Raw genomic sequence first — 126123 nt, forward strand, 5'->3', positions numbered from 1 at the left:
GCTTCACGTCCGGAGAGGTTTAGACGCATTTCTCCGTCTGTCTCTCTCTCTCTCTCTCTCTCTCTCTCTCTCTCTCTCTCTCTCTCACTCACACACACACACACACACACACACACACACACACAAACACACTTTCCATCATACATTCTGTATCAGACTTCAGAGGAGTTTGTATTCCTGTGTGAAACAGCATTTGTTACAGAGTGGCTTCCTTAAATACTTCTACACACTCACACGTTTGTACAGAGACATTTCTATTTATCTCAACATTTTCTCAAAATTTTTGACTCTCAATTCAATTTTCTGACTAACACCACAATTTTATCTCAAGACTTCAGTCCTACACGTTCACTTCAGTCCAACAGATCACTGATGCTTACTGCATCTAACATACCAGGTTAAACTGGGGGCCATAAGCTTCCACTACAGAAACACACCAGTCTAAAATAAAAAAAAATAAATAAACATCAACTACAGAACACTGAACAGCTGATGCACTAATCCTTTAATGTTGAGTGGTTTCTCTCCAGTGAGAAATCAACGGTTTTCAAAAAGGAAAAGGAAAAAATCAAGAAAAAAAAAAACATTTTAAGTAAGAATTCACTTTAGTCAAAGCCATTGACTAAAGTGAAAACATTCTGCTTTACATTTACATAATCTACTTTTAACACTTTACTGTAATGAAAGTTTATTTTCATTTGTGTTTTATATTTCATTCAATTGTTCTATCAATGATAGATTAGATTGTTACACGTTTGTGTTGTTTTTATCTTCATGCTTTACAAATTATATATAAATTGTTAATATTTTAAAATGTCAGTGTTCAAAAACCAGCTTTTTTAAATGTCTCAGTATGAAAATCTTTAATAAATTAAATATTTTTTAAAGCTTTATCTAACCATACTGATGGTGGTGTAGGAGTGATCTGTTGTACATCAAACAGTTGTGTTAATGTATTGTAAGTTGTACATACTGTATTTCAGCTAACAGACATCAGCTGCAGATATTATTGGACATTAGTGGATTTTAGCCACTCTGCTGTTTTATCTACTCTAGACCTTTTGTGGTAACAGCAACTCTACACCATAGTTTAGCTCCAAGCACTACATCATTGAGGTATTTTATTCCTCTTATACCACATGAACTTCTCAACAATTAGAAATGTTTTTGTTTTAAAGAGTATATGTGTGTCTCATTCCAGCAGCTTTTACTGAGTGTAATAAATGACAGGCTCAGACTTCAGATTTAGAGTGTGATAAGACAAGAGTAAGTGTACATCTATGTTAGATTTGACCTCCTTAATGAGTGTGAATTTGGTGAAAATCAGAGAATGTCAAATTTTTCAGCAAAAACATACGCCTTACAGATTTTTGGCTGTTCTTCCGCAAATTCACATCTTGCATTAGGGAAGTGAAGACTAACACTGAATGTCTCGTCCTCTCACACACCAACCCTGAGATCTGAGCACTATAGTGCATCTGAACTTTACATGTCTGTAATGTAAACAGTCATACTCTCACCAGCTACTCTTTTTCTCAAGACAAAAAAATGCAGCTTCCTTTTGTCCTGAAGATGTTAGGCAAGTGCTGACAGTGAAGACTTCTTCCATAATGTTACATAAGCATCTACTTACAGAAGAAAAATGTACTAAATCAACAACTGACCATATTTAAAAAAAAAAAAAAAAAAAAAAAATTGTGCACATCCCATCTGAAACGTATTATAAAGAAACTGATTATAAATTAAGAAATGACAAGTTGCAGGTACACATGATGAGATTCTCACTATTGAAATTAGTGATTACGATTTTTTCATTATAAAATGAATTATGAATAAAGATGAATAAAGAGACCAGCCTGGTCTCTCTTCAGTAATGACCATTTAAAGTTATGTTAAATGGAAATGGTTTCTTTTGTAAGCTACATTTATTTCATTCACAGTGATTTCAGTAAGAACGATCCTGAACTGTTCTTATGGGAATCTTTAGGTTTTAGAGCCGACGAAGTGAAAGTACTAGTAAAAAGAACTGAGTGAAAGTTTCTTTGCTTTAAATAAATTGTTATTTACAGGAAAATATGACGTTTGTGTTACTATGTTAACGGTGCGATCTTGTAATGAAGTGCTGACGAGTCAGAGCGAAAATAAAGAGTTTTTTAAACTCGACATTTCCCGGATGGTTAACGAGACAAACGCGCGTGCGAGCAAACTGAGCATCGGGCATGTGACAGTGTGCAGTATTGTTCTTTCCTTAAAAGATTAGTGTAATAAAAGACCCTTTCTTTAAAAACCACGCTTACACCCGCAACACACCCCACCTCACCCCATATACCCCCTTCTCCTCTTTCAGTCAGAATAAAAAGAGAGAGAACTCTGTGCAGGATTCAGAGCTGTAGCTCCGGGACAGCGCGCGTGGCAGATTGCAGGCTAATTAGTTTAGTGTGAGTTTAATTTGATTAAGTTTGCACAGCTCCAGTTGGGCCTGGCCCTGAGAGCGCGCGCACACCGGGACCCGAGAGCTCCTTGATCTGATTAGTGTGTTTGGCAAAGCTGCTCCGCGCGCGCGCCCGTTTTTATTTTTTTCTTCGCTCCGCGCAACCGGCAAAGAACCAGGGAATTGACCCAAACTCTCTCTCTCTCTCTCTCTCTCTCTCTCTCTCTCTCTCTCTCTCTCTCTCTCTCTCTCTCTCTCTCTCTCGGGACCAAGTCTTCATTCCATCTCATATAGCCCCGTTTTAATGTAATGTTTTTTATTCAGTAATGGCCATTTCAGTCCAAAAACTAAAACCTGATTTAGGTTATAAATGTATAAATGGAGCAGCGCGTGCAGCTTTTATGATATTGAGCGCACAGGAAAGTCAGGAAATTTCACAAAAAGGAAAGAGACAAGAAGCGATCTGTGCTTTTTATTAAACTGGAAAATGCTATAATTTAGTGTTCTCTAGGAAAATATCTGATGGTACTCACACAGTACTCTAGACATGGACCGGCTTTCGGTGCTCATCAGGATTTAACGTGACGAATGTGAACAGAAGGCAGCAGAAACCCAAAAAACTTTCAGAAAACATTAATAATGTGGACTGTAAAAATAAAAGACTAAATAAAAAGATTGAATAAAAGGATTAAAATTACTTAATAAAAATTAGTTAATTTACTCGCAGGAGAAAATATTCTAAACTGTAGCTCTCTCTGTCTGTAGTGTATCTTTAAATCTCTAAACACTAATCATAGTCAACATCTGAACCTTTTACAGCTGCACCTCATACAAAGATTCATACTAAACATGAGGAACACGAAACAAGAAAAAAATCAGTTTAGTAGATGTTTCTATTGAAAATGTGGGAGATATTTTGTAGTTCTGGAGACAGCTACACCAGGTATACACTATGGGGAACAGCACATCATTCCAGAGGTATATAACTATAACTATACCTACAATGATTATGACATCAGTTAATATTCTAAATGCAGTACCGATAGCTGAGCTTGCAGTTTCTGAGTTTCTCTCTCAATTTGAATTGCTTACGATTTTGTTTACGGTACTGATGCCTTTTTCTGCTGTTCTCTTTTTCAAACGAAATAATTTTGCACCGGTACTGGTGTGTGTGTGTGTGTGTGTGTGTGTGTGTGTGTGTGTGTGTGTGTGTGTGTGTGTGTGTGTGTGTGTGGTTGGGTGTGGGCAAGTGTGTGAGGCCCGGACATGAATAAACAAACAAACAAACAAACAAACAAATAAATAAACAAATAGACAAATAGTCAAATAAATAAATAAACAAACAAACAAATAAATAAATAAATAAATAAATAAATAAATAAATAAATAGACCGGCGTATATTAAAAAAAAATAATAAATAAACCGGCGTATATTAGAAATGTATGTTCATTATCAGCAGCGTATTTACAAAGCACGGTCTGTCGTCATGCACCGCGATCAGAGATTAGTTACAAAGTTTAAACAGTTGCCACCCAAAAGAGCAGCGACCTTCAACACCGAGCTCGTTAATCCATTCAAAGTGCGCGTCTCTCTCTCTCTCTCTCTCTCTCTCTCTCTCTCTCTCTCTCTCTCTCTCTCTCTCTCTCTCTCTCTCTCTCTCTCTCTCTCTCTCTCTCTCTCTCTCTAATCCGGGCTTTAACTCCTCAGGAGTTTTTGAACTCTGATCTGTTTAAAATTCATTGCTGATTAGTGAACATACACGCGCACACACGCGCACACACACACACACACACACACACACACACACACACACACACACACACACACACACACACACACACACACACACACGCTGTTTAGATAAATAAGAGGTGGGAAGTGAAGGACACTGGGAAGTTTTTGTGTGCTTTGATTGACATGCCGTGGGTTTGTAAGTATGTCCAGGTCTTAACTCTGGCAAGAACCATCTGATCGATGAAGAAACAAACAGGAACAAGAGGAGGAGGAGGAGGTGGAGAATGAAGAGGACTTTTTACTAAAATTGCTCCGACTTGTTCAACTTTCCCCTCAAGTGGCTCGATTAATTTCTCATAAAGCTTTAGTCTTTAAAACGCGCCGTGTGTTTCTGCTTCGCCATCAGAAAAAGACCATTTCAGACAAAACTAAAACAGACGGTGGGGTAAAGGGGAGGAGTGGGGTAAAGGGAGGGGGAGTCCTTTCACTAATTGAATTCTCTTTCGTTGGAGTTTGACGTTAATGGCATCCGATGCTCGTGCCATTAAAAAAAGAACGGGGTCCCGCTCGCCGGTGACGGTGAGGCTCGAGGCGAGGCTCCGGTGACCGATCGCTCGTGAATGCAGATTGCCGTAATGAAGCGCAAGATTGATGTAAAAAGAAAGGGGCGGGGCTAGAGAGAGAGAGAGAGAGAGAGAGAGAGAGAGAGAGAGAGAGAGAGAGAGATATTGTACACTACTGCACAATAATGAAGACAAATTAAATACATATATAACAAAATGGATGTTGTGAGGTCAAATACAGTCAGTATGATAACAAACAAAAATAAAGTATAAAAAATAAATTACGTTTTATGTGCTTTAAGTCTTAAATATTATACATATTGTACATATAAACTGTGAGAAAAAAAAGGAGAAAGAATGATTTTTGTAAACACCCCCCCCCCCCCGCCGCCCGTCTATTAAATCCCTCTGCTTTGATTTCACGTATACAGCTGGTAAGTGTTAGTATACATGGCAATTAAACTCAATTGAATTTAATTTAATTGGATGTAGTAATTGAAAGAGATAAAAGGGAGAAAATTGACAAAGAGAATTGGGCACTTTAGGGGTGCGCGAGCGCTGACCAGGTCTGCGCGAGACCGCCCGGCTCAAATTGATCACCTTTTATTAACAAAATGTAACAAATCGTTTTTCCGACTTTCTCCCGAGAAAACGAAAGTATTTTTCCAAGGTAAACATCTGCAAACAGTACACTGCTTAACCGTGTGCCGATTTATTCATATATTTAACACATGTCTAAAGTCATTGTCTGTTGTAAATAAACTTTCAAGTTAATTTTTTTTATCTATTTAGATTTTGATATAATAATAATAATAATAATAATAATAATAATAATAATAATAATGAAACGCAAAATAACTGAAAACGTGTTTGTTTTTTAATTAAGTTTCATTAAATAAGTGAAATATTAAAGTTACTAACGAATAAGAAAAATTAATATTTTTTTACATAAACTCTAATCCTAATGGATGCATATTAACTTGAAGTTTGGAGGCAGCTGCATCCCTCTGAGTGAGACAGGGAGAGCAAAAATATGATGCAGCACTTGGTGAAAGGTCTTATTTCAGGGAAACAGCTCTCGATGTGCGCGCTCCGCCAGTGTATGCGCCGCGTCATCGCATAACCTGCTCACGGGCGCGAGCTGTCCGCGGTGGCGGAAACAAAACGGTCGCCGGAAACGCGCGTAATTTGCCCGGTGATTGATGGCGCGCGGCGGGAGAAAGACGCCTCGAATTACCGAAATGCAGTGTGACGAAAGCGCCTCGAGAGAGATACGGTGCTGAACGGGAGCGCGCGCTCACAGAGAGAAGGAGGAAGAAGATGGCCTGGTTATACGGGAACAAGACTGAACACACTGAACATGTCAAACATTCTGGTCTTCAACACAAATCAGTGTGTTTACTAGCTCAGTTAAATTAATCATAATCCATAAACCATATAAGTCAAATGAGCTAAACACTGCACGATATTTTCAAACTCTGTACGGGTTAAAGAGTTCCCTGCAGCACTGAGTTGGAGTTTTATTGTGTTTATTAGACACTAGACATTCTCAGGAAATGTTGAGTAGCGCTTTCAAAATAATCAGTTTGTCGATAAACAACCACAGTATTCATTTTATTAATAATAATAATAATAATAATAATAATAATATAGATACTACTACTACTACTTATAATAATAATAATAACAACAACAACAACATTAATTATTATTGTTCTTCTTAGAATTATTGTTGTTGTTATAAACAATTATAAAATAATAATAAACAATTATTAATAGAAGTACTCTCTGTCTTTAATAAACAAACACAGAGATACTCCATATCCCGAGGACAGCATGCTGCCTCTACAGAAAAAAATAAATAAAATATATTGCTAATTTAATTTATAATGAAATAAATGTAAATATTGCAAATATTGCTTGCAGATTGAGCAGCCTTTAACCTGTTGATGAGAAGAAATTTAGTTAATTTCACTACAGCTGGGTTTTCGGTGTTATTATTATTATTATTATTATTATTATTATTATTATTATTATTATTATTATTATTACATTAGGTTTTTTCCCTACTCTCTGCGTCACGTGACTGAGCTTGTTCGCGCTTGTTCAAAACTGAAACGTGTGATACTCTGGAGCTCGTCAGTGAGCACTTTAACACCGGGGGAAACCAGCAATAAGGAATATCTATCTTGTGCGCCCCGTGCACCGGTAAAGGGTTAAAGCGTTCTGGATGCGCCTTAGCGAAGGGGTGGGAGGAGGAGGAGGAGGAGGAGGAGGGCGCGAGCTCTAGAGACATTGTCATGTAAAGAGGGACCACCGCCTCGCTATTGTCTCGCGGACTGCCAAGTTTATTATAAACGCTGCTCGAGCTGCACCGGGCGGAGCGGACCAGAGCAGAGCGCGAGACAGAGACAGATAGAAATAGACACAGGGAGCACGAGCACAAGAAGACTGTGGATGTGCACTTGTAGCGAGAAAACAACCGAGAGAGCGATCGGAGAACGTCATCACCGACACGCACTGGAAAGAGTGGAGTTCATTTCATAGATCCTAGCTGCACGTGCTGCTGTTTGGTACCTGGTGCCCTTAGTACCCGTGCCGTAACAAGCAGACCACCGACTCTACCGGAAAGCCTCGCTTCGCGCATTCCGTCTCCACATGTACAAAATGGATTACTCGTACCTGAACACGTATGACTCGTGCATGGCGGCTATGGAAGCATCAGCGTACGCGGACTTCAGCTCGTGCAGTCAGGCAAACACGTTCCAGTACAACCCGATCCGCACGAGCTTCGGCGCAAACCCGGGCTGCGCGACACTAGGTGCAGCCAGCTGCAGCCTCGGCGCGCTGCGCGAACACCAGCCGGCACCGTACACCGCGGGTACGTAGCAGCACAGGCGCTCTCACTCTCTCTCACACACACACGCACGGAGAACTTTCCGCACGGTTCAGTTTGGTAGGTTTAGGAATATTACATGCATGTGACTGTGTAATTCTTTTTATTTTTTCAGTAATTACATTTATGTATTTATACAGAAATAATGCACGATAGATAGATAGATAGATAGATAGATAGATAGATAGATAGATAGATAGATAGATAGATAGATAGATAGATAGATAGATACATACATACATACATACATACATACATAGATAGATAGCTTTATTGTCATTGATATATCATTTATATATATATATATATAAATAGAAGAATTTTACATAAATCATATACATAAAAATGCGTTATGACTTCATTGCTTTTATGATCAGTTTATATAAAACTCTTTTAGAAAACAAATTTAAAGAAAACGAACAAATAATTAAAATCATACTCCTTTCAGGTAATTGTTTTATAAAATAAAATATGATTGTGGGAAATGTGTTGTTCATGTATTAGGGGAAATCTGTGAGTCAAACGTCCATGTAAGGAAATAAAAATTATAAAAATAATAAAACAAAACAACAGGCACAAAAGAAAACGATACTCAAAGGCATGTCTAATTATTTAAAAAACGAAAAACTTAATCTTCTTCTTCTTCGTTATAGTAGTAGTAGTTATTATTATTATTATTATTATTATTATTATTATTATTATTATTATTATTATTATTATTATTATTATTAACCCCAGGGCGCGCTATCTATCTTCTTATAGTTCCTTATAAATTCTTCTCGGACCCTTCCGGTCTAAATGAAAAACGGAAACAACGACGTATCCGCACCACCTTCACGAGCTCTCAGCTAAAGGAGCTCGAGCGCGTGTTTGCTGAAACGCATTACCCTGACATCTACACCCGTGAGGAGCTCGCGCTCAAGATCGACCTAACAGAGGCCAGAGTTCAGGTAATAATAATAATAATAATAATAATAATAATAATAATAATAATAATAATAATAACGATAATAATAATAATTATTATTATTATCGTTATTATTATTAATATTCTTATTATATTTGTTATTTATTTATTTATTTATTTATTTATTTATTTATTTATTTATTTATTTATTTATTTATTTGTTTGTTTGTTTATTATTTATTTATTATTGCTGCTGCTGTTGTTGTTGTTGTTGTTGTTGTTGTTGTTGTTGTTGTTGACTGTGTGTATAAGCTTTATATAATAAACCAGATTAACACTAGTTTAGGATGTTTATGTTCTGAAAATTGTAGGTTAATGGAACTGGACTTAAGGTTCTTTAATTCATTCTTACATTTGTTTCTGAGGGCACTTTAAAAGTTACTCTAATGATCCAAATAAAAAACTTCGTAAACATTTTCCAGGAAGCCAAATTTCCATTATTTATATCAATAACGACGTGTTCTTTAACGTGTATTTGTACAGGTGTGGTTCCAGAACAGACGCGCAAAATTCCGCAAGCAGGAGCGCGCAGCCAACGCAAAGGGCGGCGGAAACACCGGAAACACCAGTGTTACATCCAAGAAACCGGGTGAAGCACGCGCATCATCCGAGGATGACGAGTCTAAAGAGTCCACGTGCAGCCCAACACCAGACAGCACGGCGTCTCTACCGAGCTCAGCCAACACCACGGGCAGTCCGGGCGCGAGCAGCCTGAGTCCCAGTCCGTCATCCGGCGGCTATGGCAACACCTCCAGCTCGCCGTCTATGCACCACGCGCTCAAATCTCCAGCGTGGCCCGGTGTCGGTTCAGCTGCTCCAGCTTCCGCTCCAGACCTGTTGAAGAGCTGGCAGCCCGGAGACAGCGCGAGCACCGGACCATTTGCCGGCGTGCTCTCATCCTTCCACAGAAAACCGGGCGCGCTCAAGACCAACCTGTTTTAAACAATCTCTCTCTCTCTCTCTCTCTCTCTCTCTCTCTCTCTCTCTCTCTCTCTCTCTCTCTCTCTCGCGCGCGCGCGCTCTCTCTCTCTCACTCACACACACACACACACACACACACACACACACACACACACACACACACACACACACACACACACACACTACTTCCTCCTGAATTTTATTCGATATATTATTTCCGTTAGAGCTGGACTCGGTTATTATTTATAGGATCATGTTTCCGGTCTCATGTCAGACATCTTTCGCACTTTATTTAGTGCGGTTGAAAACAGCGCAAGCTCGGTGTGTGTGTGAAAATGCGACATGTTCTTTACATAGTGCACAAGTTTGTAAGCTTTAAAAAAATCGATATCTGGTAAGGAATCCACATTTGCTGTATGGCAGGTGTTTCCTATTGGATCGTTGAATTGTGCGCACTTAATGGAGCCCTTAAAAGTAGACGGTTTCATCCACACTTACTAAAACAACCTGTCTCACAGTCTGTCTAACGCATTTAAAATTCACAACAATATAATATGTTTATACTCCTGTATAAACTTTCGAAATATCGAAATTTAAAATGATTTAAGGCGTTCTGTGTTGGAGCTTAGGCTGATGATATGGGCGTCGTTAGGATGAAGGTTGGGCTGGGATTGTGGGCGTGGCCGACGTAATTACATTTTCTCATGAATTAAACAACAGTTTTACAGTTTCATGTCTGAATGATTTCTGATGAAATCTCAACCAGAAAAAAATGTATTCACACTAACGACCTTTGGACACAGAGTGCAGGACTCGGATTGTAAAGAATTAGTCTTTATTAATTTCATAAGACATTTTAGAATTCAGCTGCGTTTCCATTTTCTTACGTTTTCTGTAGTTTGTTATGCAGTGTGGGACGGATGAATTTTGGATACGGCCTTTATTATAAGCGAGTCCCAGAAGACTTTACATTCAGGAGAAAGAAAGTGTATTTGTCACAAGCGACATCTTTTCACATGATAAAAGCTTTTGAGCAAAGAAGCTTTGATCCAATTAGCAGCAAACAAGAAAGTCACTTGGACGTGTCCCAAACTGCTCTTTACTCCCTTACTAACACTACAAAGGGTTATTTTGAGTCATGCCATAAACGAGTCATTTTTAGTTTTTATTTACAACTGATCACAACAAACACTTTCACGAAAGAAAAAGCAAATGACAGTAAATTACTCTTCAGTTCATCTGTTCAGTGATCTGAGGGATTCATTTGGTTTGGTTTCTCAAAGGTGTGGAAGAGGATTTTAATCAGACTGATTTCTGCAGTGCACTGTGTCCAACGTGGAACCTTTAATGGTTCCTTATTCTGTTTTTAGTCCACTCTGAGATCCTGTCTTTAATTCAGGAAAACCTAACACTGCATCAAATGAACCGTTTATCCTGGAACAAAGCGCGCAATGTATCATGTGCATAATTTCTGTGACGTCACTGACACAAACACCTGGACTTTTTGCTTCTGCATTAGCACACGAAGCTAAGCGGTGTCCCAGTCTGAAGTGATTTATTCTGCAAGTTAATTTGCCAAGAGTGTGATTTCTTAAACTGAGCAAATTAACATTAATTTATTGAAATTAAGAGAGATACGTAGTTATTTTACATTTTTAAAGCAAATGTTATTACTTCTTTTTTTCAGTAGGCCCACTAAAAAACTAGAACATGGAAATATTTTGTAAATAGTAATATAAATATTGGGTAGTTCCTGTTTTTTTTTATGTTGTTGCTGCTGCTTCATTAAAACAGCAGCTCAGAGGGGCCGCGTCCCAAACTGCACACTTCCTCACTAACTAGTGTGTTTAAATAAGACTCCATGGTCTTATCTATGATGTGAACACACTGTCATACACACTGTTTAGTGCTGAATTGTGATTTGAGACAGAACCTGTTGAAACCGTTCATTTAAGGCACTGTGTAAAGTGGACAAAAATAAACTCCATTTAAAGCACTGTCTCCGTGTGAGATTGAAATCTGCACTACACCATCACACTCTTTATCTTTCTCTTTAACCAAACTTTATAAACCGTTATTCATGCAAATAATTAATGTACTACTTTCTGACAGTCAGAACAACTTATATTTTTACTCCTTTAAATGTGACAGATTTCTGCTCGCACAATTTTAAAACAAATTAAAATAATATAAAGAGTGAACTCAGTAGAACTTGATGACTGTAAACACAACCAAATGTTTTTAAATATTTTTCATCAATTTAAGTATTTATAAATTTCTTTAAAATCTTCAGACGAAGTGGTAGCAGCAAAAGATTTTACAAACATAGATTAAATAACAACAACAATAAGAACAATAATATTTAACAACAACAACAACACTAATAATAATAATAATAATAATAATAATAATAATAAACAGAACATTTGATTATCTGCTTTAATCAGACTTTAAGTCCTTTTCATGATGTATTTTATCTCGTTATTCTATTTGCTATTTTTTTAATTAAAAACAAACAAACAAAAAAAGACAAGACAAAGCAAAAAAACAAAACAAAACAGAAACTCGAGCACGAAACAAATTTTGATGTCACATAATTTGATATTTGTGTCACTGGTGATGAAAAACCCGCTCAGCATAAGTAAGTTTAACGTTACACACAGAGCAAGAAGTTTCCTCTCCTCTCTCTACAATCACCTAATTGTATTTGATTTTTATTTATTGTATTTTTTTATTGGACTCCGGCTTATTACTTATAAAATAATGTTAGACTCGTCCTATTGGATATAATGAATGTCACAGATCTTTCCAAAACCTTAGTATATTTGCCGTAATGGTTGTCTGTAAAGTTGTAAGGATTTACATTTAATAAACGGAAATTATAACCAGTCATTCATTTATTTTGTTTTATCTAAAAGTAATTCTATTGAAGTTGTGGCGCACATACCAGCAGATGTATTGTATATTTAAACATTTTTCAGTAATAAATAATTTCATGAGACACGTGGAAAACATTAAACCATAAAAAGCACTGCGGTAAATAATTTATACTGTAAATTCAGCCTTACTTTATATATTAATTTATTGATATCAACTTAAATATTGTCACAATCATATTCCCTTGGTGCAATGTGCTGGATTCTAATATTACTAATAAATGGATCATTCATTGTGTTTTTCAGAGATTTAAAAACAAAGATTGAGATAGAGAATAAATTAAAGCCTATATGTAAATAATTCAAACTAAGAACTTTATACAATGAACACACACCTCATAAAACTCTATCGTAAGTCCATTGTAAAGTCTTTATTTCAATTCTAATACTGAAGCGTTAAATATAAAATTCTTCTGTGAGTGAAATCTGTGCGGAACACTAAACATTCAAAGAGGGTTCTAAGCAACTTTAACTGTCCAAGTTCCTCTTTCAAGATTCTTGTTTTTGTGTGAAAACATAATCTAGAGTCTGGTGGGAGTAACATGAGGTCTCAGCCAGAAGAGCATAAAATAGAATTTACAGTAAAACTTTATATACAATTTTTTGACTTTTCGAATAATAATAAAAAAAAATTAATATGTATTTAACCCAAACGTAATTTAAATTTACAATATAAAGTGTAATGACAGATCCCTGTGGAGTGCCGATCCTCACCTCTTTAACCAATCACAGGAAGCAGTGACACCTCTTTGACCAATCACAGGAAGCAGTGACATCAGTCGTTAGTTTTTTTATTCACATGAATTCATTCAACGCCGATTCACAAATATTAACTTAAAGTCATCAATAAAAATGTTACAAACTGCGACATAAAGTGAGCACAAAGAGAGTGTTTAAAAATTACAACATGGCACAAGTTTAACAGACAGACAGACAGACAGACACACACACAGGGAGTAAAGCATTAGACTTTGAGACTAACTCTACAGTGAACAGTACGTGGTGTGTATTTGTTAATTTCATGTTCAGTTATCGAGAAAAATCTGAAACAAACAACAGTTTTTCTCACTCACATTACAGATCAGCGGCTGATCCGGGGTCAGTTTTCACCTCATTATTTAACTTACATACATGAATCCCTTACTATCATCTGCAGCACCGCCTGGTGGCCACTTCTGATAACTCCAGATCACATGGAGAGAATCAACATCAAAGTGAGCGCAAAAAAATCTAATAAAATAAACCATTAACTGTGCTAAGGCTCCCAAACATGTAACATTTAAATTGTGTTGGTCTTTTATAAAACACACGATTCCCAGACACATTAACACTACTGTTCAGCTTTCAGGATTTTATAGAAAACAGATAGACATACAGACAGACAAGCCACGAAGTGTATTCACTCTAAAATGCGTTAGAAAACACGCACACACAAACGCGCGCGCGCACACACACACACACAAACACGCGCGCGCGCGCACACACACACAAACACGCGCGCGCGCGCACACACACACAAACACGCGCGCGCGCGCACACACACACACACAAAAGCACACACACACACACTCAAGTTTATAAACTAATAATCATTTACTGAATTTGGCTTCTTCTTATTTCCCTTTTATTTATTAAAATTAACACTAAAATAGTAAACTAAATAAGCCAATCACCCAACACAGAAAACATAAGGAATGTGGACGAAGCTCTCAGGTACACTCTGATGATGTCACTTCCTCCTCTGTAAGGAAGCAGGACGTTGATCCCTAATTGCAGATTTTCAGCCTGTAGTAAAACTGAAATGTTGACTTTTCTTTAAACACTGTTGAATGGGAGATGATGAAGAAAATAGATGCTCTTAGTGATACAGTTTTCCTGCTCACTTCTGCTGCTGTTGTCTTAAACTGGCCAACAGGATCTTCTTATGGGCGGAGTCCAGAATTCCTGCCTCCTCCAGGTCCTCCTCAGTGATGTCACTGAAAATAATTTGTTCATGTCTTCAGTGAATAAAAGCAAATAATTTGAAAATTCATTAGAATGTCAATAAATAGTTGGAGTTTGGAAATTATGAGAGAATTTTCACACAGTCTCAAGTAGAAATGACCTGAAATAACCATAACCCAGGAAATCAAACAAAACAAACCACCAAAAATTACTCACTCAATTAAAATATCACAACCGGACAGAATGCTCTTGTACATGAGTACTTAAGCAATGTCGCACAAGCAATAGTGCAATTCTACTGAATACTAGAAATGAGTCCACAGGGTGGTGCTGCAGGTGATAACAGATACTCATTATAGAACAGTTCTATACAAAATAAATTTATAATGAAAAACAGAGTATGGCCAAGTGTTCTGTTATTTTTGCTCTGCTAGTGGAAACATCTAGAATTTTGATATTTTAGATTGTGTTACACACATGGCATTGAACCAGCAGTAAATAAGCAGATATGAACAACATAAATGCAGCATTTGGGAAGACAGTTAAATTTGCCAACATTTCCAGTTTGCAAATTTATACATATAATTACAGATTCTGGCATTTTTAATGACAGTGAAACTGTTTATTATTACAGTCAGCACTTTAAAGCCACATCTCCTGGACATCATTATAAACACAAATCATGTGTGTATGTATGAGTTACCTGAGGAACTCAAGATCATCCCAGCCATTCCTCAGCAGTCCCTCCTCATAGCGTTCCAGTCCAAGTCTCTGCAGCCACTCACCCACACTGGAGTCCACTGACAAACTGCTGCTGCTGCTACCACCTTGCCAAAGAGCCTACACACGCACGGACACACACACACACACATATTTACACACATACGCACACACACGCACATTAATGGAGAATATAACATGACCAGAGGTGTTAATAAAAAATTGCCAAATTATGACAGAGAAAGAGAGAGAGACATGATAGAAACAGGAAAACAGGAAGGAACATTTGCCCCACGCACTCACCTCCTCTGGCAGGTCCTCATCCATGATCTCTTCCGGGATGGAGCGAGGGGGAAAAGTGCGACAGCTTTCACTATATCCCAAACCTCGGCTGTGAACGGCCCCGCCCCCTTTAAGTCCTGCCCCTCCGCCAACTCCTGCCCCAGCCACATATTCCACTTCACTCAGTTTCTTGGCCAGATGAAGTACTGAACACGACTGGTCATCAGCTCCAGAAGCCCCGCTGCCTCTTCTGAAAGCCGATGGCCCTGCTGAAGGGTCCAGACTAAAAGCTCCGCCTCCTGTAGAGGGTGTGGCAAAGCTGGGAGATGGAAGAGGCTTGGAGGAAACGGATGCTGAAATCTTAATGTCTGCCAGATCAGGGTGAAGACGAGGTTTGCTCTCTTTTGGGAAGAACGAAGTGTCCGGCATTTCATGAGCACTTTTAGGGAGGGGCGGGGGAGGGAAGTCTGGAGGTGGGCGTGTCAACCCGGAACTTCCATCTTCTTCAGAGGATCCCCCCTCCTCGCTAATGGGCTGTGACAGGTGGCTGCCCGTCTGTTTACGTGCTTGAATGGAACCTTTGCCTTTTCCAGCTCCTCCTGCAAGGGGTGGCAATTTAGATGAAGCTGGTGGAGAGAGGGCTGTGCCTGGGAGCAGGTCTGAAACCAAGGCAGCGGATTGGTTAGGAACACCCTCAAGGATGTAGTAGGCAGGGTTGTTGAAGCTATTTTTACACATAGAGGCATCTCCATCTGCAGACTCCACCTGCTTTGACCTGTCAAAACACACACACGCACACACACACGCACATACACACTTACATTGATTAAACAGTGTAATTAGAGGGCAAACATTGGCAAAGATTAGGTTTGATTGGATTAACAGAAATCAAATCTAGCCATGTAGCTTAGCTAATAAGCAGCAGTGGACTGATTCTAAGCTAACTTCCATTGAATCTATTATAGTATGTCGCTGAAACCTGGAGCAACTTTAGGTCAACAGTTTAGCTATAAGTGATCAGCTGAACATACACCTATCACAATCAGCAGTGTGTGTGTACCTGGTCTGTGTGTTTTCTTCTTTAGCAGTAGTGTGTGTGTATGCAGGTCGTCCTGTAGTGTTTCTCTCTCCCTCCTCTGAAACTTTACTCAGCTCCTTCCTGCTAAGTGTGGGTCTGTGGGAAGCAACATCACCATCAGCATCATCATCAACTCTTTGTTATTATTACTATTAATCATAATAAATATGCAGTTATGCACAAATTAGTTCAATATGTGTATTATGTGAATTAATTAAATGAGTAACAGTAGGATTAAAATATTCGTGCAGTGTAAAGTGTAACGTTAAAATCCCACACTATGTGGGAAATCTATCATCTTTCTCACTTGATGTAATCGTGTCCAGCTCTAGAGGGCAGTGTTTTCCCCTTTGGCCCTCCGGTCTCATCATTATCTACGCTGATCCACTCTGAGAGAACAGAAACAATAGAAAGTATAAACATATAACCAGTGTCAGTGTCATCAGAATTTCACCTTTTTATTGAGTGCTTCAAAATACAGAACAAGCAAGTGCTGAGTTGAGTAAGAAATGCTGCTGTAATCATAAACAATGTATTGTTCATCCCAGGACTCTTTTTGTCAATCTGCTCACAGTGAATCTCCTGTTCACACACTCAGTACTGTGTGTCTTTATAGTGTACAGGTGTAAAGGGGAAATCATTTATAATTGCAGTATCCAGTGTCACCCAGAAGAGTACTGGTTGCAGGCTCTCTTTTAAATCTGGTTCCTCTCAAGGGTTCCTCTTAGTGTTGACGAAGAACTTCCTAAGCCAACATATCTCATAACATAACATCTCCCCCCCCCCCCCAACACACTCACCATATAGTCTCTCTCTGGTCCCCATTCTCTCAGAAGGCACCCTGACCCTCATGGAGCCACGGATGTTGCCGGTCTCTTCACCACGGTGAGACAGATATGTGTGGAACTGCTGAGCTGTACTGCCAATCATTGACTTCAGTGCCAGCACACATTCTCCTAAACACACACAGGCACATGCGCACACAACAATAAAAGTGAGGTCAATATCCGAAAGAGGGTACCACACACACAGACACACACACAGTCATACCATAGGACTCATATCCATCAAGGGATTTGACAGTGAGCAGCAGGTGTTGGTCCTGCAGGTACTCAATGTCAGAAAGGATGGGCTTCAATGTGGTCAGCTGCTTTGAGGACCAGCTCACACGCAAAAAGTTTATATTGTCACTGCTCTGAGAGTCATTCTCATAACTCTTCTTAAACTCTGTCAGAGAAAAAAAAGAGGGACATGAAAGAATGTGTGATGCAAGTGTTACACACATTAACAGACATTTTAATCTCAATTTAAAACAAGGCAAGTATTATTTCCTTAGCACATACAAATAAAACATTTACAAATACAAACCTTGTGATGAACTTGGTTATAACCACAAGTAAATTAAGCAAGAGTAAATTAAATTAATTCGCTCATCACACACAACAGATCACTTCCATTTTTGTTGCTTACAGCGTTAACTGTGTAAAACACCATACATTGACTATTTTACCTTCCAGACATGTGGAGTAGAATTCAATAAAGAACTTAGTTCTGCTGGCTGTCTTAACGATGGCCTCGATATTCTCAAACTCAATATATGCCTGCTCTGAAGATTTAGGCAAACCTAAAAGAGTGACAAACAGGTGTGTCAGTGAGTGAACACTGAAAATCACAGAGCAGCACCTAATAAACAAAAATGATAATCATAACAAAATTCATAATAATATAAATAATAAGTGTATAATAATAAAAAAATGCAGCATCATAGCTTGAGTTTAAGTTTACAGTGGCAAAACCAACACTGTGCTAATTAACACTAAAATAAATTGTTAATTCTTTTGATCTTTTTATGAATAATTTCACTCATGAGAAACGACTGTTCCAGAGAAAAGTGTGAGTTTTATTTAAATATTATCAGGATTTGAATTTTGGCCTCACCTTTTTTCGAGACAAATTGTGAGGTCACGCCCACCTCGAATGTCGCAAACACAGGTGAGTGATCACTGGTGACAATGTCATCTGTGCACCCTGAGAGATGGAAACCAGAAAAGAAACATTTAAATAGTTGAAACTTTCAGTTGACCAAGCAGTTCAGCAGCAGCTTCATCAAATAAAAACAACAAAATTTCACACAAATTCTTTGATCGGTCAAATTAACATTGGGGATGAAACACCAAAAATTGCCAAAGTCAAATTCAAAACCTTAGAAAAAATTAACAAATACAACATGCCTTCACAAGGAGCCACAATACCTGCTGCAAAGTGTGTCAGCAGCCAAAAAACAGCAGCCAAAGTACAAATGGAATGAACATCATAACTGATCACCATGATAGTGTAACTGACAGTTTAACACTTTTACCATAGGAGTTACAGACGATGTGCGTCTCGTGATAAGACTTCCACAGAATCCGGTCACACCATGATGGCACATTCGTCCTCATCTGAGAGGAAAATTGGACAAAACAGATAAAGGTGGTCAAAAAGAATGTAGAAGGAAAGGTATCTGTCCTAGTTCACATTCAAGTCTCTGTCAGTTCCTGTGGCAATGCGAAAGCAGCAGGAAAGTGTTTTTTATCTACTCTATTTTTGAAAAATGTGCAATATTACCTGTGTGCAATATGTCATCAGTGTAACCACTACTCTTTTTATACATTTTTGTTTTTGTATATACTGTATATTATGTATTTATTCTTTTTTATATATTTTTGCTGCTGTAACAGGAAATTTCCCCATTGTGAAATTTGAAAATGAAGATTCCCCACTCTTAGGTTTCCCTGCAGTCTTCTATATTATACGCATCATCATTACAATACTGTTTTTTTAGCTAAATAAAAACACACCTAGGCTTTAATTAAACAATATTAACATTAACATTAAATATACCAGCAAAAAACAGCAACCAGCAGCATGTTAATAGGAAAATCTACCTAAAATTGGATTTACCATATCATATCATTGGATACCATATCAACAGCTACATGATTTTAATCTGTTTATGTGGGGTGTATATAACCCTGTGAATGAGCTGTTACTATAGAGACCATAACACATGAATTCTTAAGAGCACATTAATATAAACTGCACTACTGTTAAGTTGCTGTTAATGAACATTAAACAATGACTGTAATGAACCTTACAGTGGTGTGAAAAAGTGTTTGCCCCCTTCCTGAATTTTTATTTTTTTGCACGTTTGTCAACTTTAATGTTTCAGATCATCAAACAAATTTAAATATTAGTCAAGATAACACAAAAAAACACAACATGCAGTTTTTATTATTAAGGGGGAAAAATCCAAACCCACATGGCCCTGTGTGAAAAAGTGTTTGCCTGTTGTGATTACTTGTGTTATCTTTGACTAATACTTAAATTTGTTTGAACATTAAAGTGTGACAAACATGTAAAAAAGGGGGCCAACACTTTATATCAAATCCATCAAGCAATTAATCAAAAACTAAAAAAGGAATACAGGACACATTAATGTTGTATTGTGGATTTAGACTAATATGTTATGTTTAATGCAGAGATGTTTGTAAGGTTCAGAGGTTTGTACCCCAGTGGCTTTCTGCTTCTGCCAAACGTAGGTGTCTCTGGATCCTCTCTCATATCGGTACGTGGGGGGATACGTGATCTCCTCCTCCGCTGAAGGAAAGCACAGAGAAACACAAGCAAGTGAAGCTGAGGTTTACTGTTACCACAGGACCTGAAAAAGCTATTATATATTCTATGTTCTAAATAATGCAGAAAAAGGTGTATATGTAGGAGTGTGTGTTTTAAGTGGACCTCACAGGAAGCAGAATCACTACACATCACACCGTTGTGTGTAAAAGAGACAGAATTTACCGAAGCGGAGAAAGACCTTGTTCTTTTCCCTCTCCAGATTTAGCTGGTCTACTTTCAGAAGCGGATCAAACTCCTTCCTGTTTATGTAGTTCAGGATTTCCTGTGTGCGTACCAGTGAAAGACAGAGAAGAACAAGAGAACAGAGGCATCACATAATGGACCTTAATCAAGTCAAGAAGTCACACATTAATTTTGAGTTTTATACATGTATAGTATATATGTGTATGTGCACATTTGTATGTGTGTGTATTGGATTGTGTGTGTATGTGCGTGCGTGCTTGGATTATTGCTTGCTTGCAAACCTTGTGGCTTGCAGCCTGCTTGCACCGAACTAGCCCTTATGGTGAACTAGGACATTGTGTTGTGTGTAAGCCTCCCCTTGGTAGTGCATAGCCTCCACCTTCACCAAGATTCCTGCCAGGCTTTTCTGTTCATTTATAGGTAGCCACTACCCTGCTACATTGTGGGCAAGTCTACTGAGACAAAGGCAAGTGGAGTACACTCTGAAGAGAAAAGAAATATGTTGGTGTCACACATTAGGTGGACTGAAGTTCTGGTTGACTCTGGCAGCCATGGTGGGGGACCGGGCTTCCTAAGTTACCACTGTGCTATTGGGATTATCGAGGTGAAGATAGTGTTACTGGAATGTGCACCACCTGTGAGACTATATGTTTTTGCATTTGTTTGCGGAAGACAGTATACATTATCTGACCTTACATTCTGTCAATGCTGGTGGTGATGGGGTGTCTGACATCAGGAGCAAGGAAGAATGGCCTGAAAACTCCTAGTTAGGACACTGCACATAAGCAGCATGGGGTATATAAACTCTAGAAGCTGGGGTTCAGTGGCAGCTGCATTTGGTAGAACCATGTGATGTGCCCTATTTACGATCTGCCAATCTCACCCCAATAAGGAAAGGAGCTAGAAATGTTGGCTTAAGAAATACACAGGATTCATTCATTATTGTAGTTTATTGCATCTGATGCTGACGGGTGATGATAGAGTGGGTATGTGTGTGTTTGTACGTGAGTGTTTAAACCTGTATGTCCATGTCCAATCTGTAGTTGAGGTCACCGAACCAGAACAGGTGTGTGAAGCGCAGTGAAATGTCAAAGGAGTTGAGTTGTTTGTCTCCCAGTGAGAGCTGACGCAAGATGTCCAGGTAGTTCTGGTTCCGCCTAAACAAAGTCAAAGATAGAAATCATCACTCTTAATAACTGAACACACAAGCTCGCATGCATACTCTCATGTACAAACACACATGCATCTTCTCACCTGTGAATCTTTTCATTACCGGAAGTCAGGTGACAGTTGACAAAACCAAATGATGTTCCATTAAACATGAAGGACACACCCACTGCCCCTTTATTACCTACAACATGGAGAGAAAAGTCTGATATTTAAAATCTCTTGCACACACATACAAGAATTTAGCACATAGTCAGTGTGAACTATGATGTAAAATAAGAAGTTCTGTTGGTTCTTAGGCATGGTCAGGTAGACCAAGAAGGATTTTACCCACTACTGCCAGAAAAATTGTTTTGGGATTCAAATAAAAACCCACAAAGAACTTTAAGAGAAATACAGGCTGCTCTGGAAAATAGTGGTACTGTTGTTTTAGCACAATAAGGAGGTACTTAACCTTCATATTGTCCCTCAGTCTTTTTGACCCGGCTGGAAGAATTTAATGTGTCATAACTTTGGTTTTCTTCCACCTATTTGCCTGAAATTTAGCAGGATTGTTCCAAATTATGAACTTTGCAAGCAAAATTAATTTTGTCTATTTTCATTGAATTATGTGTTCAGAACAATATATACTACGCGTTTTTGTTCCGCTTGGGTTATTTTGACCCGGCCACATTTAGTGGGGCTACAGGTCACACTTTTGCCCAGCACAATGAACATACATACAGACACAAAAATGCACACATAAAATGTCCACTAACACACACACCCAAAACACACACTCAGACACCACACACACATGCACAAATACAAATAGGGCATTGCATTTCATTAGGCCTCCAGAAAATAAAAAAAAAATCCAAACATTTGTAAATATTTCACACTTTTGATATGCCTTCGCCTAGCAGAGGGCAAAATATGATCTACCGAAATGATGCTACACACATACACACACACACACACACAAACACAGTCAAACACTGTTCAAAGCATTGGGCATTGCAATTCAGTTGGCCTCCAGAAAACAAAAGCTACACATTTGTAAACATTTCACACACACACACACACACACACACACACACACACACACACACACACACACACACACACACACACACACACACACACATTGGGCATTGCATTTCATTAGGCCTCCAGAAAAAAAAAAAGCTACACACAAATATTTCTCACTTTTGATATTCCTTTGCCTAGCAGAGGGCAAAATATGATCTACCGAATTGATGCCACACACACACTCACACACTCACACACACACACACACAAGCACTGGGCATAGCAATTCATTAGGCCTCCAGAAAAAACAAAAGCTACTCATTTGTAAATATTTCACACTTGGTAGATGCATTTGTCCAGCTGGGGACAGTATCTTCTCTTCCTCTTCTAGTAACAATCTTTACACACACACACAAACACACACGTTGTGTTTTCATATTCAAATCATATTTGTTTCCTCTCTTATTTATGAATTTAGTTGCATCAGTCAGCTTTGGCCTGGAGATATGCTGAGTAATGTTTGACATTTATCAGTCAGTGGTTATCCAAAATAATATTTAATAATTTCTGCTTATTTTACTTAAAACATGGCATAATTTCTTAAGGTTTATCATTCATAAATTAAGTATAATATAAAAAATATAAGGAGGTAAACAAAGTTTTATTCACATAAAATTATGGCATGTTTTTGAGTGTGTGTGTGTAGCGCCTGTTGTTGGTTGATCAGATGACATCAGGTGGGAAAAATAGATACTACAAGTGTAAAATAGATATTACACACAGAAAGTGATCACTGTAGAATTTTTGATTTATAAGCATTCAAGTCAATTTGGCCTGTAAAAAAACAGGTTTTATTATTTGCTGACATTAAAATATTTGAAATATACCAGCCTGTAATTGTGCATTAACATTTAATAATTCAAAATTTCTGTTTTTTTTTTTACTAAAAAATGAGGCATTTTTGCATATAAATAAGGTTTATTACACTGAATATATATATATATATATATATATATATATATATATATATATATATATATATATATATATATATAAAAAAATATATATATATATATATATATATATATATATATATATATATATATATTTGCAAAATATATGTTAATATGTTGGAAACAAGTTAGACTAAAAAGGTAAAGGTCAAGTTGACTCAGTGCTCCTAATTTGTATAGGAGGACAATACAAGGGTTAAACACAAATGATCTGCATGGTCAAGTTGCCAAGCAGTTACTGCACCCATGCCAAAAAAAGGCCTGTCATTTGGAGTGATGAGATCAAGACTAAAGTTTATAGTCACAACCATAAACACTGTTTGTAGAGGAGTCAACAACACGTGTGGTTAACAGTAAACCACCCTCACTGTAAAGCATGGTGGTGGATCTCTAATGTTTGGGGCTGTGAGCTCCAGTGCACAGAGAAGTTAGTATAAAATTGATAGCAAGATGAATGCAACATGTTATCACAAAATACTGGCAGAGAATTTGCATTCTACAGCACAAAAGGGGATGGGACGCATGCTCTCAAATGTCCCAACATGACAATGATCCAAAGCATGGATCAAGGCAAGTTTGACCCTCCAAAGGTTCTGGAGGCCATCACAGTATCCTGACCTCAATATCATTGAGCCACTTTGTGGAGATCTCAAACGTGCAGTTTGTGCAAAACAACCAAAAATGTACAGGAAATGGAGGCATTTTGCCAAGAAGAAGGCAGCTTTACCACCTGAGAGAATTAATGACCTCATGCACAATTATTACAAAAGACCATCATTGATGCTAAAGGGGGCAATACAAGATATTAAGAACTTTTGAACAAAGAATATTTCCTTATTTTCTTTTTTGTTATGTTCTGTATGCTGATTGTGCCGTTCTGTTATGCCTTATATATTAACTTGAGTCCTATAAAAAATAAAAACATTTGTTTTGCTTTCACACTCGTGTTTTCTTTATATATATATATATATAAAAAAAACACAACTTGCAAATAAATGTTATTTTCCTGTTAGACGATTCCGTGTAAAGGAGCCTGTGCTCTTCTCCTGTTGTACCTGTTGTTTTCAGAAGACAGATCATCAGGCTTTACAAAAGAATTTGAGGATATCCTTCTGTACATGTGACTCCACCCAGATGTGTGTGTGCAGAATATAACGTGTTCACACACACACACAGACGTGATAATACTGTAAACCTGACTCACTGTTTCAGTGAAGTGAGTAAAGCTGAGTCAGTCTGAAAGAAGGCTCTCAGTTAGTAAAACCTTTTAAGCACACGCAGCAGACACACACACACACAGCAGACACAACGCACGCCCACAGACACAACGCGCGCACACACATATCGCACACACACACATATCGCGCACACACACACACACTCACAGACACAGCACAAACACATATGCCCGCCCTGTGCGTGTGTGACTGTGCGTGAGAGAGAGAGAGAGAGAGAGAGAGAGAGAGAGAGAGAGAGAGAGAGAGAGAGAGAGAGATTCTGACCCAGTGTGTTGGCAATTCCTGTTTTGACACTGGACATCCCGACGTGACTGATCCGGTTCTCATGCTCTGGCTTCACAAAAACGACAATCTTTATGTTCCACAAAGTCTGTACAGCAATCTACAACCGAGAAAGAAAGAGAGAGAGAGACAGAGACAAAGAGAAGGACAGAGAGAGACAGAGAGACAAAGAGAGAGGGGGAGGGGTTGACAGAAACAGAGATTAATCTCACAGCTGATGGTAAGAAACACTGGTGTTCAGGTAAGGAGAAATAGACCACTGATCAAACACCACAAACAAACAAACAAAAACACACACACACAATGTTCTTTCTCATCTAAAACACTTGGATGTTCTGCTGTGTCTAAAGTAATGGTAAAAAGGTCACATATCCAAATGTGTCTTTCTCTCTCTCACCGGTTTGTAGTCGATCTCAGTGTAGTCTTTAAGTGCAGCTCTCAGGCTCTCTACCCACTCCTTATCACACACCGAGTTCTCCTGAGTACCAAACACGTAGATATCGTGAGGAATGGTGACCGTCATCTCATCCAAAGTTTTACCCAAACCTCGAGATAAGAGCCACGAACCAATGGCCTTTGGAGCTGGAACACTGCCTACACACACACACACACACACGAAAAAAAGTTAAATGTGTGAGTCAAATTCACAATGTGCTGTAGCTAAACCTCAACTGTATTTCTTTTACACATTGTGTTTTAAAATTAATGCTCCAAACACACATGCTCTTACACTCAGGCGCTCACACACATACACACACTTGCCTAACACTTGCTGAAAATTGTCCTGAAGGAGAACTACACAGTTCTTGAATGAATGTGTTTCCACCACACTGCAGTTTACATGAGGTACTAAAGCAAAGAGCACCAACGAGACTCAAGGTATGTCAGTGCTGATGGAGCTAGTGATGAACATGAGGACATAAAACCTAGTCTGTGTGAGTGTACGCGTGTTACCCATGTTCCATGTCCCAATAAAGATGGCGATCATGTCCGGCTCATCCTGGTTGGAATGTTTGTTCTTCATCAGCTGCAGAAGTTGGCAGAACGCTTCCCTTTTCTAAATGACAGACAAATTGTTTGTGTTTTATTGCATTAATTTACTAGTAACTGTTTGTATGTGTTTATGTCTGTCTCTCACTTTAGCACTTGGAAATATGAAGTCTTTTCTCTGGCTCTTGTCCTTCTCCTTCTCAAAAACGATTCCCAGTTTATTTGGCATTCTCTGTGACTTTATCAGCTGTCTGACTGTAACACACACACAAACATTCACACACAAATAATGTGACCATTCATTTCCTGACATTCTTTTGGGCTTCGAGCAGATGGAGTTAAACATTGACCCTTTCACCTCTTTCTGTTCAACTCTACCTTACCCTGCATCATCATCTCTCTCTCTGTCACTGTCTCACTCTGTCCGTCACTGTCTCACTCTGTCCGTCACTGTCTCACTCTGTCCGTCACTGTCTCACTCTGTCCGTCACTGTCTCACTCTGTCCGTCACTGTCTCACTCTCTCTCCGTCACTGTCTCACTCTCTCTCCGTCACCGTCTCTCACTCTCTCTCCGTCACCGTCTCTCACTCTCTCTCCGTCACCGTCTCTCACTCTCTCTCCGTCACCGTCTCTCACTCTCTCTCCGTCACTGTCTCTCACTCTCTCTCCGTCACTGTCTCTCACTCTCTCTCCGTCACTGTCTCTCACTCTCTCTCCGTCACTGTCTCTCACTATCTCTCCGTCACTGTCTCTCACTATCTCTCCGTCTCCTTACTATCTCCGTCACAATCTCACTCTCTGGTTTTCTGTTTCTAAATATGACTCTTGCCCCCTTTCACTCCCAGTCACCCTCTATATCCCGCCCCTTCTACCCCCCCAGATCCTTCTCTCTCTCTCTCTCTCTCTCTCTCTCTCTCTCTCACTCCCTCCCTCTCTGTCCTTCTCTATGTCCTTCCCACTCTCTCTCTCTCTGTCCTTCTCTAGGTCCCCCCTCTCTCTCCCCTTCTCTAGGTCCTTCTCTCTCTCTCTCTCTCTCTCTCTCTCTCTCTCTCTCTCTCTCTCTCTCTGTCCTTCTCTCTCTCTCTCCTTCTCTACATCCTTCCCCCCCTCTCTCTCTGTCCTTCTCTTGGTCCTTCTCTCTCTCTCTCTCTCTCTCTCTCTGTCCTTATCTCTCTTTGTCCTTCTCTAGGTCCTTCTCCTCTCTCTTTCTGTCCTTCTTTAGGTCCTTCTCTCTCTCTCTCTCTTCCTGTCCTTCTCTAGGTCCTTCTCTCTCTCAGGCCTTCTCTAGGTCCTTCTCTCTCTCTCTGTCCTTCTCTCTCACTCACTCTCTCTCTCTCTCTCTCCTTCTCTAGGTCCTTCTCTCTCTCACTCTTTCTATAGGTTCTTCTCTGTCCTTCTCTGTCTCTCTCTCTCTGTTTCTTCTCACCCCTGCCCAACTCACTCTTGTCATGGGTGTATGTGGTCCAGTCCTCCTGTGTGTCCTTCAGTTTCTTCATCACAACCAGTTTTCCCGCCTCCACATCCACACTGAGTGTGTGTTTCTGGCTCTTCCCTATTTTAGCCAGTTCACACAGGTACATGTCCGGCTTTACCTGACACACAAACACACTCATGCTTTTTTGGTTTCACTATGACATAAGTGGTGTAAAGCAAACAACAGAACTCTGTGTATGCATGTGTGTGTGCATATGTGTGTGTGTGTGTGCGTGTTAGTTACCTCAAAGGCCTGAACAGGAATGGCTTTGCTGTGGCGTGTCAGGGGGGTGAGAGGAGACGACACACTCATATCCTGCAGAGCCTTTAGAGCCTAGACACACAGACAGACAATGACATAGACAGGGAGACAGAGAAAGAGATTAAGTAAACAGGTTCAAATAAAGAAAAGCACAAATTACTCTTTGATGAAATTAAAATAAGCCATAATATAAATGGCCTGCTGTGGATTCTGCAATGACAATAAATGAATGTTTAAACTGAAAAATTAAAAATAAATTTCAGGTGCCAAAACTTGTGGAACTGTGTGTGTGTGTGTGTGTGTGTGTATACCTTCTTCTCTATGGAAGACAGTAGGTCTTTGAGGATGGCTAGTTTAGTAACAAGACTCTCCAGTTCCTGATCTCCACCCTGACTCACAGACTGTGTGAGAGTGAGAGCAAGAGAGTGAGAGAGAAAGACTGGCATTTTAACAATTAAGACAGGACAGTTTCAGAGTCATATTGGTAATGGGTTAAACAGCTTTATAGCTGCACTACGTGATGTCCATTTACTCTCACTTACACACATCTATTCTTCCTGTACACTCTTTCTTTTCCTTCACCATTAGAGTACATGAATCATATCACTGATCTCACACAGAACACTAGCATCTCACAAAGGGGTGCTATATCCACACACCATGCTGAAAAATTACATTAAATTACAGATAGCTAACAATGGCTAAAACTACACTACCAGATACATGCTAATTACAATTACACCACACTGCTGTTCTGGATTGTGATTGGTCAGAAGGTGTTGCGTAAATTTCTAGAAAAGCAGCTATGATAGTAATGCAGCTCATATATAAGGTTTAATATCCTCCTAAGAACAAAGCAGAGAAAGAATAGACCTGCTGAATCATCCTGGACACCATGGAGGCACTCTGCTGATCAAAAACCTTAGACAGGATCTCCAACCCAGACAACACCTTATCCACCTCACTGAGAATGAGAGAAAGAGAGAAAGAGAGAGAGAATGAGAGAGAGAGAGAGAGTGTTAATGACAAAATAAATGAGTGGAATATATTATAAAGTATAGTGCGGAAATAAAATGTGAAAATAAATGAACAAACGAGTGAATAAATATAATTCACAAAATAATTTGTTTATCATCCATAATGTTTGGAAAAAATGTTAATTATGGGTTCTTAAGCTTTTTTCTTAAAATTGAGAAATGAGAAAGGGGAAAGAGATAACCATCTGTTATAGGGTTTTACATATAACCTTTAAGAGTTCCCCCACTGGGCAAACCAATGAACAACTAGTACCAGATGGCACATTTGTAGATAGCCTCAAAAACAGTTCAACACCACTGGGCGAGAACTATAATGAGAACTAGTCCTGTGAAAGGAGTGTGGCCTCTGTGCCTGTTTGTCCTTATAAAAGAGATCTGTGTTTGTGTGTATACCCGTGCAGGCATGTGTGTGTGTACCCGTGCAGGCGTGTGTGTGTGCGTGTGTACCCGTGCAGGCGTTTGCATGATGACACCAGTGTTTTGTTGAGGTGAGGCAGACTGCTTGCTCCCTGTTTAACTGCCTCCAAATCCAACGCATAGCTGCCCTTCAGATACTCATGAGAGATTGTACTCAACCCATTCCCTACCGACACACTGAGAGACAGAGAAGGGTAACAATCCACCATACAACAAGATACAAGCACTTATATGAGTAAGAAACAGAGGACCATATTGGAATTCAGTGTAGAAATACAGAAATAAACTCTTCCAAAGTCATGGAAGGACTAAAGTGTGGAGGAGAGGCTGACATTTTTTCAGGATTCCCGCGGGTCACGGGAATTCCCGTGGAATGAGAAACAAAATAACTATTAATCAAGTGACTGGAACGGGACAGGAAAAATGCCAGTGGAAGTGGGCGGGACCGGGAATACACAAATATACCTTTGATATAAATAAAAATATTATCTGTTTGCTTTGGTATGGACTAGTTAAATGAATGACGTGCTCCACACACCCGTGACAGTTGGTGGCAGTAATGCACCAAGTTGGTATGCCAACCACCAATAATATAAGAGAAGGCGTCTTTCCCCATGCACTCTCTAGAAGCTGCAAAAATTAAAAATGGAGTCAGAAACGAAACTCAGACTGCAACAACTACTCTGGGGGAAAAAATTACTCTGTCGAGCTCACACCCATTTCTGCACGGTCTGAAATAAAGAATTTTTTACGAATTCAGAGAGACGGCATGAAAACACCATACGCCAGCTGCAAAACGTGTAGACACATTAAGTCATGCTATGAGTGATCTGTACTGTAGTTTTTAATGTGTTGACACTCTCTTGTTCTTTCATAGCAAGAGTGGGACTTTATCCTAATGGAAACTCTGACATTGATAAACTGACATTGTTAAATAAAAGAACAAACAACATTTTATAGTGAGCTGTACTGTACTTCTTTACTGTAACTGACAGATTTTGGACAAAAAAAAACACGGGAGTGGGAGGGAAAGGGAGTCATTCTTCTGGGATTGGGACGGGATGGGATTTTCCCCAGGTTTTTTAGTGGAATTGGGATGGGACAGGAATTTTTTTTTGGGAGTGGGACAGGAGAGGTTTGAAAATCCATTCCCGTGTCACCCTCTAGTGTGGAGGAAGAAAGGATCTGCTCATGGTCATACAAGCTCATCTGTGAAACTTGGTATTCATGGCTTGGGCTTGCATTGCTGTTTCTGGGACTGGCTCATTAATCTTCACTGATAATGAAACCCATGATGGAAGGAACAGAATGATTTCACAAGTCTACAGAAGCAAACTGGAAATTTACAGACAAATGCATCTGAAACACAATACAACACAACAGAGAACTTCATCTGGGGCAAAAGTGGAAGATTTAAGACTGGCCAAGTCAATCACCAAACCATAACCAAACTGAGCAGCACTTCAGCTCCCAAAGAAGAGACTGAAGGATTGCATTCTGCTTTTGTGAAGGTTTTTCGGACTTTTCTCACTTGTGAGAAAAGTCCGAAAAACCTTCACAAAAGCAGAATGCAACCGTTTAATCAGGAACTCTCTTCACCGACAATGCAGTTACTGCAAGCATGAGATATGAAACCCAATACTACGTGGTATTTATGTTAAAACTAACAGTTCAAATACTTTTGCTGATCTAAAAATTGGACAGCCTGCCACAAAAGGAGCATGTTCTAATTTTTTTGTGGCAGGCTGTCCAATTTTTAGATCAGCAAAATTGGACAGCCTGCCACAAAAAAATTAGAACATGCTCCTTTTGTGGCAGGCTGTCCAATTTTTAGATCAGCAAAAATTGGACAGCCTGCCACAAAAGGAGCATGTTCTAATTTTTTTAACACATCTAACTGTAAATGCCTGAAATTCTAGCTATCGTCTCACATTTGTCAATCTCAAACTCAATTCATTGTATGGCAAAAACAAAAAAAATGACCTCGCTGCTCCAACACTTCCATGCATTATAAAATGATAATTACATCCTGCTGCAGGACCACCAGGAGGCACACAAGTTTAAAACAAGTGAACATCAATATTCAGAGCAGGATAGGACGAAGAGGGGCTTACCTCTCTGTGGGAGTGTCTGTACTGACAATGGCAGAGCTACAGGAGCCAGTCCGAGGAGGAAGGGGGGGTTTATCATCCTCTCCATCTGTAAAACACACACACACATGTGTCTCACACACACATATTGAAGAAAGCCATCCTTGTTTTAATATTGTGTTCTATTAGCACTTAAACCGCTCTATTTATAAACACAATGCTAAACATTCACATTGGTAGGGGTTCCACTTGGAGAATACCAATACATTTTTTCAATACAAAACAATACAATCAGAACAATACACTTTTTCTCTCTCTTCTGTTTCCATACTTCTGTAAAGCTGCTTTGGGACAATGGGAAATTGTTAAAAGTGCTATACAAATAAAGTTGAAGGTTGCACAAGATGGGTACAAAAGGACTACACTGTACTCAGTGACGAGGTTAGCAGCGATGCTACCTGCTGATTGTGCTGTAAAATCACACTGTATAATCAAACACAGCTATGTGAGCAGTTCTTGTGAAACACCTCTGTTTTTGGAGGATGATACCTTTTTGTGTTTCTGTAACAGCCTCATCATTAGGGAGTCATTTTGAGAAATAAGCATAATTAATCTGAGCTCTTCATCCCTGTTGGACCCTGATGAAGCAGGTCACTTTTACTGTCACCATGAATACAGATTATAGTGTCCATATAAGTGGTGAAGAATAAACATTAAAATGGTTGGTTTCTGTTTCTGACTGTCCAGTTCTCTCCATAGGGTTTACCAGTGTGTGTGTGTGTGTGTGTGTGTGTGTGTGTGCGCGTGTGTGTACCTGAGTAGTCTCTCTCATCTGTGCACTCCTCTCTCTCCACAGGCAGGAGCAGGGTTGTGACAAGACCCTGGTTAGGCTGAAGGTAGAGCTGAATCAGCTCCGGTAATGTCTTAAACCTCTTTGGCTGCACTCCCTGAGATGTCTACACACGCACACACACAATGTAGAGAGAAACTCCTGGGGTTAATATTGATGATGTTTGTTAAAATTTACTTAAAAGGAATACAAGTGTCCCAATATGTAGAAGCAAGGGTGTGTGTTACAGAACATAGGGTAAATCAGGGTTCCCAGCTGCTTACTGAAGAGACAGTAATGTAAAGTAATGTTGACAGTAAAGATGTAATATCACACACGCACACACAATATATTACCTGCACTGCTAAGAAGTTCTCCTCATCAGGTAGGATTCTATATGTGTGAACATGCTTCTGGTATCTACAATGAAACAGAATAAACTGATCAGTCTCATACACATACACTCATATCCATAGCCCTGTGCACACGTGTGTGTGTGTGTGTGTGTGTGTGTGTGTGTGTGTGTGTGTGTGTGTGTGTGTGTGTGTGTGTGTGTGTGTGTGTGTGTGAGAGAGAGAGAGAGAGAGAGAGAGAGAGAAAGAAAGACAGAGAAAAAGACAGAGACTGAGAAAGCAAGAGTGAGTGAGAGGAAGAACAGGGTCTGTAAGTGTAAACCGGTTGATGTCCATCAAACCAGCTGTTTTCACACACACACACATCCCCCCAACACACACACACCTCATTTCATTATCAAACATGGTGGTTGAGTGCTTTGTTCAACACAAAAACCCACCCACCCACAGACACACACACACACATTTGATAGTCAAAAGTTTACTGGTCTTGTGTGTGTGCAATTAACTAACCATTTAGGCTACAGGCAATGTCACTATGACAACGGAAAAAACTGGACAGTGCACATGAGACCGGCACACTGCACCCACAACACACAAACACACACAACTGCCTTAACAGCACAACACACACGCAAACACACACAAATGTCTTAAAGGCATGCTTGGCAGACGGTCTTATCCAGAACAATGTACAAAAGTGCTTTAGATTCTCAGTCAATGAATAAATATATTCTGGTTTACTAAGAGTTAAAATCAGTCTAAAACTGTAAGGAAATAAACCAAAAACAACACATTCAAACATTTAAAAAAGTAAAATACAACAAGTGATAGTTTAAGTACTTTAGGAAGAGGTAGGTCTTCAGCCATTGTTTGAAGAAAGCCAATGACTCGGCTGTTCCAATATCTAGAGGAAGTTCATTCCACCACCCAGATGCCAGAACAGAGGAGTTTTGATTCATGCCCACGATGTACCCTGAGAAATGGGGGAACCAGATGAGCAGTGCTAGAGGGATCTGAGGGAGTGTGATACAGTGCAGGGAGTGATAAGAGCTCTGAGGTAAGAGGGTGCTGGTTCGTTTTTGGCTTTACAGGCAAGCATCAGCATTTTAAATCTGATGTCTGCAGCAGTGGTGTAGTCGGGGCCATACGCACGTATACGCAGTATACTTACTTTTTCCCCCAGGGCTGTTTGCGTAAAACGACTTCTATTGCTTAATATTAGCGTATACCCTCGGTATACCCACTTGTTTTGCTGCTTATGTCACCCCTGACATCTGATTGGCCACCCCAGGTGCCAACATGAATTTTTATTTGATAGCATTGGAAGTTTGCTGCTGATTGAAATCTCATTTCACCCATCAAAAGAAGTCTTCATTTGACGATTGGTCGCGGCACCCTCAACATTTCAAATCCATCAATCAATGACAAGAAAGAGTTGAGAGCTAGAGAATACTGTAACCTCGGATTTCGGTAAGTTTTGAGATTGAACATCAGGATTTAGTTTGCCAGAAAAATATTTTGAAAGTTAAGTCTCTAAATAAATTGACGTTAGACGCTATTAACAGATTAATTAGACAAGAGAGATCGGTTCGTTTCCCAGTTTAGCCATAATATACATTAGGTTGACATTTGTGCTACAGTAGTGCCGTGTCTGTGTGCAAGTCTTAAACTGTTTAGCTAAAATGAGGTAACTAGTTTTACAGCTGTCAGTGTTTAATGTTGTTATTAAACTATGTATCTGGTAATGTTACTCAAAAGATTACTGCAATTGCAGACAGCCTGTTAGCTATCATAAAGGTGATTAAAGTAGTCATTTATGCTGACAGTTGATTTTAAAGTGCAATTATTATAGTGGGATTTGTAGTTAAAGTTGAGTTTGAATTAAAAAAATCTGTACTTGATGCTTAAATGTATTATATCCATGTTTCATATTTTTACATAGGGTCAATAAACAAATTAAAAGAAAGGCAGAGATATCAGACTTCTTTTTAAAGAAGCAAACAGATCAGGTGCAAACAGACCCCAGCCCCTACATCACCACAGTACCCCTGAGCAGCTTCCTGCCTGATGCTAGTAGTCAGACTTCACAAGAACCACGAACAGTCAGTCAGGTAGTCAGTCACATGTCCAGTTCAGAATTTAAGTTTAGCTTGTTACAGATGGTTTCATAAGTTTAGGCTTTACATAAAAATGTAATTAGGTGTTGATTTATGTGTGACATTCACAAGATAAAATTATAACATTATATAATATAAATTATAAAATATATTATGAGAGATATATTCTACCTCTAATGAGCAATTATGGGATTCATCCATGCTCCTTTTTAGGGTAATGTGTGTCATAGTCTGTGGACCCCCTAAAGTTGCCTTGGCCACCCCCTGGCCACCGCATGTATAAAACTCTAGTTCCGCCACTGCAAAGGAGGAGGAAGCACAACTGAAACAACCATGGAAGCATCTACGTATTTGCAAGAAATGTTTCTGTACATTGGAATGCAAGATTCTTCCTACCAGATGAAGTGCTTCTTATGCCTACCGAAATTTTACTTTTACTTCAAATACTTAAGTACATTAAATATCAGAAAATTACTTTTGATACTTAAGTACAGTATATATCAAATACTTTAAATCTTTTACTTGAGTAATATTCTAAAAGGTAACTTACACTTCTACCAAAGTCTTTTTCTAGTATGATACTTGTACTTTTACTCAAGTATTGCTTTCTAGTATTTTATACAACACTGCAGATGACTGAGAGACAGATTCCAAGGGACCGTCTGAAAAGCAAGTACTGTAACTGAAAAAACACTGAAAAAACAGTCAATAACTTCACTGTAATACACTGTACTGTCACCAAACTCAGCTCACACATCACTGATCATTATACTACAACACTTACTTGGGAGAAATGTCTTTTTGTATCTTTTTATGATTTTTCATAATAAAAAAAAACAATAACTTTACTGTAATACACTATACTGTCACCAAATTCAGCTCACACATCACTGATGTCCTGCTAGTTATACTACAACACTTATTTTGAGAAACCTTGCTTTTTGATTATTTTTATTGTTTGCATTATAAACAATATACAACAATATACATTTCACTGTGATGTAAATTTCAATGTGTAAATCAGCTTTTGTCAAACATATGTAATCCTGCTGCTTATATAAGAGCTATTACAGATATTGTTAAACTCTATGGTCTCTGTACTTGCTTTAGCTCAATGCACAATACCAAGGTATATATCCGCTCGGTATTTGTGCTTCTGTCATCCCAAGGCATTTTATGTGGAACCATTTTGTGCAGGTTCCACACTGAATCTATAAGGGGGAAATTTGTAGATTATATCTATAAAATATTTGCTTTAGGAATCCTGTAATGCATAAACATATTGAAATATTTAATTACTTTAAATTTATCCATACACTCCCTGACAAAAGTCTTGTCACCTATCCAAGTTGTAGGAACAACAGATAACTTGACTTCTAGTTGATTGTTTTGAATCAGATGTGGCATATATGAAAGGCAAATGCCTCTAGATTAAGCTTATTTTACCAAAATAAAATCTTATCATGGCTTGATTTTTAATTATTTAATTAGGACAGAAATGTGGAGGCTGAAGTATGAGAAGGAGCACCATCCTGCTGAAAAATTTACCCTCTCCTGTGGTATGTAATGGGCAGCAAGGATGTCTTGATAACTCAGGCTGTTGATGTTGCCATCCACTCTGCAGATCTCTCGCACACCCCCAAACTGAATGTAACCGAAAAACCATGATTTTTCCTTCTCTGAACCTGACTGTTTCTGGTGTGAATCTTTTGTCCATGCGGGTTCCAATAGGTCTTCTGCAGTATTAGTTATGATTGGGATACAGTTCAATAGATGATAAGAAAAATCAACCTTATGCCACTTTTCCACAGTCCATGTTACAATAGATAGAAAAAAAATGTTTTTAACATACTGTAACTGAACAAACAATGCATAATTGAATGATAAATAGTCTTTATACAAGTATATGAGTGTATTATGGTAGAGCATTACATTAGCATTGCAAAGGTTGCGGGTTCGATTCACAGGGAACACAGATACTGATAAAAATGTATGTAACTCAAATGCACTGAGTTTCTTTGGATACAAGTGTCTGCTAAAGGCATGAATGTTAATGTCATGTAAATGCAAACATTGACTTCTGTGTAGTGTTTATGCTCTTGTTTTGTCAGCGTGGCAGGGAACAGGGGGTTTAAGAGATGGGCGTGGGTAGTAATATACCACATTTTTTTGAGGACCACCACTGGTCTGCAGCTACTAGAATCCAGTGGAGGGGACGCAGCAATGGGATGAACTCCGGAAGGTTAAAAAATTGTTCACCTGCATTTTGGATCATTTGTAGAGGTCAAATTACACTCAGAGGCAAACCTTCAAGGAGCAAGTTGCAGTAGTCCAAAATGTCTTAAAATGACAATAGACTGAACAAGCACCTGTGTGGACAGTGTGGATAAAAAAAGTCAAATCCTTTAATATTGTAAATTAGATACCAACATGAGCGTGTTAAATTAGTAATGTGAGGTAAAGGACAATCAATTGTCCATAGTTACCTCAACGTTGTGAATATTGGGAGAACACACACACACACAACTGTCTCACAGCCATACTGCACCCACAACACACACACACACACACACACACACACACACCTGTCTTAAAGGCACACTGCACCCACAACACACACACCTGTCTTAAAGGCATACTGTACCCACAACACACACACCTGTTTTAAAGGCACACTGCACCCACAACACACATCTATCTTAAAGGTACACTGCACCCACAACACACACACAAACACACCTGTCTTAATGGCACACTGCACCCACAACAAACACATCTGTCTTAATGGCACACTGCACCCACAACACACACACCTGTCTTAATGGCACACTGCACCCACAACACACACACCTGTCTTAAAAGCACACTGCACCCACAACACACACACCTGACGTAAAGGCACACTGCACCCACAACACGCACACAAACACACCTGTCTTAATGGCACACTGCATCCACAACAAACACATCTGTCTTAATGGCACACTGCACCCACAACACACACACCTGTCTTAAAAGCACACTGCACCCACAACACACACACCTGACTTAAAAGGTACACTGCACCCACAAAACACACACATACGCAACTGTCTTAAAGGCACACTGCACCCACAACACACACACACACACACAACTGTCTTAAAAGCACATTGCACCCACAACACACACAACTATCTTAAAGGCACACTGGACCCACAACACACACAACTGTCTTAAAAGGCACACTGCACCCACAACACACACACCTGTCTTAAAGGCACACTGCACCCACAACACACCCACCCGACTTAAAGGCACACTGCACCCACAACACACACCTATCTTAAAAGGTACACTGCACCCACAAAACACACACCTATCTTAAAGGTACACTGCACTCACAACACACACACCTGACTTAAAGGCACACTGCACCCACAACACACACACCTGACTTAAAACGTTGCTGGTCTAGACTTAAAGGTAGGGTCTCCGATTTTTGAAAGCCAATGTTGACATTTGAAATCACCATAACAAACACGTCCCTAACACAAAATGGGTCCCAACCCAGGCAACCAATGGAAAGAAATGTGTCTTTACCATAGCTGAAGGGAAGAACGATACGATACGACCTGTGAATATGCGGCCAACTTCCCGCTCCTTCAGTTCTCTCCAGCGCTGGAAAGCTGATCCTATATTAACCTGGGTCCTACATCTTGCCTTATCGTAAGCCTTTCTTCGCTATCTTTCTTTGTTTTTATCCTCCAGGTCACTGCTAAAACCGATTTCTTCTAATGTCACACATGTGCACTGAACGCTCTCTCTGCCCATATTGACAAGCCCCGCCCCTTTCTGATCATTGGATACGTGTTTGTTTTGATTTTTGTTTAGTATTTGGCCCGACTCAGTTTTCTGAAGCATTTCTCAAAAATCGGAGACCCTGCCTTTAAGAACCGCTTGTGTCAGGGGCTGTGAGCGGGCTACCGTTAGCGCATTTGATAATGTGCCTTAAGTATAGTAATGTTTAATACACTTTTACTTTATTTTATTATTTTTATTTTATTATTTTACACATGATAGTAAGTAGCTACATGCTAAGGCTAACTTTTTCTGTGTTAATGATAAAATAACATTATGTCTTTTCTCGATTACAACCTCCGTTTATACAAATTACATGGAGCTGCACGTACACATTGGATTCACTGCGTTTGGATGCCAATGTAGGTTCGCAAAGCCATGAGCATTAACAGTAAAGCAACATCTGCCATTGTTGTTGTGTTTGCCGCTGCTGCGCTAACATTGTTGGGAAACATGACACGTATACAGTGACGTCAGCTCTGTGATGGCTCTCTAGCCGATGGAAAGTCAAACCGGTTCTTAGAAGGTTCGCCAGTGGAACCAACTTTGAACCAGCACCCGGTTCTTTTTGGTGGAAAAGGTGTAACATTTGTCTTAAAGGCACACTGCACCCACAACACACACACCCCTGTCTTAAAGGCACACTGCACCCACAACACACATGCATATTTTTCTGTGACATTTGCAGAACCTCAGTTGCTTTTCCCACTAATGTTATATCAGTCACACAGGATTCTTTAAAATTCAGCACCAAGACAGAGCTATGAGGAAACAAAACACTGTGAATGTGTGTAAATGTGAGTGTGAATGTGAGTGTGAATGTAAGAGAGAGAGAGAGAGAGAGAGAATGTGACTACATTTTCATACCCTAGTTAGTCAGCATGTACGCCTAAAACACAAAAGTAAAATCTACACATTTGTATTGATTTTGAAAAAAGCTTTTAACTTTGTCACCGTCTTTATTACAAAATACTGCAATCTGTAAGGGGAAAAAATTTACATACTTAAATCTGGCCTCACTTTAAATAATTCTGAAGTTGAAGTTTCTCTTCTATGTTTCTCTTCTTCGAAGTTTTAGTGCTGCTCTGTGCAATACAAGCAACCGGTCTTGTTCAAGAGCTACTGTCACAGATTACAAGAAACCAGACACAATTTCATCCTGGAAAACACTGCCCTAGTGCACACAATACATTATGACTCTGTGGGTTATAAATGAGCAGTTTACAGTAGGTGGCTTTTGTAAGGAAGTGTACTCACTGAAAGATAAACCAAGCAGAGATTTCTATACTATTAAAAGCCCATCTCTTAAATTCTTGACTAATCTTAAATCAAGTTCCTGAAACATACCAAAGCCCTAAAAAATAATAGAAGAATAGAAGCTTTTGTCACATATACATATAGCACAGTGAAATTTTTTCTTCGCGTATGCCTTGGAAGGCTGGTGAGGTTGAGATACTTTCTCTTTTCATGTTAAACTCTCACAGCTCACACCAAATATCACAACCTATCAGAAACAGACCAAATACAGGTGCTACTGGTGAGGTGGGGGAGGGGTAGTCACGCCCCTGCTGCAGGAACAACTCTGAACCAACTTCAAACTCTGACCACGTTTCACTGGACCGATTAATTTTAGATGACTTCATTATATTTTTTATTACTACTACTATCATTATTTCATTTTCTGAACTAAGAGAAATTAAGTGCGTGTGTGTGTAGGTGAGAATACAGCAGACCCCACCACCTACTGTCCCCCAATTACAGACACACTTTTCAACCTTCCCAACTCAACACAGTCTGCCACGGTAGATACGCAGATTGACAAATAATTTGATATCATTTAAAACTTCAGTTACAATGAATGCCACAGCAAAATCACCGCACCATTCTCAGCCAGATGTGGAAATCAGACAGCTGGCTTAATGCTTAATAAATAAAAATAATTAAAATAAAAAATACCCCCATTACTAAAGGACAGCTTCAGATTCAGGATAATAGCTGGACTTTACAGACACACAAGGCACCAAGTACATTAATAGTAAATTTTACTGTACAAGTTACAATATAGAGCATTTTCATAGAAATGACCACGAACATATAATCAGTAATATATCTTCTGTTACTCTGTCGTTACCTCAGTCAACAGTAGAATATGAGTACATGTTTACGAAAATTAACATTTTGCTTACCTCTTAGGAAGAGCACAGCAAATAATGTGATAACAGATTTTAGACCCATAGTCCCTCAGAGCATTGACAGTAAAGGCATTAAACCAACTGTCTGATCATAAAACAAAGTCACAAGTGTCTCAAAAACAAATACTAAAATCAACACACTACTAAGTAAACAGGACCACATCAAAAAACCATACAGATGAACTGAAGCACTGTTATACCAGAAAACATTATAGGCCAAGTAACACAAATGATTTTAGATAACTTCAGGGATACCAGATTTATTCACATTTTTGCTGTTTCAGAAATTTAAACTTTATATCTTTCACTGTCAGATATAAAGTTTACATTTTTGAAACAGAAAAAAATCTAAAGTCTAAAGATGTAAAACAGTCAAAACCTAATGAAAAATATTCATAAAAAAAAAAAAAAAACACAACACAGACATTCAAATAACACTCAGCTTCTCCTCCCACAGGAAGAAAGGTTGTTATCAAAACTGCAACCAAAACACAACTGAGACAGAGCTGCACAGCATACATATACATCCAAGAAAAATCATGAACACAGACACGCACACACATCAAACATCTGACACACCATCCAACAGTAAAAAACAGTCCATTAGCAGGATCTTTGCTGTTACAGGGTGCATTTGGGTTTGCACGACAGGTACGATCTCCGCAGGATAGGATCACAACACATCTTCGAGATGCACTGGACTGCAGTCACACCTTGTACTGGGTGTGTTGACCACTTATGATTCCATCACCTACAAGTTAATGTCAGGTGTGAACAGGGCCTAAATCAGCAAAAGCCTTAAAAACCACATACAGTAAACACACACATTCACAAATGCAGCACAAAACATTTCAAGCATGTGTACATGGAACCTCTTCTTTATCTGAAAAGACAGAGGCAGTGTTTATGAACACACACAGTAAAAGCAAACAATAGCGCATGTATTTACATTTTTTTCCAACAACATCACAGTTTAGTAATGTTGTAATACTGTACTAGTTAATAAGTTTACAGCCCCTTTGTTGAATCTGTAAATGCTAATTATTTAAAAGAAATAAGAGCGAACATATAAATTGCAGGTTGTTGTTTTAGTTCTGACCTGAGTAAGCTATTCATGTTACAGATGTAGAAATATAGATGGATTTTATTTAAGATTTCATTCATGTATCCCAGAACACAAAATAGTTTATATTCCCTGGCATTAGTTTATATCCCCTGGCTCCTGTTCCTCTCTTATCAGTGTGAAAAGATGGCTCTCAATATCAGTATAGTGCTGAAAATATGTAGAAGATCCTGAAAAAGCAAATAATGTGCAGGACCTGAAGGAATTTTCTGAAGAACTGTGAGCAGTTTTACTGTTCAGGATGAGCCTGGGAATCATGAAGAACAAAAAACAAAAACAAAAAACAGTTTCAGGAGATGCAAACGGTTGAACTGGTTCATTTGTGTAAACTTTATTATTTTGACTTGCAGACCTCTTTGAATTTTTTTTTTAATAGAGCAAGGGCTATGACCTCAACATCAATAAGCTGCAAAGTTAGTAAACAACTTCTTAGTGCATCATCTGCAAGTAAATAAACACTGATCTGCCCTGTAAGTGTTTGTGTTTATGAAGTGCTGTTTTGTGATGAGCACTCTGAGTGTGTGTATACATACATACAGCATGGTGATTTTCCACACAGTCACACAGCTCTTACACACATACACACAGTCAGAGAACATTAATCAGAGTGTATAAGGAGGAAAAATCAGACAACATCCACACATACACAGCAGCACTACACAAACACATGTCCACATTGTACATGTTACAATAACAAAAATCTACAATAAAAATATTCATGTAAATTGTCCAAAAAAACTGAGGACAGAGTTTATAGACCAGCCATATCTGATTAGAATTTAAGTCAAGAATCTGTCATTTTCTAGAGATCTGATTCTGGTTGAATTTACAGAGAATAGTTCCACATTTGGGTGTCACCAAGATCCTAAGCAGGCAAATAAAACTGCTTTTGAGTGAAAAAACATGTGTTTAGATGTGGAGTTGCTATTCTGATCCAGAGACGCACACCAGCAATACCAAAACATTAGTGCTGAGGTCAGAAGAGTGTGAGCACTGATGTGGTTTCTGAAGTTTCCACACACACTGCATTTCCTCATGATTCACAGAAAAACCCACTCGCACTCCAGACCTCAAGGCAACATTGCACTCTCTTTTAATTCTCTGTTCTGATAGGTCAGAAGGTGCTGATTAGTTTTTGATATCAATGCAGCTACATAAACAGGTAAAAAATAAAAGTGTAATCATCAAGATGTTGTTTTCTGTAAGGAAATGTTTATGTAATATGGAAGGACGAAGTCTCCAGTCAGCGCTTTGTAACATTCAGAGGTAAATCTTCACGACAGAGGAATTTATGCTTTTCAGAGGAAGTTTCTCAGTGATTTGTGAAGCTGCCATTTTTTATTATTAATTTAAAAACAAAGACAAAAAAGTGAGGCTTATGGCTGAATGTTTATAGCTGCTATAACAAATAAAAACAAAATCTAACTTGTTTCTCCAATATTCCACTATTTTAATGTAACTATAAATAAAGATTTCTCCAGATGTAGAGTGTGTTGTGTGAGAATATATAAATATGTAAAGTGAGAGCAACCTCCGGCACTAACAGCTCTATGTAACTTTATAAACCCTTCATTAGGCCCTCAATTGAGCAGTAAACAGCTCTGAGCAGCAGAATTGCACAGCTGCCTGATTGAGACGTGTCCTGACGCATCTCTGTGGTACTTCACACCAGAACAACATCCACCACAACAGTTTGCCCTTTTCTGTGCTTTTTTTAAAAAAGAGAACATTGCATGGATTCCTGCCATGTACACTGGTCCTTCACCCCAGGGTTGTTGTTTTTTTTTTTTAATAGTTTAAAGTTTAATATTAGAAAGTAAGGATAATATTGAGGGAAAAGAAAAATGCCTTTTCTAAAACAGATATTTCATTACAAAATCTTTACAAAATCAGATGTATCCATGAGATGTATAATAATCATAATAATAATAATAATAATAATAATAATAATAATAATAATAATCCTTCTCCTCCATCTCTTGGTTTCATCAGAGAATTTTTCAGTTTGGTGTATTTCCATATATGCTCATCTCTATAAATCATTTGCATGTGAAAAGAGAAGTGAAGCCGTGTGTTTGAGGAAAAGTACTGCACAAAGAAGTAAACATGCAGATATGTTGTTTTAGTAAGCTCATTGATAAACTCTGCATAACATGTGCATACAGCAGTCAAGCTCTCCAACACACCCATCTAATTCAACATCCAACACTATCACAATAACAGGTCTGTCCAACTCAACAGCACACCTGTCCAACACACTAACGCACCTGTCCAGTACACAAAGGAGCCTGTCCACACCTGTCCTAACATGCCAACACACCTGTCCAGCATGCTATCAATCTAACACATGTCAAGCATGCTAAACACACCTGTACAACACACTAACACAGCTGTACAACAAGCTAACAAGCCAGTCCACTATGCCAACACACTAACACTGTTCAGCATGCTCACACACCTGTCGAGCAGGCTAACGCCTCTGTGCAACATCACAAGACATTTGTCACCATATGGTGAGCGCTGCACCATTACCACACCATCATCATCATCATCATCTCCTCTCTCTTCCTTTACATCATAATGCTCATCACCACCATTTCTTCAGTTATCTGATATATCTGACTGCGATTGGGATCAGATAGTAATCAGGCATATTTAGATTTTGGATTGGATGAGGATCAGTGAGCCAGTCAGTCTGGACCAACATCCAGGTCCTATAATCTGGGATTAGATACTGAAGTAAGTAATAATAATATTGCTCATGTGTAATATTAGTGATATAATTGTATGGGTGATTACTGACGCGTCCCTTGTTGTAAACAATTAGGGGTTATTACAGTCACGTGACATTTACACAGGAAGTCAGTGGAAGATGAAACTTTTTTTTTGGGAAGATGAAACGTGAGCATGTTATTTTTATCCCTGATGACGTGGAGCCCGCGTCGATCACGTGACCTCGTCTAGCCCCGCCCCGCAAGTGCGCGTGAGGTGTTAAACTAAATCTCTTATTAATGCCACGCTATAAATAACTCACACTATAAATCATATTAATGAAGGAAAAAGTGCGTTTTACGGTGTCATAAATTTGCTCATGTCTCAGAAAGGAAAATGATTTTTCGCCACAAAAAATAATATTTGTTTACCTGAAAATGTCGTCTTTCAGTTAAAACACACAGAAACAGAAACCAATGTAACAAACACTCAAATAAACACTCAAATAAACACCACAAAACTAAATAAAACATATTTCCTCAGTAACTCGCCCTCAGTTCCGTGTAGTTTTAAGTTCATTAACCCTCGAAAACTTTATCAGCAGTGATGTTTAGTAAGTTGTGCTGGACTACAGAGAGGTTATTAAATAAGTACTAATGTGGTGGTAACTCACAGCACACACAGCGCGTAGGCACCGCTCACACTTTCACTGTCCCGCACCAGGAAGCTCCCGTCTCGGCCGGCGCGGGCCAGCTGCTCCTCGGCGGCGGCGCGGCTCAGATCCCGGTGATACCACATTGGAGGGGCCGTTCCTCCCCCGCCCGCCATGGGGGAACCGAGCTGACGACAAAATGTGACGGGGACAAAATATGATGATGTGTTTGTTTATCCGCTTGATCTTTTTTTTCCCTTTCAGTCCTTATCCTGGTTTAGCGGCTGAACCCGAGCAGTGAGCGCAGACTCGGCTCCAGCTGCCCCACTGCCTCCCATCAGCCTTCCGCTGATCTGTTCCTGATTTTATTTTCCTGTGGAAACGTTACAGCTCAAACTCACAAACCTCCAAAACAAAAGGTATTTCTGTATTTCGGTGTCTTTGATCATTAATAAAAGTTGGGAATTCAGTCTCAGTGAGGCACTTAGCACGGAGCTAACACTCCTAACTTTCCCTTTAAAGTAAATCCCAAAAACGGAGCTGAAATACACGCTTTACACATGAAATACACGTCTCTCTCTCACACACACTGTTACATAAAACAAACTACTGCTGAATAAAAGCATCGGCTTTAAATAACGTTTAAGAGCGAGTAGCAACAACTTTTGAGAATCTCCGGTTTGACTTAACAACTGAAAAACACACCGCATTTACACATGTACATATCAATCTAAGGACTAGCTAGGCGGCTAAGCTAAGTCTCGCGCGCGCGCACACACACACACACACACACACACACACACACACACACACACACACACACACACACAGGGACTAACAAATACTTTTTCATGACCAGAGACAGTTCATTTAGAAGTGATTGTGTAAACAAGTCAGAAACATATTTAGCTCAAATCTATAAGAATAGATTAGTTTTATCTCCTTTAAAAAGCAGATATATGTTTACTTTCAGTCCAGTAAAATGTAAATGAATGTGTACAGAACAGCAGCTGGTTTAGATAGGAGTTTGAACCAAAAAACAATGTAATGTGTTAATGTGTGGATATTAATAAACTTATAGTCTTTTTGCACAGATTGACACCGCAATAGATAATAAATAATAAACAAAAATGAATAAATACCACGCTCGGCTCTTACCACTTCCGGGGGCGGGGCTTTCACATGAGCAAATCCACTGACAACGTTTTAGAAAGTGCTAATAAAGTAAAATAAGAAAGCTGTTTTATGAACTTCTGTTTAAAAACTGTTTAAAGAATAAAGCAACACAAGCAAGAAAAATAAATTATAATAAACGCACATTTACTATGACCTGAACTCTGTATCTTGTGCACAATTCAACAGTATATATAACTATATAACATAGTAGACAAAATTCATCTTTTTCTGTAATCCCTGAAATTATAGCTTACATCCCCAAGTCTGACCTTCAGGGCCACTTTTGACAGCTTTATTTCCATGTGCCTCAACTGACTGAATAATAATAATCTGTGAAACTGTAGCAGGTCTGTAGAGTCTCTGTAGGTTTGCTTGTATTGTGACCCTAAAGTGAATATAGGGTGACTGAATGGAGACTGAAGGTGACTGTAGAGTGACTGTAGAGTGACTGTAGGGTGACTGTAAGGTAGAGTGACTGTAGAGTGACCGTAGGTTGATTGTAGAGTGACTGTAAGGTAGAAAGACTGTAGAGTGACTGGGTGAATGTAGAGTGACTGTAGGGTGATTGTAGAGTGATTGTAGGGTGACTGTAAGGTAGAGTGACTGTAGAGTGACCGTAGGTTGATTGTAGAGTGACTGTAAGGTAGAAAGACTGTAGAGTGACTGGGTGACTGTAGAGTGACTGTAGGGTGATTGTAGAGTGATTGTAGGGTGACTGTAAGGTATAGTGACTGTAGAGTGACTGTAAGGTAGAATGACTGTAAGTGACTGTTGAGTGACAACAGGGGGACTGTAGATTGACTGTAGAGTGACTGTAGAATGATTGTAGAGTGTCAACAGGGTGACTGTAGAGTGATTGTAGAGTGACTGTGAGGTAGAGTGACTGTAGAGTGTGTTGTGTACTTGGAGACTCTATGACGCATTTAGTAAAGGATGACACACACACACACACGGACTAAACGAGACTGTTCTTTACTCACATGTGCAGAGAGAGAAAAACCAGAACATGAACAACCGGAAACACACGCAAAAGTGCATTCTGGGAAATGTAGTTAATTAACAGCATTAACAACAAACACAACAGAGTGACTGTAAGTCGACTGTAGGGTGACTGTACAGTGATTGTACAGTGACTGTAGAGTGACTATAGGGTGACTGTAGAGTGACTGTAAGGTAGAGAGACTGTAGAGTGACAACAGGGTGACTGTAAAGTGACAACAGGGTGACTGTAGAGTGACTGTAAGGTAGAGTGACAACAGGGTGACTGTAGAGTGACTGTAAGGTAGAGTGACTGTAGGGTGACTGTAAGGTAGATTGACTGTAGCATGACTGTAGGGTGATTATAAGGTACAGTGTCTGTAGAGTGACTCTAGGGTGACTGTAGAGTGACTGTAAGGTAGAGTGACTGGTAGGGTGACTGTAGAGTGACTGTAGAGTGACATTAGGGTGACTGTAGAGTGACTGTAGGGTGACAACAGGGTGACTGTAGGGTGACTGTAGAGTGACTGTAGGATGACTGTAGAGTGACCGTAGTGTGATTATAGAGTGACTGTAGGGTGATTGTAGAGTGACTGTAGGATGACTGTAAGGCAGAGTGACTGTACAGTGACTGTAGGGTGACTGTAAGCAGAGCAACTCCTGTAGAGTGCATGCGGAAATGAACGCATGTTCACACGCGGCACGGTTATCGAGCTGCCATTTATAAACACCGTTGCCCTTGGGCGTTTATTCATGCGAATGTTCACTTTACAGCGAGGCAGGGGGAGGCGGGCGTAATGTGTGGGGCCGTACGCAACTTGCGTAGTGAGCGTATAGGGCCGATCGGCTAGGAATGTAAGGTAGAGTGACTGTGACCGAAAACTCAACCCTGGGGAAGCCAATTACGATGTTAGAAACTGGGAACTACTATCTATTAAGGAAATCCTGAGCATAGAAGGAATTAGTTACCTGTAGGCCTCCTGGAACCACTGGCAATAACACAACACCCTTGGACCCACATCTTAGTGGATTTCAACACTGACCTCACCTGTTCCCATGGCTGTGGATCGATTCTCTAAAGCCTGCAAACTTATTCCCCACTGCCATGGAGAGGGCCGCAGCCTTATTCAACCACAGATTCCATTCTTATGGCATCCGTATTAACATTGCCTCAGACAGGGGAGCCCAGTTCACATAAACCAAGCATTGCGTTAGTTCTGGCAGGCCACGTTGTCAAGCGTGCATCAGCTGTTAATCAGCTGTCCACGACGCGCGCCAATCCGGTTACGACATCCATATTACCCGACCATTTAAATTCCCATTCATAGAGCCGTCCTAGTGCTTCGCTGCTACCGCAATCTAAACTCCCTCCTCCAACCCCAACTCCACTATGCCTCAACCCGTGTTCGCTGTACCAGTTTATGTCTTAAATCTCCACATATTTCTCTCTCTCTCTCCCTCTCTCTCTAATTATTCAATTATCTATCTATCCATTCATTTATTAGTTTCCAAAAACATATAAGCGAGCATATCAATACTATGCATGCTAGTGGTTCTGTTATACGGGGGGTCTATTCTATTTTCTAGTCGTTGCTCTCCGCGCTTTGGCTATCCACACAACACCTGAAAACTGCTTTGCTGCAAACTCAACCCTAGATACATCAGACCTGAACTGTACTAAGCACAGTACACACACATGCACACATGCACAATGAACTTAATGGACTGCAATGACTTCCAATATACATCAATGTCTACAGCACCACCATATCAAACTGTTTACATGCTGTTTTTACACACTGTTTTTGGTCTTTGCACATGCTGTCTTTCACATTTCAGTTGATTGATGTTTTGCACAATACATATAATATCTCATGTAACTGCTGCTGTAATACTATTGTTCTGTTATAAAAGCCCAAACTCCTGACCACCAGAGGGAACCCTCACTGGAGATCTGAACCCTCCGGTCCACAAAGATTCACTTATGGTTTCTACTACTGGTTTTAAGGACATTTAAACCATGTTCTTGCCACAACACAACGCAAAGTATTATCAGTTTATCTGTGTGCCGAGCCTTTGTTATTTCTTTGACCTTAGTTTTGACCTTAGCATCTGTACTTTAGATTATGTACTGTCTTTGCCCCTTTTAGATTTGTTTCCACAAACATAGTCCACAAAGGACTTTACAAAGCATCTATGGAAGAGTTACAATTTCTAATAGTTTAGCAATTGTAACTCTTCCATAGATGTTGCTTTGTTATAATTGCAGACACTAATGCAAAAAAATGTGAAAAGGGTGATATGGTCTGATGAATCATCATTTACATTATTCCCAACAATTGTGTTACTACCAGTAAGTAATTGTAGTAAAATGTTGTTTCCAAACAATGCCATTTTTAAGACGATGATTTTCACATACACACAGCCAAAACAGTCCAGTCCTGGTGTGATCTTGGCATGATCTTCAATATTTGCCATGTCAGCTCACTCACCTAACTTGAATAACCAATATGGGGAATTTTGGGGGGAAGAGTTACAGATTTATCTGTACATACAGAACAGGTTTCCTGCTCCAACCACTCTGAAGCAATTTGAAGATATTCAGCTAGATGAACGGTACAAATGTCCACTAAGGCTCTTTTCCAAGAAGATTAAGGAAAGGAATTCCAGAAAGGAAACTATTTATATTCACACTCTCTGCTGTCACCCAGATTAGGATGGGTTCCTTTTTGAGTAGGGTACCCCTTAAGGTTTCTTTCTTATGTCATCTCTGGGAGTTTATCCTTGCTACTGTTGCCTCTACATCTGGCTCATTAAGGTGTAGCGTCTGGTACAAGTCATTTAGATTTCATGTCCAAGGCACCCTAAACTTTGGCATCTAATCTTCAATCAACCAGTTTTACACGCACACAACTGGCTCCAGAATGACTGGAGCCTACACAAAGACCAGATAACCCCATGCCGCTTCTCTGATTGAACTCATAGGGGCCCTCAACCAGAACACACACACACACACACAACACAATGAGACATTCCTTTTACTAATAAAACAAGTAGATAAGATACTCTAAGATTCTTATTCTTATAACCTTGTTGTAATGTGTTTCTTCTGTTAAGGCTTGCCTGACTTAAAATTATTTGCTCCTTACTTTCCTGACGGGCGTATTTTATTCATGTGTCAGAACACAACACTCTATTAACATCAGTTACACTTTGATTACTGATCTGTGTATGTAATGTATTGCTGCCTTTATACCGTCATTCCCCTTCATGTTTAGTATCCAAATGACCACAAAATTATTGGTTACTCATTTTTCAAACAATGGTGTCATTTATTTGAGCACGAAAGGCGCCATACCGTCTTAATACACCTTGGATAAAACTTTAAAGTCATCTAAGAGTTTGATAGCTAAACCACGCCCACAGACACCTGAAACAAAGGGATTTTTTCCCTCCAAAATCTCAGGCCGTAGTATTGGCCATCTCCCCAAAGATGGGTGGAGTTCACAATCTATAAATTGTCACAAACACCACCAATCCGTGGTCAGACTTTCGGAACAGCTTGGAGACAACTCCATCTTCCTTCAAAGAAGTTCCAGCAAGCTTCACTGCCAAGAACGACAACTATTCTAATCTTCAGGAGAACTTGGAAGAACGTCTGACCCCACCCTAACTGACTCTTCAGAGTTTTCTCTGTTGCATCCGGACTCTTGTGCAGTAAGCCAATGCAAGTAACCGTTTCCTTTCCAACCAATTTAGATGCGTATTTTAAGTATGAACCTTGTATTGTGTCTTAAGGTGAATTTAAGTTTCCAGTGACGATTTCCCAGTTAGGGTGTGATTAATTTTGAAGTTTAAGCTTGCCATTCCTTTCCTTCCTTTCTCTAATTTCTTCTTTCCAGTCTCTTCCTCCCTTTCCCCAATTTTAATTTCTTTTGTGTTATTTTATTTTCATCTTCGTTTTCCCTATTTCTTTGTTTGTCTTGTTAGTTTTTTGTTGTGCTTGTCTCATTCATTAAATGTCATATTTTTGTGCCACAAGTGATTGTCTCTGAGTATCACTCACAAACTTAAGGTACCTGCAACATCTGGTCTGAACTACATGCTCTATTAAGTTAATTTAATTTACATTACGGTATAAAGTAAAAGGGAAGTTAATCTTTCTCGGCCAGGAAGATACCGCATTCATAGAATTAATAAAGGTTACACGGCCTGCTCGCCGGACGAACAGACCAAATAAGAGTAATGTTAATTCCATTACCGTTAATTTCAACTTAGGTTAAAATATTTACAGTCACTATAACGCCTTATAATTACTCATAAATATTTACCTTGCTTCGCGAGCCAAAATCGCTACAAAGGGATAAAAACATTAAGATTAAATTTAATTATTGTTTTGAATTTACATTGTTAAAACACTATACCATTAAACCAAAATTGAATTGAATGTAAGTCACATTCATGCGTGAAAGTGATTTAGAACTTGTGTGTTGTGCTGGCAGCGACAAAACCAGAAATTCATTTCAGAGGGATGAGGACATATACAAAATATACATGATTTTTTAAATTTAATCCTTTAAGGCATCTGCAATTTAACATTAAAATTTTATATTGACTTTTATAATTGACATTTAAAATGTTTATGATGTCACACTACAAAAAGAGTAAAATACATATAAATAATAGAGAAAAGTACCTATGTATCATAGTTAAGTAAAGTGGACCACTTTTCTTTTGCAGCTAACTCCACTTTTCAAATGCATGTTTAATAAATCACTGCTGATGTAACCAGGGAGAAGTGGAATTTTAAACCATTTACAAATCTGTGTTGAATAATAATCTGTATAGTATGATTTGTAAATAAAAAACAAACAGCTAAAATGATCCAAGAACATTGTTATCCTCAATATAAACATTATGAATATGCAATACAAACCCCATCCCATGTCCTCCCACATTGTTTAATACTTTACTTTATTTAATACATGGCTATAGCGCCTTCTATGTCTGCAAGGAGAATTGACAAAAAAAAGGAATAATGAGCTGGATTTTTCTTAGTCTTTCTCTTTATTAGAATTTTACAGCATTGAGAGAAGGACAGCAAGAGAAAGTGTGAAGCTTGTCAACATGGCCATCTCTGTTCGAGAGCCATGGTTCAGGTAGAACTCTGCCACCTTTTTGTTAGGGTTCTGGCCAGTGAACCACATCTGCATGCAGCGGCCACTGTCCCTGCTGTATGTAGTGTACTTGTAGGAGTTGGACCAGATTTTCTCACACATGCTCTGAGCGTTGGGGAAAACTTCAGTCCACTTTTGGCACTGAGCTCCTACAGGACAGCGGTTTGTACCTATGAACACACACACACACAGAAACCACTTTAAGCTGGCAAGTTAGAAAATATATATTATATTATATTATTTTATTATATTCTATCATTATGTACTTATATATTATTAGTATTAAAAATCATTCCTAATTTACCATTACTTATACACTTTCCAATAAAATTGCAGTTTAACTTACCTATACCTAATATCCTCTCAATGATCAGTGGTGCAAACAAAGTTTATTAAATTGTAAACATTTTATAAACATCAAATGTAAACATCACTCAGAAATCTGGTGTTTTTCAGTTGTTTTTCAAATCTACAAATCCCTTCTTACAGACACACACACGTGCGCGCACACACACACACGCACACACACACACACACACACACACCTGAGGTCCAGTCCCAGCCCTTATGCCAGTTCTCTTTGCAGGTGATGTCATTTTTGCAGTCATTGTACCATGTTTCACAGTCCTCCAAACATAATGGAACATCTAATATGCGCTCCTTCCGCCAAGTGGTATCCGCCTACACACACACACACACGTATGTCTTTTTGTGGGGTATAAGGGATCCTTGGAGTCAGGTTTAAATGCTTAACAATAACCAAAATAAGTTCCCAAACATTCACCCCTAAAGACACATAAAGCATGTTGAAATGGTATAAGTATATGTTTTAACAGGGGTTCATATAAAACTCTAAACCACATCTTGCGCTAGTCTGCTACCAGCTGCTGACCTTGAATGCCTCCTGTTGCACGTGTACAATATCAAGGAAGCATTGTAGTCTTCATACCTATATTTACTGCTTGAGTGTATATTATTTTGTGTATTTAAATTATAAATGTCTTGTTTAATCGTGTAATGTCTGTATGGACATACACGACATCTCGTTACACTGCATGTCTCAACATGTAGCGAAATGACAAATAAAGAAACTTGAACTTGAAACCAGGGTCCAAGATTCAAGTAAACCTGCATGATGCTACATGTTTTTTCAAAAAACTCAATAATTACATTTTCATTTAATACTATAACAAACTTTCATATAACAAACACATTTATCATGAGCATTATTTTTTGTTTTCTGTGGTATTGCCAAAAATAGTATAAAATCCATCAGTGCGATGTGCTCATACCGGCTGGATCCATGGTCCCAGGTGAGGAGAACACTCGTAGAAACACGTGTCCTGGATGAAATGCTCTTTACATTTTTTACTCATGATCCCACAGTGGTTCCAGTTAAAGTTATATAGGTATGAGTTATCTTCATGGGCTTCAGCTGAGGTGTTTGCAGTGCAACATGCATTCTGATGCCAAGGAGAACACTGACAGATCAGGAAAGACAGACAGAGAGTGAGAGAGAGAAAAAGACAGTTCATATTGTACCTCCTCATTTTTTTTTGCTAATGTTTTGTAATCTGAGCTTTATTTTTTTTGATGCTATCAGTATTTTAGACATTCAAACTTAAGGATGGACTTCAGGTCTGATGAGGCTAATAAATCTAATAGCAGAACACACCATAAAAAAAGTGTTCCATGAACCCTGAGGTACACATTAACGACATCACCTGCACACCTGCAAAGTGTAAACTCCTCTGTCCTGAGAAAAAACTTACAGCTGTCCTCTGAGTGTTACAAAGAACTGACATTGGAGACTCTTTTCATAAATCTTTTTAGAGAAAACCTCACCATATCAGCAATTACACTTATTTAATTACAAGCTGTTAATATAGAAATTATAACATATTATAACTAGTGCATTCATATAAACCTGGGATTTGCAGCTGCACTACCATCAGAGCTGATGTTATAGAAAATCAATGAATCAACACTTTCTGACAAGATATCAAGCAAGGTACAGTATAAAACAATTTATGTCAGAATTATAAGTTGCTTACATCCTTTAATATGGACTAGTGATAAAGTCTGAGTGAGTGAAGTTCATCTGGCTATAAGCCTTATCCTCTCCTGATCCTGTTTCTGACCTGTTTCAGAAAATGTTTAGCTTAATATTTAGCAATGTGCCATGGTATTCTGATATCACAGGAAAAGCAGAATCTTTGACATTTCACTACAGGGTAACTGGAGCTGAGAGAGCTGTGTCTTAAAGCATGTAACACTGCGCAACGCAAACACTGAATTTGACATGTTTTCAGAACACACAATCTTCTTGGCTCAGCTTGATTCGAACTTTATTTCAGGCTGTTTCACAGAGAAAAACTTGAAAACAGAAACCTCAGCACTGACTTTCCAACCAGAAAGATGTTGTAATGGTGATATATTTTGGCTGCAGTTATATGTTTGAATTTTAAATGTATTGAGTTTCTTGTAATTATAATGTAAAATCAGAACAGCTTTTCACCTTATGAGAAATGATTAGCTAAGTGACCTTTAACCGTGCTAAGCAGAACACACCTGAGTAAAAGATCATCAGACTGTTACACTCTGTGTGTACATGTGTTTAGTGTGTTTCCTGCACAGCATGTGTGTGTGTGTGTGTGTGTGTGTGTGTGTGTGTGTGTGTGTGTGTGTGTGTGTGTGTGTGTGTGTGTGTGTGCGTGTGTGTGTGTGTGCGTGCACTTTACCTGCAGGTAAAGTTCTCCTTCTGGTCCCGGCTCAGTTTTGTGATGTTTAGCATCCATACACATGTTTAGTTGGTTTGCAAGAGAACAAAGTGAAAAATATAATAGCACAGTAAACACCAGCCAAACCCTTCAGAGAGAAAAAATATATATTAAGGACATTGTGTGTGTGTGTGTGTGTGTGTGTGTGTGTGTGTGTGTGTGTGTGTGTGTGTGTGTGTGTGAAGAATCTCAGCAAAGGCCATTCACACATTTCTAAAACATTATAAAAATGTTTACATTTAAATGTTGTATATATGAGAGCAGTCTATAAACTGAACAGTAATAGTTTTTAATTATTATTAAAATCAATTTGTTGAAGCTTCTTACCTCAATGGTTGCTCCATCTTTTTTTGTTGATCTTTATGTAATACAGAAAAATTTCTTGGGGGGAAAAATGGTAGAAAATTATCCTGATCTGTGTATCCGAGCTGTTGAAGATCTCCTGACTGTGACACTGTGCGTGTGTAGTGTATGTGAGTGTGTGTGTGTGTGTGTGTGTGTGAGAGAGAGAGAGAGAGAGAGAGAGAGAGAGAGAGAGAGAGAGAGAGAGAGAGAGAGAGAGAGAGAGAGAGAGAGAGATCAGTACACTTCTAAGAACTAGTTGAGGAGAAAATGAGGAGGTGATTCTCCTTAAGTTTTTTTCCTGTGTCACTGTGACCAGCTCTCACAGACACATGCCCAAGTCATTATCTTGTTATGGGTTATGAATTACACACACACACACACACACACACACACACACACACACACACACACACACACACACACACACACACACACACACACACACACATGTGATACACCTAAATCTGACCCTTGTTAGGACAAAAATGATTTTTTACAAAGTAACTTTTTGGTAACATTTTATCCTGATGAAGATATACTACTGAGACATACCTTGACATACCTATGCTTTTTTGTGTAATAAATTAAAAAGAAAAATAGTTAAGCACTTACATTATGCAACAATCCATTAGTGTAGCTGTGTAAAGCTGTGTAAAGGATATACACAACGTCTTTGTAACTTGTAAACATTTTGTCTAACTTTAGTCTAATTAGAGGTCTTATGGTTAAAGAAGACCATTAGAGAAGTCAGATAATTGCTGTTTTTTTTAGATGGAATAAACAGATTGTACATGATGGTACATTTGCAAAAATGTATTGAAAACAAAGGTAACTTACAAATACATAACCTTAATGACACTTAAGTAAAGTTGGCCTCATATTCACAGATTCGATTTTCCCGAGTCAATAACTCCTGAGCTAAAGGGTGTTACTACAAATAACACCTCTTTTTTATTGTAGTAATGAGAAGCAGCTACAATGCAGCTACAACCCAATTTTCCTCAATATCAGCTTTCCTCCGCGTTGGACAAAATACATAAGTCTCTATGTGCGAACACCGAAGACACAGATTCCAAGGGACTGTCTGCAAAGTGCAAGTGTTTATTTTTTTATTATTTTTCATAATATTAAAAAATCATTAACTTTACTGTAATACAATATACTGTCACCAAATTCAACTCACACATCACTGATGTCCTAATTAATATACTACAACACATATTTTGGGGAAATGTCTTTTTGTTTAATTTTTCTGAATTTTCATAATAATAAAAAATCGACAAAAGGATATTTCTCCCAAATAAGTGTTGTAGTATAACTATGAGGACATCATTGATGTGTGATGTGAGTTTGGTCACAATACAGTGCATTACAGTAAAGTTATTGAATTTTTAATATTATGAAAAATTATAAAAAATCAACAAAAAGACATTTCCCCAAAATAAGTGTTGTAGTATAACTATCAGGACATAAATGTCGTGTGATCTGAGTTTGGTCACAATACAGTGTATTATAGTAAAGTTATTGAATATAATTTCCATAATAGCCAAGTTATTGATTTTTTTTATATTATAAAAAATCAACAAAAAGACATTTCCCCAAAATAAGTGTTGTAGTATAACTATCAGTACATCATTGATGTGTGATGTGAGTTTGGTCACAATACAGTGTATTATAGGTAAAGTTATTGATTTTATTAATATTATGAAAACTCATAAAAAATAAACAAAAAGACAGTGTATTACAGTCAAGTTATTGACTGTTTTTTTTATAGTATTTGCTTTTCGGGTTTTTCACTTTGCAGACGGTCCCAATCGTATATCCATACTAATGACCTGCTCTTCCTTTTGAAGAACAAGAACTGTTGACCACATGAGCTGAGTGAAGCTGAGAGAAGTGCACGGGCTCTCAAGTTTTGAAGACAGGCAAGCGTGACATCTTTCCATCGGTTCATAGAGACAGCGGCGCGGACAGATACATTGTATGATAAATAGTAAGTTTTTCTGCGTGACAAATACAATGTGCGGCAGAGCGTGACAAAAGACCGAAATGCGTGACTGTCACTCTCAATGCGTGACACTTGACAGCCCTGGAACACAGTGATGAACAGTGTGTGTTTTCTGAGGTGTATGAATGTGGCAATATAAGGTGACCACTGGTGTCAACACATGAAGATGACCTAATATATAAGCTTGGTCGTTTGTTTGCTCAAACTTTGCTTTATGACTTTTTATGACTTTTTTATAATCTGAGTTATTGTGGTAATAAAGTCGCTGTCCCTGACCATGAAGGCCATCACAACCCCTCCCCTGGGACAAGCTTTGTGCTCTTGAACAGATTTAATTATCATCGAGCTCTCTGTAAAATTGTAGCTATTGAACGTTTAACTTCAGAAAATTGTAAAACTGTTCCCAGGTCAGGCATAACAACATCGGCCGAAGAAAGGCGGAACCGATTATCATTTAAAAAATTTCCGGCAGGAACACGTTCAACAGAACACCGACTTCCGCTCAGCTGGAGAATTTAAAAATTTTGTTTTGTCTAGGCTGAAACTCGTCCTTCAGGTGAGAATGTGGAATATAAATAGATGATTTGTGAACTGGGTTGTTGTAGATAGTATAGTGATGTTGGGGCCGTGTGTTTTATCACTTTATGATTTTAATTCAGTGTTGCCGGAAAAAAAACTTGAGCTGAAGGAAGTCTCTAACGATCTGTTTGGGTTTGTGTGTAAATCACGCCATGCGCCCTATAAAGGGGCCCTACACGCGTTATCAGATAAGGACACAAGCACCCTTAGTAGTGCACTAGTGAGTATAGCAGTTAGTCGTTTGGGACTGTCCTATTTTTGTACCAGATATATTTCGTGGGATCTGCTCTTAATAATTGAGAGAGAGTGAGTGAGTGAGTGAGTGAGTGAGTGAGTGAGTGTGTGTGTGTGTGTGTGTGTGTGTGTGTGTGTGTGTGTGTGTGAGTAAGAGTGTGTGTGTGTGTGTGAGTGAGAGTGTGTGTGTGTGTGTGTGTGTGTGAGTGAGAGTGTGTGTGTGTGTGTGTGAGTGAGAGTGTGTGTGTGTGTGTGTGTGAGTGAGAGTGTGTGTGTGTGTGTGTGTGTGTGTGTGTGTGTGTGTGTGTGTGTGTGTGAGTGAGAGTGTGTGTGTGTGAGTGTGAGAGTGTGTGTGTGTGAGTGTGTGTGTGTGAGTGTGTGTGTGTGAGTGTGTGTGTGTGTGAGTGAGTGTGTGTGTGAGTGAGTGTGTGTGTGTGTGTGTGTGTGAGAGAGAGAGAGAGAGAGTGTACACACACTCTCACACACTCACAGTCAGAGAGAGTGTGTGTGTGTGTGAGTGAGAGAGAGTGTGTGGATTTATTTGTTTAATAAATATTATATTAATACAGTGAATAAATCTGTAAAACTACAGTACACGAAAAGTGATTATCATTATTACTGTTGTTATTATTAGTAGTAGTTAAGTAAAAGCTTTTTTTTTTCCTAAGACATTCCAGTCTGTTGCTCTTTAATAATGTCAGGATTTGTTGTGTGTGTGTGTGTGTGTGTGTGTGTGTGTGTGTGTGTGTGTGTGTGTGTGTGTGTGATTAGACATGTCCACGCTGTTCCCCTCTTTGTTCCCTAGGATGACAGAGTCTCTGTGGTTTAATCTGGACCGGCCATGTGTGGATGAAACCGAACTACAACAGCAGGAGCAGCAGCACCAGACCTGGGTGAGATGCTGAACAGACTGTTGTGTGTGTAGTGTAATTTAATGAAGTTTGTACACTTTGTGTAGTGTAGTGTGTTCAGTTTAGTGTGTGTATAATGTAGTTCTAATCTAATGTGTAGATTAGTTTTATAGTCTGTGTAGTATATTTAAAGGACTGTAGTTTTGTGTAGTGGGGCGTATGGATATAAATATTGTGGTATAGTCTAGTTTTATGTGTGGTTATTGTAGTTGTATTAGGTATACAAGCAATGTAGTTTACTGTAGATTAAAGAAGTGTGGCATGTGTAGTGTCTTCTGTGTTTTAGTGTATTAGTATGTATTTGTTTTAATGCATTGTGCATATTTTGTTTGTGTTTTTAGTGTAGTGTATGTGTGTTCATTGTAGTGTTTTTATTTTGTGTGTGCATATGTGTTTTCTCTCAGTTACAGAACATTGCAGAGAAGGACAGTAACCTGATGCCCATCGGTCGGCCGGTGTTTGAGGTAAATCCACACTGCAGTGAGGTTTTGTGTTCTCAGTTCTGTATCTAGTTCAATTCAGATGATTTATTTGTATAACAATGGACATGGTCAAAAAGCAGCATTGCAGAAATTTATTATTAAATATAGTATTTTGCATTTTTTCAATTTTGCATTGTCAGTTTTGCTTCTCATTGCTCAGGCCTGCATTTACAGTTCTCTTATGCCCCTTTTTCACCAAGGCAGTTTAGTGCTGGTTCAGAGCCAGATCCTAATTTAAAAACAGTTCTTTCTTTTTTGATACCTAAAGCACCGCCTCTGAACCAGGAAAAGTGGTTCTTAAGTAGCACCAAAACATTGCTTGTCTAGACTTAAGAACCGCTTGCGTCAGGGGCTGGGGGCAGGGTTACTGTGACCAACAAGACAAAAGAGAACACCATTTTTAAATCAGGATTTGTCACTTTTGGATGCCAATGTAGGTTTGCAAAGCCATGAGCATTAACAGTAAAGCAACATCAGCCATTCAAAAGAGGACTCTGAACCAGCACCCGGTTCTTTCTGGAGGAAAGGGGGCATCAGGCCAATCAGTAAGAGGTTACATGCTAAGAAGAAATACCAAAGAAAAAACAAATCCCAGCAGTTGTGATGTTTAATCTGACATAGGCTTTATAAACACATTTTATAATTTACTCTAGTGTATAGAATGTTTATAATATTATACAATGGCATGGTAAGGGGACATATAAATCACTGTTTAAATAAAACGTCACAACATATCCCATACCAGCATTTTACTACATCCTGTTCTCACTTACAGACATTTGATGAGGAGGAAGAGGAGGATGATGAAGATGAAGAGGACAGTGAGGAGGACTCTGAGGAGGATGAGGACATGCAGGACATGGATGACATGAACATTTATAATGAGTTTCCTGATGACGGCGAGATAAATGAGGTCAGATTTCTTTTTTGAGTGTGTGCTAAGGTGCATTCACAAACACCTACATTCTATATAAATATAATAATACTGTGTGTATTGTCTATAAACACACCAGTATTAAAGATGGAGGTGCTTATTAACAGTTTAATGTAATTGAAATGACTAGAAACCTGGCATTAGACATTCATTCATTCATTCATTGTCTACCGCTTATCGAACTACCTCGGGTCACGGGGAGCCTGTGCCTATCTCTGGTGTCATTGGGCATCAAGGCAGGATACACCCTGGACGGAGTGCCAACCCATCGCAGAGCATTAGACGTGTGAATATTTTTAAGTTTTAAATCCTGAACAAGTTGATTGAATGATTTCTGCTTTTCGTCATCTCCACTGAGAGTATTAAACATTGACCCTGTGCTCATTCTGACATAAACTCATCTACAGCTATAGGATGTGGAGCAGCACGGTTTGTTTTAGGTGTGTTTATTATGCAGAATTTTGGGGGTTGGGGGTGTCAAGTCTAGTGGTGTTGACCTACCAATTGGAAGGTTGTGAGCTCAAATCCCAAGTCCACCAAGCAGCCACTGCTGGGCCCCTGGGCAAAGCTCTTAACCCTCATTTGCTTAGTTTTATAAAATAAGATAAAAATAAGTCCCTCTGCGAAATGTCATAAATGTAAATCAAAGATGGTGCATTTTAAATATTGAGTAATATTGTGTGTGTGTTAAGGTGGATATGGAGGGAGCAGATCAGGACCAAGACCAGTGGATGATCTGAACCTCATATTTTGTCTCAGCACAGCAGAGGTGCACTAATGTCTGCCCACACTGCTGGTCTCATATGAGAGTCAGATGAGACCATTTGGACACTTTTCAAGAACACACCCATCATGAGAACTTAATGCCTTGTGTTTAGTCTGTCATACTGTCACCTACTCAAGGACAACTGGGGGAGTGTGAAACATAAAGCACACACAGTGCACAGAAAGGGGCGTGTGTGCATGCGACTGAGTGCATGCGGCCGAGTGTGTTAGTGTGAACTGAGTTGTTGAGTTCGAGCTCAGTGGTTTGAAGTATATATGGTTTACATTTATATAAACAGTGCTTGTAAATAAAATGCTGTTATTTAAATATTAGCATTATTTACACTTACACCTTTGTGAGTGTTTTAGGAGAAGAATCTTTCAGCCCTGATGCAGAACATTGTGTAAAAACAGTGCATTATGGGTAACCCCATAACAATAACCTGAATCTTCATCATATGAGCAAATAATGCAGACTTAATTAAAACAGATTCTGTGTTTAGCTCTTTGTTTTCTGTGTTTAGCTCTTTGTTGAATTTTTAAAATGACTGATTATATATTAGTATTCATTAGTTTTTTTAATGTTTAAACCCAAATGTAATTCTATAATTTTAAAGAAATATATTTAACTTTCATGGATGTGTGAAACTTTTAAAGAATTAGAGTTGAATGAAACATTTCAATGAGGCAAAAAATAAACTCCTGATTTTTCTTTCACATATGCATTTTATTTTTCTCTTTTGAAATTTTTGAAGACGTTCTTCGACAAAACTTTGCTTCATAAATGTATTTTTGTTTACTGTATTATCTACTAATTTTTGTAAAATCTCGTTGATAATGTAGATGATGTTTTTTGAATAATTAAAGCTAAGCCAATATTAGCTAAATGGCTAACTGGAATGGCTTAGGAATTTGCTAACGTTAAGATGAGAGAGGTGAATATAAATTTTACTTGTACATAAAATAGCTTCATAAAATTTAACTTAAATTTAAATCTATCTATGAAAAGTTTAGAAATCTAATAAAATGTAACTTTTTAGTTAGTTAAAAAGTGAATATTCTTTACATTCTGAAATTTTTTACTATACTTAATTTTTTCTAAATTTCATGTTGTACAATCATTATTTTGCTTGTTTTGGGTTTTTTTCCATGAACGGTTTGTTCTTTGTAGCTGTCTTTTATTTTAAGTTAAATACGTTGATATTCCACATATCCTTTACTTGATGCCACGGTACACAAGTTCTGCCATGCCATCACGGATTCCCTGGATGTACTCGAGTGCGGCGCGGTGCATGCGTTGTTCATAGAGGCCAGAGCGACGCACATAGCGCAGGAAGCTTGGAGCACCGGGAAACACAACGTTATCAGCCAACACCACTGAGCCTTCACCCAGTAACCCGCTGTCCTCCAGAGCCTGAAGATCCGGCAGGTAACATCGTTTCCAGTGGTCCATAAACACAAAATCCAGGCGCTCAATACCAAACTCTTCACGTAAACGGGGAATCACCTCATCGGAAGGTCTCACAATCAGCTCTACCTGCACCAGGACAAGGGTCAGGAGTCATAGGTTAAGCCCAAGACATTCCATCGGAACTCTACAATATGATGTTTAAACTCCTGAATTTTACAGTATGATTAACACAATTATATATCCATGTACTCCTTTCATTTTCATGTAGACCAGAATTTATTTGAGCTCATTTGATGCATTTTAAAAAATGTTTTTTTTTCACTGGTTGCTCTAAATATTACAGAATAATTTTTTAACAGGAGAATTAACACTGCTAAATTTTATGAATCTCTCACCGTGTCATCGTCGTACCCGGCCAGCCGGATGATCTTCTCAGCCACACGTGCATTCCTCTCATCCATTTCCACTGAGTAAAGCCGAGCACCGAGAGGAAGCGAGCGAGCGATTCTAACCGTGGTGTAACCACAGTGAGCCCCCAGTTCCAATACCGTCAGAGGACAGATCTCCTTCAGTAGACGATCCAGGATCGAACCTGAGGCATGACAAGATGTTTAGTCTAACTTTACAGTGTGTGCGTGTGTGCGTGTGTGAGAGAGAGAGAGATACCTTTTTTGGGTCCTATATGGCTGATGAATTCGACATTGTTGCACCAGAGGTCGAAGGAGTCAAGAACACTGTCAGGATCTCCTGGCATGGCGTGTGTGAGGACGTACTCATACACTCTCTCCTCCCTGCTAATTCCTGTCATGAAATCTTGAACCCAGCGGAGCAGCACAGCCCGGTAGAACAGCACGAAGTAAAACCGGTACCGGATGATCAACGTGAGAAACAACGGCACGAAGGCCAGAGCAATGGCTGTAGACACCATCTTTCCACAATTTACTGCTGCAGTTCAATACCAAGAGATGTTCAGCACTCTTTTTCACATATAGCACAGTAGTTAGAACATGCAAAAAAATGTTTGTCCCAGGTGCAGGTCCAGTAACATGAACTTAGTTTGCTCTGAGTTTATTATAACACACTGTTAGCATGTTGGCATGGGACACTACAGCCCAGGACAAAACCCTGTTCTCATCCTCTCCAGCCTCTGTCCTCTCGTAGGACGCCTGCCCCAATATGACACAGCTGCTTTTTAGCATATTAGCGTGCTATTTTATTTTGTGTGTGTTACCAACCACATCGCCACCCCCACCCTGGTCTCATCCTCCATAAATATAATGACCATGAAATCTTATCTATTATTCAGTGAAACCACAGCACACTATCTCCACACGCATGCACGCACGCTCGCGCACACAAAAACTAGTGCAAAATGTCAAAGCTCCATCTGTTTCTTTAAATGCACTTAAGAGAACTTATTGATTTAAAATTATTTCATTAATAATAAGTTCATTGTTTTAAAATATTTCATTCATGTAAATTAATAGTTTATACATAAAAATTTATCAATCTTATTGAACAGAAAAACTCTGACATCACACTGATCCATATTGTCTGGCCAAGGCACTATACTTTTATTTCATCAGATTATTTATTTATTTCAGAACATACTCCCTCAGTATAGAGAAACATATCAAATACACACTGATCTGTGGTCAGTCCATCACACTGTCCACTTGACAGGTGAAGATTATTATTGGAGATATGGTGAGTAAAACGTATATCTGAGCAATTAGATAGAAACTAATCTTTGTATAAGGTGCCTTGACACTGATGAGCACACAGTTATCACTTAAACTCAAACACTGCTAATCAGAAATACACAAAGCACACTGTCCAACTAACCTTGATGATGTCACACTCTGAATTCCTCCGTTTTTCAGATGAGAAGACTAGAAGGTGAAATGATCAGAGAATGCATTTCATTGTGTGTGTGTGTGTGTGTGTGTGTGTGTGTGTGTGTGTGTGTGTGTGTGTGTGTGTGTGTGTAAAAGAATGGTGACAGTTTAGCCTATCAGCTTCCTGCTCTAAATTATTAAATAACCATGTGCTCCTCTTACACTGAGCAGCTCTGAGAAGACACTGCTTTCATAACACATCACTGAAAAGAATAGACAGGAAAAAAAAAAGATATATATATATATATATCAGATGCAGTTCTGAGTATTTCTCTCCCCAATTTCATATCAGCAGAAGTTCAGATTTCCACCCTGAGCTCAGGTTACTGTTTCCCATGTTCTCCCCAAGTCCATGTAGGTTGCCTCTCACCTTTCAGTAAAGTGGCAGAACATGGACTGGCGAAGATAAATGTTTGCAATGTGTCCTGGAAATAGTTTGCATCCTAATCAGTGTACCCCCATTTTTATATAACAAACAAAAAGTGATACAGCTCCCACATACTTTAACACACAGGGGTGAGCCTGGTCTCATTGGAAAGAAGAGATTCTCTAGTTTCAGATACAAGTGTCAACACACAGAGCCTCTCTGTCTACAAGTTTGCTGTGTAAAAAGGCCTGTAACCTGACACCCTGAGCTGTGAGACTGTGAAAAGGTCGAGGATTGCGCAATAAATGCGCAACTTTATTGCGCAGACTGAGGCTTCGGAGACGTGGCATGTTGCATACCGTTGGAATCGTCTCCTTATTGGCTAAAGAGCTGTAGAGATCTCGGACCATTTCATTGCTATTGGAAGGAGTAATTGACAGTCAAGTGCGGGTTCCCAAAAATGATGTCATGACCTCATTGGCTTCTCAGCCGTCTATCTCTGCAATACAAGCATCGATTGGCTCAAGTGAGGGCTTGTTTGATTCGTTAGGCCCTGAGCTATAAATATGATGTAAATATTTAGAATTTTTGAAACCCCCAATGAGAAGTTAGAGCCGAAACAAAGATGGTGGCGCACTACTGTTTCCAGTTTTTCGGAATATTTGCGAGGCGACCAAAGCGTTTTGGATTAAAAGGCTTACAGACTCCAGTTCCTTGGACCTTTGGGAATTTTTGTGGAATATTTGTTTTGGAAAATTACCCCAGTGAAGAAAGGGAAGCGTCTAAAGGTAAGGGAAAAACTTGTCTAGCGCCACCTAGGTCAGTTTACTCCAAAATATTTTTCTAATAGTATGATGGCTATGAATCATATTATGCTTTGTGTGTGGGCTTAAAAAATCTTGAGAGCATAAGCTTTACTAGAAACATAAGTTTTTTCCTGTTTTTAGAGGATTTAATGCTTAAAAGTTACAATGAAATTGATGCAGCTTCAGCCCCTAGCGGTAGTGTTCCACATATGGAACGGTGTTCACCAACAGGTTTTAAACAAGATTTACATCAACATTGTATCAAGCTATATGGAGATACAACAATGAACTGGAACAAAATAGAAAGATCACCTAAAAAAAATCCCAAATGTGTCACAGAGGTTTTTATTGTGAAAATGGTTCATTGTTAAAAAAAAAAAATCTTTAGTATAATCTTTGATTAAAAACTTCCTAAAAATTATAGTAATGGTAAAAGTATAACTAATACATTTAAAGCTATTATCAGTAAGCAGCCAAAAATCCTGAAGTGCACATGTGTTAAGTCAACACTGCTGTGTAGTTAGCAAAGCTGATATTAGCTCTCAGTAACTACTGGACTTTAGTCTCTAGCTAAGTTTCCAAATAAGCAAGCTAGTGTCAGGCAAATTATGTTTTGTAAGTAAACCCAAGCACCAGAAAGCTAGTTCAGATTAGACTAATTACAATTATATATAATTCTAACCATTATCCATGTTTGCTAGTAAATATTATCCCCTTCACGCTGGCAGTAAATTGGGTGTTCATCTATTTTCTAAAAAATAAATATATTTAATTCCTTAAAAAGTAAAAAAAAATGTTCCTTCCACATGACACAGAAAATACAAGGCCTTAGTGTTAAATATTTAGTTGGTTTTTTTTAAATAGTGAAAAGGACTAAAGTTAGGGCAGTGCTAAGTGACACACCACTAGAAAAAATTCTACAATTATTTGTAGGAATTTCAGCATGGCTTCTTGCTCAATTTCCTTGTAAACCTTTTTAGCTCTTTCTCGTGGTGTGGCCATTTCACAAGTCAGGAGAGAACAATGCGTCCACCTTCCGTGTTTCCCACTGCCAGTAGTGGACCAAGACTCCGGCCCTCCAGCGCCTGACATGAATAGTTAGCGGCGTCTGTCAGCCAGAGGGCGCTCTGCTGCATTGCCACCTGTTGCTGCATAACTCCACCTTCCGAACGCAGGACCCGACTCCGCCCCTGAGGTTCTAACCGTAGGTCCCCGCCCTCCAGGGATGAGGAACCAATCTGAAGTCTGAATGCTTATTGAGAGGATCAAAAAAGTGAAAACAGTAGAATTGATGCTTCTTACATTTTTAAATAAGTGTATCACATTTAAACAGATCTAAATACATAAAATTGAGCAACATAATACATACATAAAGTAATAATAATTAGGTGACTGAAGGTCCTCAACCATGGGCGTAAATCCCGGGGGGGGACGTGTCCCCCCCCATCCGTGGTTTGCCCCCCCCCCCCCCAAAAAAAAAAAATTTTAAAAAAATATCTCTCGATTGTGAAAAAATATATGTATGTATGTATACCTAAATAATTGTGTAAGTAGAAAAAAACAAACAAACGCAAAAACTGCATTTAGAAACAGTTGAGTTCCCCCTCCCCTTCCTCACAGTGGTTTGACCCACAGTCCCCCCTCCCCTTCCTCACAGTGGTTTGACCAAATTCCTCCTTTCCCAGTACATCTCATCTACTCTACACACACACGAGTCAGGTGTGTGGCTGCGGCTCAATTGATGTTCAACTCTATTAAGTCGGGGATTTTATTCACTTTAAAAATAAAGCGATTCTCTTTAATGTAGTTCATGCAGACTCGTTCATAAATTAGTTGCGGAAAAAATGCTGATTACCGACGTAATTTTCCATGAATCTGCTATATTAGCGATTACTTATTTAGTTAACGTTAGCTTGTTTACAATAGCTAGTTAACGTTAGCTTGTTTACAATAGCTAGTTAACGTTAGTTTGTTTACAATAGCTTGTTGCATAGTGCACTGTAACTAACACGCCAAAGCCGTTTCCCATGCATTGTTTTAGTGAAGTGAAGTGACATATGGCTAAGTATGGTGACCCATACTCAGAATTTGTTCTTTGCATTTAACCCATCCAAAGTGCACACACACACCGTGAACACACCCGGAGTTTGGTGCCTTGCTCACGGGCAAGTTGTGGCCGGCCCGAGACTCGAACCCACAACCTTCGGGTTACAAGTCAGACTCTCGAACCATTAGGCCACGACTGCCCCAAAATATTTGGGACGACTTTGCATAATGTTAACATTAACGGCCACAATTAGCATATTGTTTAGCATATTTACTAAATGAGCACTGTGCTACGTCCCAACTGACCTCACTGTATATTTTTGTATAATCAATTTCTATTCTGTTCTTAAGTGTCTTAATTAATTAATTAATTCATAATTAAAAAGAAAATTTTAAACCTTTTTTTTAATTCCTTTTTTTTATTGTTGTGATTATTTTTCATGATAGTTTTACTTTCTTTATTTAAAGCCCTTTGAATTACCATTGTGTATGAAAGTATACTAAAGTATACTACAGTATAAATAAACTTGCCTTGCAGTGTAATAGACTAGATAAAATGGAGAAAAGGAAAATGGACAAAAGATCATTTTTCAGTGCACCTAAACGCCAAGTAAGTACAAAAAGTTCACATACTAAGGTAATTTGGTTTTAAGAATCGGTGCTTATGAAAATATTAATGTCACAATATCAATCACAGGCAAAGGAGACAGAAATTTTTGAGGGACAGGGAGCAGGGTCAATCAGATGTACAGTGTCAGGTAAGTGTGTTATGCTTTTATTGAAGGGATAATGACAGTTTTTTTTGGGTGAACAATTTCTTTAATGTTTTTGGAGTTATGGCTGTTCAGCAGGTGAACATCACAGGGTCACCAATTTACAGTATGATCTGTCAATTTATCAAGTGTAATGTAAACAAGTTAGTTATTATGAGTATGGAAAACATCTTTTCCTGCATTTTTTCTGCTTCAGGAGTCAGTCTGTTCTGAGACAGTGAGAGTAGAGGAAGGGGCAGATTCAGAACCAGGGAGGGAGCCGGAGACAGCAGAACAAAGATGATATTGCTAGCACCAGCACAGGGAGCACAGTTTTTCGTTTAGATCTCAGTGCCTGCACAAAGCCGTACCAGCCACCTCCCCAGTGTATCGAAAAACAAATATTTTCAAATAAGTCATTGACATTTCAAGAGAAATGGTATCAAGACTTTCCATGGCTACATTACAGTCCATCAGTGAAAGGGGTCTTATGTTTTTACTGCAGCAAAGGTGTTTCAAACCAGTCCTCTTTAGGTCATAGACCTGATACTGCTTTCGTTAGTACAGGCTTTAGAAATTGGAAGAAAGTCATCGAAAAATTTACATCACACCAGACCTCTCAAGCCCACCAACATTATGTGACTGTCACTGCACCTCAGCCAAACCCAATTAGCACCCTCAGCCAAACCCAATTAGCGCCCAGTTATCTAGTGCATGGCATAAACAGCAGGAGGTGGCAAGACATTGCTTGAGGAAAATTGTTAGCTCCGTGCGGCATGTGGCAAGGCAAGGACAATCTTTAAGAGGCCATACTGAAGAAAGTGGGAATCTGTATCAGCTCATAAAACTTAGGGCAGAAGAGGATGATCCAGTTTTATTGAAATGGTTAACAGATCGTGCCACTGCATATGTAAGCCCTAAATCTCAGAATGAAATACTGAACATTATAGCCAATACAATAATCCGAGGGAATGCAAGTGAGATAAGGTCTCCAGCCCTTGTTCAGTTTTCTGTAATAGTTGATGGCACCCAGGATATTTCTGGTATTGAGCAGGAAAGTGTCTGTCTGCGCTATGTGGACCATGACCTTATGCCACACGAGGAGTTTATTGAGTTGTACAGCTTATCAGAGACAACAGGCCATTTCCAAAATGGTTACTGATGTGTTGTTGAGGCTTAATCTGCCAATGTCTGCTTTACGTGGGCAAAGTTATGATGGTGGCTCCAACATGGCAGGAAAGTACAGTGGTGCACAGGCAGTAGTGAGGGAGCAGCAGCCATTAGCCCCTTTATGTGCATTGTGGGGCACATTGTGTCAATTTAATCATACAGGCTGGCTGCTCGGTCTCCCCAATGATCCGGGACTGCCTTTCTTTGGTCCATCAGTTGGGCATCCTTTTCAACCAGTCAGGAAAATTTAAGAGAATCTGCAAACCTCTGAAAATGAACCCATCACCACACTGAAACCTCTATGTCCAACCAGGTGGACTGTGCGTAATTCTGCTATAATAGCTGTGCTAGGGCAGTATGAGTGGGTCCTTGTTAGTCTAGAAGATATGGCAAAAAGTGCATCTAGGACAGCTTCAACTGCCAGTGGCTTATTTGAGCACTTTAGTAAAGGTAAGACTGTGTTGGGTCTTACACTTGCTTCTGCTGTTGTTGGAGAACTTGAGTGTCTAAACATTTCACTGCAAAAGAAGACCCAGACTGTCTCTGGTATGCAGGATGCAGTAGATTGTGTACGATCCTACCTGCAGGGAAAGAGAAATGACAAGAGCTACCTTGAATTGTTCGAGAAAGCTACATCATTGGTAAACTCCATCAAATTAGTTGACCCTATTGAGACAGCAAATTCAAGGCGTTTGGTTGCTGGCAAAGCAGTGGACCATTACAGGGCAGAGTTCTTCAAAGTATTGGATTGTGTGGAGGTTCAGTTTGGTGAACGTTTCAACCAAGATAGTCTCAAGTCTCTGCGAAGCTTAGAGAATGTGCTTTTGACTGGATTGTTAACTGATTCAGTAGATAAGTACCCAGAGTTGCACAGAGGTACTCTTGCAGTACAGTTGTCTCTCTTTCACCAGAAATTCTCCTGTAGCAGCAGTAGAGAGGCAGCAGAGGTCCTAAGGGGAATGCCAGTGAAGGTGCGTGGGTTGTTTGACCAAGTTGAGGTCCTTGTCAGAATTTTGTTGGTGGTTCCAGTGTCTTCATGTGAAGCTGAGAGGAGCTTCAGTGCATTGCGGAGACTAAAGACGTGGCTAAGGGCTACTATGGGCCAAGACAGACTTAACAGTCTGGTAGTCTGCAATGTGCACAAAGACAAGCTCGACAACCTTAACATAAACAACATATGCCAAGAGTTTGTGGGGCCCAGTGATACCAGGAAATACAAATTTGGTACTTTTGTTTAGCGTCCATTCATTAATGTAAGTTTGCTTTAAATTGCAGATGTTTGTTGTTGTTGTTGTTTTTATACATAGAGCAGTTACTGTTAATTGATTATTTAATAATTAATTTTGTTACAAAAAATTACTTATTTTATATATATATATTTTTTTTCACAAACAATACAATAAATAGTTTTGAAGAAAAATCTGCTTTGTCACTGAACCTGAGAAAAACTTTGAAAATAACCATAATGACACGTCTCCATGTTACAATAATAATGATAAAAGCAAAGTTTTTCACTGTGGGGACATGTCTTTTAAGTACAATTAGACTGTATTATTTGTGTCCCCCCTTCAAAAATTGCTCATGAGAAATTTTATATTCATTGTCTCCCCCCCCTACTCTTAAATGAAATTTACGCCCATGTCCTCAACCACTCATTTCATGCTTACACAGCGTTATAGTACTAACTAATTAGGCAAGATCTAAAACTTGGAGAGATGGGTTCTCCTTTGAGCCTGGTTCCTCTCAAGGTTTCTTCCTTACCAATTTAAGGGAGTTTTTCCTTGCCACCGCTGCCTGAGTCACCTCAGAATTGCTCATTGGGGATAAATACATATACATACATATACACTGAACTATATACTTTATATCTTGAATTTTTACTATATTAATTCTCTATATTTCTCTTTATGTTTACCTTCTGTTCTATGTTTATGTTCTGTAAAGCTGCTTTGAGACAAAGCCCATTGTAAAAAGCGCTATACAAATAAACTTGAATTGAATTGAAATTTAAAAAAATAAAATAAAACCTTGAATGACGTCAAGAACCTCCAGTTGGCTGCGCCTGGAGTCCTCACTTCCGGGAACGCACAGTGTGGTATTAAATCCGGGGAAGCGGTACAGTTAAACGCGTCCGGCCACGGAAAACCAAAAGCGTTCATGGCAGGCGCACACGCGTTGCGCACGTTCTCGCAGAGGTTCCTGCACGGGCGCACGGGCATGTTGAGCCTCGACAGGCACGCGGGGGCGAAGAGCGAGCACAGGAACCGGGTGGTGTCTTGGTGACACCGTTTATGGACCAGAGGCAGCCACGCGCCGGATTGTTGCACCGTTTCACGCGCGCTCTCGTGGCCAAGCAGCGTGGGAAGCCGCATGTGCGCGTACCCAATTCCACGGCAAAGAGTCATGTCAATCGGTACGGGCCTGCACACAGAGCGCGCGCTGCTGAACTCCACTGACATTACAAAGTCGGAAACCACGTCTGCCGTCAGTTCGTCTAATCGAACATCCTGTGTTTTACCGGCACTAATGCCATGCAACAGTGCGCACGCGAGGAAAAGCAAGAACCGTTTGTCCATTTGCAACCTTAAGGCTTTCTTCTTGTCTTTTACGGATCCTTCTTTTCATGTTTCACGTCTGGGCTGGCTGTCCAATTGCTTCAGACCACGTCATAACCGGTGTTTTGTGGACCAATCATTTGAATTAGATGTTTAATTACCGACTGCAAGTCATCTTTTGTTCAAGTATTGGCACCCCATGTCCAGTCCACGAAAGTGTCCGATTTGTAATTTGCTCACGCATTTCACGTGATCATAGTGTAATTCATAGTAATTCATTTATTATTATCGTTCCGAGTCGATTGTGAGTGTCATAATAAATCAGTATAATCAAGTATAAAAAAACACGTACTCAGAAAGAGGTTGTATAATATGAGGGAAATAATGTAATGACATGGCAGATATAACAAAGCAGATTCTTTTTTCTACACTCATGACCCAAACCAAGGATATTTAAGAACACTTCAAGATGTTCTTTGACACAGGTTGCAGGATGCAAACAACACCACACAGGATGTGCTGCTTGTTCATTGGTGTTTTGCCTTTGGACATCCTGTGAAATAATTATCGGTCGTAAAATCATCCATTGACCTGCATCAAAGGCATTTTCTTTTTTTTAAGTGTTACTTTTTACTTGGTTTTCATACTGCAGCATTTTTTAAGCTATTACTATTATATTATATACTACTTTTGATGTTTTTATCAAAAATATTGTACAAATAAAGTAATAAATGAGAACAATAAGGGCCAATAATCCCAGGAAAATGTATTTCACAGAGAGACATAGAAAAGTCTTCAACAATAAAAACAATAATCAAAAAATGTTACTTTTGATCATAAATATATTTAATGTCCTTTACGTTTTCCCATTATTATTATTTGCAACCAAATAATTAACAAATAGTCAACTGAACTTTGGTATGAAATATACAGAGGATAATTGCCCATGCTGTCTGAGTGGGAGGGGCAAACGCTGTCTCCAGCTGTCAATCCCAGTGACATTAGAATTCACAGGCATCTGTGAGGTCACATTGTATAGTACTTTCTTCTGAGCGGGAGTACTTTAAATATTGTACTTTCACATCACCCCATGATGCAGCAGGAGCAGGTATTTGAATAGATGTGGCCAGCTTTATGTGTCCCAGTCACATGTTTCCTTTACATGTGTCTCATATTTCCTTTAGGTTGGTAGATGTTGTATAATAAGGAAGAATTGAATGTTAGGTGGGATATGGTTAAAACCAAATTTATAATGTGGATCATAACATGCATCTCTGCATCTACAGAATACAGAAACTTTTTTCCACCACAAAGTATATATTGATAGATTTAAATTCTAAATCAGTTATTCAATAAGTTGTAAAGATTTGAAATAAAGTATAAACTATGGTGAATTTCACTTTAGGGGTGTAACTGTATTTTGTGTGTGTGTGTGTGAAAATGGAGGTCACATATAGAGCTGTGAGTGTGTTGACATCAGGCATCGAAACATTTCAAAGATATTTCCTGCCATGTGACCCGACTTTGTTCTTCTAATAGCCCTCTCATCTCCTCATCCTGACACATCAACAGATAGAATTTAAAACATTTTGCACTAGGCCACATGTATGAAATGTTATGAATGGTTAGTTATGGTGATAAACAAAAATATCTTTCATGTTTTAAAATTCTGACACTTCCTGTGTGAAACTAGATCAGATTTGTTGCTCTTCATTGTACTGTGAAAATTGTGTAATGTAATTTCTTTCTGGACCACACAAATTGCTTTAAAGGATATTTATATATTATTTATATTGCTTAGATCATTCTTCCTGGGTGATTTTTGTGACTTATTTTTTGCACACATGATAAAGGTTGTCATCCTGATATTTTCACTTTGATTTCGACTTAATAAACAAACTAATGGGTATAAAAGCTTTGCTTGTATTAAGTCATTTTTAAGCTTTTTACAAAAAACTGCATAATCCTTGCATGTATAAGGTCTGAGATTAAACAAGCTTGAAGTGCTTTGCTATTTGTTGTCACATCATTGCTAGTTTTGGCTACATTACTCAATAGCCCTAGCACACCACATGGTCATTTCAGACATCTAGCACATCACATGGTCATTTCACACATCTCATTTGTGGTGTTTTATGGCATTTAGTTTCATAGCAAATCTGGTTATTGCTCTGGTTGTTTGGTACTTAATACAGAAACCACCTGCATTATGTCTTTTACTAAGGTCACATTAAATTTAAACACAACTGTAACTGGAGTGCATTATATGTGGGATTTTGTACTGTGTTTCTTTTCCTGAGTCTCAAGATTTTCTCACATGTAAACCTTTCTGTTGCTGTCTAATGTTGCAGGAACTGTATACCACTTCTGCAGCTGGGTCTGTGTGCCAGACTGTGTACGTGAGATTACAGTGAGGACGTGATGAGATCTGTTACTAGGGCAGAGCATGTGTGTGTTTAGTCTTCTTCACTGTCCTACACTTACTTTAGAGATGGAAACAACATGCACAGTGACACACTTTCATGTCCATATAGGAAAATATGAAGATTGTCATAAGACATCAGAAACAACCCAAGTACAAGACAGAGTAAACATGTAAACATAAAACTGATGCACATTTGCTTGAGCTCTGTTTAGAATTTGACAGTGAGGAATCATGTAAAGTCTATTTTCAGTCTTTATCTGGGTCATTGATGTGAACAGCTGTTAGCAAAGCTGCCAGACTGGATCATTCTGGAACATTCTAAAGACTGTAGTTTACGCTTCATGCCAGGAGAACTGCCAGCTTTCATGATGATAAATTCTGGACTGATCATTTCTACATTTGTACAGAATTATTTTTTTTCCTGTAGATATATTCTGTTTTCAGTGACTTTCTTGCAAGAAAAATCTTAATAATCTGATAAAATGTCCTGGTGTTGCTTCCCATCAGAAAGGTTTTTGAAAGCTAAATTATGGTTAATATTTTATTCAAAATCAAGGCCCAGTGAATCATGCTGTAAATGTAAGATCTACTGTGAAGGCAAATGTTTCTTTGAGATCAGACATGACATTATTTTATTCAAAATCAAGGCCCAGTGAATCATGCTGTAAATGTAAGATCTACTGTGAAGGCAAATGTTTCTTTGAGATCAGCCATGACATTATTTTATTCAAAATCAAGGCCCAGTGAATCATGCTGTAAATGTAAGATCTACTGTGAAGGCAAATGTTTCTTTGAGATCAGACATGATACAACAAATAGAACTGTTAAATATAGAACAGAGAAATGAGAGATGATAAAGATTTAGCCTGATGTATTTCAACTACAACAGATTATTACTAATATTAAACAATTTTTATAATTTGATAAATATAAAATATGATAAGAGCATTTGTGATAAAAAAAATACATAATGGAATATTATAATATTAATGTTGACAATCCATTTATTCTGTTTAAATAGATATGAATGTATATTTGTGTACAATGTACAATCTTGTGGCTCTGTGCCTGTATTCATTATTTTAAAGGGTTCATGTTGCTGTTTCACCAAATTCCATGGTAATGCCACTGTTTTTAATGCAGGCTCATAATAAGATGACATAATTCTGCCATTGCCATCAGTTTTTTAGGGAAAAAATGGATATCAGCAGTAGAATTGATCAGTAGATATCATCAATCATCATTTTAATTCTGTCTAAATATAACACGCAAACATTCTCACACACACCATATTTAATTCCTCTTGGCAGTGGTCTTTGATAATTTCTCAGTGACATGAGGAACTGGGAGGTGCTTCATCATCAGAGTACTTTTAGGGAGAGAAGTTTTGCAGTGAGCAGTGCGTCACAGAGATCTGCACAAGATAAGAGATGATCGAACCAAAGAATTGAGAAGAAGATTTCTGTCTCTTAACCACACATTGAACCGAGAAGCCTTTTCAGCAGGTAAACCTGTTCAGGTGCGTCACCTTGCTAATGGATTTTCATGTCGCATTCAGTAGCATACAACCATGTCTGTGCTTAAAAATATGCATGATTACTAAATTTTGTGCTTTTTTGTGATTATTTGGACTGCAGAAATTTGCACTCAAAACACAAGTTTTAAAGAATCAGATTTAAAAGTTTGAATCCACTCCCAAGTACTCATTTATAAACCCTTAAACACATATTATTTTAAAGCACTTCAATCAGCAATTATGGTCAAATTAACTGAGAAGTTTGGTGTTTTAGAATTCACACTTTAACATTCTATACATATACAATAAAAATGTTCACTATGTTTATTTATAAATGTCAAACTATATAAGAATATTTTACTGCTTATCATTACATGGTCTTTAACAAGTACAATTTTTATAACAGCAGCATTGGTCGGGTATGTATTTGTGTTTGTCTGCTTTATATAAGTGTGAATTGAGGCCAAAGATCTGTCAGTGTGAAACAGTTGGACAGATGAGGGAAGAGAATTTAAAACTTAAGGATGATTAAGGGGCTTAACAGTGTGGTTAAAAAATACCTTTGGAAATTCTTAAAAAAATTTCACTTTAATCTTAGCGCAAGATCTTATACTTATATTAAGATTATATTATACTTATAAGATATCTTTTACTTATATCTTATGCTTTCTTCATGTTCAATTTGAGTGGAAAAAAATACGCAAAACCTATATCTCCCTACTTACTCTTTTAGAAGTGTCCCTGCCCCTTCTCACTGTGACACGCTCATCTGAGAGAGATGGACCGAACCACACAGGAGCTCTTTCTGAACTTCATGATTGTGCTGATCACAGTTCTGCTCATGTGGCTGCTTGTCAGATCCTATCAGGAGGCATGAACTGTTCAGTCTGGAGTGAGAGCATGTGGAGGAGCTGGCCACCGTGATCAGCCCGTGCCGACTGAGCTCCAAATGAACAATCGAAGAATAATTCGATGGTGACCCTTTACTTGCTTTTGTTTACTTTTGCACAACTTGTGAACCATTTGAATTTCCAAAAAATGTTAACTTCATAGATATAAACTTAAAGTTGTGCTTCCAATAAACTGGAAAACAAGTGATGTGTAAGTGTTAATGTGTCTCTGTCACAAAAGCATTTACATCTAAATAACTAATATTTAATCAAAAACATAAGACTCTCATCCACATGATCATGATAACCATCATACCTTCATTCCTTTTTAACCAAGGATGATGATTATGATTCATTTTGTCACCATTTCAAGACTTTTACTTTTAATTCTAAGCATCTTTACTTGAAAATGTCATTACTTGAAAATGTCAAATTATCATACTTTATAGTTTAATCTTTAATTTATCCTTTTTTTATAATATATAAAAATATGTATTTTTATAGATAAAATAGATAGATAAAAATCTACTACTGTAAAGCTACATTGAAACAATGAGTTGTTAAAAGCGCTCTACAAATAAATTGAATTAATTTTTTTAGGCTCAGTAGAAGCATAATGATACATGTGAACTGACACCAAACTCATAATGCAAGAGACCAATGTTATAAGTCAGAGGTATTCAAGTATAATTTATAGAGGTCCTGTAAGAGAAAATTTCTTGAAGCAAAGGACTGGAAGATCATAATGTCTAACTAGTTAGTGTGATATCTATTTAAGTAGCCTAGTAGTTGTATCAACATCTGCAAGCAATCAATACCTGACTGTCAAATCATATAAATTCAGTACAATTCAAAAACTTTTTAACAATATTCATTGTCACGTAACATAGAACTGAACATATGTATGATTGTAGATATGTATAACTTTCTCTTATAAAATAAATAAAAGTAGGGCTACATTTTAAAATAAGAGAAAATAAGTAAACTGTGAAAATTGTGTATGTTTAAATAAAGTGCTTAACTTTCTCTTTTATATCTCAGTGAGAGAACTGAGCTCTAGCTTGGCCTGGGTAAGGGTTAGGGTTAAACCTGGGCTTGAATGGAGTCAGGGCCATTCTCATACACATGTAGAGGTGCTCATTAGTGACCCTGGAACCATATTTTGTTTGGATTATGTTCATTGTACAGAAAGCTGCCTCGCAGTGGTATGTAGAGCCAAACATGGTCAGGATGTATAGGGCTACTTTCCTCAGACCTGGGAAAGCTGTCTTCAGATTTGATGGGATTGTTTGTTCAAAACCTTTATGTTTTGTCTCATAATGGCGTTTCACGTTGCCACGGTTTCTGAACATATGAGACACACTGGTTTAGTGTGAAGAGAAATCAGTCTGTCACGCTGTACACTTTTCTTTTTTGGAGAGCGCCATTTGTTCTTTATTCTCCCTTTCTCCGACTCACTCGTCTGTTTCTCTCCCTTTCTCCGACTCACTCGTCTGTTTCTCTCCCTTTCTCCGACTCACTCGTCTGTTTCTCTCCCTTTCTCCGACTCACTCGTCTGTTTCTCTCCCTTTCTCCGACTCACTCGTCTGTTTCTCTCCCTTTTCTACATGTATCGCTATCTTTCTTTCATGTATAACTTTAATTCTCTCTCATCTGTCTTGCACTGTTGAGTCGCAGTGTTTACTTGAGGAATGCACAGACTTGATTGGCTGAGTGTTATCACGTGGAATGACAACTCGCATGCAATTGGTCTGTGCGTTTCCACTACCACTACCGTAAAGATTGCAAAAGCTGCGCCGGTTAATATAGAAGCGCCCCGTCAAGTTTTAAATCTGAACCTTTTGTTTTGGCTGTAGGTCCGGGTCCGTATTGGACAGGTTCTGGGTCCGGACCCGGACCGCGGTCCGCCTGTTAGTGACCTATGTTATAATTGAATATACCAGACCTGTATAATCCAAAAGTCATAATATATTGCAGGTTCTAAAACAGGCATGGCAGAAACTGTAAAACAAATCTTAAAACTTTCTCACTGGGCAAGATTTTTTTTATTTTAATTCATGAATCAGAAGCATATACAAACAGAAGAAGGAGGTGAATAACCATAACTTGCCCTCTCTTGACAGTGAGTGGTAATTGTGATGATAATGTGGTGGGGTATCGTATTGGTGATTGTGCCGTTCAGTTGGGTCATGAGGGCTCAAAAACTCAGTCCTCACTATGCCAGGTGGGCCTTATTTTTATTTCACTCTCTTATGCAGATAGAGCTGAAATATATTAAGGCTAATAAATATTTTGCCCAGAATACAAGGGACTACAGATTTTTTCAAATCTAGCACCTGGTTTTAAAGATCTGACAACCTTCTTATTCATATCAAATAAAATATTTTCTTATTTGTTTCATTTCTTGTACTTTAACTGAAACTGATTTTAGGTCGACTATTGCACAATGTCCTCGAGTTTGAGAAATGTGGCAATAAAAAAATGCTAATCTGGGGTCTGAGTGCAGGGAGAGTTACAGAGCAGGGAGGTTTAAGAATCTTGCTTAAAGATTAAATACTGAAAGAATGCAAATAATGCAATAATATTATATTATGTTTAAAAGTGAGTGTGTGCAAATATATGCACATTGAGCCATACAGTATAATGATGTGTGTTTTTGTTATTCTGCCACCCTGGCCATGATAAAATACTGAATATGAATATAAAATAATGAATTTTAAAGTGTATATATTTCACATTAATATTTTCAATAGTAATTATTATAAACTTATACTCCACAGCAGAGGCAGCTCTTGGTCTTCCAGTTTCTGGGACAGTCCTCATGAGAACCAGATGGTTTTGGTTCTGCACTCAGGGATACATTCAAAGTTCTTGAGATGTTTCCCATTGACTGATCTCCATTTCTTAAAGTAATGATGAACTGCCTTTTCTCTTTACTTACGGTTTCTTGCCATAATATGGATTTGTACACTAGTTGTAGAAATACTAATACGGCTTTTGGCTCTGTACCCACCCTTCCTTTGCACAAGACAACCAATCATTTAAAGCACATTAATAAAGTAAGAAATTACACAAATTAACGCTTGACAATGCATACCTATGATGTGAAAACCATTCCAGCTGACTACATCTAGGTGATGTGATGAGAGAAGGCCATGAGTGTGTCAAACTACCTACAAAGTTAAATGTAGCTACTCTGGACAATCTAAAGCATGTTTCTGGGTTGTTTAACCCTTTTTTGTGTAGTCTTTGTGTTCTTTCATAGTTTGGTGTTTTGGATGTCTACAGTATTAATATACAATGTTACAATGTTGAAAAAGATAAAAGAAAAAACACTGAAGGGACTAGGTGTGCACAAACCTTTGACTGATGCCATTATATATATTTTAATATTTAATATGCCATTTTTGCTATTAGTTAGAAACTGAATTCTTAAAAATATATCTGACAGCCATTTGCTGCAGCTCTGGATAAAATTATTCACCACTGAGGATTGCAAATACGATAATTTTTTATTTGTTGGCAGAAACATGAGCTTAAATATCATATATTTAAAGAATTATTTTCAACTCGACACGCAAAAAATGATGTGCTGAAACTGGAGTCATAAAGCAAGCATGTGTAAGGATTTTACTAGCTAGTTATCACTTCTACTAAAGACTACAGCATTGTTACATTATTATTATAATCTTATTATGTGGAGGACAGCACATATTAGTCTCTGTGGAAATATGTATATATATGAATGTATATTGTCATTTGTTTCCTGTAAGAATGTGAGTTAACAAAAGTATCAATTATTGTGTGCTTGTGTCTTTATTGTATCTCAGCAGGTTCAACTCTCCATGGATCCTGGTAGTGGTTAAAACTGATCACTTGGCAGTGAAACTCAGTTAATGCATGTGGCATTGGCTCGACCTCCTGCCACTCACTCTGCCCAATGTCATAAACCTGCACTTCATCTGTGATCTCGTCAGGAGAATAATCCCCTCCTAGGATGTAGATTTTTTCCTGCACACCAATGGCACCTGCATTAAAACCTGCACACTCAAAAGAGGCCTCGATCTTCCAGACACAGGTGTCTGGACAAAAACTGTACACCTTATATGTGGACAGATCACACAGGTAGAGTGTTGTCTTAATAGACACAGCTTTAACAAGGGTGGCATGAAAGAACTGGCCAAACTCTGGTAGCAGCTGGCACCATTCATTAGCTTCAGCATCATAGCGGAAAAAACAGTCCAGTGTTGGGTTGAAAGCATCAGAAGTCTCCAGCTCTGAGCCCAGAGTGTAGATAATGGTGCCACACACTGCGGTCTCTGGGAAGTAGATCCGGTGTGGTAATGGACTCACAGACTTCCATGTGTTCCCTAGGGGGTCATAGCACTCCACATCAAGGAGGCCATGCATTCCCAGACTTTTACCACCAATGACATAAATATGGTGCAGGGCTGCGACAGAGACATGCATGGTTCGTGGGCATTGCATGGGCTGGATTTCTACAAATTTTCCAGTGACAGGAGAGTAGCACCATGCTTCCCTCACAGCCTCATGCTCAGGCTCAGCAATATGAAGTCTCACCGTCCTGCAACATTTCCCATGGCATCCTCCAATGACAAACAACTTCTCTCCAATACTGGTAATGGATGAGCCAGGGAGGTCTGCAAGCCCAGAGTTCGGCAGCTGGTGCCACTGTCTGGCTGACACATTGTAGCAGAATGTGTGGCGTTTCTCACCATTTTCCTCTGTTTTGTGCACATAGATGTAGCTGGATATTGTGGATGGACGGGCATCTGTAAAAAGTCCATTAAAGTCTGTCACTTCTGCCAATGCTTTCATCACTGCTCTGGAACAGTCATCATTGTCCAGTATCAGTACTTCAGACTGGCCTATTTCCTCTAATTTAGCAGGGGGAAGGTGGTGCAGTCTGATGTGAGTGAGAAGCTCAGGAAATAAACTACGTCGATTTTGCTGGTCATGCTGAGTCCACAGGATCAATGATCGCAGTGCACTTTCTTCGTCTGGCACACTGAGTGTATCTGAGGCTAGGCAGTGCCGCAAGATTCCTGCAGGCATCTCCAGGAAGTCTGGACTGGAGGAAAGTGCATGGAAGTTTGCCATCACAAACTCACTAGCATAGTGCAGTAGGCGGGATGAGCCGTATCCCTCAGCGATGGCCAACAAGTGAAGGCAGTTAAAGAGGTCAAGCGTCTGGATCAAAAATTCACTACAGGCCTGCGAGAGCGCACTCACCTGCAAACAAATATTAATGATTAATATCAATAATTACATAATAAATCTGCACTATATTATACGTAATACTCAGGAAAGATTTTTATTATTCTTTACAAATAGTAACAGCATTTTGGCCAATAAATAATATTAGTATATAGATTTTTTAACAAATTTAAATCTATCCAAAATCTATGCAAAAAACTCAATTAAATTCTGACTAATCTGACTGTTAGTCTTCTCACATAGTGGAAAATCAGTAAATAGTATATCTCTCATAGTGGGAATCAGAAAACAGTATGTTTTTCCATGCAAATCTCATTAAATAAACTTGGAAAATGCTAAGATAAATAAATACTAAATTAATTTTGAATTAAAGTAGGGATATAATAATAAATCTTTGACATTGTTACAACCATTTAAAAAAATAATTTATATATCTGAATTTCCTTAAAAAGTCTCTTTTTCTCTGTGTGATTATGGTTAATTCATTCCTCAGGAAATTTCAGTGGTCATAAATGCTCTTAAGAAAAAAATAATATTTTTTGAAAATGTAAAAATGAAAATATGTCCAATGGATTGTTATAATTTATGAAACTGAAGGGAATCATGACCGAAGCCCCTCATCAGAACAAAAGTCACTGGAAAATACAGGTTGTAATCTTTTTAGTAGAATATTATATTAATCATGATCAGCCTATTTGAGTTGGTATGTGCCACTGACCTGACTATAAACTGGTTGAGTGAGTGTATATGGCTCTAAAAGTTGTAATGTTTTCTTGTGACAGTTCTTTGTAATGTGTCACCTGTAAAAAAGATGACAGATGGAAAAGCATGTCCACGTTTTCTTCAATGATTTCCATCTGGCCCAAGTATGCAAAGTCCAGAAAGCTGCGTACAGCCTCTGGGGAGAGATTACTCAGTGTGACCAAGCCACCATCGCATTCTATCATGTTTACCTCAAACATGGCCCTGTGATGAAAAATGGTAAAATGATCATTGTATATTTGACAATAAGCCAAGGGCTTTTGAGTAATAATCATGTTTTGTCACATGGATGTTGTATAAAGCAATTGAGTGCATACTTACAAAATTTTTTTTACTAATAACTATACAGGTTCATTATCAGCCTATATTGATTAGAAAAAAAATTTAAGTTCATTGTTGTAGATCATGCAATTGTAAAATTAGAAAGTATAAGGTATACCTTATACTTTCTAATTTTACAATTGCATGATCTACAACAATGAACTTAATTTTTTTTTCTAATCAGTATAGGCTGATAAGACAATTCTATTAATAGGATCTGTAGAATATTCTTACTTGAAGAAGTCGCTGCAAGCAGCAAGGACACAGCGATGACATGGCAAGATCTCACCCTGAACTTGAATGTGGAAATCGAAAAGCATTCCTTTGTCACGGAATGTGCATAAAACTTTGAGGATCTGGTCACCATGACCTTCAGAAACCAGCAGCATTGAACGCTGTTCTGAGATGCTGTTACTCACAGGGCGGGCCACACCTGACACAAACTCTTCATCCATGTAGGCTCTGAGGAGATGGAGGAAATAGAGAAAAAAGTAGATTTTACACTGCAATGAACATATATGCAGTGTAATTTTTTAAATGTCTAGTTCACTTCTTTAGTTATACACTGAAGGTATGAGGCTAATCTTGCTATCAAGTAATGGAAGGATTATGGTTGTATGTGTAACTTTTTTTTTCACTACCAGCTTGGTGAAGATTTTTTTGTCTCAGTCGGGATTGTTGATAACACACTAATGACTATAAACATAAAAAAATTGACAGTCAGAGAAAAAACTCACACTGAATCACTTTCTTCCTCTTGTTAGGGATATCACTGGAAGTGAATGTGTGATTATTTAGACATGCATTTTACATTATGCTAAATTGTAGGCTATAAGCATCCATAGGAACAACGTTTGCTGAATTCACCAGCATTCCCAGGTAAATAAAAAGTGCATGTCGTGATTAACATTAACAATAAACAGCTGCTCGGTAACTATGTGAAAGCGTGGAACGGAAAATGCATAATAGTAATTTCAAGGAAACACAGAGCTGTAATTTTTTACCCAAACAAATGCATGAATGTACATGAAGAAAAATAACAGCTAGCCATTACCGTTTCAGCACCACAGACAGCCGCGTTACCGCGCATGCGGACTGCCGAGTTAAGACATGACGTCAGACTCACGGGGCGCAAATTCCGCTGAGCAGGAGGGAGTTTTTATTTCCAATGAGATGCGTCTAATTATATAACATTTACGTGTACATATAACGATAACGTGTACGATACGATAACAAAAAAGTAGGCCAACCAGAAAGCATTAAACTTTAAAAAAAAAGCACAGTAGCATTTTTCTACAAGTTTTGTGGACAACACATTTCCCGTGACTGAAAAGTAAAAGTGGGGTAGGACATAAAGGAAGTTTCACCAGCTTTCTATATGCCGCCATCCAAAGTCTCAGCCATGATGGAAATTTAGAGCATATACGCAAATTTCAATTTCGGCTGAAAGAAAACTCTAACCAACGGCGTCGATTTGGGTAGGGACGGTAGGGACCAATATCCAGGGAACACTCAATTGTCTCTAGCAATAATTCGACCAAGCCTATGTATATTTATACATAACCACTGATATCCGTCTGTGTCATGTGCTTTTTTTACTTATTTCATTTAACATTTATCCAGGAATCATTAAATAAGATAAATATTTTACAACGGCGTTCTGTAAAAAAATAGCGAAACTTGTGGAACACAAACGGTTAACAGATTTACCACCTACAATGAATCCCGCTTCTGTAACTCACCTCTCTAAAATGATTGGCCTTTGCCTTTTTTGAGTCCCGCCTCTGTAACCCACGTCGCTGTTTGATTGGCTGTGTCTTTCTCGCTAATGTGTTGAGGTCGGCTGCAGCTATATTCCGTTGTATGAAGCAATATGCAACGTGATTATGCAGGTTACCGGTATGTGATTAAGAAAGTATTCTTATAACAACAGTTTTATGCACAAAATACGGGGAATGTTGTCCCCACCAATGTCAAATAAATTATGTCCCCACCAATGTCAAAATCAAACTTTCGCCATTGACTCTAACGCAGTTGTCAAAAATACAACGATAAAGATGTCGATAAAGATCCAGTAAACAAAGCGACACAATAAGTAATTTCTAGCTGTGGCGTGCACGGGCCGGGGGGGGGGGGGGGTTCAAGCCCCTGCCCCTTTTGTCTAAAAGTGTAAAGTGCCCCTCTCTTATTATTATTAGTAGTATTATTATTATAAATAACAATACACTTCTATGCCATTTGCCAGTAACAGTAATAACAAAAAAAATAAAAAATTTAGGCGGATGTATTTACGCGGAGGTGGAGGTTTTGAGGTTTGAGAGAATTAAAGCATAAAATATCACACCGATAGGCACGGGCAAGAGTATAAAGGTTTCACGGTTTATTGCGTTCAGCTTTGCAGAAGGACCCAACACTCTACGTCTAAAATCAGAGAGGAAGGGTTATTATTGATAACATCAGGATTTTATAGACAGGAAAAAAATAAAACAGGACATGTGAAACCAAAACATCATCCACCATTGGTTTACAAGCATCGTCTGCTCATCTTCTGACCAAACTAATCCCACGGGAACAGAAATGGTCTCACAGGAAAAGTCTGATTAAAAGCAGTTTTAGGAAGAAACAACTGAAATCTCTAGTCACAATAACTACCTATGGGAAGTAAAGAACTATGGGAAATAACGCTATGGGAACTATGGGAAATAATGGGAACTATGGGAAATAAAGAAGCATAGAAGGACAGATTCATGTGAACAGATTCATGTGATCTCTAAAGTAAAAAGTATTACTCGATTGCTGCCACGTTTCTGACATTGACGTCTTTTTTTTATCCAAGGCCATTAATAGGCACTAGCATAGTTTAGAATGTGCTCATGTCATTAGCTCAAGGAAATGCATTTAGTGAAATAAAATCTAATTCCACGTCCAATTCTAATTTAAAACACATTTATATCTTTGATTTAATGATAGCTAACGCTTCATCCATGTAATACAAATAAAGTTTTCAATATCAACAAAACTAATCATGAATTCAACATGATTAACTTATTGATTCTCACTGTTATCATCAAAGGGAGGTACCAGATAGCAGAGAGATAACAGCTGCAGGAGCAGATATTGAATACCACATTCAGGGTACAAGTGAACAAGACATTAACCAATCCTTATTGGCATTACAGTTTCCAACAGACCCAGCTCATGTTGATCAGCTTAAAATACAGGTTAATAGAGACTACATACAATTCTGCTGCTCTCTTGGACCATGTAGCTGGCTTTCCAAAAAATCCACAAGGACGGTCTTTTCAGAGCCAGTGTTATTACTGGTAACAAATGGCTGGAGTATTCCCTGGAAAAAGATGCCATGTATTGCTTTAGTTATCTCTTTTTGACAGAAGACAAGTTTAAAGCCAGGACTGCATGGAGTGTCAACTGGAGGAAGGCTGTGTAAAGTGGAGTTGTCAACTGGAGGAAGGCTGTTGAAAATATCCATGAGCATTCAGCCACTGAAGCCCATATGATCAGTATGGTGAGGTGGGCCAACTATAGAAAAGGGCCTAAAGGTAACTAACTAAAGGCCTAACTAAAGTTGAAGCTTTTAAAGCTCAGGCTGCAGAATGTGGGTTACAAAATGAAAAAGAAAGACAGAAGAACAGAGAAATCCAGTTTCGCTTAATAGACATCACAGTATATTTGGCAAGACAAGGACTGGCATTTAGGGGACATGACAAAAGCAGCACCAGTTCTAACAGAGGAAACTTCCTTGAGCTTGTGCACCTCTTAGCAGAAAATGACAGTGTCCTCGGAATGCATCTTGAGCATTTACAGATCACTCAATCCCAAAAGAAGAAGGCACAGGTGACACTTTTATCCAACAGGACACAAAATGACCTGATACAATCTCTTGGAACACAAGTGAGAAATGTCATTCTGAAAGAGATTAATGAGGCCAAGATATTTTCAATTCTTCTGAATGAAACTACAGAGCAATTATCCTTTTATCCATTATCCACTCCAAGCATAGCCTATAGGCTATGATGGTGCAGCCAACATGAGTGCTTGTTACAAGGGGCTGCAGGCTATAATTCAGAGGCAAAATGATAAAGCACTCTTTGTGCACTGCCACACACACTGTTTAAACTTAGTGTTAGTGGGGTGACAGAGAAGCTCAGACGATTCAAATGAAAGGATAATAGTTCAACTGGCATTATCTTCAAATGCTTACACAGTCTGACAGTAGCATCCAAATGGTCAAAAGGAGTAGAACCTGGTGATGCTGAACTTGTCAGTTAGTAAGTTCTACAGGATTGAGGGAGAGAAGGTCTTCACAGAACTTAAAGTGTTTCATGCATCCTACTCCTTCACCAAAAGGAAATGCTAAAGTGCCTAAAAGACAATGAGAATGAGTCTGTTTTCCCCTTTGTAGAAGCCTGCATTCTGATTTCCGTTATAAGATTATTATTATTATTATTATTATTATTATTATTATTATTATTATTATTATTATTATTATTATTATTAGACAAAAATTTATTTAAAAAAATGCGGCCCAGGGCGTTCGAGCCACATGCACCAAATTCAGATATGTCGTAGACCCTGTTCTGAAGTTTGTTGCTTCTATTTTTCTAAGAGATCAGAATTTCGGCATTCCCGGTACGGAAGCTCAAAGTGGCCTTTTTTCCCATAGACTTCCATTATAAACTTTTGAGGTTTGTAACTTGGCAAGTTTTCGAGCGATTTACACAGAACTCAGACAGGTTCTTTAAGACCTTACTCCGGACGAGGTTTTTATTTCGGAGTTCCGACGGAATTTTCGGTTTTCCCGTAGTCGACGATCGAACATCCCATAGACTTGAATAGGGAATTCCGAAAAGTCCTCTAAGCTCTCAAACACACAATACATCCAACATTAAGAAACATTACTGTTCTATGCAGTATAATAAGTAGAATCCCATAATGACTGCAGTATTGATATGAAATGTACAAACCCTCAGTAGCCACTTTTTGCCAAAAGTATTGGCACTCAACCGGGTATTCTGGTGACGTCACTTGACACCACATGACGTCACGTGTAGCCCCGCCCCCAAAACAAGCGAAATCAAATATTTACACAACATGGACATGTGACATATCAAAACACTCAGCACAATGAGGGGAACTGCACCATGGGTATTCTGGTCACGTCACGTGACGTCACGTGTAGCCCCGCCCCCAAAACAAGCGAAATCAAAAATTTACACAAGATGGACATGTGACATATCAAAACACTCAGCACAATGAGGTGAACTGCCCCATGGGTATTATAGTCACATCACGTGACGTCACGTGATGTCACATGTAGCCCCGCCCCAAAAACAAGCAAAATTTAAATTTTGCACAACATGGACATGTGACATATCAAAACACTCAGCACAATGAGGGGAACTGCACCATGGGTATTATGGTCACGTCACGTGATGTCACGTGTAGCCCCGGCCCTAAAACCAGCGAAATCAAAAATTTGCACAACATACACATGTGACATATCAAAACACTCAGCACAATGAGGGGAACTACCTCATGGGTATTCGGATCATGTCACATGCTCATGTTCGCTCACCTCCAAAAGTATTGGCACCCTAGCGGTCCAGTAGCTTTCACAATGTTTCTGTCCACTCGCCTCCAAAATGCACCGGCTTTTGCGAATACTTGCACCGTCAAAGCCAACATCAAAGTTTGTCGCGATGAACTTTACAAATCTAGTTATTATTATTCTTCTTAGACAAAAATTTATTTAAAAAAATGCGGCCTAGGGCGTTCGAGCCACATGCACCAAATTTGGATATGTCGTAGACCCTGGTCTGAAGTTTCTTGCTTCTATTTTTCTAAGCGATCGGAATGCTGGCATTCCCGGTACGGAAGCTCAAAGTGGCCTTTTTTCCCATAGACTTCCATTATAAAATTTTGAGGTTTAGAACTCGGCAAGTTTTTGAGCGATTTACACGGAACTCGGACAGGTTCTTTAGGATCTTACTCCGGACAAAGTTTTTATTTCAGACTGTCGACGGAATTTTCGGTTTTCCGGTAGTCGACGATCAAACATCCCATAGACTTGATTGGGGAATTCCAAAAATTCCTCTAAGCTCTCACACACACAGCATGCGCAGAGCTCAGGCACAGCTTCTCTCTCTGTGATCCACACAGTATAATAATAAGTAGAATCCCATAATGACTGCAGTATTGACATGAAATGTCCAAACCCTCAGTAGCCACTTTTTGCCAAAAGTATTGGCACCCCACCGGATATTCTGGTGACGTCACGTGTAGCCCTGCCCCCCAAAACAAGCGAAATCAAAAATTTGCACAACATGGACATGTGACATATCAAAACACTCAGCACAATGAGGGGAACTGCCCCACGGGTGTTCTGGTGACGTCACGTGACGACACGTGTAGCCCTGCCCCAAAACAAGCGAAATCAAAAATTTACACAACATGGACATGTGACATATCAAAACACTCAGCCCAATGAGGGGAACTGCCCCATGGGTATTCTGGTCACGTCACGTGACGTCACATGTAGCCCCGCCCCCAAAACAAGCGAAATTGAAAATTTGCACAACATGGACATGTGACATATCAAAACACTCAGCACTATGAGAGGAACTACCTCACGGGTATTCGGATCACGTCACATGCTCATATCCGCTCACCTCCAATAGTATTGGCACTTTAGCGGTCCAGTAGCTTTCACAATCTTTTTGTCAACTCGCCTCCAAAATGCACCGGCCTTTGCGAATACTTGCACCGTCAAAGCCAACATCAAAGTTTGTCGCAACGAACTTTACAAATCTAGTTATTATTATTATTATTATGTTGGCTTTGTAGAAGACAACATTCTGATTTCCGTTATAAGCTTATTATGTTGGCTTTGTAGAAGCCAACATTCTGATTTCCGTTATAAGCTTATTATTATTATTATTATTATTATTATTATTATTATTATTATTATTATTATTATTATTATTATTATTATTAGACAAAAATTTTTTTAAAAAAATGCGGCCTAGGGCGTTCGAGCCACATGCACCAAATTCGGATATGTCGTAGACCCTGGTCTGAAGTTTGTTGCTTCTATTTTTCTAAGCGATCGGATTTCCAGCATTCCCGGTTCGGAAGCTCAAAGTGGCCTTTTTTCCCATAGACTTCCATTATAAACTTCTGAGGATTTGTATTTCGGCAAGTTTTCGAGCGATTTACACCGAACTCGGACAGGTTCTTTAGGACCTTACTCCGGACCAAATTTTTATTTTCGGAGTTCCGATGGAATTTTCGGTTTTCCCGTAGTCGACGATCAAACATCCCATAGACTTGAATAGGGAATTCCGAAAAGTCCTCTAAGCTCTCACACACACACACAATACATCCAACATGAAGAATTGCATGTACTGTTCTATGCAGTATAATAAGCAGAATCCCATAATGACTGCAGTATTGACATGAAATGTCCAAACCCTCAGTAGCCACTTTTTGTCAAAAGTATTGGCACCCCACCGGGTATTCTGGTGACGTCACTCGACACCACATGACGTCACGTGTAGCCCGGCCCTCAAAACAAGCGAAATCAAAAATTTACACAACATGGACATGTGACTTATCAAAACATTCAGCCCAATGAGGGGAACTGCCCCATGGGTATTCTGGTCACGTCACGTGACGTCACGTGTAGTCACGCCCCCTAAACAGGCGCAATCAAAAATTTGCACAACATGAACATGTGACATATCAAAACACTCAGCATACTGAGGGGAACTGCCCCACGGGTATTATGGTCACGTCACATGACGTCACGTGTAGCCCCGCCCCCAAAACAAGAAAAATTTTAAATTTGCACAACATGGACATATCAAAACACTCAGCACAATGAGGGGAACTGCTCCACGGGTATTCTGGTCATGTCACGTGACGTCACGTGAGGTCACGTGTAGCCCCGCCCCCAAAACAAGAGAAATGAAAAATTTGCACAACATGGACATGTGACATATTAAAACACTCAGCACAATGAGGGGAACTGCCCCACGGGTATTATGGTCACGTCACGTAACGTCACGTGATGTCACATGTAGCCCCGCCCCTAAAACAGCAAAATTAAAAATTTGCACAACATGGACATGTGACATATCAAAACACTCAGCACAATGAGGGGAACTGCCCCACGGGTATTATGGTCACGTCACATGACGTCACGTGATGTCACATGTAGCCCCGCCCCAAAAACAAGCAAAATTAAAATTTTGCACAACATGGACATGTGACACATCAAAACACTCAGCACAATGAGGGGAACTGCCCCATGGGTATTATGGTCACGTTACGTGACGTCACGTGATGTCCCATGTAGCCCCGTCCCAAAAACAAGCAAAAAGAAAAATTTGCACAAAATGGACATGTGACATATTAAAACACTCAGCCCAATGAGAGGAACTGCTCCACGGGTATTCTGGTCACGTCACGTGACGTCACGTGAGGTCACGTGTAGCCCCACCCCCAAAACAAGCAAAATTAAAAATTTGCACAAAATGGACATGTGACATATCAAAACACTCAGCACAATGAGGGAAACTGCCCCACGGATATTATGGTCACGTCACGTCACATCACATTATGTCACATGTAGCCCCGTCCCAAAACAAGCAAAATTAAAAATTTGCACAAAATGGACATGTGACATATTAAAACACTCAGCACAATGAGGGGAACTGCCCCACGGATATCATGGTCACATCACGTGACGTCACGTGAGGTCACGTGTAGCCCCACCCCCAAAACAGGTTCTTTAGGACCTTACTCCGGATGAAGTTTTTATTTCGCACTTCCGACGGATTTTTCGGTTTTCTGGTAGTCGACGATCGAACATCCCATAGACTTGAATTGGGAATTCCGAAAATTCCTCTAAGCTCTCACACACACAGCGTGCTCAGGCACGGCTTCTCTCTCTGTGATCCACGCAGTATGATAATAGTAGAATCCCATAATGTCTGCAGTATTGACAAGAAATGTCCAAACCCTCAGTAGCCACTTTTTGCCAAAAGAATTGGCACCCCACCGGATATTCTGGTGACGTCACGTGACGTCACGTGTAGCCCCGCCCACAAAACAAGAGAAATTAAAATTTGCACAACATGGACATATCAAAACACTCAGCATATTGAGGGGAACTGCCCCACCGGGTATTCTGGTCACGTCACGTGACGTCTCGTGAGGTCACGTGACGTCAAGTGAAAATTTAAAATTTGCACAACATGGACATGTGACATATCAAAACACGCTGCACAATGAGTTGAACTACTTCATGGGCATTCGGATCACGCCACATGCTCATGTCCGCTCACCTCCAAAAGTATTGGCACCCTAGCGGTCCAGTAGCTTTCACAGTCTTTCTGTCCACTCACCTCCAAAACTCGCCTCCAACTTGCCCCGTCAAAGCCAACATCAAAGTTTGTTTTGGGATTTTGAGATGTTAAGATTCGCTTCACCTGGCGAACCTCCGCTCGTTGCTGAACAAAATGGACGAACTGTTTCTTCTCAACAGAACAAACAAGGACTTTCACACTCCACTGCTGTGATGAGTGGGATGTTGTTTGGTCCACTAGGTGGCAGTAATGGGTAGTATAAAGGTGGGTGCATTGAGTGAAGAAGTGGAGTAATTTGTATGGGAAGGATGTCGCCGGTGGAATAAAGAAAACCAGTTTATGCAATCTAGAGTTTGTCGTGTTTGTATGATGCCTGACTAATACATGGTACCAAGAGTAGATGCTGTGGAAATTTTTAACACCTTTATCTTTGAGGGGGAGGCAGATAAGATGAAACTGGACAAGGTATTGGAAAAATTTGATGCTCATTGTTTGACAAAGAAGAATGAGACATATGAACGATATGTGTTTAGAGTTCGAATACAGCATGAAGGAGAGGCTTTTGATTGCTTTCTTACTGACCTCAAGATGAAGGCAAAGACTTGTAATTTCAGTTGGTTAAAAGAGTGTATCAAGTGAACCGAAATGTAGTCGTCCAGACTGGATATGATTCTGTTATTAATCTTGTGAATCAATTCCCAGATGTTTTGAAGGTCAAGGAATCGCTGCCATTCACTTACAAAATACAACTGAAGGATGATGCCTTGCCTGTTATCCATGCTCCTCGTCGGGTTCCTATCCCTCTGTGAGAGGCCTTGAAGCAGGAATTGGATAGCATGACCCAATTGGAAGTGATATGGAATATTGAACATCCAACAGATTGGGTAAATTCCATTGCTTGCGTGAAACAGCCTAATGGTGCATTAAGAGTTTGCTTGGATCCTAAAGATCTTAATGATAAAATCAAAAGAGAAGATTATCAGATATCTACACGTGAAGAGATTCTTAGCAAAATGTTCAGTGCTAAAATTTTTAGTAAATTAGATGCATCTCATGGTTTCGGGCAGATTCGATTGAATTCTGAGAGTAGCAAATATTGCACTTTCAATACTCCCTTTGGAATATATTGCTTTCTGCGTCTTCCATTTGGAATAAAGTCATCTCCTGAAATTTTTCATAGAGCAATGGAAACACTAATTGAAGGTCTTGACGGTGTTCATGTATATATCGACGTGGGGGTCTACCCTTGAACAACATAATCAGTGACTATTACAATTGATGAAAAGAATTTGAGTACATGGTTTAAAGTTAAACAGAAGCAAGTGTCAGTTTGGAGTCACAGAAATAATCTTCTTGGGTGACAAGCTGTCTGCCGAAGGCGTTGGACCAGATCCGGCTAAAGTACAAGTCTTGTTGGATATGCCTCCACCTAGTGACAAAAAGGGGGTGATTCGTGCTTTAGGTATGGTCAATTTTCTGGGAAAATATGTGCCACGTTTATCACACATGAGAGCATTGTTACAAAATGACAGAGAGTTTGTGTGGTCTTTTTTACATGATCAACAGTGGAAGGGGTTAAAGGAGATATTGACTCCTGACCCTGTCTTGTTTTTTTTTTATCACAGTCATTCACTTATCTCTACAGATGCCTTACAGGATGGATTAGGAGCTATGCTGCTTCAGGCCATGGAAAAGTCCTGGAGACCTTGCATATTCTTCTCGATCTCTGACAGGAACTGACAAATGGTACTCTCAGATTGAAAAAGAAACTTTGGGGTTACTATTTGGTTGTCAGCAATTCCACAGATGTTTATGGATTACCTGCTTTTATAGTACAGACGGATCATAAACCATTGATATCGATCATTTAAAAGAATTTAAATGATATGTCAACCAGAATTCAGCGTATGATGATGAAATTACAAAAATATGACTCTTATACAATATACAAAAAAAATAATCTTAGAGTATCTTATCTACTTGTTTTAATTAGTAAAAGGAATGTCTCATTGTGATGTGTGTGTGTGTTCTGGTTGAGGGCCCCTATGAGTTCAATCAGAGAAGCGGCATGGGGTTATCTGGTCTTTGTGTAGGCTCCAGTCATTCTGGAGCCAATTGTGTAAGTGTAAAACTGGTTTGCTCATCGGTTGATTGAAGATTAGATGCCGAAGTTTAGGGTGCCTTATATAATGAAATCTAAATGAAAAATGCAAGCAAAGAGCAAGACAAGCTGTGTATTGGCCTGGAATTAGTAGGCACATTGAAGAAGTGATCAATAAATGTGACATCTGTTTGAGACATCATTATAAACAAGCAAAAGCGGATGTGCGTATTCAAGCATGGGAAAAGGTTGGAACTGCTTTGTTCCAGTTGCATGGCAAAAATTTCTTGATGGTCATTGATTCCAATTATCCGGAAATTGAACAGTTGCATTCTACAACAACAACTGATGTTATTCAACACATGAAACAGATTTTTTCAAGGCATGGTGTTCATTGTCCGAGATTTCTGTCCGGTGCTAAAATTTTATTAGATTAGATTAAATTAAATTAGATTAGATGCATCTCATGGTTTTGGGCAGATTCGATTGAATTCTGAGAGTAGCAGATTTCTGACATAAACATACTGTGTCCTATCATTTTTCATGGGAACAAGGTGAAACAGCCCTTTTCAAGCTTGTCAGATGAGTGGTTTCACATCTGGCAAGCTTGAAATGGGCTGGTTCACCTTGTTTCCATGACCTTGTTTATGTCAGAAATCTCGGAAAAAAAGCTTTTTTACATTACAGTGTTTTGAGTGAATCCCTGTATGAATGTACAAAAGTGCTTCTCAGGAGCTGAAAAGGCGTTTGCCGCAGTCTCAGCGCTCTAGCTCCTTTCTTCATGCTGTTTCGTGAAAGCTTAGCACATCTGACAAGCTTGAAATGGGCTGTTTCACCTTGTTTCCATGAAACATGATATGACACTGTGGTAAGATGGTCGGTGCAGTGGCTAACTTTTTATTTATGTGAGCCACCATTCTCAGACAGGTGTGAAAGAAGCCAAAGCAAAATTTCCATTGAAAAATCTAAATTTACCAAAAAATAAACAAATAGAAAAAAACTATTCAAAGTACAACTCAACACTTAACAAAACACAAAAGGGAATAACTAAATTGTTGGCTACTGTTCCAACAAACACCCCTCTCTCCCTCTGCAGCATTTCCTTTGTCCTTTAATCATCCTGGTCCCCTCCCTTCAGATTCAAACGGACCAATCATAACACTCCATTTGTTAGCAACACTATGTTTCTAGATCTTACCAGTTTACAAGTCACACCCAAAATCAAGTCTACCTGTAATCAAAGGAACTTGCCAGACTGTATTGGGTCAAGTTTAAAGATTAAACTTGAACTGTGTGTGCCACATCACAGACACTGTGTTTATGTCAGAAATCTCTGAAAAAAAGCTTTTTACATTATTTTATGCTAAATAATATAAAATATAATAGTTCATATTAAAGGCCAATATGTTGATAAAAATATGATTTACACTCAAAAATCTGATGAATTGTGTGTGATATGATCATTTTCATGCAATCTAAGATATCAGCATGGGTTTTGAGTGAATCCCTGCATGCATGTACAAAAAGTGCTTCTCAGGAGCTGAAAAGCCGTTTGCCGTTTCACCCTGTTTCCATGAAAGAGTGTGTCTATGTCAGAAATCTCTGAAAAAAGCTTTTTACATTATTTTATGCTTAAATACTATAAAATATAATAGATCATATTAAGGCCATATGTTGATAAAAAATATGATTTTTACACTCGAAAATCTGATGATTTGTGTTGTGATATGATCATTTTCATGCAATCTAAGATTCAGCATGGGTTTTGAGTGAATACCTGCATGCATGTACAAAGTGCTTCTCAGGAGCTGAAAAGCCGTTTTGCCGTATTCTCAATGCCATCTAACGCCTTTCTTTCATGCTTTTTTCGTGAACCTCATAAAGCACACATCTGACAAGCTTAACATGGCTGTTTCACCTTGTTTCCATGAAACATGATAGGGACACAGTGTGTTTATGTCAGAAATCTCTGAAAAAAACCTTTTTACATTATTTTATGCTAAACAATACAAAATATAATAGTTCATATTAAAGGCCAATATGTGATAAAAATATGATTTATACTCGGAAATCTGATAATTTGTGTGTTGGTATGATCATGTTCATGCAATCGTAGGTATCAGCATGGGTTTTGAGGGAATCCCTGCATGCATGTGCAAAAGTGCTTCTCAGGAGCTGAAAAGCCGTTTGCCATTGTCTCAGCGTACACTAGTCTTTCTTTCATGCTTTTTCGTTAAAACCTCATAAAGCACACATCTGACAAAGCTTAACATGGGATGTTTCACCTTGTTTCCATGAAAACAGTGTGTTTATGTCAGAAATCTCTGAAAAAAAGCTTTTTTACATTAATTTAATGCTAAACAATATAAAATATAATAGTTCATATTAAAGGCCAATATGTTGATAAAATATGATTTACACTCGAAAATCTGATGATTTGTGTTGTGATATGATCATTTTCATGCAATCTAAGATATCAGCATGGGTTTTGAGTGAATCCCTGCATGCATGTACAAAAGTGCTTCTCAGGAGCTGGAAAAGCCGTTTTGCCGTATTCTCAGCGCACTAACGCCTTTTCTTCATGCTTTTTCGTTAATACCTCATTAACGCCACATCTGACAAGCTTAACATGGGCTGTTTTCACCTTGTTTCCATGAAATGATAAGACACCAGTTGTGTTTATGTCAGAAATCTCTGAAAAAAACCTTTTTACATTATATTATGCTAAACAATATAAATAGTTCATATAAAGGCCAATATGTTGATAAAAATATGATTTTACACTCGATAAATCTGATGATTTGTGTGTGGTATGATCATGTTCATGCAATCTTAGGTATCAGCATGGGTTTTGAGTGAATCCCTGCATGCATGTACAAAAGTGCTTCTCAGGAGCTGAAAAGCCGTTTGCCACCGTCTCAGCGTAACTAGTTCCTTTCTTTCATGCTTTTTCGGTAAAACCTCATAAAGCACACATCTGACAAGCTAACATGGGCTGTTTCCACCCTGTTTCCATGAAAGAGTGTGTCTATGTCAGAAATCTCTGAAAAAAAGCTTTTTACATTATTTTATGCTAAACATATAAAATATAATAGTTCATATTAAAGGCCAATATGTTGATAAAAATATGATTTACACTCGAAATCTGATGATTTGTGTGGTGATATGATCATTTTCATGCAATCTAAGATATCAGCATGGGTTTTGAGTGAATCCCTGCATGCATGTACAAAAGTGCTTCTCAGGAGCTGAAAAGCCGTTTGCCGTATTCTCAGCGCACTAACGCCTTTCTTTCATGCTTTTTCGTGAAACCTCATAAGCACACATCTGACAAGCTTAACATGGGCTGTTTCACCTTGTTTCCATGAACATTGATAGGACACAGTGTGTTTATGTCAGAAATCTCTGAAAAAAACCTTTTTACATTATTTTATGCTAAACAATACAAAATATAATAGTTCATATTAAAGGCCAATATGTTGATAAAAATATGATTTATACTCGGAAATCTGATAATTTGTGTGTGGTATGATCATGTTCATGCAATCGTAGGTATCAGCATGGGTTTTGAGGGAATCCCTGCATGCATGTGCAAAGTGCTTCTCAGGAGCTGAAAAGCCGTTTGCCATTGTCTCAGCGTACACTAGTCTTTCTTTCATGCTTTTTCGTAAAACCTCATAAAGCACACATCTGACAAGCTTAACATGGGATGTTTCACCTTGTTTCCATGAAACAGTGTGTTTATGTCAGAAATCTCTGAAAAAAAGCTTTTTACATTATTTTATGCTAAATAATATAAAATATAATATTTCATATTAAAGGCCAATATGTTGATAAAAATATGATTTACACTCGAAATCTGATGATTTGTGTGTGATATGATCATTTTCATGCAATCTAAGATATCAGCATGGGTTTTGAGTGAATCCCTGCATGCATGTACAAAAGTGCTTCTCAGGAGCTGAAAAGCCGTTTGCCGTATTCTCAGCGCACTAACGCCTTTCTTTCATGCTTTTCGTGAAACCCTCATAAAGCACACATCTGACAAGCTTAACATGGGCTGTTTCACCTTGTTTCCATGAAACATGATAGGACACAGTGTGTTTATGTCAGAAATCTCTGAAAAAAACCTTTTTTACATTATATTATGCTAAACAATGTAAAATAGTTCATATAAAAGGCCAATATGTTGATAAAAATATGATTTACACTCGAAAATCTGATGATTTGTGTGTGGTATGATCATGTTCATGCAATCTTAGGTATCAGCATGGGTTTTGAGTGAATCCCTGCATGCATGTACAAAAGTGCTTCTCAGGAGCTGAAAAGCCGTTTGCCACCGTCTCAGCGTACTAGTGCCTTTCTTTCATGCTTTTTCGTAAAACCTCATAAAGCACACATCTGACAAGCTTAACATGGGCTGTTTCACCCTGTTTCCATGAAAGAGTGTGTCTATGTCAGAAATCTCTGAAAAAAAGCTTTTTACATTATTTTATGCTAAATACTATAAAATATAATAGATCATATTAAAGGCCAATATGTTGATAAAATATGATTTACACTCGAAAATCTGATGAATTGTGTGTGATATGATCATTTTCATGCAATCTAAGATATCAGCATGGGTTTTGAGTGAATCCCTGCATGCATGTACAAAAGTGCTTCTCAGGAGCTGAAAAGCCGTTTGCCGTATTCTCAATGCTCTAGCGCCTTTCTTTCATGCTTTTTCGTGAAACCTCATAAAGCACACATCTGACAAGCTTAACATGGGCTGTTTCACCTTGTTTCCATGAAACATGATAGGACACAGTGTGTTTATGTCAGAAATCTCTGAAAAAAACCTTTTTACATTATTTTATGCTAAACAATACAAAATATAATAGTTCATATTAAAGGCCAATATGTTGATAAAAATATGATTTATACTCGGAAATCTGATAATTTGTGTGTGGTATGATCATGTTCATGCAATCGTAGGTATCAGCATGGGTTTTGAGGGAATCCCTGCATGCATGTGCAAAAGTGCTTCTCAGGAGCTGAAAAGCCGTTTGCCATTGTCTCAGCGTACACTAGTCTTTCTTTCATGCTTTTTCGTAAAACCTCATAAAGCACACATCTGACAAGCTTAACATGGGATCTGTTTCACCTTGTTTCCATGAAACAGTGTGTTTATGTCAGAAATCTCTGAAAAAAAGCTTTTTTACATTATTTAATGCTAAACAATATAAAATATAATAGTTCATATTAAAGGCCAATATGTTGATAAAAAATATGATTTACACTCAAAAATCTGATGAATTGTGTGTGATATGATCATTTTCATGCAATCTAAGATATCAGCATGGGTTTTGAGTGAATCCCCTGCATGCATGTACAAAAGTGCTTCTCAGGAGCTGAAAAGCCGTTTTGCCGTATTCTCAGCGCACTAACGCCTTTCTTTCATGCTTTTTCGTGAAACCTCATAAAGCACACATCTGACAAGCTTAACATGGGCTGTTTCACCTTGTTCCATGAAACATGATAGGACACAGTGTGTTTATGTCAGAAATCTCTGAAAAAAACCTTTTTTACATTATATTATGCTAAACAATATAAAATAGTTCATATAAAAGGCCAATATGTTGATAAAAATATGATTTACACTCGATAATCTGATGATTTGTGTGTGGTATGATCATGTTCATGCAATCTTATGTATCAGCATGGGTTTTGAGTGAATCCCTGCATGCATGTACAAAAGTGCTTCTCAGGAGCTGAAAAGCCGTTTGCCACCGTCTCAGCGTACTAGTGCCTTTCTTTCATGCTTTTTCGTAAAACCTCATAAAGCACACATCTGACAAGCTTAACATGGGCTGTTTCACCCTGTTTCCATGAAAGAGTGTGTCTATGTCAGAAATCTCTGAAAAAAGCTTTTTACATTATTTTATGCTAAATACTATAAAATATAATAGATCATATTAAAGGCCAATATGTTGATAAAAATATGATTTACACTCGAAAATCTGATGATTTGTGTGTGATATGATCATTTTCATGCAATCTAAGATATCAGCATGGGTTTTGAGTGAATCCCTGCATGCATGTACAAAAGTGCTTCTCAGGAGCTGAAAAGCCGTTTGCCGTATTCTCAGCGCACTAACGCCTTTCTTTCATGCTTTTTCGTGAAACCTCATAAAGCACACATCTGACAAGCTTAACATGGGCTGTTTCACCTTGTTTCCATGAAACATGATAGGACACAGTGTGTTTATGTCAGAAATCTCTGAAAAAAAACCTTTTTTACATTATTTTATGCTAAACAATATTATATAGTTCATATAAAGGCCAATATGTTGATAAAAATATGATTTATACTCGGAAATCTGATAATTTGTGTGTGGTATGATCATGTTCATGCAATCGTAGGTATCAGCATGGGTTTTGAGTGAATCCCTGCATGCATGTACAAAAGTGCTTCTCAGGAGCTGAAAAGCCGTTTGCCCATGTCTCAGCGTACACTAGTCCTTTCTTTTCATGCTTTTTCGTAAACCTCATAAAGCACACATCTGACAAGCTTAAACATGGGATGTTTTCACCTTGGTTCCATGAAACGACACAGTGTGTTTATTTCAGAAATCTCTGAATTAAAGCTTTTTTACATTATTTTATGCTAAAAAATATATAATGTAATAGGTCATATTAAAGGCCAATATGTTGATAAAAATTTGATGTACACTCGAGAATCTGATGATTTGTGTGTGGTATGATCATTTTCATGTAATATTAGGTATCAGCATGTGTTTTGAGTGAATCCTTGCATGCATGTACAAAAGTGCTTCTGCGGAGCTGAAACGCCGTTTGCCGCAGTCTCAGGGCTCTACCGCCTTTCTTTAATGCTTTTTCGTGAAACCTAATACATGCACACATCTGACTAGCTTGAAATGGGCTGTTTCACCTTGTTTCCATGAAACATGATAGGACACAGTGTGTTTTATGTCAGAAATCTCTGAAAAAAACCTTTTTTACATTATATTATGCTAAACAATATAAAATAGTTCATATAAAAGGCCAATATGTTGATAAAAATTTGATGTACACTCGAGAATCTGATGATTTGTGTGTGGTATGATCATGTTTCATGCAATCTTAGGTATCAGCATGGGTTTTGAGTGAATCCTGCATGCATGTACAAAGTGCTTCTCAGGAGCTGAAAGCCGTTTGCCACCGTCTCAGCGTACTAGTGCCTTTCTTTCATGCTTTTTCGTAAAACCTCATAAAGCACACATCTGACAAGCTTAACATGGGCTGTTTCACCCTTGTTTCCATGAAAGAGTGTGTTTATGTCAGAAATCTCTGAAAAAAAAGCTTTTTACATTATTTTATGCTAAATACTATAAAATATAATAGATCATATAAAGGCCAATATGTTGATAAAAATATGATTTACACTCGAAAATCTGATGATTTGTGTGTGATATGATCATTTTCATGCAATCTAAGATATCAGCATGGGTTTTGAGTGAATCCCTGCATGCATGTACAAAAGTGCTTCTCAGGAGCTGAAAGCCGTTTGCCGTATCTCAGCGCACTAACGCCCTTTCTTTCATGCTTTTTCGTGAAACCTCATAAAGCACACATCTGACAAGCTTAACATGGGCTGTTTCACCCTTGTTTCCATGAAACATGATAGGACACAGTGTGTTTATGTCAGAAATCTCTGAAAAAAACCTTTTTACATTATTTATGCTAAACAATACAAAATATAATAGTTCATATTAAGGCCAATATGTTGATAAAAATATGATTTTACTCGGAAATCTGATAATTTTGTGTGTGGTATGATCATGTTCATGCAATCGTAGGTATCAGCATGGGTTTTGAGAGAATCCATGAATGCATGTGCAATAGTGATTCTAAGGAGCTGAAAAGCCGTTTGCCATTGTCTCAGCGTACACTAGTCTTTCTTTCATGCTTTTCGTAAAACCTCATAAAGCACACATCTGACAAGCTTAACATGGGATGTTCACCCTTGTTTCCATGAAACAGTGTGTTTATGTCAGAAATCTCTGAAAAAAAGCTTTTTTACATTATATAATGATAAACAATATAAAATATAATAGTCATATTAAAGGCCAATATGTTGATAAAAATATGATTTACACTCGAAAATCTGATGATTTGTGTGTGATATGATCATTTTCATGCAATCTAAGATATCAGCATGGGTTTTGAGTGAATCCCTGCATGCATGTACAAAAGTGCTTCTCAGGAGCTGAAAAGCCGTTTGCCGTATTCTCAGCGCACTAACGCCTTTCTTTCATGCTTTTTCGTGAAACCTCATAAAGCACACATCTGACAAGCTTAACATGGGCTGTTTCACCTTGTTTCCATGAAACATGATAGGACACAGTGTGTTTATGTCAGAAATCTCTGAAAAAAACCTTTTTTACATTATATTATGCTAAACAATATAAAATAGTTCATATAAAAGGCCAATATGTTGATAAAAATATGATTTACACTCGATAATCTGATGATTTGTGTGTGGTATGATCATGTTCATGCAATCTTAGGTATCAGCATGGGTTTTGAGTGAATCCCTGCATGCATGTACAAAAGTGCTTCTCAGGAGCTGAAAAGCCGTTTGCCACCGTCTCAGCGTACTAGTGCCTTTCTTTCATGCTTTTTCGTAAAACCTCATAAAGCACACATCTGACAAGCTAAACATGGGCTGTTTCACCCTGTTTCCCATGAAAGAGTGTGTCTATGTCAGAAATCTCTGAAAAAAAGCTTTTTACATTATTTTTATGCTAAATACTATAAAATATAATAGATCATATTAAAGGCCAATATGTTGATAAAAATATGATTTACACTCGAAAATCTGATGATTTGTGTGTGATATGATCATTTTCAGCAATCTAAGATATCAGCATGGGGTTTTGAGTGAATCCCTGCATGCATGTACAAAAGTGCTTCTCAGGAGCTGAAAAGCCGTTTGCCGTATCTCACTGCTACTAGTGCCTTTCTTTCATGCTTTTTCGTGAAACCTCATAAAGCACACATCTGACAAGCTTAACATGGGCTGTTTCACCTTGTTTCCATGAAACATGATAGGACACAGTGTGTTTATGTCAGAAATCTCTGAAAAAAACCTTTTTACATTATTTTATGCTAAACAATACAAAATATAATAGTTCATATTAAAGGCCAATATGTTGATAAAAATATGATTTATACTCGGAAATCTGATTAATTTGTGTGTGGTATGATCATGTTCATGCAATCTTAGGTATCAGCATGGGTTTTGAGGGAATCCCTGCATGCATGTGCAAAAGTGCTTCTCAGGAGCTGAAAAGCCGTGTGCATTTTTCTCATATTTCACTAGTATTTCTTTCTTTGTTTTTCTTTAAACCTCATAAAGCACACATCTGACAAGCTTAACATGGGATGTTTCACCTTGTTTCCATGAAACAGTGTGTTTATGTCAGAAATCTCTGAAAAAAAGCTTTTTTACATTATTTAATGCTAAACAATATAAAATATAATAGTTCATATTAAAGGCCAATATGTTGATAAAAATATGATTTACACTCGAAAATCTGATGATTTGTGTGTGATATGATCATTTTCATGCAATCTAAGATATCAGCATGGGTTTTGAGTGAATCCCTGCATGCATGTACAAAAGTGCTTCTCAGGAGCTGAAAAGCCGTTTGCCGTATTCTCAGCGCACTAACGCCTTTCTTTCATGCTTTTTCGTGAAACCTCATAAAGCACACATCTGACAAGCTTAACATGGGCTGTTTCACCTTGTTTCCATGAAACATGATAGGACACAGTGTGTTTATGTCAGAAAGCTCCGAAAAAAAGCTTTTTTTACATCATTTTGTGCTAAATAATATAGTTCATATTAAAGGCCAATATGTTAATAAAAATATGATTTACACTCGATAATCTGATGATTTGTGTGTGGTATGATCATGTTCATGCAATCTTAGGTATCAGCATGGGTTTTGAGTGAATCCCTGCATGCATGTACAAAAGTGCTTCTCAGGAGCTGAAAAGCCGTTTGCCACCGTCTCAGCGTACTAGTGCCTTTCTTTCATGCTTTTTCGTAAAACCTCATAAAGCACACATCTGACAAGCTAAACATGGGCTGTTTCACCCTGTTTCCATGAAAGAGTGTGTCTATGTCAGAAATCTCTGAAAAAAAGCTTTTTACATTATTTTATGCTAAATACTATAAAATATAATAGATCATATTAAAGGCCAATATGTTGATAAAAATATGATTTACACTCGAAAATCTGATGATTTGTGTGTGATATGATCATTTTCATGCAATCTAAGATATCAGCATGGGTTTTGAGTGAATCCCTGCATGCATGTACAAAAGTGCTTCTCAGGAGCTGAAAAGCCGTTTGCCGTATTCTCAATGCTCTAGCGCCTTTCTTTCATGCTTTTTCGTGAAACCTCATAAAGCACACATCTGACAAGCTTAACATGGGCTGTTTCACCTTGTTTCCATGAAACATGATAGGACACAGTGTGTTTATGTCAGAAATCTCTGAAAAAAACCTTTTTACATTATTTTATGCTAAACAATACAAAATATAATAGTTCATATTAAAGGCCAATATGTTGATAAAAATATGATTTATACTCGGAAATCTGATAATTTGTGTGTGGTATGATCATGTTCATGCAATCGTAGGTATCAGCATGGGTTTTGAGGGAATCCCTGCATGCATGTGCAAAAGTGCTTCTCAGGAGCTGAAAAGCCGTTTGCCATTGTCTCAGCGTACACTAGTCTTTCTTTCATGCTTTTTCGTAAAACCTCATAAAGCACACATCTGACAAGCTTAACATGGGATGTTTCACCTTGTTCCATGAAACAGTGTGTTTATGTCAGAAATCTCTGAAAAAAAGCTTTTTTACATTATTTAATGCTAAACAATATAAAATATAATAGTTCATATTAAAGGCCAATATGTTGATAAAAATATGATTTACACTCGAAAATCTGATGATTTGTGTGTGATATGATCATTTTCATGCAATCTAAGATATCAGCATGGGTTTTGAGTGAATCCCTGCATGCATGTACAAAAGTGCTTCTCAGGAGCTGAAAAGCCGTTTGCCGTATTCTCAGCGCACTAACGCCTTTCTTTCATGCTTTTTCGTGAAACCTCATAAAGCACACATCTGACAAGCTTAACATGGGCTGTTTCACCTTGTTTCCATGAAACATGATAGGACACAGTGTGTTTATGTCAGAAATCTCTGAAAAAAACCTTTTTTACATTATATTATGCTAAACAATATAAAATAGTTCATATAAAAGGCCAATATGTTGATAAAAATATGATTTACACTCGATAATCTGATGATTTGTGTGTGGTATGATCATGTTCATGCAATCTTAGGTATCAGCATGGGTTTTGAGTGAATCCCTGCATGCATGTACAAAAGTGCTTCTCAGGAGCTGAAAAGCCGTTTGCCACCGTCTCAGCGTACTAGTGCCTTTCTTTCATGCTTTTTCGTAAAACCTCATAAAGCACACATCTGACAAGCTAAACATGGGCTGTTTCACCCTGTTTCCATGAAAGAGTGTGTCTATGTCAGAAATCTCTGAAAAAAAGCTTTTTACATTATTTTATGCTAAATACTATAAAATATAATAGATCATATTAAAGGCCAATATGTTGATAAAAATATGATTTACACTCGAAAATCTGATGATTTGTGTGTGATATGATCATTTTCATGCAATCTAAGATATCAGCATGGGTTTTGAGTGAATCCCTGCATGCATGTACAAAAGTGCTTCTCAGGAGCTGAAAAGCCGTTTGCCGTATTCTCAATGCTCTAGCGCCTTTCTTTCATGCTTTTTCGTGAAACCTCATAAAGCACACATCTGACAAGCTTAACATGGGCTGTTTCACCTTGTTTCCATGAAACATGATAGGACACAGTGTGTTTATGTCAGAAATCTCTGAAAAAAACCTTTTACATTATTTTATGCTAAACAATACAAATATAATAGTTCATATTAAAGGCCAATATGTTGATAAAAATATGATTTATACTCGGAAATCTGATAATTTGTGTGTGGTATGATCATGTTCATGCAATCGTAGGTATCAGCATGGGTTTTGAGGGAATCCCTGCATGCATGTGCAAAAGTGCTTCTCAGGAGCTGAAAAGCCGTTTGCCATTGTCTCAGCGTACACTAGTCTTTCTTTCATGCTTTTTCGTAAAACCTCATAAAGCACACATCTGACAAGCTTAACATGGGATGTTTCACCTTGTTTCCATGAAACAGTGTGTTTATGTCAGAAATCTCTGAAAAAAAGCTTTTTACATTATTTTATGCTAAATACTATAAAATATAATAGATCATATTAAAGGCCAATATGTTGATAAAAATATGATTTACACTCGAAAATCTGATGATTTGTGTGTGATATGATCATTTTCATGCAATCTAAGATATCAGCATGGGTTTTGAGTGAATCCCTGCATGCATGTACAAAAGTGCTTCTCAGGAGCTGAAAAGCCGTTTGCCGTATTCTCAGCGCACTAACGCCTTTCTTTCATGCTTTTTCGTGAAACCTCATAAAGCACACATCTGACAAGCTTAACATGGGCTGTTTCACCTTGTTTCCATGAAACATGATAGGACACAGTGTGTTTATGTCAGAAATCTCTGAAAAAAACCTTTTTTACATTATATTATGCTAAACAATATAAAATAGTTCATATAAAAGGCCAATATGTTGATAAAAATATGATTTACACTCGATAATCTGATGATTTGTGTGTGGTATGATCATGTTCATGCAATCTTAGGTATCAGCATGGGTTTTGAGTGAATCCCTGCATGCATGTACAAAAGTGCTTCTCAGGAGCTGAAAAGCCGTTTGCCACCGTCTCAGCGTACTAGTGCCTTTCTTTCATGCTTTTTCGTAAAACCTCATAAAGCACACATCTGACAAGCTTAACATGGGCTGTTTCACCCTGTTTCCATGAAAGAGTGTGTCTATGTCAGAAATCTCTGAAAAAAAGCTTTTTACATTATTTTATGCTAAATACTATAAAATATAATAGATCATATTAAAGGCCAATATGTTGATAAAAATATGATTTACACTCGAAAATCTGATGATTTGTGTGTGATATGATCATTTTCATGCAATCTAAGATATCAGCATGGGTTTTGAGTGAATCCCTGCATGCATGTACAAAAGTGCTTCTCAGGAGCTGAAAAGCCGTTTGCCGTATTCTCAGCGCACTAACGCCTTTCTTTCATGCTTTTTCGTGAAACCTCATAAAGCACACATCTGACAAGCTTAACATGGGCTGTTTCACCTTGTTTCCATGAAACATGATAGGACACAGTGTGTTTATGTCAGAAATCTCTGAAAAAAACCTTTTTACATTATTTTATGCTAAACAATACAAAATATAATAGTTCATATTAAAGGCCAATATGTTGATAAAAATATGATTTATACTCGGAAATCTGATAATTTGTGTGTGGTATGATCATGTTCATGCAATCGTAGGTATCAGCATGGGTTTTGAGGGAATCCCTGCATGCATGTGCAAAAGTGCTTCTCAGGAGCTGAAAAGCCGTTTGCCATTGTCTCAGCGTACACTAGTCTTTCTTTCATGCTTTTTCGTAAAACCTCATAAAGCACACATCTGACAAGCTTAACATGGGATGTTTCACCTTGTTTCCATGAAACAGTGTGTTTATGTCAGAAATCTCTGAAAAAAAGCTTTTTTACATTATTTAATGCTAAACAATATAAAATATAATAGTTCATATTAAAGGCCAATATGTTGATAAAAATATGATTTACACTCGAAAATCTGATGATTTGTGTGTGATATGATCATTTTCATGCAATCTAAGATATCAGCATGGGTTTTGAGTGAATCCCTGCATGCATGTACAAAAGTGCTTCTCAGGAGCTGAAAAGCCGTTTGCCGTATTCTCAGCGCACTAACGCCTTTCTTTCATGCTTTTTCGTGAAACCTCATAAAGCACACATCTGACAAGCTTAACATGGGCTGTTTCACCTTGTTTCCATGAAACATGATAGGACACAGTGTGTTTATGTCAGAAATCTCTGAAAAAAACCTTTTTACATTATATTATGCTAAACAATATAAAATAGTTCATATAAAAGGCCAATATGTTGATAAAAATATGATTTACACTCGATAATCTGATGATTTGTGTGTGGTATGATCATGTTCATGCAATCTTAGGTATCAGCATGGGTTTTGAGTGAATCCCTGCATGCATGTACAAAAGTGCTTCTCAGGAGCTGAAAAGCCGTTTGCCACCGTCTCAGCGTACTAGTGCCTTTCTTTCATGCTTTTTCGTAAAACCTCATAAAGCACACATCTGACAAGCTTAACATGGGCTGTTTCACCCTGTTTCCATGAAAGAGTGTGTCTATGTCAGAAATCTCTGAAAAAAAGCTTTTTACATTATTTTATGCTAAATACTATAAAATATAATAGTTCATATTAAAGGCCAATATGTTGATAAAATATGATTTACACTCGAAAATCTGATGATTTGTGTGTGATATGATCATTTTCATGCAATCTAAGATATCAGCATGGGTTTTGAGTGAATCCCTGCATGCATGTACAAAAGTGCTTCTCAGGAGCTGAAAAGCCGTTTGCCGTATTCTCAATGCTCTAGCGCCTTTCTTTCATGCTTTTTCGTGAAACCTCATAAAGCACACATCTGACAAGCTTAACATGGGCTGTTTCACCTTGTTTCCATGAAACATGATAGGACACAGTGTGTTTATGTCAGAAATCTCTGAAAAAAACCTTTTTACATTATTTTATGCTAAACAATACAAAATATAATAGTTCATATTAAAGGCCAATATGTTGATAAAAATATGATTTATACTCGGATAATCTGATAATTTGTGTGTGGTATGATCATGTTCATGCAATCGTAGGTATCAGCATGGGTTTTGAGGGAATCCCTGCATGCATGTGCAAAAGTGCTTCTCAGGAGCTGAAAAGCCGTTTGCCATTGTCTCAGCGTACACTAGTCTTTCTTTCATGCTTTTTCGTAAAACCTCATAAAGCACACATCTGACAAGCTTAACATGGGATGTTTCACCTTGTTTCCATGAAACAGTGTGTTTATGTCAGAAATCTCTGAAAAAAAGCTTTTTTACATTATTTAATGCTAAACAATATAAAATATAATAGTTCATATTAAAGGCCAATATGTTGATAAAAATATGATTTACACTCGAAAATCTGATGATTTGTGTGTGATATGATCATTTTCATGCAATCTAAGATATCAGCATGGGTTTTGAGTGAATCCCTGCATGCATGTACAAAAGTGCTTCTCAGGAGCTGAAAAGCCGTTTGCCGTATTCTCAGCGCACTAACGCCTTTCTTTCATGCTTTTTCGTGAAACCTCATAAAGCACACATCTGACAAGCTTAACATGGGCTGTTTCACCTTGTTTCCATGAAACATGATAGGACACAGTGTGTTTATGTCAGAAATCTCTGAAAAAAAACCTTTTTTACATTATATTATGCTAAACAATAATATAATAGTTCATATAAAGGCCAATATGTTGATAAAAATATGATTTACACTCGATAATCTGATGATTTGTGTGTGGTATGATCATGTTCATGCAATCTTAGGTATCAGCATGGGTTTTGAGTGAATCCCTGCATGCATGTACAAAAGTGCTTCTCAGGAGCTGAAAAGCCGTTTGCCGCATTCTCAGCGTACTAGTGCCTTTCTTTCATGCTTTTTCGTAAACCTCATAAAGCACACATCTGACAAGCTTAACATGGGCTGTTTCACCCTTGTTTCCATGAAAGAGTGTGTTCTATGTCAGAAATCTCTGAAAAAAAGCTTTTTACATTATTTTATGCTAAATACTATAAAATATAATAGATCATATTAAAGGCCAATATGTTGATAAAAATATGATTTACACTCGAAAATCTGATGATTTGTGTGTGATATGATCATTTTCATGCAATCTAAGATATCAGCATGGGTTTTGAGTGAATCCCTGCATGCATGTACAAAAGTGCTTCTCAGGAGCTGAAAAGCCGTTTGCCACCGTCTCAGCGTACTAGTGCCTTTCTTTCATGCTTTTTCGTGAAACCTCATAAAGCACACATCTGACAAGCTTAACATGGGCTGTTTCACCTTGTTTCCATGAAACATGATAGGACACAGTGTGTTTATGTCAGAAATCTCTGAAAAAAACCTTTTTACATTATTTTATGCTAAACAATACAAAATATAATAGTTCATATTAAAGGCCAATATGTTGATAAAAATATGATTTATACTCGGAAATCTGATAATTTGTGTGTGGTATGATCATGTTCATGCAATCGTAGGTATCAGCATGGGTTTTGAGGGAATCCCTGCATGCATGTGCAAAAGTGCTTCTCAGGAGCTGAAAAGCCGTTTGCCATTGTCTCAGCGTACACTAGTCTTTCTTTCATGCTTTTTCGTAAAACCTCATAAAGCACACATCTGACAAGCTTAACATGGGATGTTTCACCTTGTTTCCATGAAACAGTGTGTTTATGTCAGAAATCTCTGAAAAAAAGCTTTTTTACATTATTTAATGCTAAACAATATAAAATATAATAGTTCATATTAAAGGCCAATATGTTGATAAAAATATGATTTACACTCGAAAATCTGATGATTTGTGTGTGATATGATCATTTTCATGCAATCTAAGATATCAGCATGGGTTTTGAGTGAATCCCTGCATGCATGTACAAAAGTGCTTCTCAGGAGCTGAAAAGCCGTTTGCCGTATTCTCAGCGCACTAACGCCTTTCTTTCATGCTTTTTCGTGAAACCTCATAAAGCACACATCTGACAAGCTTAACATGGGCTGTTTCACCTTGTTTCCATGAAACATGATAGGACACAGTGTGTTTATGTCAGAAATCTCTGAAAAAAACCTTTTTTACATTATATTATGCTAAACAATATAAAATAGTTCATATAAAAGGCCAATATGTTGATAAAAATATGATTTACACTCGATAATCTGATGATTTGTGTGTGGTATGATCATGTTCATGCAATCTTAGGTATCAGCATGGGTTTTGAGTGAATCCCTGCATGCATGTACAAAAGTGCTTCTCAGGAGCTGAAAAGCCGTTTGCCACCGTCTCAGCGTACTAGTGCCTTTCTTTCATGCTTTTTCGTAAAACCTCATAAAGCACACATCTGACAAGCTTAACATGGGCTGTTTCACCCTGTTTCCATGAAAGAGTGTGTCTATGTCAGAAATCTCTGAAAAAAAGCTTTTTACATTATTTTATGCTAAATACTATAAAATATAATAGATCATATTAAAGGCCAATATGTTGATAAAAATATGATTTACACTCGAAAATCTGATGATTTGTGTGTGATATGATCATTTTCATGCAATCTAAGATATCAGCATGGGTTTTGAGTGAATCCCTGCATGCATGTACAAAAGTGCTTCTCAGGAGCTGAAAAGCCGTTTGCCGTATTCTCAATGCTCTAGCGCCTTTCTTTCATGCTTTTTCGTGAAACCTCATAAAGCACACATCTGACAAGCTTAACATGGGCTGTTTCACCTTGTTTCCATGAAACATGATAGGACACAGTGTGTTTATGTCAGAAATCTCTGAAAAAAACCTTTTTACATTATTTTATGCTAAACAATACAAAATATAATAGTTCATATTAAAGGCCAATATGTTGATAAAAATATGATTTATACTCGGAAATCTGATAATTTGTGTGTGGTATGATCATGTTCATGCAATCGTAGGTATCAGCATGGGTTTTGAGGGAATCCCTGCATGCATGTGCAAAAGTGCTTCTCAGGAGCTGAAAAGCCGTTTGCCATTGTCTCAGCGTACACTAGTCTTTCTTTCATGCTTTTTCGTAAAACCTCATAAAGCACACATCTGACAAGCTTAACATGGGATGTTTCACCTTGTTTCCATGAAACAGTGTGTTTATGTCAGAAATCTCTGAAAAAAAGCTTTTTTACATTATTTAATGCTAAACAATATAAAATATAATAGTTCATATTAAAGGCCAATATGTTGATAAAAATATGATTTACACTCGAAAATCTGATGATTTGTGTGTGATATGATCATTTTCATGCAATCTAAGATATCAGCATGGGTTTTGAGTGAATCCCTGCATGCATGTACAAAAGTGCTTCTCAGGAGCTGAAAAGCCGTTTGCCGTATTCTCAGCGCACTAACGCCTTTCTTTCATGCTTTTTCGTGAAACCTCATAAAGCACACATCTGACAAGCTTAACATGGGCTGTTTCACCTTGTTTCCATGAAACATGATAGGACACAGTGTGTTTATGTCAGAAATCTCTGAAAAAAACCTTTTTTACATTATATTATGCTAAACAATATAAAATAGTTCATATAAAAGGCCAATATGTTGATAAAAATATGATTTACACTCGATAATCTGATGATTTGTGTGTGGTATGATCATGTTCATGCAATCTTAGGTATCAGCATGGGTTTTGAGTGAATCCCTGCATGCATGTACAAAAGTGCTTCTCAGGAGCTGAAAAGCCGTTTGCCACCGTCTCAGCGTACTAGTGCCTTTCTTTCATGCTTTTTCGTAAAACCTCATAAAGCACACATCTGACAAGCTTAACATGGGCTGTTTCACCCTGTTTCCATGAAAGAGTGTGTCTATGTCAGAAATCTCTGAAAAAAAGCTTTTTACATTATTTTATGCTAAATACTATAAAATATAATAGATCATATTAAAGGCCAATATGTTGATAAAAATATGATTTACACTCGAAAATCTGATGATTTGTGTGTGATATGATCATTTTCATGCAATCTAAGATATCAGCATGGGTTTTGAGTGAATCCCTGCATGCATGTACAAAAGTGCTTCTCAGGAGCTGAAAAGCCGTTTGCCGTATTCTCAATGCTCTAGCGCCTTTCTTTCATGCTTTTTCGTGAAACCTCATAAAGCACACATCTGACAAGCTTAACATGGGCTGTTTCACCTTGTTTCCATGAAACATGATAGGACACAGTGTGTTTATGTCAGAAATCTCTGAAAAAAACCTTTTTACATTATTTTATGCTAAACAATACAAAATATAATAGTTCATATTAAAGGCCAATATGTTGATAAAAATATGATTTATACTCGGAAATCTGATAATTTGTGTGTGGTATGATCATGTTCATGCAATCGTAGGTATCAGCATGGGTTTTGAGGGAATCCCTGCATGCATGTGCAAAAGTGCTTCTCAGGAGCTGAAAAGCCGTTTGCCATTGTCTCAGCGTACACTAGTCTTTCTTTCATGCTTTTTCGTAAAACCTCATAAAGCACACATCTGACAAGCTTAACATGGGATGTTTCACCTTGTTTCCATGAAACAGTGTGTTTATGTCAGAAATCTCTGAAAAAAAGCTTTTTTACATTATTTAATGCTAAACAATATAAAATATAATAGTTCATATTAAAGGCCAATATGTTGATAAAAATATGATTTACACTCGAAAATCTGATGATTTGTGTGTGATATGATCATTTTCATGCAATCTAAGATATCAGCATGGGTTTTGAGTGAATCCCTGCATGCATGTACAAAAGTGCTTCTCAGGAGCTGAAAAGCCGTTTGCCGTATTCTCAGCGCACTAACGCCTTTCTTTCATGCTTTTTCGTGAAACCTCATAAAGCACACATCTGACAAGCTTAACATGGGCTGTTTCACCTTGTTTCCATGAAACATGATAGGACACAGTGTGTTTATGTCAGAAATCTCTGAAAAAAACCTTTTTTACATTATATTATGCTAAACAATATAAAATAGTTCATATAAAAGGCCAATATGTTGATAAAAATATGATTTACACTCGATAATCTGATGATTTGTGTGTGGTATGATCATGTTCATGCAATCTTAGGTATCAGCATGGGTTTTGAGTGAATCCCTGCATGCATGTACAAAAGTGCTTCTCAGGAGCTGAAAAGCCGTTTGCCACCGTCTCAGCGTACTAGTGCCTTTCTTTCATGCTTTTTCGTAAAACCTCATAAAGCACACATCTGACAAGCTTAAACATGGGCTGTTTCACCCTGTTTCCATGAAAGAGTGTGTCTATGTCAGAAATCTCTGAAAAAAAGCTTTTTACATTATTTTATGCTAAATACTATAAAATATAATAGATCATATTAAAGGCCAATATGTTGATAAAAATATGATTTACACTCGAAAATCTGATGATTTGTGTGTGATATGATCATTTTCATGCAATCTAAGATATCAGCATGGGTTTTGAGTGAATCCCTGCATGCATGTACAAAAGTGCTTCTCAGGAGCTGAAAAGCCGTTTGCCGTATTCTCAATGCTCTAGCGCCTTTCTTTCATGCTTTTTCGTGAAACCTCATAAAGCACACATCTGACAAGCTTAACATGGGCTGTTTCACCTTGTTTCCATGAAACATGATAGGACACAGTGTGTTTATGTCAGAAATCTCTGAAAAAAACCTTTTTACATTATTTTATGCTAAACAATACAAAATATAATAGTTCATATTAAAGGCCAATATGTTGATAAAAATATGATTTATACTCGGAAATCTGATAATTTGTGTGTGGTATGATCATGTTCATGCAATCGTAGGTATCAGCATGGGTTTTGAGGGAATCCCTGCATGCATGTGCAAAAGTGCTTCTCAGGAGCTGAAAAGCCGTTTGCCATTGTCTCAGCGTACACTAGTCTTTCTTTCATGCTTTTTCGTAAAACCTCATAAAGCACACATCTGACAAGCTTAACATGGGATGTTTCACCTTGTTTCCATGAAACAGTGTGTTTATGTCAGAAATCTCTGAAAAAAAGCTTTTTTACATTATTTAATGCTAAACAATATAAAATATAATAGTTCATATTAAAGGCCAATATGTTGATAAAAATATGATTTACACTCGAAAATCTGATGATTTGTGTGTGATATGATCATTTTCATGCAATCTAAGATATCAGCATGGGTTTTGAGTGAATCCCTGCATGCATGTACAAAAGTGCTTCTCAGGAGCTGAAAAGCCGTTTGCCGTATTCTCAGCGCACTAACGCCTTTCTTTCATGCTTTTTCGTGAAACCTCATAAAGCACACATCTGACAAGCTTAACATGGGCTGTTTCACCTTGTTTCCATGAAACATGATAGGACACAGTGTGTTTATGTCAGAAATCTCTGAAAAAAACCTTTTTTACATTATATTATGCTAAACAATATAAAATAGTTCATATAAAAGGCCAATATGTTGATAAAAATATGATTTACACTCGATAATCTGATGATTTGTGTGTGGTATGATCATGTTCATGCAATCTTAGGTATCAGCATGGGTTTTGAGTGAATCCCTGCATGCATGTACAAAAGTGCTTCTCAGGAGCTGAAAAGCCGTTTGCCACCGTCTCAGCGTACTAGTGCCTTTCTTTCATGCTTTTTCGTAAAACCTCATAAAGCACACATCTGACAAGCTAACATGGGCTGTTTCACCCTGTTTCCATGAAAGAGTGTGTCTATGTCAGAAATCTCTGAAAAAAAGCTTTTTACATTATTTTATGCTAAATACTATAAAATATAATAGATCATATTAAAGGCCAATATGTTGATAAAAATATGATTTACACTCGAAAATCTGATGATTTGTGTGTGATATGATCATTTTCATGCAATCTAAGATATCAGCATGGGTTTTGAGTGAATCCCTGCATGCATGTACAAAAGTGCTTCTCAGGAGCTGAAAAGCCGTTTGCCGTATTCTCAGCGCACTAACGCCTTTCTTTCATGCTTTTTCGTGAAACCTCATAAAGCACACATCTGACAAGCTTAACATGGGCTGTTTCACCTTGTTTCCATGAAACATGATAGGACACAGTGTGTTTATGTCAGAAATCTCTGAAAAAAACCTTTTTACATTATTTTATGCTAAACAATACAAAATATAATAGTTCATATTAAAGGCCAATATGTTGATAAAAATATGATTTATACTCGGAAATCTGATAATTTGTGTGTGGTATGATCATGTTCATGCAATCGTAGGTATCAGCATGGGTTTTGAGGGAATCCCTGCATGCATGTGCAAAAGTGCTTCTCAGGAGCTGAAAAGCCGTTTGCCATTGTCTCAGCGTACACTAGTCTTTCTTTCATGCTTTTTCGTAAAACCTCATAAAGCACACATCTGACAAGCTTAACATGGGATGTTTCACCTTGTTTCCATGAAACAGTGTGTTTATGTCAGAAATCTCTGAAAAAAAGCTTTTTTACATTATTTAATGCTAAACAATATAAAATATAATAGTTCATATTAAAGGCCAATATGTTGATAAAAATATGATTTACACTCGAAAATCTGATGATTTGTGTGTGATATGATCATTTTCATGCAATCTAAGATATCAGCATGGGTTTTGAGTGAATCCCTGCATGCATGTACAAAAGTGCTTCTCAGGAGCTGAAAAGCCGTTTGCCGTATTCTCAGCGCACTAACGCCTTTCTTTCATGCTTTTTCGTGAAACCTCATAAAGCACACATCTGACAAGCTTAACATGGGCTGTTTCACCTTGTTTCCATGAAACATGATAGGACACAGTGTGTTTATGTCAGAAATCTCTGAAAAAAACCTTTTTTACATTATATTATGCTAAACAATATAAAATAGTTCATATAAAAGGCCAATATGTTGATAAAAATATGATTTACACTCGATAATCTGATGATTTGTGTGTGGTATGATCATGTTCATGCAATCTTAGGTATCAGCATGGGTTTTGAGTGAATCCCTGCATGCATGTACAAAAGTGCTTCTCAGGAGCTGAAAAGCCGTTTGCCACCGTCTCAGCGTACTAGTGCCTTTCTTTCATGCTTTTTCGTAAAACCTCATAAAGCACACATCTGACAAGCTTAACATGGGCTGTTTCACCCTGTTTCCATGAAAGAGTGTGTCTATGTCAGAAATCTCTGAAAAAAAGCTTTTTACATTATTTTATGCTAAATACTATAAAATATAATAGATCATATTAAAGGCCAATATGTTGATAAAAATATGATTTACACTCGAAAATCTGATGATTTGTGTGTGATATGATCATTTTCATGCAATCTAAGATATCAGCATGGGTTTTGAGTGAATCCCTGCATGCATGTACAAAAGTGCTTCTCAGGAGCTGAAAAGCCGTTTGCCGTATTCTCAATGCTCTAGCGCCTTTCTTTCATGCTTTTTCGTGAAACCTCATAAAGCACACATCTGACAAGCTTAACATGGGCTGTTTCACCTTGTTTCCATGAAACATGATAGGACACAGTGTGTTTATGTCAGAAATCTCTGAAAAAAACCTTTTTACATTATTTATGCTAAACAATACAAAATATAATAGTTCATATTAAAGGCCAATATGTTGATAAAAATATGATTTATACTCGGAAATCTGATAATTTGTGTGTGGTATGATCATGTTCATGCAATCGTAGGTATCAGCATGGGTTTTGAGGGAATCCCTGCATGCATGTGCAAAAGTGCTTCTCAGGAGCTGAAAAGCCGTTTGCCATTGTCTCAGCGTACACTAGTCTTTCTTTCATGCTTTTTCGTAAAACCTCATAAAGCACACATCTGACAAGCTTAACATGGGATGTTTCACCTTGTTTCCATGAAACAGTGTGTTTATGTCAGAAATCTCTGAAAAAAAGCTTTTTTACATTATTTAATGCTAAACAATATAAAATATAATAGTTCATATTAAAGGCCAATATGTTGATAAAAATATGATTTACACTCGAAAATCTGATGATTTGTGTGTGATATGATCATTTTCATGCAATCTAAGATATCAGCATGGGTTTTGAGTGAATCCCTGCATGCATGTACAAAAGTGCTTCTCAGGAGCTGAAAAGCCGTTTGCCGTATTCTCAGCGCACTAACGCCTTTCTTTCATGCTTTTTCGTGAAACCTCATAAAGCACACATCTGACAAGCTTAACATGGGCTGTTTCACCTTGTTTCCATGAAACATGATAGGACACAGTGTGTTTATGTCAGAAATCTCTGAAAAAAACCTTTTTTACATTATATTATGCTAAACAATATAAAATAGTTCATATAAAAGGCCAATATGTTGATAAAAATATGATTTACACTCGATAATCTGATGATTTGTGTGTGGTATGATCATGTTCATGCAATCTTAGGTATCAGCATGGGTTTTGAGTGAATCCCTGCATGCATGTACAAAAGTGCTTCTCAGGAGCTGAAAAGCCGTTTGCCACCGTCTCAGCGTACTAGTGCCTTTCTTTCATGCTTTTTCGTAAAACCTCATAAAGCACACATCTGACAAGCTTAACATGGGCTGTTTCACCCTGTTTCCATGAAAGAGTGTGTCTATGTCAGAAATCTCTGAAAAAAAGCTTTTTACATTATTTTATGCTAAATACTATAAAATATAATAGATCATATTAAAGGCCAATATGTTGATAAAAATATGATTTACACTCGAAAATCTGATGATTTGTGTGTGATATGATCATTTTCATGCAATCTAAGATATCAGCATGGGTTTTGAGTGAATCCCTGCATGCATGTACAAAAGTGCTTCTCAGGAGCTGAAAAGCCGTTTGCCGTATTCTCAATGCTCTAGCGCCTTTCTTTCATGCTTTTTCGTGAAACCTCATAAAGCACACATCTGACAAGCTTAACATGGGCTGTTTCACCTTGTTTCCATGAAACATGATAGGACACAGTGTGTTTATGTCAGAAATCTCTGAAAAAAACCTTTTTACATTATTTTATGCTAAACAATACAAAATATAATAGTTCATATTAAAGGCCAATATGTTGATAAAAATATGATTTATACTCGGAAATCTGATAATTTGTGTGTGGTATGATCATGTTCATGCAATCGTAGGTATCAGCATGGGTTTTGAGGGAATCCCTGCATGCATGTGCAAAAGTGCTTCTCAGGAGCTGAAAAGCCGTTTGCCATTGTCTCAGCGTACACTAGTCTTTCTTTCATGCTTTTTCGTAAAACCTCATAAAGCACACATCTGACAAGCTTAACATGGGATGTTTCACCTTGTTTCCATGAAACAGTGTGTTTATGTCAGAAATCTCTGAAAAAAAGCTTTTTTACATTATTTAATGCTAAACAATATAAAATATAATAGTTCATATTAAAGGCCAATATGTTGATAAAAATATGATTTACACTCGAAAATCTGATGATTTGTGTGTGATATGATCATTTTCATGCAATCTAAGATATCAGCATGGGTTTTGAGTGAATCCCTGCATGCATGTACAAAAGTGCTTCTCAGGAGCTGAAAAGCCGTTTGCCGTATTCTCAGCGCACTAACGCCTTTCTTTCATGCTTTTTCGTGAAACCTCATAAAGCACACATCTGACAAGCTTAACATGGGCTGTTTCACCTTGTTTCCATGAAACATGATAGGACACAGTGTGTTTATGTCAGAAATCTCTGAAAAAAACCTTTTTTACATTATATTATGCTAAACAATATAAAATAGTTCATATAAAAGGCCAATATGTTGATAAAAATATGATTTACACTCGATAATCTGATGATTTGTGTGTGGTATGATCATGTTCATGCAATCTTAGGTATCAGCATGGGTTTTGAGTGAATCCCTGCATGCATGTACAAAAGTGCTTCTCAGGAGCTGAAAAGCCGTTTGCCACCGTCTCAGCGTACTAGTGCCTTTCTTTCATGCTTTTTCGTAAAACCTCATAAAGCACACATCTGACAAGCTTAACATGGGCTGTTTCACCCTGTTTCCATGAAAGAGTGTGTCTATGTCAGAAATCTCTGAAAAAAAGCTTTTTACATTATTTTATGCTAAATACTATAAAATATAATAGATCATATTAAAGGCCAATATGTTGATAAAAATATGATTTACACTCGAAAATCTGATGATTTGTGTGTGATATGATCATTTTCATGCAATCTAAGATATCAGCATGGGTTTTGAGTGAATCCCTGCATGCATGTACAAAAGTGCTTCTCAGGAGCTGAAAAGCCGTTTGCCGTATTCTCAATGCTCTAGCGCCTTTCTTTCATGCTTTTTCGTGAAACCTCATAAAGCACACATCTGACAAGCTTAACATGGGCTGTTTCACCTTGTTTCCATGAAACATGATAGGACACAGTGTGTTTATGTCAGAAATCTCTGAAAAAAACCTTTTTACATTATTTTATGCTAAACAATACAAAATATAATAGTTCATATTAAAGGCCAATATGTTGATAAAAATATGATTTATACTCGGAAATCTGATAATTTGTGTGTGGTATGATCATGTTCATGCAATCGTAGGTATCAGCATGGGTTTTGAGGGAATCCCTGCATGCATGTGCAAAAGTGCTTCTCAGGAGCTGAAAAGCCGTTTGCCACTGTCTCAGCGTACTAGTGCCTTTCTTTCATGCTTTTTCGTAAAACCTCATAAAGCACACATCTGACAAGCTTAACATGGGACGTTTCACCTTGTTTCCATGAAACAGTGTGTTTATGTCAGAAATCTCTGAAAAAAAGCTTTTTACATTATTTTATGCTAAATAATATAAAATATAATAGTTCATATTAAAGGCCAATATGTTGATAAAAATATGATTTACACTCAAAAATCTGATGAATTGTGTGTGATATGATCATTTTCATGCAATCTAAGATATCAGCATGGGTTTTGAGTGAATCCCTGCATGCATGTACAAAAGTGCTTCTCAGGAGCTGAAAAGCCGTTTGCCGTATTCTCAGCGCACTAACGCCTTTCTTTCATGCTTTTTCGTGAAACCTCATAAAGCACACATCTGACAAGCTTAACATGGGCTGTTTCACCTTGTTTCCATGAAACATGATAGGACACAGTGTGTTTATGTCAGAAATCTCTGAAAAAAACCTTTTTTACATTATATTATGCTAAACAATATAAAATAGTTCATATAAAGGCCAATATGTTGATAAAAATATGATTTACACTCGATAATCTGATGATTTGTGTGTGGTATGATCATGTTCATGCAATCTTAGGTATCAGCATGGGTTTTGAGTGAATCCCTGCATGCATGTACAAAAGTGCTTCTCAGGAGCTGAAAAGCCGTTTGCCACCGTCTCAGCGTACTAGTGCCTTTCTTTCATGCTTTTTCGTAAAACCTCATAAAGCACACATCTGACAAGCTTAACATGGGCTGTTTCACCCTGTTTCCATGAAAGAGTGTGTCTATGTCAGAAATCTCTGAAAAAAAGCTTTTTACATTATTTTATGCTAAATACTATAAAATATAATAGATCATATTAAAGGCCAATATGTTGATAAAAATATGATTTACACTCGAAAATCTGATGATTTGTGTGTGATATGATCATTTTCATGCAATCTAAGATATCAGCATGGGTTTTGAGTGAATCCCTGCATGCATGTACAAAAGTGCTTCTCAGGAGCTGAAAAGCCGTTTGCCGTATTCTCAATGCTCTAGCGCCTTTCTTTCATGCTTTTTCGTGAAACCTCATAAAGCACACATCTGACAAGCTTAACATGGGCTGTTTCACCGTGTTTCCATGAAAGAGTGTGTCTATGTCAGAAATCTCTGAAAAAAAGCTTTTTACATTATTTTATGCTAAATACTATAAAATATAATAGTTCATATTAAAGGCCAATATGTTGATAAAAATATGATTTACAACTGAAAATCTGATGATTTGTGTGTGGTATGATCATGTTCATGCAATCTTAGGTATCAGCATGGGTTTTGAGGGAATCCCTGCATGCATGTGCAAAAGTGCTTCTCAGGAGCTGAAAAGCCGTTTGCCATTGTCTCAGCGTACACTAGTCTTTCTTTCATGCTTTTTCGTAAAACCTCATAAAGCACACATCTGACAAGCTTAACATGGGATGTTTCACCTTGTTTCCATGAAACAGTGTGTTTATGTCAGAAATCTCTGAAAAAAAGCTTTTTTACATTATTTAATGCTAAACAATATAAAATATAATAGTTCATATTAAAGGCCAATATGTTGATAAAAATATGATTTACACTCGAAAATCTGATGATTTGTGTGTGATATGATCATTTTCATGCAATCTAAGATATCAGCATGGGTTTTGAGTGAATCCCTGCATGCATGTACAAAAGTGCTTCTCAGGAGCTGAAAAGCCGTTTGCCGTATTCTCAGCGCACTAACGCCTTTCTTTCATGCTTTTTCGTGAAACCTCATAAAGCACACATCTGACAAGCTTAACATGGGCTGTTTCACCTTGTTTCCATGAAACATGATAGGACACAGTGTGTTTATGTCAGAAATCTCTGAAAAAAACCTTTTTTACATTATATTATGCTAAACAATATAAAATAGTTCATATAAAAGGCCAATATGTTGATAAAAATATGATTTACACTCGATAATCTGATGATTTGTGTGTGGTATGATCATGTTCATGCAATCTTAGGTATCAGCATGGGTTTTGAGTGAATCCCTGCATGCATGTACAAAAGTGCTTCTCAGGAGCTGAAAAGCCGTTTGCCACCGTCTCAGCGTACTAGTGCCTTTCTTTCATGCTTTTTCGTAAAACCTCATAAAGCACACATCTGACAAGCTTAACATGGGCTGTTTCACCCTGTTTCCATGAAAGAGTGTGTCTATGTCAGAAATCTCTGAAAAAAAGCTTTTTACATTATTTTATGCTAAATACTATAAAATATAATAGATCATATTAAAGGCCAATATGTTGATAAAAATATGATTTACACTCGAAAATCTGATGATTTGTGTGTGATATGATCATTTTCATGCAATCTAAGATATCAGCATGGGTTTTGAGTGAATCCCTGCATGCATGTACAAAAGTGCTTCTCAGGAGCTGAAAAGCCGTTTGCCGTATTCTCAATGCTCTAGCGCCTTTCTTTCATGCTTTTTCGTGAAACCTCATAAAGCACACATCTGACAAGCTTAACATGGGCTGTTTCACCTTGTTTCCATGAAACATGATAGGACACAGTGTGTTTATGTCAGAAATCTCTGAAAAAAACCTTTTTACATTATTTTATGCTAAACAATACAAAATATAATAGTTCATATTAAAGGCCAATATGTTGATAAAAATATGATTTACAACTGAAAATCTGATGATTTGTGTGTGGTATGATCATGTTCATGCAATCTTAGGTATCAGCATGGGTTTTGAGGGAATCCCTGCATGCATGTGCAAAAGTGCTTCTCAGGAGCTGAAAAGCCGTTTGCCATTGTCTCAGCGTACACTAGTCTTTCTTTCATGCTTTTTCGTAAAACCTCATAAAGCACACATCTGACAAGCTTAACATGGGATGTTTCACCTTGTTTCCATGAAACAGTGTGTTTATGTCAGAAATCTCTGAAAAAAAGCTTTTTTACATTATTTAATGCTAAACAATATAAAATATAATAGTTCATTTTAAAGGCCAATATGTTGATAAAAATATGATTTACACTCGAAAATCTGATGATTTGTGTGTGATATGATCATTTTCATGCAATCTAAGATATCAGCATGGGTTTTGAGTGAATCCCTGCATGCATGTACAAAAGTGCTTCTCAGGAGCTGAAAAGCCGTTTGCCGTATTCTCAGCGCACTAACGCCTTTCTTTCATGCTTTTTCGTGAAACCTCATAAAGCACACATCTGACAAGCTTAACATGGGCTGTTTCCCCTTGTTTCCATGAAACATGATATGACACAGTGTGTTTATGTCAGAAATCTCTGAAAAAAACCTTTTTTACATTATATTATGCTAAACAATATAAAATATAATAGTTCATATTAAAGGCCAATATGTTGATAAAAATATGATTTACACTCGATAATCTGATGATTTGTGTGTGGTATGATCATGTTCATGCAATCTTAGGTATCAGCATGGGTTTTGAGTGAATCCCTGCATGCATGTACAAAAGTGCTTCTCAGGAGCTGAAAAGCCGTTTGCCTTATTCTCAGCGTACTAGTGCCTTTCTTTCATGCTTTTTCGTAAAACCTCATAAAGCACACATCTGACAAGCTTAACATGGGCTGTTTCACCCTGTTTCCATGAAAGAGTGTGTCTATGTCAGAAATCTCTGAAAAAAAGCTTTTTACATTATTTTATGCTAAATACTATAAAATATAATAGATCATATTAAAGGCCAATATGTTGATAAAAATATGATTTACACTCGAAAATCTGATGATTTGTGTGTGATATGATCATTTTCATGCAATCTAAGATATCAGCATGGGTTTTGAGTGAATCCCTGCATGCATGTACAAAAGTGCTTCTCAGGAGCTGAAAAGCCGTTTGCCGTATTCTCAATGCTCTAGCGCCTTTCTTTCATGCTTTTTCGTGAAACCTCATAAAGCACACATCTGACAAGCTTAACATGGGCTGTTTCACCTTGTTTCCATGAAACATGATAGGACACAGTGTGTTTATGTCAGAAATCTCTGAAAAAAAGCTTTTTACATTATTTTATGCTAAACAATACAAAATATAATAGTTCATATTAAAGGCCAATATGTTGATAAAAATATAATTTACACTCGGAAATCTGATAATTTGTGTGTGGTATGATCATTTTCATGCAATCTTAGGTATCAGCATGGGTTTTGAGTGAATCCCTGCATGCATGTACAAAAGTGCTTCTCAGGAGCTGAAAAGCCGTTTGCCGCATTCTCAGTGCTCTAGCGCCTTTCTTTTATGCGTTTTCGTTAAACCTTACATAAGCACACATCTGACAAGCTTAACATGGGCTGTTTCCCCTTGTTTCCATGAAACATGATATGACACAGTGTGTTTATGTCAGAAATCTCTGAAAAAAACCTTTTTTACATTATATTATGCTAAACAATATAAAATATAATAGTTCATATTAA

The 126123-nt window shown here is 38.0% G+C and overlaps 9 protein-coding genes and 1 long non-coding RNA gene across 19 annotated transcripts; 5 read left to right on the forward strand and 5 right to left on the reverse strand.

The window, feature by feature from the left end:
- The first annotated feature begins 7000 nt into the window (after window positions 1-7000).
- phox2a (paired like homeobox 2A) lies at window positions 7001-9601 on the forward strand. The gene is made up of 3 exons (XM_027138857.2): window positions 7001-7610; window positions 8388-8575; window positions 9076-9601. The coding sequence occupies exons 1-3, from the start codon at window positions 7388-7390 to the stop codon at window positions 9532-9534; spliced, it is 870 nt and encodes a 289-aa protein (XP_026994658.1). The 5' UTR covers window positions 7001-7387; the 3' UTR covers window positions 9535-9601.
- Window positions 9602-13224: 3623 nt separating this feature from the next.
- Window positions 13225-45854, reverse strand: inppl1a (inositol polyphosphate phosphatase-like 1a). The gene is made up of 27 exons (XM_027138781.2): window positions 45158-45854; window positions 32501-32564; window positions 32130-32271; window positions 31340-31424; window positions 29256-29402; window positions 28645-28735; window positions 28083-28172; window positions 27754-27843; window positions 27478-27628; window positions 26184-26290; window positions 26000-26102; window positions 25443-25639; window positions 25028-25145; window positions 21589-21685; window positions 21353-21491; window positions 20314-20413; window positions 20024-20112; window positions 18833-18914; window positions 18412-18501; window positions 17984-18097; window positions 17524-17700; window positions 17274-17429; window positions 16781-16862; window positions 16456-16569; window positions 15417-16170; window positions 15097-15233; window positions 13225-14425 (listed from the first exon to the last, which is right to left on the reverse strand). Exons 1-27 carry the CDS (start codon window positions 45310-45312, stop codon window positions 14329-14331), a joined length of 3768 nt encoding a protein of 1255 aa, XP_026994582.1. The 5' UTR covers window positions 45313-45854; the 3' UTR covers window positions 13225-14328.
- Window positions 45855-46004: 150 nt separating this feature from the next.
- Window positions 46005-51737, forward strand: LOC125145868. Its single transcript, XR_007144330.1, has 2 exons — window positions 46005-50108; window positions 51652-51737. It is a non-coding gene; the product is annotated as an uncharacterized LOC125145868 (long non-coding RNA).
- A 601-nt stretch (window positions 51738-52338) lies between these two features.
- folr (folate receptor) lies at window positions 52339-55818 on the reverse strand. The gene is made up of 5 exons (XM_027138736.2): window positions 55575-55818; window positions 55209-55335; window positions 53760-53948; window positions 53013-53148; window positions 52339-52637 (listed from the first exon to the last, which is right to left on the reverse strand). The coding sequence occupies exons 1-5, from the start codon at window positions 55589-55591 to the stop codon at window positions 52369-52371; spliced, it is 738 nt and encodes a 245-aa protein (XP_026994537.1). The 5' UTR covers window positions 55592-55818; the 3' UTR covers window positions 52339-52368.
- A 1627-nt stretch (window positions 55819-57445) lies between these two features.
- Window positions 57446-62222, forward strand: anapc15 (anaphase promoting complex subunit 15). Of its 4 annotated transcripts, none has more exons than XM_047820430.1 (5): window positions 57446-57585; window positions 59185-59306; window positions 59729-59788; window positions 60582-60719; window positions 61433-62222. In XM_047820430.1, the coding sequence occupies exons 1-5, from the start codon at window positions 57576-57578 to the stop codon at window positions 61478-61480; spliced, it is 378 nt and encodes a 125-aa protein (XP_047676386.1). In that variant the 5' UTR covers window positions 57446-57575; the 3' UTR covers window positions 61481-62222. The 4 variants fall into 4 exon arrangements, with proteins under 4 accessions (XP_047676386.1, XP_026994520.1, XP_026994521.1 ...); XM_027138719.2 differs by lacking the exon at window positions 57446-57585 and adding an exon at window positions 57948-58156; XM_027138720.2 differs by lacking the exon at window positions 57446-57585 and adding an exon at window positions 58191-58399.
- Window positions 62223-62566: 344 nt separating this feature from the next.
- tomt (transmembrane O-methyltransferase) lies at window positions 62567-64904 on the reverse strand. Its single transcript, XM_027138883.2, has 3 exons — window positions 63583-64904; window positions 63312-63508; window positions 62567-63042 (listed from the first exon to the last, which is right to left on the reverse strand). Exons 1-3 carry the CDS (start codon window positions 63842-63844, stop codon window positions 62722-62724), a joined length of 780 nt encoding a protein of 259 aa, XP_026994684.1. The 5' UTR covers window positions 63845-64904; the 3' UTR covers window positions 62567-62721.
- Window positions 64905-66316: 1412 nt separating this feature from the next.
- Window positions 66317-72645, reverse strand: sfrp2l (secreted frizzled-related protein 2 like). The gene is given in 3 exon segments (XM_027138909.2): window positions 66317-67239; window positions 71983-72072; window positions 72075-72645. Coding segments are annotated over 3 exon segments (861 nt in total). The 5' UTR covers window positions 72532-72645; the 3' UTR covers window positions 66317-66925.
- On the forward strand, window positions 68096-71295 carry LOC113637954. Of its 2 annotated transcripts, XM_027138908.2 has the most exons (3): window positions 68496-68643; window positions 68731-68791; window positions 69003-71295. In XM_027138908.2, the coding sequence occupies exon 3, from the start codon at window positions 70342-70344 to the stop codon at window positions 71191-71193; it is 852 nt and encodes a 283-aa protein (XP_026994709.1). In that variant the 5' UTR covers window positions 68496-68643; window positions 68731-68791; window positions 69003-70341; the 3' UTR covers window positions 71194-71295. The 2 variants fall into 2 exon arrangements, with proteins under 2 accessions (XP_047676979.1, XP_026994709.1); XM_047821023.1 differs by having other exon boundaries at window positions 68096-68643; window positions 68731-71295.
- Window positions 72646-76282: 3637 nt separating the features above from the next.
- On the forward strand, window positions 76283-77549 carry LOC113637956 (sarcolipin). 2 transcript variants are annotated; one of them, XM_027138911.2, is made up of 2 exons: window positions 76283-76440; window positions 77185-77549. In XM_027138911.2, exon 2 carries the CDS (start codon window positions 77230-77232, stop codon window positions 77326-77328), a length of 99 nt encoding a protein of 32 aa, XP_026994712.1. In that variant the 5' UTR covers window positions 76283-76440; window positions 77185-77229; the 3' UTR covers window positions 77329-77549. The 2 variants fall into 2 exon arrangements, with proteins under 2 accessions (XP_026994712.1, XP_026994711.1); XM_027138910.2 differs by having other exon boundaries at window positions 76297-76454.
- A 3316-nt stretch (window positions 77550-80865) lies between these two features.
- On the reverse strand, window positions 80866-93227 carry kbtbd3 (kelch repeat and BTB (POZ) domain containing 3). 5 transcript variants are annotated; one of them, XM_047820251.1, is made up of 4 exons: window positions 93091-93227; window positions 83897-84124; window positions 83380-83545; window positions 80866-82594 (listed from the first exon to the last, which is right to left on the reverse strand). In XM_047820251.1, exons 1-4 carry the CDS (start codon window positions 93129-93131, stop codon window positions 81158-81160), a joined length of 1872 nt encoding a protein of 623 aa, XP_047676207.1. In that variant the 5' UTR covers window positions 93132-93227; the 3' UTR covers window positions 80866-81157. The 5 variants fall into 5 exon arrangements, with proteins under 5 accessions (XP_047676207.1, XP_047676209.1, XP_026994708.2 ...); XM_047820253.1 differs by lacking the exon at window positions 93091-93227 and adding an exon at window positions 84717-85132 and having other exon boundaries at window positions 83380-83477; XM_027138907.2 differs by lacking the exon at window positions 93091-93227 and adding an exon at window positions 84400-85132 and having other exon boundaries at window positions 83380-83477.
- Window positions 93228-126123: the final 32896 nt, after the last annotated feature.

The sequence above is a fragment of the Tachysurus fulvidraco genome, chromosome 11 (genome assembly GCF_022655615.1).
Source record: "Tachysurus fulvidraco isolate hzauxx_2018 chromosome 11, HZAU_PFXX_2.0, whole genome shotgun sequence".
NCBI classification, from domain to species: Eukaryota; Metazoa; Chordata; class Actinopteri; order Siluriformes; family Bagridae; genus Tachysurus; species Tachysurus fulvidraco.

What these genes read in the sequence shown, in the direction of transcription:
- phox2a (XM_027138857.2), top strand. Translation starts at nt 7,388, where the DNA reads ATGTACAAAATGGATTACTCGTACCTGAACACGTATGACTCGTGCATG. An exon ending in GCCGGCACCGTACACCGCGG is followed by an intron (nt 7,611 to 8,387) that starts GTACGTAGCAGC and finishes ATCTTCTTATAG; the next exon opens with TTCCTTATAAATTCTTCTCG. An exon ending in TAACAGAGGCCAGAGTTCAG is followed by an intron (nt 8,576 to 9,075) that starts GTAATAATAATA and finishes GTATTTGTACAG; the next exon opens with GTGTGGTTCCAGAACAGACG.
- inppl1a (XM_027138781.2), bottom strand. Translation starts at nt 45,312, where the DNA reads ATGGCGGGCGGGGGAGGAACGGCCCCTCCAATGTGGTATCACCGGGAT. An exon ending in CAAGGTCTTTCTCCGCTTCG is followed by an intron (nt 20,113 to 20,313) that starts GTAAATTCTGTC and finishes GCTTTCCTTCAG; the next exon opens with CGGAGGAGGAGATCACGTAT. An exon ending in AGAAGCAGAAAGCCACTGGG is followed by an intron (nt 18,915 to 20,023) that starts GTACAAACCTCT and finishes TTTTCCTCTCAG; the next exon opens with ATGAGGACGAATGTGCCATC.
- folr (XM_027138736.2), bottom strand. An exon ending in AAGGAGAACTTTACCTGCAG is followed by an intron (nt 53,949 to 55,208) that starts GTAAAGTGCACG and finishes CTGATCTGTCAG; the next exon opens with TGTTCTCCTTGGCATCAGAA. An exon ending in GGGCTGGGACTGGACCTCAG is followed by an intron (nt 52,638 to 53,012) that starts GTGTGTGTGTGT and finishes GTGTGTTCATAG; the next exon opens with GTACAAACCGCTGTCCTGTA.
- anapc15 (XM_047820430.1), top strand. An exon ending in TCGGTCGGCCGGTGTTTGAG is followed by an intron (nt 59,789 to 60,581) that starts GTAAATCCACAC and finishes TCTCACTTACAG; the next exon opens with ACATTTGATGAGGAGGAAGA. An exon ending in ATGACGGCGAGATAAATGAG is followed by an intron (nt 60,720 to 61,432) that starts GTCAGATTTCTT and finishes GTGTGTGTTAAG; the next exon opens with GTGGATATGGAGGGAGCAGA.
- tomt (XM_027138883.2), bottom strand. Translation starts at nt 63,844, where the DNA reads ATGGTGTCTACAGCCATTGCTCTGGCCTTCGTGCCGTTGTTTCTCACG. An exon ending in CCATATAGGACCCAAAAAAG is followed by an intron (nt 63,509 to 63,582) that starts GTATCTCTCTCT and finishes GTCATGCCTCAG; the next exon opens with GTTCGATCCTGGATCGTCTA. An exon ending in CCGGGTACGACGATGACACG is followed by an intron (nt 63,043 to 63,311) that starts GTGAGAGATTCA and finishes GTCCTGGTGCAG; the next exon opens with GTAGAGCTGATTGTGAGACC.
- LOC113637954 (XM_047821023.1), top strand. Translation starts at nt 70,342, where the DNA reads ATGGCAAAAAGTGCATCTAGGACAGCTTCAACTGCCAGTGGCTTATTT.
- LOC113637956 (XM_027138911.2), top strand. Translation starts at nt 77,230, where the DNA reads ATGGACCGAACCACACAGGAGCTCTTTCTGAACTTCATGATTGTGCTG.
- kbtbd3 (XM_047820251.1), bottom strand. Translation starts at nt 93,131, where the DNA reads ATGTTGGCTTTGACGGGGCAAGTTGGAGGCGAGTTTTGGAG. An exon ending in GTTGGAGGCGAGTTTTGGAG is followed by an intron (nt 84,125 to 93,090) that starts GTGAGTGGACAG and finishes CCATCTCCTCAG; the next exon opens with AGCCTACATGGATGAAGAGT. An exon ending in GCTTGCAGCGACTTCTTCAA is followed by an intron (nt 83,546 to 83,896) that starts GTAAGAATATTC and finishes TTTTCATCACAG; the next exon opens with GGCCATGTTTGAGGTAAACA.